Genomic DNA, 144,179 nt, shown 5'->3' with positions numbered 1-144,179 from the left:
TTCAACAGAATGGCCAAGCATCTGGTGTCACCTCTGTGATGTAGTTTCTCACTGTTTGTATGCAGTGACTTACGGGTGACTAAAATTATGTTATTTACTGAAGTGATACATTTAGACTTTTCACTACACTCAACCATACAGATGGATATATGCTAATAACCAGAGGTGTCATGCCCATTCAACAAATGCCCCCTCAAATATTTGAGTTGGCATGGTTTTAGAAATTGTTAAATTCTATCTTCACAATAATTGTTGTAATTAGCCTTAATATATAAACAAAAGTCGCTTTTTCTGTTTTTTTTTTTTTTTTTTAACTCTGCCTGCTACACACAGACCTCCCCTCTCTGTTTAGGAAACTTGGTTCCTTCCAGCTAGAAAGCACCATGTAGCTGTAGGAGCTAGTAGAGCTACAAGTTGTGTAGAATTGTTGCAAATTGTGGTTGGGTTAACTTCAGCAAGAGGTATGAATAACCAATCTCAGCTCACGCCACAAAACAGTATGACTTGAAGGAATTTTCAAATTACTCATAGCTTCAGAATTTCCCTATTTAAACTGACTTTATACTATAATGCACAAGTAATTAACACCAGTGTTAGCTTGTTGTCGTTTTCTATTATTAGTAGCTAAATTATTGTTTTTGTCAAAACAAATTTGCAGTACTGAAATGTGTCCAAAAAACAGGATGGACATAAGGGTATTTTTTTTTTTACAGCATCAAGTGCTAAATAATGTAAGTAAAAACAGCTACATGTTTATGAGCTTTCTTTACTTAACATTGTATAGTCAACACTTCTCTTACTAAACCAGCTAATGTTACCCCTGAGTTTAAAGCCCTTTCACTAACATTTTTGTTCAATATTGCTTTTAAAGGCATCAGTAAGTGTCATTCAATTATAGTTCTAGATAGTTACTGATGGGGGGGCAGTTTAAACATAAGAGCCAAAGCAGATGATTGCTGGTAACAACTTGGTTTGGTGTGAGCATTAACATATGCATTGTGAAACTGTGCCCTCAAAAAAATAAAAAAATAAAAAAATAAATGACTGCATGACCTCCTTGCTAATAACCATATACAACTGAAAGACTTCAGATTTTAGCTTTACCAATGAGATCAGAGCAAACCCATCAAAAACGGTTTAGACTTTAATTACTCTTAATTCACTGAATCCTCTCCAGATGTAGCGTCCTAGTTCAGGAGGGGTTTTAATTTCTGTGTTGCTGTGGTGAAAATCATTACCGATGCCATCCATCACACACATCCAGCACACACAAGGACAAGGTAACTTAGCATAGCCCCCCCCCAAAAATGAGAATATCTCATCATAGTCCTGGTTTGGTTCCTCTTAAGTAGAAGAGCAATAAAGCAAGTACAGGGCTTTCAAAAGCTATAGGTATATAGAGGGACCTTAGTCAAATATGATTTCTATGAAGAGACCATGGATGAAGAATGCATGGTGAATTATAAATATCTGGACTGTCTTGTAGGCAGTGGGTAGTTTGGAGATGAGAGTAAGATTTTCACTTTCAATCCTTCGCCATATCCTCCACCTATATATTTATTTTTGTATCTGCTCTGCTTGCATCCAACAGGTTCACCACTACCCTCTGTCTGCCTTTGTCTTTCCCTCTTTTCCAGTCTTCCATGCGTTTTTGTCATCTAGCAGATCGATCTGTTGGATTCCCCACATGCTGTCGAATGTTTACCCTCACACCTGCAGCTCCATGACTGATCACCTCTTGTGTTTTACTCTCTGGTCACATATACTCTCATTCCTTGACTGTTATATCCACCTGCCTGACATCATGCTTCTAATGATTGTGTGTTCTTCATGCATTTACTAGTCCTTTTTTTTTTGCCGCTATCAATTCCTGATCCTTTCCTGATCTCTGTACATCTGCTGATTTACTCTCATCCATCTGTTGGCTGCTATCTGCGCTTGGGTTCTTCTGAATCGTTACAAATCCATTTAAAGGTTGGCAGGTGTGTTTATAATTGCAATCATGGCTGTTTGTTTGCTGTTCACACATGTAGAAATCATCCAGATTGTTGTAAGTCCATGTGGCTTGCTGCTCTCATTTACAACTGCCCTGATCATTGATCAAATCAGAGGCATGTTTTCCACTTTAATCATCATCGCCTATGAGTTTCTGACTGACAGCTGAGTTGCATACTTCAAAAGATGAAGTAGCTAAGGATCAAAGGCTGTGCTCTTTGAAACAGCAGTGCAGCAATAGTAAATCTCTCTCTCTATGTGTAAGAGAGACAATGAGAGAGCAAGATGGGATAAAAAAATGTGCTGGATATGTGAACATGTGTTTGCTTTCAGGCAGGGTGTATGCATGTACGTGTGTGATTTCATGTGTGCGTCTGAGTAGGTGAGTGTATGTCCTATAGCTGCTCTGCCGTCACAGTTCTCTCCAGTGTATGTACCCTGTTTACTTTGTTCTTCCCTCCATCTTCCCCGTGCTGTGTTGGCTGCCTCTCGACTGGCTTCTTTCCAAAAAGAACAGCTTCCAGTATTAGTGTGCTCAAATGCACACACACGCACACACACACTCCCTCACGCACGCATACCATATATACACACATGCTTTGAAAATGATCCTTAGACAATATTACTAAGTCTGGTAAAAGTGAAATTGGCTTGGACACAGCCGTCTTGAAATTGTGGCTCTGCCAGTGAAAGTTTTGCCATTCCTTCCCAAACTTTTTTGACTAAAGTGAAATAAATACAGTGCTGTCCTGATTTTGTTAGTAATATCAAATTTACTGAAAGGTCTTTTAATGCAAGGAAAAACCTGCCACTGTTTGTATACAACATCTGCACACAGATGTGGTATGCCACTTCTGGTCAAAGTCCAGAGCGTTTTTTGAACCCAGTCCATCAATGTTCACAAGACCAGACTTACAGTGTGCAATCATAACTTTTGTCCTTGTAACTGTGCAGAAAATGTGTAAATTTGCACAAAAACTAATGTGTTGCCCCAATTAGTCCCAACTATTTGGATCTACATTATTACAGTTAATTCGGCTATTGCTTCAGGGTTTATCAATCAATCAATCAATCAATCAATTTTTATTTATATAGCGCCAAATCACAACAAAAAGTCACCTCAGGGCACTTTTCACCTAGAACAGGTCTAGACCGTACTCTTTAATTTACAGAGACCCAACAATTCCCCCATGAGCAAGCACTTGGCGACAGCGGTAAGGAAAAACTCCCCTTTAACAGGTAGAAATCTCAAGCAGAACCCGGCTCTTGGTGGGCGGCCATCTGCCTTGACCGGTTGGGTTGGTTTATGGTCATAAATACTATGAACATATGTCATGTAGTTGTATTTTTTGTGTAATGAAGTCAGTAGTAAATATAAGCCCTGGCATTTGGCCACTGGACTACTGGAGTCCTCTTTGCTGCAGAGGTTATTTCAGAGCAGGATTGAAGTTCTTGTGCTTGCTGCAGAGGTGTCATGGTTGTTGAGGCAGCCACACTTACTTCTGTTTTCTGGTCTCTCCCAATCCTTTCCCTGGTGTATTCCTCACATGCAATTCTACATTCACCTGTCAAAGCTGCATCTAATTAGTTACCATCCCTAGTGTATTTATGCCTTGTTTATGGCTAGACATAGAAAGTTGGAAGTGAGAGTCAATACCAAACGAGGTGCATTCAAGCCGCTAGGGTAGGAAAAACATGGATGGGTAGTTTTTATTTGGCTTCTTCTGAACACCAGACGCTTAAGCAGAGATACAATTTGACCCACTTAAAAGAAGACTCTGAAAATTAAACCAAACACAGAAGTTTTGTCTCTGATGTCTTGCCATGTTGATTAATCAGAGACTTGCTTCTCCCACACATTAACAGAAACCTGTCTTTAAACTGCAACTTTGGGTGGCTGACTGGACATTTTTCCTCAGCTAGCTTGCTGTAGAGAAGCCATTTTCAGAGGCATATGTTGCTCATGTGGTGTATGTGTCCAGCTGATCTGACCTGTGACTTCTTGAGTGTATGGATACACAACATATGAGCATGGGTGGGACATCAGTATCAGGAATCTCATCTTGCCATTTGATAGTCTAGTGCTTGCAGAAAGAGGTTGGTGGGTTAATGTAAAATCTAAGCAGGGTAATACCATTCATTTATACATATAACATTTACATATAGGCCTATTTTGCATGTTTAAAAATAATTAAACATGTACTACTGCTGTGCTCAAAGCACTTTGTCTTACTGAAACAATAAGGAAAGCTGCAATCACAATGTTAGACAAACCAATGTCCATTCCATTAATGCGGACCATCTTTTCCTCATGCACAATCCATGCCAAAACATCCCTCAGTCCCTGTGCAATAGCCTCTCCAGTGTGCTCTTGGGGGAAAAAATGCAGTTTGCAGACTTCTCATTGTTAAGTCACCACTGATATAATGAACTGTAAGGCTCACGTAAGGCTCTGTGGCTCCGTTTGACTATGTGTTGTCGCAAAATATCCAGCTTCGCTCAGATCCTTTGGAATTTTTCCTCCAGATTTGGTATACAGAACACGCAGCACAGCTTTTGAGAAACAATTGCAAGAGGGGATTATATAACATTTGTTAAGGGTATTAATCATTTTCTTTAAACCCCTGTTGTGCGTAGCATTGATGGGAACCCTGTCTTTTGCTAAGTAATAAGTGATGGCCTCTGTACTCTCTTTGTGCCTCTGGGAGTTTCACAGGCACAGGGATACATTAAACAGTGTCTGCTCTGCTGGTTTGTCAAGTAATGAAAGGATGGTCTGTAAAGAAATGAGACAATAGTTTTTTTTATCACTTATACATTAAATGTTTAATGATTGTGTGTGTGAATAATTTGTCGTATGGGATTGTAAATGCTGCCAATACCATTTTGGTCATATGTCTTTGTTCCAGAAACTGTAACATGTTCTTTTTCCTCACTGTAATGTTAACCTTTTTATTGTTTAGTGCATTGCATGTGGTCACCGCCTGCTGCATGTTTGTACAGCGGTCATGTAGTTTAGTATTAGATAATTTTTTATCATAGCAAATTAGGGTAAAAAATAGCAGTTCTTGTTTTTTTATATGGGGTGACTATTATGCAGAAAGAGAGAATGAAGGTTATACACTGTAACCCTAGTTTTATTGAGAACGTGGCATACCCCTATCAGCAGCTCTGTTGGTGCTCCAAAATTTGCATCTTCTTTACAAATCACAATGAACCCACCCAGTACTACCTATATTAAGGTCTGTCATACATCACCCATGATCCTCAACGTATGCAACTCCAAGAGATTTGAGGTTAGGTTTGGCTGTTCTCATAAGAAAAGGGTTTCAATGTATAACCATCAATCAGTCTCCCTCTAATGGGTCTTGTTTTGATCCCCTGTTGTGACATCAGCATGGAAAGAAGTGGCAATGGTGATGCAAGAGCTGGCCAGCCTTTAAAGACCCCTCCATACCAGGGATGAAAAGGCCAATGGGGTACACTCAACACAACCTGACAGGGCACACAACAGTCATCCATACTCAATTGCCTTTATGGCTGGAAAAGAGGGAGGGTCCCACCAAACATATATATTAGACATGCACGGGATAAATGTGCCAACTAGGCCCTGCTTTCAATGCTGGTCTGGGGAACTGCAGACCAGCTGCCATCCAGGAGAGTCACTATCAAAGAAAGGCCACTGATCTATCACTACCATTCACACCGAAAGGACGTGGAGGTGAGCTACTTCTTTCATACTGGAACACTCAGATTTGGCTCTTCTTTCAACCAAGGTCTAGTGTCTCACACTATATACCCAATGTAATCTAATCCTATAGACATGTGGCCTGAAGAATGTGAGCCTTTGAGTGAACTTAAAAAAATCATTTCATGTTCTTAGGTATAAATCAGGGGTTCAGTCAAATTGTAGTCCCCTTATATGACCAAACACCATGTGTGGACTGGCAGGGCACAGATCACTCACTTGCTTCATCAAAGTCAGAGCCAGCAATAAGGCTGCCTTCAAAAGCCGTTTTCTCATATGAACTCCGGAGTGTCCATAGATGTCCATGTCCATAGAATCAGGTCTAGACATTATCCGGAGTTGCCCTTGTGTCCCTTGCATGTAACACACAACAGGTGATTGTCTGTGTCACCTACTCGAAATACTCCGTTTGGTTTAGGTGAGCTTGGCACCTGGGTATAGTGTACAGGAGGCAGGACATGACACAAAAATACGCGCAGTCATGTAGCCGGTTTGTAATTTGGTCATAAGCAACTGAGTCTCTTGCCATTCCTTGAATTTGTGATGATTTTGGCGTCAGCCCTTACCGACAGAAGTTCCTGAATCTCGTCGTCTTTCTAGTTAGACATCTTCATTGTTTTCATGTAAATCACTCTTCCTCTTCACCCTTGGATGTTTGTATTCTTCCAGTTTCATGCCAGCTGCATGATAGAAAGTCATCAACACGCTCACTAGCTCACTGTGAATTTTCCAGGAAATTACTTGCTGTAGGGAGCTGGCATGGTAAAGTCTGTTTAATGTCCAGTCCAACTGATTTGGACATTTGTGTTCTCACATACAGCTCCTCATGGTAATGTCTGGCTAACTTCAGCGTTGCATGTGTGAAAGGGCCTTAAGAGAACAACTTAATGGGAAATCTTTTCAATGTGATCATACAGTTCGTGAGTGAGAGGCCTGAGCACCACAGGACGCTTCTACTGCAGGCCAGATGGGTGAACAGTCACCTCACTCAAGGCAAAAACCATTTTAGGAGAGGGTGACTGAACAAGGGACTCTCACCAAAACCAAGATGACAGAAAAAAAATCACTGTTGTTTATGCTGTAAAGATGTAATGTGACAGACCTCTATCAACAGGCACTGGATGAAAGACAACACTGGACAGTGGGCAGAGCCCCTTTTCCCCAGAATGTCTGAGTCCACCCATCACCTTACAATTTATACTGTAACACTGGAGCTTATTGCCATACAGTTCTCAAAATGATCTCAAGCTTACATTTCTTTAAGTTTATTATTTAATTTCAAAATTCTGCTTTACTGCAAGTGATGCTAACAGCTCAGCTTTTGACTAAACTGGCTCATTTCTGATTCTAAAGGCAATCCCTAATAGACAGACAGATAGATAGATAGATATCTTTTAATCCATGCATTCAACATAAGGATGTGCAATAAACCATCTAGCTGCAATTATATTGGGGATGAAACATTGATAACCTAAGATATAGGTGGTATACTGCAACTTTATCATCACTGCACCTTAAGCTGAAATGAATGAAATACCTCAGTTGTTGCCTAAGGGCCTGAAAAACAATCTGGACCTCAGAGGTGACAGCCCATGGATAAATAATGTAAATACTAGAAGACAACCTTTTATTGAAGTTTTTTGTGAGGGGACTATGGATTACTGCGCCATGGGATAAAATGCTGTCACTACACAGTGTGTGAAGGGCCTCGAGTGACATTTGTCAGTGAGACTGACTAGCATTCCAAATTAAGCATATAACCTTTATGAAATGATCATCAATCATGCATGATCAAGTCCGTCCAACAGAAAACCACCAAATTACAACACAATACTGTCTAATATGAATGTTTTATTTGTTAAAGTGTTGGCATAGTTGCATTTAAACCTTATAGTATTCATCATACTGTTAAAGCTGTTGTGCACAAGTCTAAAGTTGATAAGGACATATTTCACATCATACAGTAATTGTAGCTATCACCTGATGTCTGCACTCTTTGGACATAAATGCTGATGTAGTTCAGTGAGATAGATACTAAATATTTTAATTTGAACATTAATGTGAAGACCCATATTTCAAAAAACTTAATTTTCAGACATTCACAAATGTTGATGCAAAAGCAAAAGCTTCAGAGTGGTTACAAGACTTAAAACAATTGTGCTTGATAGATGCTTGATCTTACAATAAGTAACATCAGCTACAAAGCTCACTTTGTTTGAGGCCTGTGGGTGTCCATCGACTGCTTGCAGTTCACATTTTTAAGAGAGATTTAATAGCTACGCCCACAGCGCAAATAGCCACTATGGACACCAGCCTCCAAGTTGGATGTTATTTAAACTCTTTCTGCAGAAGAGTAACCTACTTTGGGAAGTGGAATACAGTTCATAATTTTTTTCCACAGCTATTTTAAGTAGAATGGAAGCAAACATGTGCCTATGTCAAAGTATCTGCACAAATACATCTCTATCAATAAGTCATTTCATGTGTGGTTTGATTATAGATTGTGTTTTGCCTTTGGAAGGAGCCTTTGAAGGTAGAAACCCAAAGCTGTATATAATATAAAGGAATAAAGGAAAACATGATGCAAACTTATGCCAACAAAGCTAATAACTTAAACCTAACATAAGTGTCCAGGCTGTGTAAGAATATGAATTAGAATTAAAATGCCTCTCTGGTCTACAAATTGACATCAGTTTCGTCTTTGCCACTATCGAATAGAAGTTTAGGACATTAGAGGGCTAAATTGTCATTGGGAGTAAAGCTGTTGCCCTCAATCAAGATAAAAATAGACAAATCCATTCCAAATACATGGTTACAGTGATCAACTGCTTATATGGATCAAAAAGCTCGGGACAGAATCATTCCTATACAAATGCTGTTGAAATAATTCGCTTATGGTGATCAAGTAGTTTGGTTACAGTGCTTATTTTGGGTCTTTTCATACATGAAAACATATGGAAAAAATGTTTAAAACTACGATAATTCTATTTTTTTTTTTTTACAGTATTTATTTTATTTTTTTCTTACTTCACTCCCATGATACATATTATTATTATTCTGGCTAGCTACCTGAGGCTGTGCTGCATGTACACTGAAATCATGACTGGAAAAAGAAATGCTTTCGCTCTCAGTGAAAAACGTAGTCTCATTGAAGCTTACGACAAACTGCAAACAAGCCAACGAGATGCAGCAGCGAAACTTGGTGTTCCTCAGGGTACCTTGTCTGGTCTACTCAAACAATGAGAAACTGTCATGGCTGCTAGTGATGATGGAGACAGAAAACGACAGCGCACGGAAAAAGCACCCATGGTCACGTAATGCTCCCATGAGTGGGCCATTGGTGAGGGAAAAGGCAGAAGAATTGGCAGTGAGCCTGGGAGAGGACAATTTCAAAGGTTCCATAGGCTGGTTTGAGTGATTTAAAAAGAGAGAGAACATTGTTTTTAAGAAACTGCACTGGGAGGCTGCTGAAGCTGACACAGTGTCACGCGAAGAATGGCTTGAAGACAGGTGGGGACAGATGAGAGAAGAATACACAGAGGAAAACATCTGGAATGGGGATGAGAGCGGAATTTATTTTCAAGCACTACCTGATGGCCCCCTGACCTTTAAATCTGACAATAAAAAGCGAGGGGGGGGGATCTAAGGAAAGGATCACTGCTCTCTCCACCTGTTCTGCCACCAGGGAAAAGAAGGAACTTTATGTTAATGGCAAAAGTCAGAACCCCTGCTGCTTCAGAAATGTGTGCACACTGCCTGTCCGTTACACAGCCAATGCTTCTGCATCAATGACTGGGAATCTCTTTGTGGAGTGGTTGAAGGAGTGGGATTGAAAATTGGGCCAAGAGAGGAAGAATAGTCTTCTACTTGTGGACAACTGTACAGCCCATGATGTGAAAAACACAACACTGAGAAACATCCAAGTTGAGTTCCTGCTCAAGAACACAACCTCCATTCTCCAGCCCTGTGACCAAGGGATCATCAGAACAGCTAAAGCCTAGTTTCGCAAGGAAATGGCCCGCACTGTATTGCATAAGGGGAGCAGAGCTACTGCTATAGACCTCGCCAAAAAAATCAGCCTCCTGGATGTTCTCATGCTACAGGATAACTGGACTGATGTGGGGGACTCTACAATAAGAAACTGCTGGAGGAAAGGAGGTCTGGTCATGTCACCAGAGGAGGAACCAAAAACTGTTGATCCACCTGCCAAGATGAGCACCCAGGAGTTTGAGCAGTGGATTGCAATTGATGGCAGCACCCCTGTATCGGAACCTGTTACTGACGCGGCCGTCATCATGGAGGTCAGAGAGTGTTTTGGTGTGCCACTGCTGCAGCTGTGAGGGGGAGAAGGAGAGGAAAGAAGAGGAGACTGCTGTGCCTGGGCTGAGATGACGAATGCAATCTGCATTTTAAAGACTGATCTGCTGCATGTGGGTTTCACCAACTCTGACCTTTTACAACACTTTGCAAAAGAAGTGAACTTGGTTTTGGACAAAACCAGGATCCAGGCATCAATGGACAAGTTTGTGAAATGACTCTTCCAGGCAGCACAGAGCCAACGCACAAAACAGAGGTGGCCTCATTTTTCTGTTGTTGTTGTTGCAGTTTTTATTTTTTGACTAAGATCAGAATAATATTTCAACAACATTCAAGACATAAATGAGTCACAGGTTAGCCGTTCTGTGCTTTCCTCATTTTTCTGGCCATGTTGCTGCTGATGCTGGCGGCTACACAGTGCTGTAATTTAATTTGTACTGTAATTTGAAAAGTGTTTGAAACAGCTGTACTGTACAGGTTTTGAGACGTCAATAAAATTCATTATAGCGAAGCTGTCTGTTTCATTACTTTACAGTGTACTGTATTCATGTAATAAATATACAAATGTCAATAAGTTGGTAATCTGCATGAGAAATAAAGAAAAAGAAACAAAATTTGGTTATAATAATCATCCGCTTATAGTGATCAATTTGACTCAGACAAATGTGATCACTATAAGCGGTTTCCACTCTATTCCAATCACATATTTCAAACACAATTTTTAAATTTCAAATTCAATGCCCTACATGTAAGAGCCTCTTCTCTGGACCATTGGTATTCTGCATTACCACTTACCATGAATTCTTGATATTTTGCCATCGGGCCACAGAATGCGCTAAACATTAACTATTGCTTTATTAGAATAAATTCTGCAAGCTGATTATGTTAATGAATGGTTTTGAAAATGAGCTTACACAGATTGGAGATTTATCTGCACGCACCTGACACGCGTTTCCCCTTCTGTACACAGGGCTGATAAATACAGCATTTACATATAATAATTTTAGATATGATGCATTTACAGACATATAATATCAAAACACAAGCACTTTGATAAATGAGTTCTGCTGAGCTTATGAGTCATCTCTGTGATTAACTTTAATTATAAGAGAAACTAAATGTCCTGACCTAATTCATAATGAGCATTCAAAAGTGGTTACAACACTAATAAGAAACCTGCTGTACTAGTTGTATCAAGTCCCTTCATATTTAGTCTTATCATTAGCAGATAGCTGAACAATATCATTCACTATGCTGAGTCTAATCGACATCTCTTCTCTCTCCTTTTCCCTAGATGTTCCTCAGCAAAAGCTTCAGAAGATATGTTCAAACAAGAAGGATATACCACTCTACAGCAGTTTATTACCGCCAAAGATCCCATTCACACATCAATTCTGGGAGTCACCTTCAATACTTCAAAAAACTCTAGTGAAAATGATTCTGTGCACAATTGAAAAAAATATCTCAAAGAACACTAAAGAACAACAATTGAAGCATCCATCATGATAAATTGACTCTCTAGTGAATTCCTCACCAAGTAATTATACTGGAACACAATTGTTATGCCGACATGTTAAATAGGGATCCAGCTTAGTTGGGGAGATACTGATTCAAATGAATCCTGCTGAATGGTTGTCTTTCATTTTTTTGCCTTAGGCTGTTCAGATGCCAGGTCACATGTGGCTATTTTGTTTTTTTTTTGTAATGAAACACAAGGTGAAGCGATGACTATTCAAGTTTACTCAGGAGTACATTGAGCGTCAGACTGATTTTACAGCTCAAGCATGCAGGATAAACAATTCCTAGACTTCATTTGCAGGCTACAAAGGCTTGCATAAACTAATAACATCAGCCTTGTTTAATGAAATGAGCCACCCACCCTCACAAGAAAAATGACAAATGGCAAAAACAACCTATAGTTATGTTTACACCATCTACTTGCTGTAGTAATTATGACCAGGAGAAGTGATGCAGTTCAGATGACGTGAATATAAGGTGACAAATTTTCATATTAGGAGGAGGTGGGTTGGGTGGATGGCTAGATAGATAGATGGCAAAAGTGGACTTAGCGGTAGCAGACCACTGTTCACTGCTGTTTCTGTGAGAGTCTTTAAAAAATCGTAACTTCGATTGACGGCGTTTACTGTTGTCATGACGACGAAGGTCGCGTAACTTTAAAGAAGTAACTTTAACCCACACCACAAGACCATTTTAACCCAAACCATGATCTGTCCCTAACCCTAACCAAGTAGTTTTGTGCCTAAACCTAACCAGACTGTTGTTTCATTATGAGGATGTGTTGTAATGAGACAGGATGCTTTTTTGAATGCATTAAGTATTCTTTGCATGCCAATGTCATTCTCTCTAGACCAAGAAAACACCTTAAAGAACAAGTACTGCAATATGAAAAGAAGTCAAAAGATACATGATCTTATATCCAAATTTGCTATTTTGTACTTCACAGAGTGGCTCCTTGTATTACATATTTATATCTATAAATACCAGGAACATGAGTGGGAAGGATTTAGTTTAAGAGCATCAGTGTCTATAGGACTCAAACTGCAAGGACAGAGATAAAACTAGCTATGATTGGACAGGAGTACAAAACTTGATGCAAATGTCTGATGAATGAATTAATTTTAACCACCTTTGACTAATAGGTAAAATAGCTAGTAGCAAATGATGCTAGCAGTAGGCCACTGTATATCTAATCTTTATCTTAAAATGCAACATAATGCTTCATCTAAAATGTTGCATTAGTTCTGTAATTCACTCTCTTTTATTCTTTTTACAATAATGACTGCTGCAAAAAGTGGAAGTGTCTCCAGGACATATTGTATCAAGGAGGAGGAAAGAAAACAATTGAAAGTCATTCATGTGCCAGAATAGGGAGAATGATTAAAGGTTGTGACCATAGCTTTCTGGAGCCCCAAGTAAAAGACAGAAACTTCTCAGACAGTCTCTGACAGTGGGGTAATTTAGCTTTGAGTAGGTTAGTAGTTAACCTGTATTGCTTTGAAATAAACTGCCTATACCTGGAAAAATGTACAGTTGACAAAGTGCTGTAAGCCAAGGTACCAAGTTCAGCCTGTACATCCAAGAGTTTTATTAAAGAAAGACTTTAACCCTTCCTTTTAAGACATTAATAAGCCAATACATGCTGTGATAGATGCCACCCCCTCCCCTATGATCCTGAGCAAGAATATGTGGATATAAGAAAAGGATAAATGGAAATGATTAAAGCAGGCTCACATATGATACCCCAAGCTCCATTCTTTCTTTATTGTCTGTTTAAGTTTGGTAAGTTTTCCTCCTACATCTGTACTAGCCACACTATCAAATTAGGTTGTCAAACATTGTGTTGCCTTGTAATGTGAACCATGTAACACTTGTTGCACTCTTGTTCTCTCTGTGCCATTATGACACTCACAGCCGCACTTAGTATTTGCTTATGAAAAAGAAACGTCATGTCTGATCCCTGCACTTACTTGCTTGTAAAAGTGGAAAATTATAGGACTAAGATTCTATTTTTAACTGTCCAACTAAGGACCTCTAACATAACAGTGATTATTTAGAACTGGATACTTATACTATATAGCCTACACAAGAGTGTGTTATAGAGTGTGACAGTACAGCACAACATTGTGGGTGTCATTGCTCTTTTCCAGAAGTCTCATTAGAGAAATTTATAATTAGTTGTTGAAACAACTTTAGTACAAAAACCTTAGTGATAAACTTTCTATAGAATATGCACAGGGAATACAGTAGTTTCATAATATAGATATATTCCCTAAGCAATGAAGAAAATATTGCCATCCCTTCCTTGCCAGTGACCCTCAAGAGAGGTTTTGTTTTATGTTCACTTAAGCCATGATCTCTCATCCCCCCAGTGCAGCACCAGAGGTGATGAAGAAGATATGAACTTGGTTGTAGTCCTGTTGCTCATGTGTGACTCGATGAGATAGGGGGTGATCAAGAAGTTTGTCTGTGCATACCCACTGTCACTAAGTAGGATTCCACTGTGTTGTCTCACTTCAAACTGAGTGTACAAAGAGGAGTTTTGGAAAATCCTTGAGTCATGAGTTGAACCTTTCCAATGTGCAACAATGTTGACGAACTGCATAGTGGGAGTGCACACACCTTGTACATTTATTGAATACCAGTTTTTACAATTCCTGAACTCCTCAGCATCTGTTGTAGAGGGACACTTAATGGGAATATGACATCCATCAATACAGCCAGTTACTCCAGGGAAGTTCCCATATTCATAGAACTCTACCTTGTAGGTTGCCTGGTCAGCAGTATGGGGGGACTTGATGTAATCCTTTTTCAGTTCATATATAGCACTGCAGACTTTGTTTACTATTTTGCACACAGTTGATTGACTTACACCACACAAATCTCCTGTTTCACAATGGAAAGGTTCCACAAGCCAAAAACATCAGGTGATTACTTATAAATACTTGTAAGGAAGGAGTGAAAGGGGTTCCCCTTACTGAATTTCTTTGTACATACAGCAACAGTCACAAAAATGTATGTCATCAAATCATTCAGTGGGTTGCTCCTGTCTATAAGCACCCTTCCTTCTTGGTCTTGGTGGTGGTCTTTGATCATCATTGAAATAGTCAAGGTAATCAATTTTCCTCTATTGTCAAGGTGAACCTTGAGGCAAACAGCCTTTAATCTGAAGTTAAACCTGCCTCTGGCCAGGTTTAATTTAAGCCTTCATTTAGATCTGGATTAGTTCTAACCATCCTTCTGAAAATCAGATTGTTTAAATCAAGACTAGGGCAAGTCTGAGACTATTTCAATCCATGTCTGAGAAAGCCATTTCAATAAGTACATGTGATTTAGTCCATGACTAGGCTTAATCCCTGTACAGGAAACTGGCCCGTAATGTCTAATTATAACTCTGCGTCAAAACAAGCAAGAAAAAGAAAAACATATTTTTCTAATATTATTGCTGAAAGCCACCATAATCCCAGAATATAGTTCAGAACTATCGAACATGGTGTCAATGGTTCTAAAAACAATTCATTCCCTGATCATTCATCAGAAGCATATGAGAACACTTCAACATTCTTTAGAGCAATCAGATTATATCACAGATTTGTAACTTTACTATTATCCACCCACCTACAGCCTCATTTCCCCCTTTTGAACTGATCTCTCCCCAGACTGCTGGAGACTGCCTGTCAGTTTAACTGCTTTCATGTAATCTAGATTCAATCCCATCCAGACTCTTCAAAAATGTCCTACCACATATTTTTCCAATTGTTCTTTCAATTATCAGCAGCTCACTAGCCACTGGCTATGTTCCATCCTTTTTCAAGCATGCCCATGTGGAACCTCTTCTCAAAAAAGGAATTTGGACCCTTATGTACTCAACAACTATAGACCAGTCTCCAAACTCACACATGTGTCAAAGATCTTACAGAAGATTGTATGCAAAACAATTAACTGACCACATGAGTCAACGTGATATTTTTGAAAAGTTCCAATCTGATTTTCGAAAAGAACACAGCATTGAGACTGCTCTACTTAGGGTGATGAGTGATCTCTTCCTTGCTGCTGATGCTGGTGAAGGGTCTGCCCTGATCTTATTTGACTTAAGTTCTGCTTTTGACACAGTAGATCATAGTACCCTAATTTGCCATCTAAAAGACATTGTAGGAGTTGCAGACACAGCTCTTGAGTGGTTCATCTCTTATCTCTCAAACAGACAGTTTACAGTCACTCTTAATAACTTCACATCATCTACTGCCACTATGAACTACAGAGTACCTCAAAGCTCTGTCCTAGGCCCTCTGTGTTTACATGCTTCCACTTGGAAGATAAATACACAATCATAAGATCTCTTTTCATTGCTATCACTGTTGCCAAGTCTGCTAATTATAAGCGACAATATTTGTAAGCGATTACATTGCTTATAAATATTGTCTAATATTGTTGAATGCGGAGCTTAAGTCCACAAACAACATCCTAACGTATGTCCCCAGGTGTTACAGATGAGTCAGTACAGTATGGAGAGCTGTGTTGATGGCATCCTCTGTTGACCTATTGGCTCTGTAGGCAAATTGGTGTTGGTCCAGGGTGGGTTGAAGTGAAGATTTAATGTGTTTTAGGAACAGCCTCTCAAAGCAATTCATTACAGTGGGGGTGAGAGCAACAGGTCTGAAATCATTAAGGCTGCTGTTTTCTTTGGGACAGGCACAATGGTGGCAGACTTGGTGGCATTTGGGGACAGTGCATTTTGACAGTGAGAGGCTAAAGATGTTGCTGAACACCTCCGCCAGCTGATCCGCACAGTCTCTGCGTACCCTCCCTGGAATTCCCTGGCTTTCCTAGGGTTGACTCTGTGGAGCACTCTCATGACATCAGCTGTGCTAACATTAAGTGCCAGGCAGTTAGTGGTTGGTAGCAGTGCTGTCCAAGTCTCTGCTTCATTCACTTCATTCACCTCAAAGCAGGTGAGGAAGTGGTTGAGTTCCTCTGCTAGTGAGTCGCTGCTGCTTGTCATCGTGTCTTTGCTGCGTTTGTAGTTTATGAGATGCTGAATGCCTTGCCATGCATGCCGGGGATCCCCATCACTGAAATGACCTTCAATTTTCTGCCTGTAGGCTGCCTTTGCCTTTGGACCTGGCAACACTGTATAGTTCATCATTGCCATAGATAAAAGTTATCATTATTATTATTATTATTACATGGTGTCTACACATAATGTATTTCAACCACATGTTTTAGTTGTCCACCTCACGCATGTCTGATGGAATAGATGCATTTCTATTCTAATCAACACAGCTGTTTACACAGGCCATGTACAAGCTCGTGTTTCCCATGGGTAACCAAAAAATACTGTATAGTACACTGTTTGTGTCACTGTAAGTACAGCAGTATTACTGTGAAATACAAGTAATTACCAAAACACACATGTTGTAGAAGAGTAAAGAAGAATAGGTAAACTGTACATTGTGTAGATTACATCCTAAAAACTATAAGAAGGTATGCTCTATTGTGCAAGACTTCCAGACAAACATTAGGCAGCAAGCAAGTATGAAAACAGCAGGAGAGAATAGAATGATGGATAGCCAGCATAGATATTATTCCATAAGTTGGAAACAATATGCCTTCTTCGGAGCTTCTTCTTTAGTGCAATAAATGATTTGTATTATATCATAATAAATGAGCTTTGAAGCACCAGAAGACAAATTGTTTGGATTAACTATAATCTTAAACATGTTCCTTTGCCACCAAGGTCAGATTTAATCATTCATTCAACTCACCTTTTCATAAAATGGACCATAATGCAAACCATGAAAATCAATCTAATTTTACTGAGGCTGGTCAACCATTTACCTTTATCAATATCTTCTATCTAAGTTATACTGCATAGGCTTATTTGAATTTCATAACTAAACACTAATATTCTCCCTTATGAATTGTCAGAATATTATGTAAAAGGTTCCAGGGATCAAATTGCAGTGTGTGTTGCCTTCCCTGAAATGGCAGAATGGTTGCAAGGTGCTAATTTTCTTTTCCCAGAGGTGAAGAAGGCCAGCAATCCTTTACCTTCATTAGATGCAATGATGAACTCTTTGTCTTAGAGGCAAGTCATTTAACCTCCTCTTACCCCAGCCATGCAGTTTGTCACTGCGCAGTCATGCCATGGCGATGCCGGAGGAGAGCTAGAGGGATGAATGTCATATGAAAGTCAATGGACAGAAAAGGAATTAAGATGGCAGTTCAAGACGAATTTTCCACAATGGAGCTTGTGATTAGAAGGAATTACAAAGTGCATGACCACCGGGGACTTAATCACATGGAAGAAGATGATGAAGATAAAGCTGCATAGAACAGAAGAGAAAAGAACAAGAACAAGAGATTCACAGGCAAAGTTCCTTGCTATAATGACACAAAGTATATGGAAATTTGGTGAATACTGAATATTTAACACTAAAGGACAGTATTCTTGGCATTCCCTTATAGCACCTTTCCTTTACAACACTATCACTCTTTCTCACTCATAGGCATCAGTTTGATGGAGGGGGTGAGACCAGTAAACCTAGCCCTGATCTGGACCATATGATGCATGCATGAGATGGTTGTGTCTGAACAAGACTAAATGGATACAGAGAAAGCATGAAATCGTTTACATGATCTGAAATATCAACATGAATTTTCATTTGGAGGTTTATCTGTAACAATAACCTATTTGTTTTACTCGATACAGAAACACTGTTTCTGTGCTATAATTTTATGATTCCCCAGGGTTATGTTATGGTTATTGGTTATAAAGGTTCCAATTTTGATGGGAATTTCCATGAGAATGGAAATGTTCAATCAGTATGTTAGGTAATACACAGTTCCAATTATCCTCATCTTCTGTTTTTATGAGACAGACCGCAGCCAGTTGTAGCCTATTCAACACTTCACTGTTGCAATCAGGGGCAAAATGCTATGCCATAGTTGGTGAACTAATCCAGCAGAGATCCAAATCCAAATGTGAGTTGACTCAAATTGCTACATTTAATATTATGCATTATGGATGTGTCTGGGTGTTTAAAACTCTTTTTTCCCCTGTCACAGTGGGAGATGTATCTGTCTGGCTTTTTTGCCTAGAGTACATGGATGCATTTTAAAACCTGGTTTATATTTCACACATATTTTTAAGTCCAGAGGCTCCTTGGCTCTTTTTCATTTGGACTGTACGTCTAAACATTTTGAGATTTTGAGAAAGGCACTATCAGCAACATGGAATTATCAGTGCACTCAGTCAGTGAGAGTAGTTGTGAGAGAATGAACACATTAATCATTGTTATCATGACCGGTACTAGTATCAGTCCACTACAGTATGTGGGTTGCATTAATGTGAGTGGGACTGTGCATGCATGTGTAAAAAAGGCCTACACAATGTATTAAATAGCTAGAGAGAAGAGGTGCATCTTTGTAGGTGTGCATTAACAGGTTATTCTGTTATCACCAAGCTCTGTGTGAAAGAAGAAAGGAGTAAAAAGAGAGAAAGAGTGCAGGGAGGTCATATCATGAAACAAACTGTTGCATTATTTACTGTGATAATGATGATGCAAGAGGATGAGTTGGAAAACGCCTTGCCGAAGACCTCAGCCCACTCAATTCACATCCTGAAATATGAGACAACTGGAATGGGATCAGTACTTATCTGAAAGAGTTAAGCAGAAGCCTGAGCCTGTACTTTAAAGAGAAACCAAAGTATTGTCTGAAGTCATTCCAAACAGCCAGGATGCTTTAATATTTAATGTTTTGAGTTCCTATATTTTGTTGTCATCCATCTTTTCTCACCTTTTAAGCAGGGATTGTAGGAATAAGTGTGTCTGTTATGATTCACTTTGCACTGTCCTAGGTGCAAAGTGAATCATATATGCAGCATTTTTGAACAAGAAAGGAATAGTTTATTCCTTGTAAATCATCGTAAAAGTAAATTACAATAGACACAACCTGCCTGCTATTTTTGCTAATTCTGGTGCCCCTCAATTACCTACAACACAGCCATGATAACCTTTGTGAATCCTATTCTCAAGAGCATGCTAGAGCATTTCTGACAGACTATTGGGTGCTTACAGGTCATATTTGCATACACTTCAAAGTCGTTGAGTCTGTAGCATCTAAGTTTTAGTCTGCTTATTTTATAAATTCTATCAAAATAAAAATGTTGAAGGGGCAGTGACTCAATAAAAAAACTAATATAGCAACTGTGTAGTGCCTCCTAATTAACCTATTAATGAGAAACAGTTAATAATAAAACAGTCATCGAATAAAAGGTAATCTTAGTTTACCTAGTCACCTGCATAGTGATTAAGAACAGCTTATATTATGTTTATCTATGCACCAAGAAAAAAAGGCATAGAGGAAGATAGAAGTCCAAATTTCTTCATTCAATTGAAGAAATTAATGTTCACACTGAAGATGCTGCTGCTCATCAGGTCTTTATCTCTAATAAATAACATTAACAGCAGCTGCAATGGGAAAATTAAATCTATAAATAAAAATAAATAAATTTAAATTCTCATAGCATTAGATTTACATTGTGTAACCTCCGAAACACTGTCTTGGACCATTCTTGTTGATATCAATAAGCGCTACATAATGTGATTGTCAAATGTACTATGTGGTGCTGTGAATTTTTTTTTCACAAATTCATCTTTGAAAACATGAAACCTCCTGCACAAAACCAAATCACGTCTGCTGTTTTCATTGAGGTCAGTGTTTTAGTGTAAAATTGCTTTTTCAAGGCATTCTCACAAAATAGTGGTCATTTTCTAGGTTATACATTGATGCACTAAGAAAACAAACACCTGGGCCGACCAGGTTAATCATATGAGGAAGAGAAACTGGAAAAAACCATAGAGGATTGCAATGTAAAGCAGTACATCAAAATGCAAAAATATGTATATCCCACACATTCTCCAAAACAAGAAACATCAGAACAGTTTAATTATACAAATACATGTAGATAAAAATTATACATACCTTCAGGCTGTAACTGTCATGCCAAATCCATCCTCTGGTAGATGACACTAAGACAAACCAAATCTTGCAGCAACCCTATGAGGATAGGGGGAAAAAGTAAAAGAATTAAAGTGTTTCTATGTATGATGCAATGATGTTTCCCATTATGTATGGCTGAATATAAATCTGCCATTTGTATTTGGACTGTACTTGTACCACTGAAACAGATAAATATCAATTTTTGCATTCTCTGATATTGTGTTTGAGAAGTAACCACCACAGATGGAAGGGTAACCGAAATGACTTGTTACTGAAACGTGCAGGAGGGCCTTTTGAAGACAAAGGCCAAGAAGAGAAGAGGAATGGTTGAGCAATTTATAACAGTTGTGCACATTTTAAAATAAATTAGTGTTAATTAATTAATTAATGTAAGAAACAAAAGCTATTGTTTCTTACATCTGTTTTTTTCATCAAAAAAAACAGATGTGGAAATCTTTTAAAATATATTTCAAGCAGTGACATGTTTCTATATTATATTGTATATCCATCATAAATCACCCAACCTTAGCTCTAGCAGTCTTCATGGCAATGGCCTGGGATACTATTTCAACATTTATTGCGTCATTAAAATTTATTTGCTGGGGGGATGGTCATTCCTTTCTTAAAATTCTTCAGGAGGGGTCATTAAAACCTCTTACTTAAGGTAGGCTCTTTAAATTTAATCAGGTCTCAATTCCTACAGGCATTGCAAACATTTAATTAATAACTGCATAGTGTCAGATGTTTTATATATCACAAATAGTGACAAATAGCTTAAATATACGTGATGCTGTGATGTATATGATTTGAACCATATAGTATGTGTCTGTTCTGAAGGGAAACTCTTCATTACTGATTACTGTAAGACATGCATATACATGAGCCTGGTGCAGGGCTGTGCCTCTGTAATGAGCCTGTCCTCGCCAGAGAAATGACAACATTGGTCATTTGTCCAAATGCTTACAATGACAAGCAACCTCTTGCAGTCTTGTGAATAATGAATCTCATGTGCAAAGGCGGAAGTAGCTTGACATTGTTACACTGCTAAGGAGGATGATATGGGTGGATAGCTGAATGTACATTGTGTGTGACTTGGACACTTGTAACTTTGGCTCATGTTTTGTGTGCTTAAGTGCCCACAGTCAGTGTTGGTTTAAAATAATCATGACAGTGACTTTAACCTTAACCAAATAGTTTTAGTTGCCTAAACTTCAACATGCATTATTGCCTTATAAGGATCTTATGGCAAATGTGTTCATTCAGAATTGTATTTGTGTCAATCTGACAAGTGCAAGTACAATATTCACTCTCTTTTTAGCTCTGTTTTGGTTTCCACAAATTCCTGAGGGAAATATTTGACTCAAAAAATGCTCAACTATGTTCACCAGCTAGCTAACTGTGCCTGACATTTGACATTAGGTGCTGCATAGGTAGCAAACAGTGATCAGAGTTTTTTTTAGCTGAAAACAGCGGCTGGAATTAATGCTAATGAAAGCAGTGAAAAGGAACCAAAACAGTAAAGCTGCAGGCTAAACACCTCTGTAGGGCTGAGGGAAACTGCAGGTAGTAATTCTCTCTGGGTTCATCACTAAGAGTGACTCCTTTCATATTACATGTGTTTATATGATCAATTGTTATTATAAAGATATTGATTAAGCTGCTTTAATCAATCTATCCTTAATCAACCCTTAACCATAAGGTGGCAGGTCAGGAAGACAATGACATTGTTGCTATAGCCTAGGCAGTTATGTCTTTCATTTAATGAAGAATTTATATTCACTAATAATGATATTTAATTATTTTAATTTTTATGCATATGATTGCCTGTATGAGAAATTATGTTTGTCTGAATTTGTATATTGATATTATATTTAACTGTCTGTATGTATATTAACATGCACATTATTATATCATATGCAGTGCACAAGTATAGACTTGTATGTTTAAATGTGTGTACCGTTAACAAGCCTTGCAGTTAGTTAGAGGAAAATAGTATGTGTCACAATGACACATTGACTTTGAATGACAAAATAAAACAGCTCAAAGCAGAAGTGTTATGTTGATGATTAGTGTAAATAGTAGCTGTCTGCTTGACATTCTCAAGTGAGGTTTGGGCTCACTTTTGTATCTTTTTTGCTCAAGTCTAATTGGATTAATTAATTCATGAACACTGCAGATCCCGAGCATAATAAGATTAAACATTACCAATGGTAGTGGACTTTTCCAGCCCATGAGATTTACACTTCAGTCCCATGCGATCTGTTTATTTTAAATTAGGTTTGAAAATGAGGGATGTTCTGGCAGAGTGCAGGGGAGGAACCGCACCTCTCTGAAAGTCTTCCTAAGCCTCACTCCCAAACTCACACACACACACACACACACACACACACACACACACACACACACACACACAATGATCTTATCCATGTTGAAATAAAACTACCATATTAGCATTTTGTAAAACGTACTGACCGATTTTTGGCAGTTTAAGCTGTCTGGAAATTCTGTATTCACAGATAAACACCAACTACATACTGTTTTGTTTTTTTTTAATAAAGACAGCATTTAGATTTGTAAATATTGAGGAATACTCATTGATGAACTTTAACATGTCTGTATTTGTGGACTGACAAGTCTTCAAAGCAGATTGAAATAAGCAACATTCATTTCAGTTATGCTTCGTAAATTAGTTAAATATGCAGATTAGAAATGAAAGAAAAGTAATATGAAGACTTTCAAGATGAAGACGTAGGTGTCATACAGAATGTTGAACACTTTTGACTTCAGTGACCAAAAATGAAGATTAATCGGAAGCCACACTAGAAACTTTAGGGTATTATTGGTTTAACATTGCATTCCACAAGCCTACCTCCCACTCAATAATACGTGTCTAAAATGCTCTGAAATTTAGCAGTAAAAACCCACAGGATGAGTAATAAAGGTAATAATGCTAACAAAGTGATTCTCAGTGTCCTTACCCCCAGTTCCAAGAACAATTTTCAGGAAGACACACAGACATACAGCCAAATGAAGGAAAACAAAGCAAAGCAAAGCAGAGCAAAGATAAGCAAACATATAACTATTGTGTCAAGACTAAATGTAGTCCAAACATTTTCTGTATTTGTAAGCACATATACAAATAATACAAGGAGTACTGCAATATATACTGAATTGGTAATGTAGTGAATTATTTTATATAAATTGTAGGAATATATATAAAGTAAGGGCTATTTTAAGTATTTATCAGGAACATGCACACATTTTTCAGAAATACAATTTTAATCATTTAACCCTCATCCTACCAACATATTTGACATAAAAGGACCACCAACTGGGGTCCCAGGGGACCCCAAGAATAAACTATAAGAAACAACCATCATAGTAGAATGTTAACTTATTCCCTCTTAAAACATTATTAGTTATGTAAGTAATGTTATCTGAAAAAAAAAACAGATTATTATTATTTTAGGAAAGTTACAGTTAATTTGCATATTGTGTAAAATGAAAATATATACTTTTCTTTAATACAAATTGCAGCTTTTATCCCAAGTACAGTCTCTCCACAAAACCTTCAAAATGATTGACAGAGTGCCCCCCGATACTGTGTGATACTTTAAATTAGGACCCATGGCAAACATGAACTCAATAAATAGTTCCATCTATTAAAACTGCATAGGTGGAATTGAGTGCTTTTGTCTGGGGTCCCCCAGGACCCCAATACATTGGTATTTTTAAAAAGCACTAATTAAAACAGAAACATAAAAAATGATATGAAGTCATTAGGAAGAAATTGATTGACAAAGTCATGAAAAATCGGAATGATAGAATAAAGCACCTGTGAGATATGACAAAAAGTATACCTGTGGTGTCTGCGGATACCCCAGTTGGTAGGATTAAGGTTTAACTGACACAATTTGTTTCAGATACCCTTTGGTGGCAGAGCTATGTGGTAGTTTCAGTTCAGTTCAGTTTCAATTAAAAGTTTTTGCTAAAGCAAAAGATGAAAATAGTCCAAGGGTAGATAGAAAATATTGGAAAAATAAGTAAAGAAAAAAAATCTTGATTATGTCAGAGACATCATGAATGTCATTGCTATTGGATCATGGTGATATATTACTAAATTGATCTGGAATATTCCTTTATTCAGAAAAAATAAGTATTGTGTGCCTGAATTTGCTTGTGAACTCAGAACATTGCCAGACAAATGTCAATGTGAGTGAATCTGCACATGTAACTACTTTCAAGGCAAACAGGAAATCATTGAAAGCATGTTGCTTGGTCTCACTCAACCTCTATTGATCTGCACCCTAGTTGAGGGCAAGGTGAAGGACACAGCCATCAAATGGATAAGAGCAAGATGTAGAGTAGATGATGAGAGATGTGGTAGTAGAAGGTGCTTGACAGACAGAAGATTGACAAAAAAGAGTTAGAAAGAAAACTATTAAAAGAAGGAACATGTAGCAAGGCTTTAAGGTTGATGTCAGGCAGATAGCACACACTCAGTAGTGTAAATCACAGTTGTCTTGCCTACTGCATGTTAAAGGAAGGAATATTGAAACTGCCTTCTCTTTACTTCTCTCTCTTCTGGGCGTGGCAGTAGTTAGCACTGTTGCCTCACAGCAAGAAGGTCCAGAGTTTGAATCCCAGCAGTCCCAGGTTCTGCTCTGGTTTCCTCCCACCATCAAAGACATATACAGTATGTTAAGGTTAATACTCCTGTAGCTGATCCTGACCACTAGCACTGGCAAAAAGAAATGTAGTTGGTCCCCGGGTGTTGCACTGTGGCTACCCACTGCTCCATGTGTATAGGATCAGTCAAGTGCAGAGGATGAATTTCATTTCAATGTATGTGAGTGCTGAGAAATGACAATAAAGAAATCTTAGTATCTTCTAACTTTACCTCTTTACTCAAGTCTCAACACAACTTCTGCTTTCATCCACTCATCTACCTGTATGCCTGCGTCAACAAACCAGTGTTTTATTGATGGTAAAAGCTCATCTCTACACTCAGGAGTGTCAGGGCATCAATGAAAATACATCACAGAGAGGAAGCAGTCAACTTCAGCCTCCACACTGACAATAAATCTGAGGGTGAGAGGGCCTTGTAGGGTATGTGAAAAAACTCGTTGTCGCTGATGAGAAAGGTACGTGACGCAAAAGGACACTCCATCTAAAATGAGCTTCTGTCAACACATAAATGGAGGAGACGGAGCAGCAGAAGGGAGAGAGGAAGATGAGCCGTGGATATGAGAAGGACAGCAGATGAGCAGTTGTCTCCACAGTAGAATTATATTCTCTGAGCCTGTCAAGACAAGGCACTTTGAAAATACAGTTGATTCCAAAGAAGGGATTAAAACGGCAGGGAACTGGACAATTGAAAATAGACTAAGGAGTAAAAAGTAGAAAATTGGAAAGAAAAAAAGCTATTGGAAGAGAAATAACAGCTGCGAGTGCAAACTGAGAAAGAGTGAATGAGAGTACTGAAAATCAGCTGGAAGAAAAAATTCTGTTGGCCTTGAGTTCTGTAGGCAATCACGCACTCACCTGACCTTTGCATGTCTCACCATTTTGTTACCCGTTATGTTTGTTGAAACAATTTGAGCCTTTTCTATTGAGGCATATTTTGTTGCTCTTCATCTGAGCATCAGACAAAATGTCTTGAGTGTGAACTGAAAACTAAAAATTACTCATTTGCGCATTGTTTTTAATTCAAATCATGTGTTAATATATCTAACACAAATGTTTTTTATGGTCTGGTTGCCTTCTCTCTATCTATCTATCTATCTATCTATCTATCTATCTATCTATCTATCTATCTATCTATCTATCTATCTATCTATCTATCTATCCATCCATCCATCCATCCATCCATCTACAGTACTAGTGTGTACGTGTTAGTGTCTATAATACACAGTAACATGACAGTAGCCTGCAGTACACTTCCTGGCAACAAAACATGTTTTCACAAGTTTTTTGTCTAACGCAGTGACCCTCTGATCTGGGTCAGGCTGCAAATTGTAAGGGTCCAAGGTCATCTCTGCAAACCTCTCCAGCTTGTTTCCAAACATACTGTCTTTTCTATCGCACTGCCGACTGAAGAGAACATAACTACAAATGATCGACAGTGTGCAGAATTCCTTACTTCTTTTCAGAGTTTTGTCTCTATGAACCTGTCACCAAAACTTTTTGGTGTGCAAGAACTTCTTTATCTTTTTGACCTTTTAAAACAGGACTTTTAAGTGTTGTCTTTTTTTCTAACATTTTAATTTCCAGGTACATAATTTACTAATAAATTCCTGGAAAGGAGTTCTGTTTCATTCCTTCCTGACCACCAGTGACAGTAACCAAAATGGATATGTCTTGTTAATTAGCTGCTGATATATTGCTTGAGGTTCCAAACTCTTTCTGTGTCCAGTCGCAGTAGTTCTTGCTTGGATTATGTGGCTACACACACAATTCAGGTGAACAGGCTAACAGCAGGCTGGATTAGCCTGATTGGCTAGCCACTTGTTTGTCTGGTTGCAGGGAGATAGGTTTGCTAGAGGTTCTGATTCATGGCCTGTGGCCTAGTCACAGTTTTTGCTCTGATTTCCTAGCCTGACCCTCTAATTTTTGGATTATCGATGCTGGCGTGTGCCTCTTCTGGAGCTCAACATCAGGTTGAAGATGGCCATGAGTTGTGCCCCAAGTGTCTGGGTGTGGGTCACCTTAGGGAAGCCCTGTCTGAGTAATGCATTAACTGCAGTATTTTGCCAGTCTAAGTAAGAGAGGAAAGGTTGCGTCAGATGGAAAGCCTTCTATTTGGAGATGACCTTCCACCATCTGGGATCTCTCATAGAGGCTCTGGCTCCCACACCTTGAACAAAAAAAGGCTAAGGAGAAAGCTCCCTCTCACCAGGAGATGAAGCCTTTACAAGCTGAAATAGAGCAGCTTAAAGCCTTGGTGTGGGCTCCACTTTCCCCACCTCAGGCAGTTCCCTGGGATGAGGATGGGGACTATGTAGACAAGGGCTTCAAACTCTGATGTTTCAAACCCATAAAGGTGTGTTTAGCCCCAGGGAGGATCCTTCCCCTGAACTGTCATTTCAGGTGGCTGAACCTGCAAGTTCACAGGCTAAGGATGGCTCAGACACATCCCTCAGGAGCTCTAGAAGTACTGAGCTGGGGGAGGGACCTTCAAGCAACACTGCGGCAGCCCTGGCTAAGGTCGAGCTGGATGACACACTGGGTATTCACCTTGTGGGAAACCCATTCTTTCAACGGACTCATGAAGCTCCACCCTTTGATGTCCCATCCTCACCTGCCTTTTTGGAGGAGCTGAAGTACTGCTGGGTGGATCCAAGGGTATCTGCCCACCATGGCAGTGGTGCTAGGATCCTGGCCTCCATGCAAAATGCAGAGAAACATGGCCTGGTTCACATGCCTCCTGTGAACCAGTCTATTGCCTTGCTGACCCTCTCACTGGATGAAGCACTAAAAGACAAAGCCAGCTGTCTGGGTGCAGTGCCAGGTCATGGATAGCCTTGTCTCAAGGGTTTATGACACTGCTTCCCACATGGCTCGTATTGGGAACACCCTCTCTGTGCTCCTCGTTGCCCAGTCCCAAATGATACATGAGAGAAGAGAGTTAGGTGACACAAATGTTGCAGCACTAGCTGCTTCCTGTTGTGCCAGGCCAGCTGTTCAGGCCAGAGGCAGAACAGACCCAGGCCTGGGGTCACTGGGGTAGGACCATGGGTCCCCTGGCTCAGCACACTAGGAAACATGGTGCACAGAACCCGTGACACTCACATCACCTAAACCCACTGCCACAGCCCTGGCAACACTGCCAGGTTAGGTCTGTAGGTAGTTGGTGTCAGTCCAGAGGTGAGCGTCCTTTACCTCACCATATCCAGCAGGTACAGGGGGACCACCAAGGTGCACCCTGTGGGCCTCAGGTTGCAGGTGGGAAGATTTTCACAGCAACACCTGGAGAACTGGGCAACCCATTCCCAAAACGCATGGGTTTTGAGAACAATGTTCCAGAGTTATAGATTGGAGTTCCATCGCCGGCCCCCACCAACCTCAGGGGTCAAGGTGACCTCGGTCACAGACCCTTTGAAGGCCCAGTGTTTGTCACAGGAGATAGCCAAACTCTTGGACAAAAAGGCCATCACCCACATACACAGAGCAATGGATTTTCTCAACCTATTTTCTAATACCAAAGAAAGACAATTCTCTCTGGCCTATACTGGATCTAAGAAGGTTGAACATGCATCTAAAAGTCCTCTCATTTCAGATGCTTCGTGCAGTCAGTGTCCTTCAGACTATCACTCCAGGAGAGTGGTTCACCTCCATAGACCTCAAAGACGCCTACTTTCATGTTCCTATTCACCCAGAACACATAAAATGACTCTGCTTTGCCTTTCAAGGCGAAGCCTATCAGTTTGCCATCCTTCCATTCAGCCTATCCCTGGAGTAAAGATTCTTCCTTATCTCGATGACAGGCTTAATTGTGCCCCTTCGTTCCAGGGGGCAGAACAAACAACATCTGGGGTCCTTGCTCATATCGAGGCACTGGGTATGTCTGTTAATTGGGAGAAGAGTTTGTTTCATCCAATACAGCAGACCACCTTTATCAGCTTGTCTCTGGAATCGCTGTCAATGCAGGCACACCCAACTGTAGAGTGAGTGAAGTGTTCTGTTACAGATGTGCTCAGTTTTGTTGAATTGTTGGTTTTGGCACCATCTATTGGTTGATTGTGGTATTTTCCTTAGTTATTGCATCTTCCACGTCATATAATTAGACACAGGAAACAGGAAGTTAATGCTCAGCCTCATAGAGGACAGTATTGTAGACCTGCAGTTAGTTAATCCACATCCATCTGCACATATCTTATGTGTATGGCAGCATCGTCCGTATGCATCTTTGCTTTTTATGCACAGTGATAGCTACATGCTATGTTTTCTCTAGTTCGTAGATTTATGTACAGTGATCCGAAGATTTAATTGCCCACTGTTATTGTAATTCATGTTTATATACATTAAGTACTAAAAAGATAGTTTAGTTAAAAACATTACTTGATAAGCTAAGCACATAATAGCTGTAGCTGCAATTTAAGTGATCATAATTTCCATTTTACTATTTCAGTTTTACCTTTCCTTAGCCAATAAACCTATGGGCCAAATACAATCTTGTCTATGGAGTCTTGGTGAAAGTAAGTAGTTGATGGCTGTCAAAATACATCACTCACGTATAGAGGACAGCTGCAGTTGAAGTCAAAGCAGAGCCTCTCGAGGTGACAACCGATACTAACAGTCAATGTCATGATTCTAGATTTCAGCTTCATGCAACTCCTCTTGATGATGCACAGCACACTACAGAATATGTGGCTGAACAGGCTAAGGAGCTTGAAATCAGAGAGTCAATACCAGAGCTTGTTCCACTGTTTCAAGACAAGGTCAGACAGGTTTACATGGAGACACCAGAATTGCACTCCATTTAAACAATCTTCCCATAGCTGTCGTCAGCCATGGTATTGATGCTCACCCCTAAACATCAGACAGAATCACAACTCAACGGTCACTACTAGCCTCAGATGTGGCTCACCCTTGCAGAAACTAGGGATACAGCTACACAAAGCATGCAGCATCATTCAGTAAACGAGGAAAGAGGATTCAGGGCCTACATTGGTCTCTCCTCCTTGGGGCAAGTTTGACCATCCAGACATGGCTCAGGCTGCTGGGGATGCTAATAACAGCCTCAGCAAACACACCCCTGGGGCTGCTGCATCTATGCTCTCTGCTGAGGTGGTTCAACAGCCTCCATATGGATCCTCGTCTACATAGGTGGGTCAAGATCAGAGTCACTCATAAGTGCCTTGTTCATCTCCGTCGGTGGCGGGACAGCACATTTCTGCTGCATGGCATTCCTCTCGGCTTGGTTCCAGGGAGGCAAGGGAGTTTGGTGCGCTCAGTGGAGAGGGCAGCACATCCGTATCCTAGAACTCCAGACTATCTACTTGGTGATAATGCACTTCTTGACCTTTCTCAAGGCCAAGGATATGCCCATTCATACAGACAACGCCTGAGTGGTGTTTCATATCAACCATCAAGGGGGGACCAGGTCACTGGACTCCCTGAGAGAAGCCTAGAGACTGTGGACATGGACTTATCCTTGATTGGCCTCTTTCATGGCAATGCACCTCTCAGGCAAAGCGAACTCTGTGGCAGATTACCTCTGCCACAGGCGGCCCCCTTGGGAATGGAGGTTACATCCTCAGGTACTGCAGACAATTTGGGACTGGTATGGGGAGCCTGTGTTAACAACTCATCGTCCACCGTGGTTCTCCTCAGTGGAGACCAGTGCCCTGCTTGGGATAAAGACTCTCGACAAGACCTGGCTGAGGGGTCTCCTTTATGCATGATCCCCCTGATAATGCCCACACCACAGGGTGAGACTGTCAGATCACAAGGTCTTCCTACTGGCCCCAAATTGGCTACCTAGGGTTATGGCTCTCCACATTCCTCAGTTGGTTGGACGGAGATCCTTGGCAGCTCCCAGTAAGCATGGACCTCCTGTCCCAGCCGGATGGGAAGGTTTGGCATCCATTTCCGAGCCTCCTTCAACTCTGGGTATGGCCATTGAGAGGGATTAGTCACTCTTGACTGACCTTGAGCCCTAAATTTATCAGACCTTGCAGAGTGCAAAAGCTCCTTCCACAAGAATGGTGTATGGAAACTGTTGGGCTGTGTTTTCTACATGGTGCAGGGACAGGGGGTCAGACCAATTTTCCTGCCTTTTGCAGGATATACTGCAGTACTTGCAGTATCTTTTTGATGCCAGCCGGGCTGCCTCAACCTTGAAGGGGTACGTGACAGCTACGCCTCCCAGGGTGAACTGGCTGCAGCATGGGACCTGCCACTGGTCCTGCAGACCTTGAGCAAATCATTCTTTGAGCCTATGGCAGGGGTGTTCTTGAGAAATAAATAATTGAAAACTGCTTTTCTTTTGGCAGTTATGACAGCCAAGCATATGAGCGAAATCCACGCACTTTCTATCAGTCTTATGTTCCTTCAATGGAAGGCAGACGGCTCTAGTGTGACACTGTGGCCAAATATCTCTTTCCTAACAAAGGTTTTATCCCCCAGCCATATTAATCAGGCCATAGAACTGGAGGCGTACCATCCTCCCCCATTTGGATCCCAGCTGGAGGAGAGGACTAGTTTGCTGCGTCCAGTCCAGACATTGTGACTGTACATTGAGGCAACACAGAGTTTTAGGCGCTCAGAGCATATGTTTGTCTGCTACAGCAGAAGGAACAAGAGACATGCATTGTCTAAACAAAGGTTTTCCCACTGGATTATTAAGACAATCAAACAGGCTTTTGAAGTAGCAGGTAAACCTTCCCCCTTAGATTTTGTCTGTCATTCTACCAGGGATACTATCACTATCAGAGATCTGAATGGCGTTTTGCACATTCTAAAGGTTCTATTGTTTTAATGTGGCCTCTGGGTGCACGTTGGCATCAGTTATTCTGCCACTGGCTTCTACAGCTGACTAGTAGGTGGGTGTTGTTCCTCGTGACACTACTAATATGAGTCATCCACTTTGTTTACTGCCGCTGGCCGTCAGGAAGGAATGAAACAGAACAGAAGTTATGAAGGTAACTATGGTTCTGTGAATTCCTGGATCACTGCCAGTCACACCAGTGACTCAGAATCTTTCGGGGTGAGAAGATTCTTGAGGCCGGATGTAGGCTACCACGTCATATTTATAGCTGGGACACACAGGTAGCTTACATGTCACACACGTGACTTCGTTTATATTAGGAGTGTGCCCAAATACAAATACATTATTCGGAAAAGCGCAAATAGTGTTTTTTTTTTTACAAAGATTTATTTCTTACAAATATTTTAATGTCAAATACCAGCGCACAGGTCAGTTACATCGCTATTTCAGTCTCCCTCCTGTACTCTGCTGTTACATCTATAGCAGGTCTCAATGAAGGCAGTGACATCCACCTGCTATATGACACACATTTCCTTATTTGGACATCACTCCCAGAGTTGGGGGTGTTCCCCAGAGATAAAGCTGAGCTGTTGACACAAGTGAAGTGCTCCCAAGGGACTCTCCATAACCTGTTGTTCCCTTTCTCCTTTCCACAAAGTTAGGTTGTAAAAAATAGGCAATAGATGAAAAGTGAAAAGCGAGAAATGTCTGTAGTTCTTCTCTATTCTTCTCTATCCTTTGTAAGACAGTTTATTCATAAACACTTATTTTAACACTTTAATATCCTAAAATTAAAAGCATAATAAAAAACCCTGGATTTTTATGCCTATTTCCACTTTTATTTGAATACAAATATAAATAATTTTGCTGCCTCAACAAATATAGATACAAATACAAATACTGGACTCTCTACATATCCCTAGTTTATATAAGATCTCGACCTGCGCAGAGCACAAGGACACATATCCACTTCCACTTTGTTTACTGCCACTGGCAGTCATCCAGGAATTCACAGAATCATAGTTACCTTTGTAACTTCCATTAATATGTAACTTTTAGGCCATGTCTAATTTAATTAATCACAGCAAAGGACCTGAGAAGTAAAGTCCATAAATTACAAGACTCAAAACTGTTCTAAAGCATCTCTTTTCCACCCCACTGAGAAAGAGTTGATCCAATGCCTTGGAACCATTTTGTTCCATGTCACAAAGCTCCCTTGGCACACAACGATTTGTAATTTGTAATTACAAGGATTGATTAAAATGACCTCACTGGGTTACAATTTATTTTAAAAAATCCAATTATTAGACCGTTGAGGCCTTCAGCTGACAGATTGCAATGCATAACTGGGAAAGAAGACATACAGCAATCTCTTTTCAGGGGTCAGATGTTATGAAAATACTGTCAGCTCTTGAACAAAACCATCATCATTTCTAAGCATCTCCAAAACCAGCACTGATTCGCTCATATGCACTCATGCTATTTGCCATACAAATAAGATTTTACTTCCATCTCCCTAATTCCTTGTGAAACCTCTCTCTAATGTTCCACGCTGTTTAAATAGAAAGAGCCTGGATAACAAATTAACTTAGGCCGAACACAAAAGCAGAGGTGGGGGAGTGGCATCCGTCACTGGCAGCCATCACATCTGTCACTGCTCATCAATAACTCTCAAAATGTTGCTCTCCTTTGCTTTTAATCAGATCCTGCGGTAACACTGCTCAATTTGTCTCTCAGTTTGTTTCGACAGACTCTCAGTTTGTCTCGACAAGCTGGCATGCTGTGAGTTATGTAACAGACCCCATTTGAGCTGCGATAACTAATATACATGCATCAAAATTCATATCTCTTGTAAGGCCCTAAATTATTTGTGTAGCTTTTACAGTTCAAATTAAATCTCACAAAGATGTGTGTTTTCCTACGCAGCTCCATCTATCTTGTCTGGAGCAGTAATTAGATTATCACTCAGTTGATGAGCTTCCATCACTCGGCCACCCATTCACTGCACTTTGTAGACAGACATGCATATACATATACAGTACTGTGCAAAAGTTTTAGGCACCCTAGATGTTTAGATTCTTATCCATTATGCAATACCATCAGGGAGGTGTCTGATCAGTTCCAAATTTATTCATGACATGACAATGACCCCAAGCATACAGCTAGAGTCATAAAGAACTATTTTCAGCAACAAGAGGAATGATGAGTCCTGCAACATGGTATGGTATGGCCCCACAGAGCCCTGATCTCAACATCATGGAGTCAATCTGGGATTACATGAAGAAGCACCTGAGATGGCCTAAATAATAAATCCACAGAAGAACATTCTTCCTCCAGGATGGTTACAACAACCTACCTGCAAGTTACCATGAAAAACTGTGTTAAAGTGTACCGAGGAGAACTGCTGCTGTTTTAAAGGCAAAGTTGCTCACAGCAAATATTGATGCTATTTAGGTTTCTGCTGTTTACTCAACTTTGTAAGAAGTTAATTGATAAATTAAAACAATTTATAGCAATGTTTTTGTAAGCATTCTCACTTTACTTTTAGTGCTTAAAACTTTTGCACAGTACTGTACATACACAGACAAAGATACATACATATACACACTCACTGCCTTTTCTTAAATTACCAACGATAAACACTACAAAAATGTACCTGTGACCAAATGACCACCACAGACAACCACATGCACCTGAAAAATCTGGGTTTTCACAATTTTACACAAAAAGAAATAAATGTGATGTTTATTATTAGCCATATACTGTAGTTCTATATTAATGTGATAATTACCCCATACTTAACTCAGGGGACCCTAAATTGTATATACTATAGAATAATATCTGCAGTGTGTACAGTATAATGTATGTGTACAGGAGTGTAGTGGGTGAGAGCATGTGAGAGAGAGCAGAGTGAATAACAGAAATGAATGGGATGAAGGACAAAAAGATCTCCATATGGCCTTTTAGACTTATTACTCTAAGTTCTTGATGGGCGTGACTAATGATGAGTCATTTTGATTACACCAGTTTGGCCACACTCCAGTTTGGGTTTAATCAAACTACACTTAATCAATAATCAAAACAGCAGCAAGAAATAAAAACACATTTTCACTCCTGGCTGTGTTTTTCAGGAAAGTAGAGCCTCACAATTGGACAGAATTGACATTTAAAGCAGACAACTGGAATCACAGTAATTCCTCAGCACTATGAAAAATTCTTACAAATTCTTCCATGTATTCAAAAGTGTGTTTGGAAAGAAAATAATGTTTTCTTCAAATGTCAGTTTCCTTTTTATTTGATTGTATCAAAGGATTACCCAAAGCTTGCGTAAGTAGAAGGAATATTCAACAAGGATTGCACATTTATGTCCCATTAATAACACTCTGAAGACACAGGCTATGTCAATGCAAGGGATAATGAATACAGAAATGTAAGAATAAAAAAAAATCTGGTTGAAAGGTCAATGCCTAGAGATAAAACTTTAAAGTAAGATTTTGTTGAAAGCAAAGAAAGGAAAGTACTCAATATCAAGAAGCCTTGATATAATCTTTGTAGAAGCGGGGGAAGAACAGGGATTCGACCACATCTTTTTGGCAAGCTTTGGGATCTGATCTTAGTATGTTACGCAGGACATCATCCCAGTTTCACAGCTGGCTGCCAAAACAGTCTATCTTCAAACATTGGACAATCCATCGTGTCTTTTCATGCTATTCTGTACACACAAGAGAAGAAAAAAGTGGGGGGAGTAACAAATCAGAAGAAGAGATTAGAAAGATGTTATCTACATCTGCGCATGGCCCTATCCAAACTATTAATCAAAGATTCATTTTCCCCTTCATCATGAGGACTGTTAATTCCTTTAGGAGATGAGAGCATTACTACATCCTTACCTCTGTAAGCTCTTCATTTCTGCAGATTTAAAACAGCATAGTGTCAAGGCTCACAACAGACCGGCAGCTCCACTTTGTTCTAAAAGCATTAGTCTCTTAATCTCTTCTTTTTTGTGTGGCTACAGGAGTGGTGCAACTAAGCCACAATCACTCGCAAAGTTAAGATGGTGAATAAATCAAATCCGCTCAAGCGGCTTATAGATGTGGCAAGATTGCAACGAATGCCATATCTGAAAGAGTCCACTTTTGCTTGTTTATCAAATGCTTGTCTCAATGAGGATCCGGTTTTATAGGTATTTTGCAAATTTCTTTTGAACAACCCAAACAACTGTCAGTACTTACTGATTGCGAGGTTGTTAGTGTAATGATAAACCGTCTTACACAGAAGGCAAACAACAGGTGCTACTCCTTTCCTTTTCCACAATTAAAAGACAATAAAAGAAAACAAATCCTGAGAGGCTGTTTGTATTTTAATTGTTAAACCTATCTTAGTTGGAGGAAATCTATAAACATAGCTGAGTTGTTTGTACCAATGCAGCAGCTTGTTAATATGTTTGCACCATTCTGTGTACTCAACCAATAATTGCCAATAGGAATATGTTGGTCACATGCACCTTGAAATTGATTTTTTTTTATTGTTTTAGTCACAAACTGTGGTATGACTCTGTTAACATGTCACTGGTATACACAAGGACAATTATTTCTATTGGCCATGCACATATGGGGTAGTTAGTCAGCCAATTACAAGCGGGTGCCTCTGTCCTAGATCTTGAAGGATAATAGAGGCAGTAATTATGATGTGTTCATTTTAATGGGGTTTTATTGACAAGCATCGTAGCGGCTCAGCCTTCGCCCCCAATTGTAACTGCTTGTGAAAACAGCTTTGCAACTCAATTAGATTTGACATTGTGTTTGACTCCATGACAACAGATACAGGTAAAAATGGGGCACAGAGTTATGCTGGAATGCTGCGCAATTCAGCTATTCAAAATTAATCATAATGGTGGTATACTTTAACTAATACAAAACAAATAAAATTTCACTGTGTGCGTGTATATTAAAAAATAATTGGTCTGACTTATAACCTTTCTCAAAAAGAGAGAAGTTTGATCAGAAGCGGTTCTTGAGGATCAAAGTTTTTCCAAGGAGAATTGTGAAAAACATACAAATGATATTTTATTTTATTGTGATTCATTAAATGATACAGGTTTTTGTTCATAACCAAACAGATGAGAAGTTCAGACATTTTCCCTGATATTAAAAATGTCAAAGGGTCACATTTTTTTCATAGTCATTAGAATGCTTAAAATAACACTAGAGGAATACAACGCAAATAAACCAACAACAAAGCAAAGATACACAGTCAATTGTCTTTTCATTTACCTTTTCCTATTCTTGCTCATGCTCTCTATTAACCTCTTTATGTGCTGTCATTGATTTGACACTCTTTATCACTGTGTCACACTCTGGACAGTGTGTCTTTAACATCCTTTATATCACCCGTTTACATTTTCCCATTTCTATCCTTTTCTTGTCCCTTTATATCATTTTATATTCATTACTCCAGCTTTCTGCTTCTCATTCCTTTCTCCCCATTTCCTTCTTTTTTTCCTCTTTTCCCTTGAGACTTTAAGGTCATGGTCAACCATTTATAACCATGTGCTTTAAATGCTTTTTAACCTTATCTCTGCATGCTTTATGGATGCTTCATGACTGATGGCATAAACCCTCAGTACTCTAGGTGCTGCAACCTGACAACAGTCATCTCTCTCTCTGTGTCTGCCTCTCTTTCTGACTGACTCTGTCTTTCATTCTCTCTCTGGCTGGTACTTGTCGTGCACAGCTCTCATGCATCAACCCCCCTTTTCAGTGTACAGGTAGGTGCACTACAGCAGAGACTCTGACAAATAGAGATAGGGATGGCTGATCACATGATTCAGCTAGCCCACATCCTGTGTGCTCCCTGTCGAAGGACACTGACGTCATGGGTAGAACCAGGGCTGGTGCAATGACTGTGTCAATGTCACCTCATGTTCTGCTTAGCTGTTAGCATAGTGTGCTGGGCGCCACTGCTCCTGTCGTTACTGGCCTGGCAGCCTTGAGTGTAGCAAGGTGGAGGCAGTAGAGTGAATGACAAGTCATCCTAAACTGCCACTTTAAAACCTGCTGTGGCTAATGATGTGTATCTAAAAGTGGCATGTGTGTGTGTGTGCAAGTGTGTGTGTGTGTGTGTGCGTGTGTGTGTGCATGCATGCACATGTTGAGTGCTTTTGCACCATTACATCTGTGGGTGTCGTTTTTAATGTGTTTTCATTTAGTTTAGCAATAAAGACATTGTCCATTAACCTCCTAATATAAATTTAATCTAGTTTAACCCTTTGGTAAAGGTCAGAACACAAGAATAATCAAAATAATGGCCAAATAATGTTGTTTAGCATGCATTTCTTCTCCCATTTCATAAGCATTCCATCCATTTATATATAATATTAGATTACATGTTCATGCTGAACAGCCTAAAGGAGTTAGAGTATTGTGTATGTTTAGAGATTGCCCTTGTCATGAGAACGATTTTTAAAACTCCTCTGATTGGTAAGTGAAACTATAACAAGTTAAAAGATATGTGTAGTAGCTCTCCATCCCATGTGTTTTATACTAGATGTAGTGTTTCTTCTTGTGACATACCAAATAATCTCCAAAAGAGATGAAAATGTAATTTATGAGTGTTTGCGCATGTGTCTGTGTTTGATTGTAATCTGCAAGCATGTGTGTTTTCTATACTTCTTGCTGCACACCAAAATGCAAATGATATTGTGAAGTGTTAGCCTAATTGCACTTCATTGTCAGGGGCACACCCCACATTAAAAAGAGACCAATGTCTCCGCCTGGAAAGCACAGAGACATGATAGATGGCGTGTCAGTGTGAATCTGTGTGTTTACGAGTATTTGTGTGTGCACGTGAGTGTGTGTGTGCATGTGTGTGTACATGAGTGTATGTGCATGTGTGAGAGAGAGATAGAAAGGAGTAGGAACTGCACATGGACCTACGCACGCACTTGTCTGTGTATGTGGTGGGAATACTAAATAACAGTAGCAAAAAGCCCTCCAGCCGCTGTCAAAATTATCTTCTGTAGCAAGTCCCTATAGCGCTACTTAGCTCTATCAAGACCCTGTGGGTTGGACTAACAGTTGTGGCTCTGCTTGCAACTTGGAAACCACCAGTCTCAGTCACACCACAAACTTACTACGTCCTTACCTCATTGCAGACAACATTGATACAAAATAAATAAGTAGATCGACACGTTACGGAGTCAAATTTAACAAATCAGTTATGGCAGTGTGTATGGGCCTCTCTCTCCCTGTCTCTTCCTATTTCTGCATTGCCATACCCAGTTGCCAGGATACCACTTCTGTAATGCACAGTCCTAATTGTTTTGACTGAGTAACAAGCTGTTTAATAAAGGCACCTTGTACAATGTTGTGATTCAAGTCATGCACAAGCGCAGTGGATTAATTTGAGTAGGGGGTGGTTAGTAGTGGAGAGGCTGGTAGTGATGTCTGTATATGTTCTTCTAAGTCAAAACAATGGCACATAAACAGGTATATCAATTATGTTAAATAGTCATCTCCAACCCACTAGATGTTAAAGAACACAGGTAACATACATACATGCTTTCTGCCTTTTTCTCTCTCATCTATTCCATTTCTAGACTTTATATCTTTAATTTTATTCCCACAGGGATACAAGACATATTTACGATTTATTGTCAACAGTAAATACAGTGTATGAAATATTATTTGCTTGTGTATGATACATTTACAATAGTCTACAATTGTGGTGCTGCCAATAATACCTATAAGAAGTATCTATTTCATTATAATAAAGGCAACAATTTGCCTTTTTTTCTGCAATGGATTATGCCTCATAAACAAGAACCATGTCTCAGCATGAGCAACCCATATACAGGAGGTGTAGAAAGTTAAGTGTGCATGCAAAAGTTTCCATTGCCTTTCAGCTGCTATGAGCCGACAATGGCATTGAGCCAAAGGTAAAATTATGCCAGTGTAAAGCTTTAATACCTTTATAGACCTTGGTGCTGCTGCTCTTTGTGGTATCTTCCACCTCAGCCTGCTTTCCATTTAACAACACCAACTCTTAAAAAACCTGCAAAAAAAGTCCACAAATATGGTGAACTCACAAAAAAGAGCAAAAGTCCATTCCACAATCTAGCATTTTGCATTGGTTTATAATGGATCAAATACCTGTAATACCTACAAAAATGTCAGTCTAGACAGGCATTAATTCTGACCAAACATTGAGAAATTATAACCTCCACTAAGCACAAACTTAAAAAAAAAACTTAAAGAAAAGATGTGGTGTTTGTAATTGTATAAAACATGCTTGTTTTTGAAGAAATAGGCAACAGTTTTAGCAGTAATTTCATAATTAACCCAATGACTAGCAATGATTACAATTTCTTGTTGGACTAATTTTATTTACATTTTCTGATATCTGACAATTTGATATTTCCATCTCAGGCACCCCCTACATTTCATTTGTTCATACTATGCATGGTTCTAAAATGAAACTCTGTAGTATTTTATTCTGATATATCTACCAGAAAGTTAGTAATTTGATCAATATGTATATCAATAAATTATCTTAAATGGACATAAGGTCTAGCTTTTTAGCCTGAACTGAAACAGATATTTTTCAATAACCGCATATTGCTTATAGTGATATTTTATACACCTATTAATCTGCTTATATTATGGCAAGCCTACAAAAGAAGGGAACAGAAGTGCTAAAAAGCCAAGCAAAAATATGTATATCAGACCAAAGGATGCAAAATATAGCATGTAATATTGATCTTAATGTAATAAATGGTCAACATCTTGGTATTATGTATGCCTTTTTGTGCAGAACATATTGCAGTCATAGTTCTTCATTTGTCCTATAACAAAAAAACCTTTGATTAATTTCAAGTGCCTTTGCATTGTGCTGAGTGGGTGCTTCAAATCTAAATAGCAAGTGAAAATGAAAATGTATGTACCATGTACTGTAAGTACAATAACATAATACACATAACACATAACTATCAGTAGTTTTTTTCATTCATGTGCCTTGCTGTCTGAGGAGCCAACTTCCAAGACATTTTATAAGACAATCTGTACATCATCCTGCATTAAACACATAAATATTTTAATCTAATATCATACATACAAATTTAGTCATTTCCCCAGTCTTCACAGATAAATTGTAACACCAGGAGTGCAACTTGTATAAAAATGTTAACATTCTGTATCTTGAGTTAAATAAATGAATAAACAGCAGACACAAAAACATTTTTGAGAAAATGCATGTCAAGTCTGATAAGAGATAATAGAACGGCAGAATTAAGTTTTTCTTTAAGTATCAAACACTTCTGTCCTCCTTTAGTGAATTACTGTTGTTTGTACTTTTCTATCTGATGGTGGTGTACATAATGATTTAAAAAAAATCTTTTCCTTTTACCTGTTAGTATGTCTTTGGAAACTCAGTAAGACTTGGTTGACATAGAAAGCAGATGAATCATAAAGATCACCATTATGCCCAACATATCTGGAAAAAAACTCCCAAAGAACTGAAGGTCTGCCATTAATGTAATAACTAACAGTAATGTAATAATATTTCCATTCGTACTGTAATAACTGTAGATAATGTAATAACTTACCCATCATGTAATAAAATTTCTAAACCAATCACATAATAACATTTTGCACATAATGTAATAAGTTATTACATTATTGGTTGGTTATTACTTTAGTAGCTGGGTTAAAAAAAAACATAAAAAATGTAATCATGGAGCCGATTATGTAATAATATATCTATGTATATTGGCTGTAAAGTGTCACACTTCCATGACACTTACCCTCACTGTTGCCTCTTTGAAATAGCTGCTCAAAAACCTGACCACACACACACACACACACACACACACACACACACGTACTCTCTCTCTAGGAATTATGACTATTTATTTGTTTGTGGTACTTGATGGTTAGACTCATCTCCAGCCCTGCCTTCTACTCTTTAACCATTTGAGTACCAAATGAAGTGCGAGCACACATGTTTGCAAACACAGACAATTACTCTTATGTTATATAATATGAAATCTATACCTCTTTGAAGATGCTTTGTCCTCGAATACAAAGACTGCCATTTCTTTTTATGAAAAATGTTTTCTTTAATTAAACATATTTAAATCACTTTTTTAAGCAAACTGTTTCAACCACACTATTATAGCTATTCAGCACTGTCTCTCTCTATGTATGTATATAACAAACCAGACTCCTGATAAGTTACATGAAAATGTATTACCAAATCAGAATCCTTGTCCTATTTACATCCCTCGCTATTGGAATACAGTCATAACAAGCTCGCCAAAGAGTTTAAAACTGAAACAAATGATATCTAGAGTTCATTCTTGAAGTGTATTTTTTTTTATTGGCAGTCCCCATAATTGAGGCAAAAATCAGAAAAAAGATCCACGCGCTGTACTAGTAGCCCCCAGCAATTTTAATTGAGCAACGTTTTGATCTACCAGAGATCTTCGTTGTCAAATCACCATCACAGAGCAAGACAAACAATATGTAGGCACAAACATATTCAGCACTCAGGTGATTGTGATCTGCATGATTGAGAATCAATCTGCTCCCAAGCTGAACCAGTCAGGGCAGAGTTGGACAACACTGTCTGGTACTCCCACATGTGAAATAGAACATGCCTCTATGAAAAGGGCAAAAACAACTTGAAACAACATCCATATTATACAGGCACATATAGAATAGAACACAATCAAAAGTTGAATCAAATATAGATCAGAAATCACGAGTCATCCAAAAAGTTACCATAAAAATTCTATATTATACATAGAAAAATAGAAAAACTACTATATAGAAAAATACCTAGAAAATTGAAAACAGTAATATATTACTTGCCCAAAAATTTTTGGGGGGAGAGCAGGCAAGTTCAATCTAATAATTGGCTAGAATTTGTGTTGATACCTACAGTCTCCATAACCACTAGATGGCTGTTGATTTACATTAGGCTTTTTTCCCTTGTCTGCAAACTTCTGTCTTCCTTATCATACATGTTGAAAGGTAATTAGTGATTTAATTTAATTTAGTAAATATAGTTTATTTAGGTGAGATTCCTGCACATTGATTAACATTTCTTATATATTTAGTGCAAGAGGATAAATACATTTGTTAGATCATTCTAATTAACTCTCAGAGACCCGCAGGTGTCTGCACCCTCGGCAGACATCTTTCAGAGGCTATAGTGGCTCAGTTTTAAAGCTGGTGAAGATACTGGTATCATATGAAACTGAGACCTAAGACATCCATTGGTACCATTTAATGGCAGTTATTACATTATTGGCTGCTACATCTACCGCAACCCTCAGTTCTTTTAAATCAAGGCTGAAGATATTTCTGTTTGCCGCTGCCTTTTTTTAAACCAAATTTTAGGCTTTTGATTGATATCTGTCACTGCGCTGTAACTTTTGATCTCCTGTTTCATCTGTCTTATTCTATTTTAGCTTATTTTTATTTCCAATTTAACACTTTTTAATTGTATTTAAATGTCTTTTTACATAGCCTTGTGTCGCTTTTACATTCCATTTTGAATACAATCAAATAAACTTGCGATGCATTGCCTTAAAGAATCAATCATATTTTTTTTAACCTTAGATCAACATTTCTTGACAACATTTCTCATGGTAAAGTATAATTTACATATAATGTACTTTCACATTCAATTTATTTAAGTTTGTTGCCATTTTAAATAACTTCTTTTTACTTTTTTGCTGCCAGAGATGTGCACAGACATTTGGTGAAGACATGTATTTGTCTCTTACAAGCATGTACATTCACCCAAAAATCCACAATTGATCATAATGCACAGTGTACTGTGTGTACTTACCGTAGAAAATAATATATTATAAATATGTATAATGTTGTATATTGAATTGAATATGAAAATGATGTAACCTAATAGTATGCGTATATCATTAATGATGACAACTCACCTGCCCTCAACCACAACAGAATGTGTTCACCAGTTAAATGACAAGAGCAGCAGCACTATCTATTGCCCTTGCCAAATCACCAGATGTCGTTTTATAATAAGGGAAAATTAATTTGTGTTAGTTAAAATTATACCAAGGGAGGCTTTAGAAATGCAACTGGTTTCTGTTGACAGACATGGGTGTGACTAGAGTCAAAGAATCAGGTCAGAGATAACACTCAGGTCAGTGAACTTTATTATAATGAGGTACAGTAGACACATAACATATGTGTGGTCTTCAGGTGAGAACAACATGAGCAACAAATGAATATTCAAAAAATCCCAACAGACAAAGTTTTGGAGCAATCAACCCTTTTACAGTTTAACCTACTTTTCATTACCAAGTACCTAGATTGTCCTGCTGCCTCTTTATCATAAAGCTACATTAACCTCAGCTAACCACAGTCAACAATCAGCCCATCAAAGTGCTAAATGAAGTACCACGGCAACGTGATTAAATCAGTAATAAACAGTTTCAACTGTATTGGTATAATTGCATCTAGAAATTAAACAAGGACTGATAATTTTCTACAAATCATAATATACATTAACAGTTCAAAGTCAATAGTTACAACGCACTGACCACAAAACCAAAAACACGTAAAGCCCCATGCAGTGTGCGCTAAGCTAATTAACTAATTAATAAAAACAAAACACTCATACAGCATAACCTTATTTTTAAGTAAACATGCAACCTCAGCTGCTGAGTAAAATAAATACATAGACGATAAATAACCACATCATGTTTATTCACACACAAAGACACAAATAAAGACAATAAAAGTTCTTCAGTTACTAAAAGAAATTAATGCCAACACCAAGGATGATGATGTCACCTCTCGTTAAGCAGAACCATGAACTGCAGTTTTGACCCAATAGCAATTGTAGAAATAACATCAGCAAGGACAGCAAAAAACATAACACACTTAATAGAATTTGTGTTTGGTGTTATACAATACCACATGTAGTTATGTTAATATCAGGGTAACACAACCAAACACTCCATTGCTATAATTAGTTTTGTATTGTAAAAAAAGGTCAGAAATAATTGAGTTACTCATGTCACGTACATCCTGCAGCTGGTGGAATAACCCAGCAAAAAACATTTAATTGCAACGTGCAATTATGTGTTTGACAGGGCTTGTCAAACAGGACATAAACCTGAAAAACCCACCCAGTCAAGTAGGTTGTGTTAGTAGTGGCTAATATAGCCTCAAGCCACTAGCCTCAGGCAGAGATGGGGAACAGGCCACAGAGGTCAGGTAACCTCACTTCTACTCCACATCCCCAGCTTTTTTTCATTTTTAAACCTGTATCTTCAGCCCAATTGAAGCTGCCTCAAATGACATTATTTATCAAACTTTGCACAGCTCCCAGCCACAAGAAGCTTTATACAACTATTTTCACATATACAGTGGCACTCCCTGAGACCTGTAAACAGACTTTTATGTGTAAAATCGCTGGAGTTTTGCTTTAAGGGTGCACCACTGTGAGTGCCATAGAGTCCTAGATTGGAAAAATACACTGGCGCTATTTCATCTGCTATCGAATTCATCATCTCTCCGCTCTCTTTCTTATTAGCAAAGAACAGTGTACAAAATATTCAGGGACCCAGCTTCTCATTTTTAGCAGACACTGACCGTCGATTTCACCAGCTAAATGGACGGACATCGCCAGCGGCAGGTCATATTAGCTGTTGCTAATTAACATTAATTCCGTGACCAAACTTGATGACAGGCCAAAATTACACTTGTGTGTTGTCTGATTAGAGTGCTCTCTGCAAGCCCGTGTCTGTACTCACCCAAAGATTGTTTGTGAGGGAAAAAACTTTTTGTCGTTCCCATAACTCCAACAGGATCTTATCTCTAGCTTATCACATCACATCACTTTTCAGGAGCTGCATTTTCCCAGTTAAACTTTCATTTAGATTATATCTATAATTTAATCTTATTAACTTAATAGTTTTGAACTTGGACTTTCAGTATTTGGATCAAGAAGCTTATGAAAAATAAGGTGTGGCACATCTAGTAGGCTCCATCTGTTATTTCCATGCGTAAGATACATATTTAATCAACATTTAGATAAATATAAGTAATGCATCAGACTCCGTATCAGCAGATACCTATTATTAAAGGACTCAGATGGGGGCTAGGGCCAAAAAGACTTGATTGGGACATTCCTAATTTATTTATTTGGTCTTGAAGAGCACTTCAGTTAAATAGGGTAAAGCAGCTACTACTTCAGCCACTGTGCATGTTCCTGTTTACTACTAATTCTAGACATCTATGCCACTTAATCATGAGAAGTACCAGTCTTTTACTTCATTATGCAAATTAAGAGATGTTAACACAGAAAGGGAAATAAATCCACCAAATCTTTTGATGTCCTTTTTATTCTATTAGTAGTTAGCCTTTCACGTTGATGTAGCAGTTACTTTAGAAAACATTCTTCAATATAATTGCGAGTATGACAGTGATTATGCTGTAAGAAGCACTGCCTTCCTGAGTAGTTTTACCAATATTAGTACACTGTGTGAAATGTTTACTTAAAAGCATACAAACTAGTCTGAAACTGCTCTAGCTAATGGCTCTGAGTGCCGTGGGCTACCTAAAGACAGAGTCACTGAAGAGATTTGAAGTAAATCTGTGTACAGTGTTGTGCCAATGGAAAATTACTCCCTATTCATATTTGTCAGTTGGTTTTAGCACAGGGAGGCAAGTGTGAGCGCTGCATGCAAATGACCATGATGCGTCTGCCTGGGCTCCACAGGGGATGCTAATGTGAGCATCAAGCTTTCTTTAGAATGCAACTCAGATTCGAGTGGTGTACACACAAACATGAACTTCTACCTGATCAGGTGAGCATTGTCATTCAGATGCATCTGAACCAATCAGCATGTGACAGGATTACCGACTTTGCCCTTGCAAAGTCAGGCCCTCTGTGTCTCTAAGGCAGATTTGGAAAATCTCACAATTTTTTTTCTCGTCATTGTACACTGAATGACAGCTCATATGCATTCATTATACATTTGCATAAAGGTATTTTTCTTTCATAGCAGCCATAAATTACACTGTCTTGAACTCTTTCACATTGCAGTTTTCATTAAAAGGTTGTTTTGATACTATTGTATTTTTAATTAATAGATTGTGTTAAAGTGTGAAAGCAAAAAGACTTGTGTGGGTATTTTTAGTTGAAACACATTACTTGTTTAATTAACCAAATCATAATTTTCATGTTATCCATTTCACATTTTACAAACCTCATTTAACATTAACCATTGCTGTAATTGTTGATGATGAACGAGAAGGACATTATCAAGATGACTTACATGTTACACAGACTTTAGATTCTTAAAATGCTTCTTGGTTATGGAAGTCCATGACAGACAGACACAACCTGGGTGTTATGACAGAAAGCTTTGCTATTAAAGAACACTCTCTGGATTCAGTTTATGTCACAACTTCTACCATGCTTTCTTTTTAACAAAATGTCTGATAAATGTTCACAAAGATCTCTCCAACCACAGCGAGTCACATTACATATAAAAATATATGGATTTGTGAATGTACTGCAAGTTGCTACTCAGATATTGTAGAATATCATCTTTCTCTATTTTTTTTTTCTTTTTTTATGGTGAGATGAAATGTTGGACAAAAACATTTTGTTTATTGATCATTAAAGATAATAATAACATCTGAGAATTAAGTTTTCTGCCACAGCTGGTATAAATCAGTGTTGGTAAATTTCCAAAAACCTTACTCTGCACATGCTGGTATGGGTATCATACAAAAGCAATAAAGACAAGGAGCAATGAGTTCTGCAATCTCTGAGTTTTGCCTGCCTTTACGTTCAGGTTTGATATGGGATTAGGGGCTTCAGACTGATTCGGACTATACAAATGGATGCTGTAACCTATCCTGACATCCACATTGTCAGCAACATTGAGAGGCAGGAGGACAAAATTGTAGAGCTCCACCTGTGCGCAAAAAACTATATTGTTGCAGTCTCGTCTTTTATTCTATTTTACACAGGCTTTGTCCTCTAACCGACTCAACAGGCTAGCTACACAGTGCAACAAACCTAAGCAGTATCCCTGCCTCTGACCATTTAGGAGGACGTGTGCCACCATGCATTCATGCTAGTCTCTAAGACACAAAAAAGGATGCTGGTGTGCACTGTAGGTCCTGCCATATAACACCCTGCTAAGAAGAACCTTGACTGTGTGTTCGAGCAAGTTGAAAATATACCTTATGAATGTGCTTTATAAAAATACAAAGAAGGGAAAGAAGCAGAGTCTGGTGAGTTCTGAGTTCAGTCAGAGATTGAACTCAACACAAACACAGAGATACTTAGAAGTGTCCCCCCCCAAACTCTACAAATATCACTACAACACTCCAGAACATGCCATTGTGGTTTGTTGTAACATAAATGTTTATAGCTCCGGATAAAAAAAAAACATATTGCAAAATTACATAGTGAAATAGTGAAAATCTATATTTTGATCTGTACTGTATTAATTACTTAATTATTACTGGAAGTGTGTTCTGATGTGGTCCAGCCACCAGAGGACCATATTTACTCTTAACTGCAGTCCTCTTGCACTGAGAAACACAGGAACAATGTGTGGAGATATAGCACTACGATGAAAATGAGCTTAAACCAAATTAGTCCTTTTAAAAATCTAGATATTTTGTGGTGAAACTCTATTAAAAAATAAAAATAATACTTCCTTTGAATTCCATTTCCAAGAACAATGTCCAGACAAGCTTGCACAACATGAGCACTGGCAATATTGTCACAACAAAGGATAACTTATATAGAAATCCTCAATAGGTCCTCTATTGACTTTATTCTAGTTTCTGAACGTCTCTGGGGAGTATTTTATGTGTAGACCTATACTTAGAAAACACTGGATTCCATGAGGTAAGTCCTTTTCAGTTCAGAATCTCTGATAAGACAATGGATAAAACTAAAGTTGTCACAGGTAAAATGAATCACTAACCAGAATGGGCAGAATAACACCAGGAATTGTTTTTAAAAGCAATGGTAATCCAATAGAGGCCTAGGTAGCCTGAGAGGCCACCTTTGCAGCGGAGTTTGTCTGCTTTTGGATGATAGAGACAGAGAGACCAGGATTACTGCCATCTAAACACCTTGCCTTTCATTGTAGAAAGAGAATCTATAAATCAGCTGAGGTCCCCATTTACCCTACTCTCTTGATTTCATCCCTGTCATATACACCCATTCAGTTTAGATTGGTGTATTGAGTTTGCACTTGTATTGAACCTGTTAAGTATGGACTGGAACTGAAGAGAGTGTGTTCCATTTTCTTCTGTTGTATACAAACTACATGCTCAGAAATTGTAGTAGATAATAAAGATTTACACACCATAAACATTAAACAACGAAAAGTGGTAGCAGGATTGAGATGGATAGTGTGGGGGTAAAACCTCTGCACAAAAGACCTAACGATTGGCAACTCATAGACTGGGGGTTTGAAAAAAGCTTTAGGTCTTTGGGTAGGATCAAACACTATAATTGCCTATGTTCAATATGAATACTGAGGCTGAATATGGAGTAGAAACATTTAAGATGGACTGTCTCACAAATGAGTTTTGTGCTAACCTAAAGTGTAAGTACCAATAGTTGTGCTAGTGTTATACTGTATTATCAGTTATTTGCACTTACGTTGGTAACTATAGAACAAAAAACACAATAATACTCATGAAATGCCTTTTTTTTTATGCCAATGTTTTATTACTTTTTAATTCTCTGCAATTTAATATTTGGACCTCACAGCAGTGGTTTTTGGCTTGCGATCCTGTCATCACAGGTTGCACATGGCGACCACTTCAATCAAGAGTGATGTTTCCCTCTCAGATAGTTTTTTAAAAAAATACTTTTTAAATACTTTTTTTTCTTTTCCAAAATCTCCCATAGGTGTTCAGTTGGGCTGGGGACTGCTAAGGCCATAACATATGATTCACATCATTTTCATACTCATCAAACCATTCAGTGACCCGTCGTGCCCTATGAATGGGGGCATTGTCATCCTGGAAGAGACCACTCCCATCAGCATAGAAATGTTTCATCATTAAGGTGATGACTCAGGACAACTTTGTATTGGTTTGCGGTGACCCTTCCCTCTAAGCGGACAAGTGGACCCAAACCATGCCAGCAAAATGCCCCCCACAGCTTACCAGAGCCACTGGATCCCCTCTCTGTAGGAGTCAAGCATTCAGACCTGTACTGGTTTTTCCTTATAATATATATATATATATATATATATATATATATATATATATATATATATATACATATACATATACATATATACATATACATATACATATATATGAGAGAGAGAGAGAGAGAGAGAGCAGACTGTGAATTATGAATTAGTTTTTTTTAGGTTAGTTTTAGTACATACTGTAGCTGAAATACTTTGGTTTGGCTCAGTGACTATTGGAACTTATGTGCATGCACGTTGCGCTATATGATCATTATGACCCAACTTCTTCTCCTAATGAACTGTACGTGCCATTTTTTAAAATGAAGCGTTTTGTTTCAAGCACGTATCTCAGAAATGTTAATCTCGATGAAAAAAAGGAAAAGAGAAGACATAATGAATAAAGCGTGGGACTGATGAGAAATAACCCAAGCCTTATAGCCAGAGACTCTAAAGGACTGACTCACTCTAATGGGAAGTGCCCTTTAATGAGAAGTGCTAGTGTTTGTAGGTGGTAGTATTAAGAAAGGCAAAGGAGGATTTAAAAGTCAAGGGTCACACACGCTCACCTCCGTGGGCTTTGTTCTCACAGTGGTATACAGTGTTTACAGCGCTGCTTGCATTACGCTCCCAACATCAAAGAGGAGACTCATTTTCTGCCTCTTTAGCTGAAGACCTGGGGAAACAAAGATGGTGAAGAGGTGCCTGTGCATGTTTGTGTGAGTACTGGGGTGGGAGTGTGAGGAGATGTTGCTATTGGGGGATAATGAGTGTTTTCGGTTGCCATGGAACTATCTGGCAGACCCTCAGAATAGACAGTGGCAGAGAGAAAGATCAACATTTTTGAAAAATACCAATTTTTTTCTTTTGCAAAGTCAAAGAGGATTCTTAAAACTCTTTACAAAAGAATCTGATTGAACATGAAAAAAGAGAGTGAGGATGTAGAATATCATTTTTTTAACTAAGTCTAATTTTTCCACTGTAAAATAGTCAACCTTAAAAAATTTACAAAACAATGACAATGTATTCAGTTTGAACAGACTACGAGAATTATAGATTATTAATTAGAGACTAATAACTCTCTTTATTTGCGTTTATAAGAATTTGCTATGTAATGTTCAGTGTAGTGTAAAGTAGTTGTTTTTATTAAATGCTTTGGCAAAATATTCTATATTCATGCCAATATAGCTAATTTAACTGTGAACAGCGAGGAAGAAAGAGAGCTGTGTGAGCAGTGATTTCTTTTTTCCTACTGTAATTTCATGCTCACCTCCTCTTCCAGTAGGATGGATGAAAGACTAAAAGTGCGAGCAGATTGTCCATAAATTACTATATTTACATCCCCGTTTTGTCAGTAGGACTGAGGCCAGCTCCAGAAACCATAAGGTGTTTCTAAAAAGACATGTAGACATTTTTATTTGCAAGTTTTATTAAAAGAAAATGTTGTATAATACTGTAATAAGCATGTGTGTCATGTGATCTGAAGCAATGATAATGACAAACAATTTTAACCAGTTTTTCTCTTATGAAAATTGTGCAAAGACACAGAACATAAAGATTTTACTAATATATATTCTGCTGTAATATCATTACAGCAGAAATGATGTTGATTGTTGAGTGCTAGGACTGCATTTCTCCTAAATATACCTTCTATTGTAAATTGGATGTCGCTGTTGCCTCCTTTTAATTCTGTCATCATATACACAATGTGTTTTTTATTTTGAAGTGCAAGCAATAAAAATGTCAATAACTTTAAAGTTGAAATGATTCTGTTAGAAAAGAGGATCTGGACTAAATTTGAATCTTATAGTACCAACAGTTAAAAGCTGAACAATTTCTGTTTTGTCCTCTAAAGCAATCTCGTTTTGTGCTGCGAAATTGCTACTCTGCTTCTATTGCTACTATTGCTATCCTGAACAGTGCTGTGTGTGTGATAACAGGTTGTAAGAATTCAAGGGGCTCACAGCTACAAAGGACCCACAAAAATCCCAGTAGGACAGTTTTAATAAGAAATGGCGACTCAGAATAGGGCTTATGCTTATGTAAGAGCCTTTATTGATGACAACAATGAGAGGTTACACTTCATTCTTAAATTCAGGTGTTATAGCATTGAGCCATTTCAGAAACTACCAATCCTTCCTGTCTCTCTCTTCCATCTCCAATTCTCATTCTTCCTCTGTATAGCCGGCACCATATCAATTAACAGCTCACCTTATTAATTTCATCCTATCAATATTCATCATTCATGACTCCAAGCTTTATTGAACAGCAGGGAAGATAAAATCAAATGAATGCATGAGTTTTTATGTTTTAATAGGGGCTTTCTGAAAATTAAATACAGGTCTATGAAAAAACATTCATTATATTTACAGCTGTGTGAACTAATGCTCCTTAATTTTCTGTAAAAACAGGTTAAAAACTGAAATTGATTAGTCTTCATCAATCTTTTGGCTTCAGCAATATGTTGTAATGGGGGTACTGTAATGCAATGTATGTTGATTTTAGGTGCTAACTTTGACATTAAGTGAAAGACAGGGAGTAAAGCATATTGAAAGAAAGATGCATATTGTTTTATAAGCATGTGTGAACTTGACAAATTATCATCAGTGGAACACATATTAAGGGACAACTTCACCGATTTTCAAATTGATTCCTATGGTTCTAATGTGGGAAGTACCTATATATGAATGAAATTAAACTTTTCTATGTCTTCCCTCTTCATCTGGTTACAAAAATCTCTGCAGATCTGCCTTGGGCTACAAACTAATTTTCCACATTTTTTGTAGTGGTGCCTTCAAGGACTGTCAGAGAGGGGTCATTGAACTCAGGGACAAAAACATTCTGTCCGCCACACTGTTTTCTTACTAGCAATAAGGAAAAGTAGACACTAAAATATCAGTATATTCAAAGGAAAAATGGTTTCATGATATGATATTGGAATCCGAGATATGGCACTACTGTTATGAGGCCAAATATGATGCTGTAGAATCAGACACAACATAGTGTGGAGGAGGAAGCGACCACCAGAGCTATGTTGAAGCGGCAGCCTGCCACACAAACTTCAAGGTGCTGAATTTATTTTGGATAAACTCTGTGATTCTACTAACAATGACCCAGAGAATTTTGTTCCTCAGGTGGACAGAAAAGCTTAATCTAAAATGTTTTTGAAAGAAAAAATAATGTTGGAGTCATACATAGGCTATGGCGTCACTGTCAAGATTGAATATCATGCTGTAGAATCAGACACAACATAGTGTGGAGGAGGAAGCAACCCCCACAACCTTGTAACAGCTGCAGCTGGAAGACAGGCACTGTGGTCAGAGTGGCTTTGCAGTATTGACCGGTGCCTTGTGATGGCTGGTGTGGTGTCTGTGGAAGATGCACCACGACAGAGGCAGAATTGAAAACTACAACAAACTTCATGGTGCTTAGTTTCTTTTGGATAAATATTATACAGAATATTATATATGACTTTGCCAACTCTAAATACTACAGCACAGCACAATGGCAAGTGTGCGTTACCTGGAACTTATGTGGCTGCAGGCAGCCAAACAGCGTTTGGTTGTAGTTTTCACCCCTTCATCCACAATTGTTTCCCAAACCAAGGTGAAATGGAGACTGCAGACTCTCAGGTTTTTTAACTTTCAATCGATGTGCTCTGGCAGCATTCTGGCTCGTGTTCTGTGCTGATCATTGTTAACTTTGTCTGCTAACCGTCCTCTTTGCTGGGAAACAAATTCACCACCTGCGTTCTGTAAACACACCATCAGTGGCCTTGGATGGGACCGTGCACAATGCACTCTGGTTGTAGTTGTAGGATTTTCCCCTTTAGAGTGGTAGGGGAATTCATAGCTTTTTTTCAGTTCTCTCTAGTCATAGGGCACCAATTTCGAAAGGGTTGCACATTTCTACGATATAGGTGATTTAGTTTTAAGAAATCATCATATTAAAAGCGGTGAAATTCTTCTTTAAAGAAGAAAAAAATAAAATAAAAAAGGACTTCCACAACCCATATGACCGTTTTCTAACCTGGTGTTCCTATCGGTAGGACAGCATGCCCAACATGTCCTCACTGAAATGACAAAATAGGTTGTTTGTCAGTGCCTTCCAAAGTTGCTCATATAAAAGACGTTCCATGTGAATGTGATCTGATCTGCCCTCTCTATGGTTAGGTTTTTGGTTTGGCTGGGAAGCTAAACCTACTTGGCTAAGATTAGGGGAAGAATGTGCAAATAAATTACAGCTGATTGTTGGTAGGATATGGGGAGCAAACTGGTGTCAAAGACATACAATTTATATACCCAATTATGTACTCTCTAATAGGTTTTGTGTGGTCATAACATCATGCCATTCCCTTTTCTTTTGAGCGAACAATCATTATTCGCACGAAAATGATGTTAATGATTAGACACGGTGAGTGATTAGGTGGAACTTCCCGCTGGGGGCAACTCACCCACTGGTGTGGGCAGGGGAGGAAGAAAGAAAGAGAGCACCCATAGCTCTTTAGATGGTCCCAGTTGCAGCATTATCACTCTGGAGAGAGCCTGACATGATGCCACTGTCATTCCAAGCTAGTCTCAGGTATGGACTCATCTATTTTCTTCAGTCAGGTGAATCCCCCTTATCCACCAAGTCTACCATGATTCATTGTATAAATATACAGACCATGAATGGGACTTACCTCAATGCATTCTGTGGGTGTAATGGCTAATACTGACTTTTTTGATGCACTTGGAGCTACTTCCAAGGTGGTGGTTCTCCCTTTTCTGTCAATTTTTTTGATGCAGTTGCAAAAATGGATTTGAAGGTTGTTTTTGTTTCCAATCAAGCAAAGCATGATTCATTCCCTCTGTGGCTGAATGGGAGGCTGAAGGTAAAAAATAAAGGCAGAAGATACATGCAGAATAATTGCATTTTTAGTTATTGCTATGACACCTGTCCAGAAAAAATAAACATCACTTGGATGATTTAAATGATTTATGAGGACCACAAATACAAAAACAAAATATAACAATATATTCATTTTAAGACTGAGAGATTCACTGTTTTTTTATGTTCTGTCTGTCTTTTTCTTTGTCCCCTACTGTCTCCACTAAGCCCCCAAAAATATCCTGCTATGATTTCATGCCTCCTTCTTCCTTGTGTCCTAGCAGAAGACTACAATTACATGTAGTGTCCATAAATTACTATGTTTACTCATGCTATTAGCATGGCCTTCGCCACAGGTCTTGAAGCACTGGGGATGGAAAAAGAGGTAGACTAAAAGAGACAGAAGAGAAAGAAGAAAAAAGACAAATTTATTTGTGATAATATTACAGTCAAATAATGTCAATTTATTAACATCAACTTCAACCGAATTTACTCAGTATTCCAAAATTGTAAATTGTATTTTTTTTACTTTAATTTCTTTAATTTTTTAAGATTATTTTTTGGCAATTTGCCTTTATTTGACAGCCAGTAGGAAGAGAGATCGGAAACATGGAAAATGACATGCAACAAAAAAAAAAAGTTATCTTATAGTTACAATCAGGTTTAGCTGCCTAATGTATCCATAGCTGTTGTTCATTTTTTGCTTTTGTAAGAAATAATATTGAAATTAGCAACAATTGTCGTCATATCTTGTTCCTGCAGCTTCATATGTCTTATACAGAAGTTGGATTTTGTAACTATTTTTGTAACCATTTTCTTTTCCACTTTTCATGACATCAGTGTTTCACTTTAATTTAATCTTTTTTTTCCTGGGTCAGAGACTGACTTTATACAATGTCTTTGCAACAGTTTCCTAACTAGCTTCTATAACTTTACAGTAATAGTTTGTCTACTCTCATTTCCTATGTCGGATTAAGGAGAATAGAAAATTGTAAGAGAGAAAAAACAACGGGAGACACTGCGTAGGAGTCCCAGTGAGACAAATGATGACAAGAAAAAACAGTTACTATTTCACAATGTGAAGGGAAATTGGCATTAAAGTAATGCAGACAGAAAAGATAAAAGATAATTCTGATGCAGACAGCAGGAGAGATTCATAGAATGGAATGATCAACAACTGGTTTCGTATGAACGGTCAGTCAACCCATTAGACCACTAAAGCAGTCTTCCACTTCTTCCTCATTTAAGGAAGACATGTCATGCTTTTGGGGATTTCTGTTATTTTTATACTGTTACGATGTTAGATGTTAGATGATGTTAAACATGGTCAAAGGTCCAAAACTTGAGGTGAACGTATGTAAAAATGCTCCCTGAAAGTCAAAAGCCCAGGCTTCAGCTTGGTCTGAACACTTAGTTTGCAAAATTACCTTACTACTCTTCCTCCTCCTTATGACATCAGATTGCATGCCCTCAAAAGGACATCCATTCCAAAGCCTTTGTTGCTAAAGTTGGTCCATGGGTTGTTCACAATGTCCACGCTCATACTTCGGTGTGGATTCTGGCTCGAATATGTATGGATGTTTTTGAGAGGTTTATATTTTCGAAGTGAAGAAGTGAAATCCTTCTGTTTACATAGCAGCTTACGGGAAGCTCACCAATGAGAACAGAGTGACTCATTGGGTTAAGGGCATTAAAGAGACAAGAACTAAAACAGCCTGTTCCAGGCAGGGGATGAACTGAGGGGCTGCATAAAGGACCAATATAAGATAAATTAAGAACTTTTGAACTGTAAGTCATGCAAAGATATTCCAGTAGAGCCCCAGAATATAAATGTAGACCTGGAACTGTACATGATACATACACCATCACCATAGGAGTCTCTCAAAAAGGAAAATCAGTGGAATGTATTATTTTACCTTGACAACAATTGTAACTGTTGGGAAATGAGGCTACAAGACGTGATCAGGACAAGAACCACAGCAGTTCTGAGGGTAATATCATAAGTTTTCCCAGTAACACATTAGTTTAACCATTACAATTTGGTTTGCAGAATTTACATTACGGATACTGGCCTAATTAAACCTTAGTTAGGGTATTACAAATAAACTCTGGACAAACATATACAAAGACTGTTTGAATTCAAACTTTTGGCAATATCTGTCCAAGAAAGTTTTTTCCTGTGGTTGATTGCTTGTCTGCTATCAGAACACATCTGTATGCAGGTGTGAAGAAGGTAAATAAAACATATACTTTGATAAGTGGAGATACTGTCGTAATTTTGAATGTCCTGTTTAGGTAAGAGTAATAACGCTTACCTATAACTGCAAACTTGACACAGGAATCTGTTGAAGCACTGGACGCTGATGTAAAAACTGGTGGCAGTTCTCAACCCAACCAGTCAAGGCAGATGGCCGCCCACCTAGAGTCCAGTTCTGCTTGAGGTTTCTTCCATTAAAAGGGAGTTTTTCCTTGCTGCTGTTGCCAAGTGTTTGCTCATGGGGGAATGTTGAGTCTCTGTAAATTAAAGAGCACAGTCTAGACTTGCTCTATGAGAAAAGTGCCCTGAGATAACTTTTGTTGTGATTTGGCGCATATAAATAAATTGAATTGAATTTAATAGAGGAACCCTGTAACTCCCCCATTTCTACATATTGTTGAATGAAAATCATGATTCTTCAAATACTGTGTGCGCATTTCAAATCTATAATTCCTTTTCTTACATCAGTTAATGTATATACTGTATTGTTGTTTTCATGCAGAAGTGAAATGTAAAGTACAAATATCCAATTATTCAGTGATGCAATGCATTGGCCTTTGTGATCATAATAGATTGCATTGCTTCTCTATTGACCTGTATTATCCTCTTACATGTTCATCAATGTGACTACTGTGTATATCCTCACATGCAAAATTAACACATTTGTAAGCACATTCACACCACAGGGGACAGAACAGAGTTTTACATATGGTACCACAGTTACTGGATGTTTTTACATATGGTACCATCACTGACGGAAGATGTAAAAATATACCCTCATATGTTTTGTCAGAGGAAGAGGTGGACACAGTCGAACCAACGAAGGAAAGAGACGACATGCTGCTGTGAGAACTTCATGGCATTGGGATTTTATTGGATGGGATTCTATTTATGAATTTTATTGTCCTCTGTCATCCTGATACAGAATCTTAGAGATTTGACTGTCTTGACCTAAGCAATGATAAAGGGTCATGTCATTTAGGTGGCACTAATGAACTCAGTCATGAAATTATTTACTTTTGACACAAGTTAAATGTTTTCAGTGAGTGACTGATTCATGAAGTGTTGCGCTGCTCAGTATAAAATGGTGTGGCTTAATATTTTGAGAACTGCAAAACTCTATCTGTACAGCATAATTTTGAATGACATCTTGAACAATTACTTTTTCTTGAGCATACAAGTGTGGATATGCTATAACAGGGATCCAGCAAAGCATTATACATTTAACAAAATGTAAATCTCTCATCAGATAATACTGAACTTAAGAACTAAAACTCTCCTCTCCAGATAAATAACAAATTATTCTTGCTTTGTGGACTTCTGAGCATTTAGATTTGACATGGAGTCTTCTGTGTTAATTGAGTTAATTCTTCAAACAATAAACACACAATTAAATATGGATACCACAAAACTAAATACATTCCAGAGGGAATGAGACAGCGGTTTAACATGAACCCAGACTGATTCTGTATTTACCTTGTTGAACTTCAGTGTAGTGCAACAGGTCCTGCCCTCACAGATACAAACCAAATTATAACTACACAAGTAGGCAACTTGACCTCTCAAATGAAATGAGACTCCCACTCTAGACATTGAAACAAACATCCACACCATTGTGAATGACGCAAATGTGAAAATCCCCACAAATCACAGGGTGAGAATACCATGGCATAAGTGCAGAGAGGCTGGTTATGAGCATTGACATCTTTGATTTAAATGGTTTGGAGAAGGGTTTGTGGTTTTCTTGAGCAAGACTTGTTAGTGGTCTAAATGCTCTGGCAAATGGGCTGATCTATTATATACACAACATGGAGAACTGGCACTTTCAAACAGGTAAAGAGGGATTTTAAAAAGGACACATTTGGAGATAATTACATGAACATGGTGGAAGCGAATTCATAATTTACTTGACATTCAGAATTCTTTATTATCTAGGTAATTGGCTCTCGTTTGAGATTTGTCTTAATCAGAGCACTTGATCTGCAAGTGTGATGACAGTGTGCCAGAATATACAATTTACTGCATTTTCCAGGAAAAAAACATAGATAGATAGAGAGATAGATGGATAGATAGACAGATAGATTTTGTTGATAAAAATTGGAGTGATTAGACAACACATGTAGAAAATACATGTGAGATCATGGATTTAAATAGAAAGGCTGTTGTAAAGTCACCACTAGATGGTGCTAATGTGTTTCCCACCCCATTCCTCCCAGCAGATGGATGTTCTTTTTAAGATGCATGAACCATTTAAGGTTAAAAACATAAATTAAACATATTCATCTAAGTTAGATGAATTTCCTACTGTAGTAAAAAAAAGAAAAAAGAAAAAAGAAAAGGCATTTCAAGGCTCAGTTTACTATGAGCTGTGTGCTTTCTTCCTAACCACAAAAAGGGGGAAAAGAGTGTGTGGTTGCCATGGACAACCAGACATTAAAGTATAGTGTAAAGTATAGAGAGGGTACTTTTTTAACAATTGATGAGGACTGTGGGGTGTAGAAAACACTGGGAATGGATAGTGGGAACAATGTAAATTGAATACAACATATCACTGTAAGTAAGCTATTACTTCTCAGTCCATTCGTCTCACATGAGCGCCAAACAGCTTTGGCTTAAACAAATAACACACCGTAAATAACTCTGATGCTTCTGGGAAATGTACTGAACGTAAGCACTGCATCCCTGTGTTATTTTGCATGTGAAACATCATTGCGAGTAACACCTGTAGGCACTTCATAGAGTCAGGAGGTTGTCTCCTGCTGTTGTGTACATCTACTGATGATGAACACAGCCCATATGCATACTTCAAGGCCTTGGGAGTCTACAAAGACTTGCAGCAGCTCTGAGGGAATCAGGTGCTGCACTCTCACTTCAGCATGATACACTTCTAAGCGCAGGCACTGCAACACATGGGGATGGGTTGGAGTCTTTGTTTTGCTTTCAACCCCTTTGATATCTCCTGGTGGGAAGGTGGGGGGCAGGAGTTTGCAAGTGGAAGACAGAGAGGGGAAAAAAACTGCACAAGTGAAAGAGAACGAGAGAGTGAAGGAGACGAGATGGGTGGAGGATGGGATCGTTTGTCGGTTGATGGGAAGCAAAAATTTCCTCCTGTTTCACCTCTGCTGCCCAGGATCAGAGAATGGAGCCACTATGGATTACTCAGTACATGTGTTAGCTAGCTGTTATTTATATACTGTACTGTGAATAAGAAACAGTGGAGGATGACATCATGAATCAAAAGAAGATACAGCCTCACATCTCCTAGTTACTGTAAACATAGTAAATATAATTTTGTCAGTGAAACCACATTATGAACCTAGAGACCTTGTAAAAGCATCTTGTGACATGTGATCCTGATCCCTGTGTCACAGTCCTGTGTATCTTTTTCTGTCTATCTTTTTTTTTCTTACTTCTATCTATAGTGCCAATACATGACTTATATTGATGTTGTGTATATTAAATGTCAAACCAGCATGGCTTTAAAGCCGCTATAATCTTGCAATAATGTGGGAAAAAATGAGAAAAGGATCATCCAACTCTTACTTTCTTAGAATGAATAGAGAATTCAAATGTTTAACTGCTGTACAGTTGACATAATGGACTTCTTTCTGATTCCTCTTGATAGCACAGCAGCTTGACATGTTGAAGGTACCAAGCTGAGTCATTCTGCATTAATCTCCATACCAGATCACAGAGAAAAAAGGAGATGTCTAGAAATGCTCCCCTGGTCTAGAAAGCTGGTCACCGTGGTACCACACTCCAATGTCACTCCCATCACTTTTAATGGGTGGGGGAAGGTCACTCTGCGTGGGTGTCTGTCTGTCTGTGCGTCTACTCCCTGACATACAAGTTGACCAAAGTGACTGCGGACCAGATGGACCCTGATGTGGATGGCTTGATCAAGTGGAGCGATATCAGACCACCTACTATGGCTGACATAAGCTGTGAGGGCTAAGCGTATTAGGAGGCAGGGGGTCCACAGGGACTATGGAGACACTTCAGAGTAATAAACTCATCAGGAAAGAGACAGATACACCTGTTCACTACAGGGTGACTGAGACAGAGGGCACAGAGGGGGAAGGAGACAAGAAATATAGAAGGAAGAGTGGTTGGTATAGTGCACAGGCACAGGGAGAAGAAGATAGCAGCTGAAGAAGGAGAGAGAGAGAAATAAAGAGGAAGAGACAGAGACGCTCAGCCACAGAGAACAAGATAGAGACCATCCCCAGAGTCAAAATCGCCTTAGACAAGACAAACTGTGCGCTGGCCTAGTTGAGCGCAAGTCAAGTCAAACACCAGAGGAAGAGGAAATATCAAATACTGTTTTCAAATCTCCAATCTCTTGAAATCAAAGTGACAATGCTACTCAGAAGTGTTGTTGAGTAAATTACTGTAAAACCATTAATAGGTCATTTTGTGATTAATTAAGACATCAGACTGAGAGTCATAATATGAAACACACCAAGATCTTGAAATATTGTGTCAAAACATGAGACAAGTGAAATGCTTTTAAAAAAAATGCAGTCACAATGGTTTTGTAGTACCCCATCTTTGACAGACAGCCATCTAGCGAGAGAGATTATAAAGTCCAGATAAAGTGAGATGAGATGTGAAAAAGAGGGAGAGAGAGACAAATCCACTCCCTCCACATACAGTAAGCCCAATGCAAGACAAATATAGATACTCTACTAGGTCACCTATATAAAATTGGTTGGTAATTTTCAACAATCCTACAACACTTGCTCTTTCTGAATTTCCAGAAATAATGCAGTGACCCATATGATTCTATCTCCTCTGTAGAAAATCACTTTGACCTATTTTGATGTAAAGTAGTCCATGTTCTTAGTGCTGTCTTTTATCATATAAACGAATGAATTAGATGAAACAGAGGAACAAGTTTGGATACGTGCCTGTGCAGTATAGGCATCATTCAGTGCTGTTATGCAAAATATTATATTGATCTCACTGCATGTAAGAGTCGGGTGGACTGACAGACATGCTATATTAAAGCATCACTATTCATGTCTTGTATTAGGTTAGATTTGTTTAGGCTTAGGTGGTACTTTAAAGTTAACAATTTGGTTATTATTTTATTTTTTATTATCAAGTTCCTGTTAGTGCGAAATCATATATTCAAATTCATTGTTTCAGTACAACTTATCATTTAATTGTAAAAGTAAGCGAATACAAGCTTGTGTCACTAGCTAGGTTTTCATCCAAAGGTAGCGCAAATTTTAACCAAGTTTTCAGAAAATCAGCAAAAGAAAATTTTATTATGTGTGTGCCCATCCACAGCCATTATGCAAATATTAGGAGTTGGGTCCTCAAGATAAATAACTAGCGGCGCTAACTCTGCAGTCTAGGCACATTGAACCATTGCAGAAGAGGAAGAGGCTTAACAAGATTACATAATTAAAAGAGCAACAACCAAACAGCTCAAACAGTGAAAAACAAAAACGTGATGGAAGTATGGCATTTATGTTTGTTTCATGTAATTTGAGGAACGTTACAGTGTCTGCATCTCTCCACAGAGAATTAATGTTTTCATCTGCCACTATTTTTCATCTCTTCAGTGAAGCAGAAGCTTCAGTCAGTGTTTCATGTACGCCATTTATCTGCTTAGTCTGTTGCCATTGCACTTTGTCACATTTCGCTTTTATCAATATGCCATCATTTCCACCTGAGCCAAGCATAAATACTTTTTTGCGATATTTCAGGATTTTTTAAAACTTTTCAGCATTTTCACCTGAGCAAAATTGAAAGTGCATATAGAAACAAGTGGATGGAAACGCACCTAGTGTTTGTGCCATTGTTGCAGACCGTCTGCTCATTTAATAATAACAGTTGTATTTTATTCTGTAAGCAGTGACAAAGAACTCTAAGTGGTTGAGGGAAGGGTAGATGATATTTGAGCTAATGTAGGCATGAGTGCAGGTGGACACACTGCTAAATTTAGATGTCAGCAATGGCTATTTTGAGTGTATCTCAAATTACTATTTTGTTCATTGCTGTGAATTCTTAGAAAACTAGTACCTGTTGAGCTCACCCCCATGTTTATCTGAGCACATAGTTCCAGATTGAGAAGATAAAATGCCGGTCACTTGTCTGCAGTGAGGGGTGGGGTGGTAGTTCACTGTGAGGTTGTGGGTTTCATTAGTAGCTTTAACTTCAGTTTTCAGTTGTTTTGTTGAACTGCTCATGGTTTGCTTTTAACCTCATGATGCTAATAAAACTTCAACTTTTGGTGTGGATTCCTGCCTACACATGTTGCATTGCTCATCATCCAATTCAAAGGTTTTCAGTGCATCTTTTGCCTCTTTATATAATCTGTCAGCACGACACAAAACCATAAAAAAACACATCTTTCATTTCAAGGAGAACTTAAAGAATATAATGTAAATGTGATCAGACAATTTTTGTTTTGTTTTGTTTTGTTTGATATTTACAGAAACAAAAGGGGAGTAAAGAAATTACAGCAAGAAGTCACATTTCAGATTTTTGTCAACAGCTTTAATTTTAGACTAGTTTAAGACAATTGACCATTTCATATATTACCATTTGTCAGGTGCTTTCACCCAATGGACCACAAGTGTAAACATTTCAATCAAGCATGTTAATATCACTATCACCATCTTTAGTGTCATGCTCATAAAATTATGCAAAGCAATATCTCGAATTGCATAAGGAACATGAAAAAATAAACCTTTTATTAGACCGACTTGTTTCACATTGTTAGGCTGGTTTAAAAAACAGACATAATAACCTGCTAATAGGCATTGATGAAAAGCCATTGTCTGTGTATTGTTTCTCAGGGGGGCTCCTCTGTCACTTTGGTAAGCCTTTTGTGCTGTCTAATAAACAACTCTGTTGTTTTAATTAATCTTGGTAATATTAATAAGCAAAACAAAAGCATTGCGGGGGAAGGTGTGAGTGGCTGTTGCCAATACTGATGATTTCTTCCACAGGTTTTGAATCTCTTGTATAAAAAAGAAAAAAAAAGTGTCTTGGAATGTTCTACATTAAAAATAAAAAATGATGTTGAAAACCCAGGAGATAAAGATGCTGCATTTTTAAAGTGTCTGAGTTGTCTGAATGAAGGGAGCGTGTGGAGGACAGATGGTTGATGGACATTTTTAATGCGGTTGATGGTAATCAGAAATGGTGCTATATGTGTTGGTGTATCATTTGATGTTAGGTTACCATTTAAAAGCCTACCAATGCAAGAGGGACTTGCTGGTCTAATCTCCTTGTCTCAGCATGATACCTGCCTCTGCAGGTGAGAGGACAGGTTATTGTTTGCACCTCAGGATGAATAAAACACATACTATAGGTATAACCATGATGCTGCCTCTCATTACCGCACCAATTTCATGTGTCCAGTCTCAGTTGACAGAATGTGATTTACCCCTTCATGAGCACTAGGTGATATAAGGAGCCATAGGAGACAATTGCAATTTATCCCTCACTTGTGTTCTTGCAGAGGAGATGATTAGGGGTCAGTTTATGCTTAATCAGAACTAGTTTGTATGACATTGTTCGACCATGTCAAACATCAAAAGTGTTTATAGTTGCAACAAACAGCCACACTGGCACAGAGAGGCTGCAGAGGTGAGATCATTTAAATATGGAGATAACACTGCATATTTTCAGACAGTCTGTCGAGAAAGATATTCATAGTGTTGCACTTGGTTGTTCAAATAAAAAGTGACATAAATAGTTATGTCAAGAATGTAAAAAGAGCTACGTGAGGTGAGAAAGGGGCCAACATTTGAAATTCTCTCTCTTTGCTCATTACACAACTATTTCACTTTTCATGTGTACAACCAAGTGCAACATTATGAATGCCTGCCAGGAGAGACAGTCTGAAAATGTATGCCTTTATCCCCATATTGAACAATTATCATGTTTAGCCTCTCTATGGTGGGTGGCTTTTCACTCTGCCTTCAGTGTGGGAATTTTGATTTCTGACGTGGTCAGACAACACGTTGTACAAACTAGTTCTTCTCTCTCTTCTGTACGAGCAGATTAACATACAGTATAAAATTCTCACTGAACATCTCACCAAAATAAACAAAAGCCTTTCATTGTGATATTCCAATATATTGCCCTCCACCTATCCTGTTGTGGCTAACAATCCAACAGTGTGGCTTGTTGATCAGGAAATAGTTCTTGGAAAGTGCAAGCAGTGAACATTTGGTTGACAGAAAGGGAAATTAACAGAAACAGGCACACAGACAGATGCAAGTTGTGCTTGACCATTAAACACATTCATCCTGTCCAATAAACCCTGTAAAAGAACCATTCATTACCTGCACCCTATGTAAAGACAGATTAGAAATCAACATATAGACCCACTGAAAAAGACACACACATAGGGTACAGACTATCAGCACAATGTACAGTGCATGTAGGATAGCGTTTTGTCTATTAACCTCTTTCAATAAACCATTGTTTTCTTGAGGCTGAATGACACTACTTAGCCGTGTCATCGATTTAAGATGCTCTGTTGCAACAAGAAGGAGAAGCTGCAGAGTGAACAGAAAGATTGAAAGATTTGTTTAATTTATTGAGGTTTAAATAACGTTCATGAACATTTAAGGCATTAGTATGCTTCAAACAAAATGCCTGTCTTCCAAGCTCTCCATTTTTATTCCACATACAACTACTTCTGTCCTTTTTCGTTTGCACAGTTCAACACCATGAAATGCCTTTGAGGAAAACTGTCCGAAAGAGAGCAGCGTTATCCACATTTCTAAGCTTCACAGCATTTTGCAGAAAGCGAGCAAGAGAAGAGATCTTCAATAGGCAAGCAACAGAGAGTGAGAGTAAAAGAGAGAAACTGAAACTTACCTTTATTTGGTACTTATTTGATTGTATAATGGAATTATGTGATTTAGCATTAATGTGTATGGAACTACAGCATCTATTTTTGATGCTCAGAGATCAACCTGTCAAAATATATAGAATACGCGGTCAAATGCAGGTTGAGTGTTTCGTAAAGCGTGTTATATTTTGGACATCTGCATGGTGATACAACTAAGTATGACAGGCTTTCGACTTTGAAGAATGAAGGAGAGACATCTCCTTAAAAATATCATCAGTGCTACTGCCTCAGTTTTTATATTATCATAGGTATAGAGAAAGAGTTACTCAAACTGTGTTGAAAATCAGCTTATCTCTACTGCTGAACCACAGCAAAGTGAAGTAAACAAAGAGGTGCCACACCCCCTTTCCCTCCAACATAACAGTGTAAGGAGGGGTGCAGATTCAGACGGCAACATGGAAAAAATCTATGTGAGAGACAAACAACAGGCAAGTAGAGACTAGTGGTGAAAGAGTTGACAATTTGCTGCCGAAATAACTCTCCATATGTAAAAGTCAGCTCAGATGTTGTTTTTTTTTTTTTTCTGACAGAGATACTAGAGAAATGCTCACACTCAGCACAGTCCATCTTCAAGGCTTAAATTTCTTCTTGGTGGAAGAGTGAACACATTTTTTCATTGCTCAAGGGAAGAAGAAGTGAAATCAGAGAGTGTAAGAAAGAGAGAGGAAAAGCAAATTCAAAAATGGGTTAAATAGTGTAGGCAGGAAGAAGCCTTCTCTCTCTTATTACCACCTGAAGAAAGGCCATTGCCATTAGATTGAAATTTAATTTACGAAATAGTGTTTTAATGCAGCTGTTCACCAGCAGCCCATTCCAAATACGCTTTCTGTCAGTGCATTTCCTGAGGGCCATTTAATTGGGCTAATGAAGAAAGCTGCTAATGGCTGGGTTTATCTCTGGCGGCACTGGTGACATTTCATCAAGGCAGGTGATTTTCCAGGCATTGTTTAAGCTCAGTGTGTAACATTTTGTGGTTGGAGAGGAGAGAAAGCAAATATGTTGTTTGGGCAAATTATAAAAACGTGTGGTTGGAACAATGTGGTCTTGAGCAAAATGGATAATTCAACTTCATTCAAGGGTTGATTGAATTATTTCCTAATTATTTTCCACACTAGTAGCTTATCATAGAAATCCTATTGCTACTCAGCATTTCATCTTGGATTCTATAATGCTGGAAACACCCACATGACCTGCAGAGGACTTCAGAAGAAAGTACACACATTGAACATAATACGCATTACATTTGAATAGACACACACGCAGGCAACAGACCACACACACAAACTATGCAGATAGAGACACTGATGTGACATTTACCTTCATCACTTATCAACATCTTGACATTAGTACATCAAACCTGCTGTTTAATAATGAGCTTCAGTCACCAATGATTCTGACACTCTTGTCATTCGCTCCTGTCAGTTAGAAAGGTCAGTGAGAAAGTCAAAGAGGTTGAGACCCATGTTTATACATGGCTGGACTACAAGATTAAACTGAACAAAGCTGATATGTTAAAATAGCAATATCAAATGAAGGGCATGGTTAAACTGCCATAACTGTGACTATATGACAAAGCAACAGTCAAGTTAAAAGATGAGTAAAAGGAGACCATTCTCCCAAGAAAAATGACAAAATCAGTTGTTTCAGCAAGTGCCAAAAAACAACCTGTGATTCACAACATTGATGGATTTGATTACTGTTTGCATGTTTTCTTTATTCTTCGTCTATGTGTTGACTCTCTGATGGACTGGCAACCTGTTCACAGTGTTTCCCTTCATTTTCAGTGCTGATCTTCTTAACAGATGGTTTCTGTTAGTTCTTTTTGTTAGGAAAGAAATTTATAACAGACACAGGTATGCCAGATGAAATTATGTTTTTTTAAACTATAACCGTTAAAGTGTAATACTGAAGGATATATCACTTCAAATAGCTGCTGCAATCATGAATTCCAATTCTCACATAATTTTCCATCATATAATTTCCCACGTATTTAACACTTTTAATTACATACAAAAAATGTTTAATGTTATTACTGCAGCCTCTCAGGTGGTATAACAGACCGGCATAATAATGCTGGATAGTTTCATAGATACTGTATGTACTGAATGTAAATTCAAAAAAATAAAGTCAAACATAAGTCTCTAACGTAGATTAAAAGGTCAAATAAATAAGGTCAAATTCGTAGTATAAAAGCGCTTTCAGTGGTCGGGAGACATATAAGTACAGTCCATTTACCATTCATTTACCATAAGCTAATAAGAATGAAACGGGGATATGAGTTTATTTGAATTTAAGGTGATGTGTGGTACAGTAAAAAACATACAGAATCCAATCGGTCACAATCCCAAGATAAACATTTTTAAGTAAATACAATTATATATTCAAGAAAACCATTTAATTTGTGCTTTTCTTCTACAGCAGACTCATTTGTCTCTGCTCAGAATACATTAAATGAATCTCAGAGTGAAAGGTGGAGAACCCACATCTTCAATGCGTTAAAATGAATCATTTGCACGGAATTCAGGGCTTTTTGCCTTATTTGACAAACGCCTTAACCGAAATTTCAAACCTCTTCAGACCGGCTCCTGCGTGTCTCATGGCAAGCGTTTCCTTTATTGTAAACAACAATGAAGTGTGATATTTGAAAGAAAACAGATGCGCCACCGGTGAAGTAAGAGCCACCAATCATTTGTAGTCTGTACCCAACGCGGCTTTTGAATCCCTCCTTCTCTTCCCACCTCTTCAAATTCATTGGCTGCCAGAGGAGTAGCGACAATGTTTAATGCACCATGCGGTGTCCGGAGTTCAGTCAGTGAGAGGAAGCACTCTATGCAGTCAGGGCAGTTTTACGTGCAGAAAATACTTAATAGAGGCTGTGCGTATATATTCAAGAATTCACCCGTTTCCTGACAGCCACAAAGAGACTTGTGCCTGAATGCGGCGTTGTTGCTGACCACCTCCTCAGCAGCTGTCTCCCTCTGTGGACTTTGACGGGGGACGGCGGGCAAGGACAAAATGCCAGTACGGGAATCAGTCACTCAGCTCTGTTTCGGACTTGGGGGAAAACAGTGATCGCCTTTTCAATATCCACTTTGGATCTACCTTGCTACACATCTGGATTTTTTTTTCTCTTCATAGAGTATTTTTTCGAACAGTTTTCCTTCCTGAAGAACGGTGACTCACTGCAGGCAGAAGGCGAGCCGCTGCATCCTAATCAGACAGCGGAGAGGACTTCAGCTCATTGACATTACAGTCATACTTTTCTGGAGCACTTTTTTTTTTTTTATTTCCACTGCGCTACACTGTAGCCTGCGTGTGCATCGGAGACTTGTGGCTTTTTTCCTTGCACAGAGATAGGAGAGAGGATACGGGTGGTACTGTAGTGGTTAGGGAATGAAACTCTCCCTGAACCTTGCTGGAACTGACTGTTTGGATTTTTACACTTATATACATTTTTGGACTATTACAGCAGTTTATTTAGGTAAGTTTACGCTTTGCCGTTTACGTTCTTTAGGTCTCTTCTATTTGTATAAATTCCCACTGGAAGCATGTCACCCATTTCCTAATGATTGTTATTTCAAAATCAACCCTATACATGCGGATGCAACAGCTTCTTCCAAGGACCGTTGAATCTCGCAGAGAGAGACAGAGAGAGAGAGAGAGAGAAATCAGTGGAGAGAATTACACGGCTGTGCTGAGATGTTGGCAGCTCATTTCTGAATTTTTATAAGGCTCATTTTAAATATCCGGATTATGCGGATTTGTTAATGCGTGTAAGAGGCTCATTTTATACACACTTATTCAAATAGCCGCCACAATAGGCCATCTTCAGTTGAACGCCTGCAGTGTTACCATATTATTAAAGTTGCCCTATTACAGTTTCAGTCAGCATTCTCATAATGTTTGAATGGGCCATTATCACACTCGGGTCAGGTCGGGCATCGCACATTAGAGACAGATTAAAAACTACATTCTGAATCTTGTGTTTATCATAATACACATAGTACATAGGCTACACGGGGAATCGTTATTTCCCCGTGTATCAGGGCTGCGCCGAGTGTCTTCCCAAGGTTAACTAATTGACAAGCTTCCCCCATAATTGTAGAGATGAATTACACATGAGCCCTGTTTCATTTTTGGCTCAGCGGTGGATCTGATTTCTTACTGGAAGAATGGCTAGTGTAGCTTAGTGTTTTTTTATTTGGGTGACTAATTGACATAAATACTTTATAACACCTATATATTTTTTCTGTTTTTCTTCTTAGGTGGAATGAGTGAACACTTACAATGACTATTCTGTTTGGAGAGAGGATCGCGATTATTGCTCAGATGAGTCTGGGCGCTCAGCTGAATATAAATTAGGTGTTCAGCACCAGAGATTGCTGGAAGAGGCAGAGGAAGAGAGAGACAGAGCAAAGACAATCCACAAAGACAAATGCCAAGGCCTCACATGATGAACAGAACTCTGTATTTGATCCCGAATAATAGAAATACCAAATTTGAACAAAATATCAACAGGTCAAAGGAAGTGTAAAAACACAACACACATTGTAGCAGCTTTTACAGAGTGGGGATGTATCTTTCTATTTTCTTTTTCCTCCTCTTATGGGCTCAAGCCCTGACACTGAAAAACTTGAATTACTCTGTCCCGGAGGAACAGGGTCCAGGGACAGTTATTGGGAACATTGCCAAAGATGCCAGACTCGGACTGGAACAGACTGGGCAGGGAGGACAGGGTAAGAAAGCCAACTTCAGGGTGCTGGAGAACTCAGCCCCGCATCTTATCGACGTGGACCCTCAGAGTGGACTGCTGTACACAAAGCAGCGCATTGACAGGGAAGCATTGTGTAAGAGAAACCCCAAGTGCCAGCTCTCCATGGAGGTGTTTGCCAATGACAAGGAGATCTGCATGATCAAAATAGATATTCAGGACATTAACGACAACTCACCCACCTTCCCATCGGGTCAGATTGATATTGACATTTCTGAAAATGCAGTGCCAGGGACACGCTTTCCCCTGACCAGCGCGCATGACCCAGATGCAGGGGAAAACGGCCTGAAAACCTATCAAATAACACGTGATGACTACAATCTCTTTTCCTTGGAGGTAAAATCCCGTGGGGACGGGACTAAATTCCCTGAATTAGTCATTCAACGACCATTGGACCGAGAAGAAAGAAGCCATCACACCCTTATTTTGTCAGCCACTGATGGTGGGGAATATCCTAAATCAGGTACCATGCAGATAAATGTTAAAGTTATTGATTCCAATGATAACAGCCCTGTGTTTGATCAGCCCTCATATGTTGTGGAAATTCCTGAAAATTCACCGCCCGGTAAAGTCCTGATCGATTTAAACGCCACTGATCCCGATGAGGGCAACAATGGACAAGTAGTCTATTCTTTTAGTGGTTATGCCCCAGAGAGAATCCGGGAGCTCTTCTCCATAGATTCCAGAACAGGAGTCATAAAGATTCAGGGCGAAATTGACTACGAAGAGAGCCCGGTTATTGAGATTGACATCCAGGCAAAGGATCTAGGTCCCAATCCAATCCCAGGCCATTGTAAAGTCACCGTTAAAGTGCTTGACAGGAATGATAACTGGCCATCTATAGGCTTTGTGTCTGTGAGACAGGGAGCCATCAGTGAGGCAGCACCTCCAGGCACTGTCATTGCTCTGGTTCGTGTCACGGACAAGGACTCAGGCAGGAATGGGCAGCTTCAGTGCAGAGTGCTGGGTAACGTCCCTTTTAAACTTGAGGAGAATTATGATAACTTCTACACTGTGGTGACAGACAGGCCATTGGACAGAGAGATGCAGGATGAGTATAATGTCACCATTGTGGCCAAAGACAATGGCATCCCCCCTCTAAACTCCACTAAATCCTTCACTGTAAAGATTCTGGATGAGAATGACAATGTTCCTCGCTTTACCAAGTCAGTTTACCTTCTTCAGATACATGAGAACAACATCCCAGGGGAGTACTTAGGTTCAGTTCTGGCCCATGACCCAGACCTCGGCCAGAATGGCACAGTGTACTACAGTATAATCAACTCCAATGTGAGTGGGGGCGATGTCAACACCTATGTTAATGTGAACGCTGCCAATGGAGCCATATATGCAGTGAGATCCTTCAACTATGAGCAAATAAAATATTTTGACTTCAAGGTTCTTGCTAAAGATGCTGGATCTCCACACCTGGAGAGCAACGCTACCGTGCGCATCAGTGTTCTGGATGTCAATGACAACATTCCTGTCATAGTGCTGCCCCTACTCCAAAATGACACGGCTGAAATCCATGTGCCGCGTAATGTTGGTGTTGGTTACATTGTCACCACAGTTAGGGCAGTGGATAATGATTATGGTGAGAGTGGGAGACTCACCTATGAGATCTCAGATGGCAATGAGGAGCACCTTTTTGAGATTGATCCGGTGACTGGGGAGGTGCGAACAGCCCACCCATTCTGGGACAATGTGAGCCCCATTGTGGAGCTGATCATCCGTGTATCGGACCACGGCAAGCCAACACTCACTGCTGCTGCCAGGCTCATCATCAAGGCCTCCAATGGACATCCTGTTGATGGACTGCTACATGTGGATGACAATCAGAACTGGGACATGTCCCTCCCTCTCATTGTAACTCTCAGCATCATATCTATTATGCTTCTAGCTGCCATGGTGACTATAGCGATCAAGTGCAAGCGGGAAAACAAGGAGATCCGTACTTATAATTGTCGCATTGCAGAATATTCGCACCCTCAGCTGGGGAAAGGCAAGAAGAAGAAGATTAACAAGAACGACATCATGCTGGTGCAGAGCGAGGTGGAGGAGCGGGATGCCATGAATGTGATGAATGTGGTAAGCAGCCCTTCCTTGGCCACCTCTCCCATGTACTTTGACTACCAGACACGCCTGCCACTCAGCTCACCAAGGTCAGAGGTCATGTACCTCAAGCCCACTGCCAATAACCTCAGCGTGCCCCAAGGCCACGTGGGATGCCACACCAGCTTCACAGGCCCAGTCACCAGCACTACAGACACCCCTACTAACCGCATGTCCATCATACAGGTAAGAGAAATTGCACTTTTCTCCTTCACTGTTGTGCCACCGTTTCCACGTCACAACCTTCAGAAAGCACCCATTTCCTATATCTATGTTTCTCCCTTGTTTTGTAAAATGAAAGAAGAAAAGACAAGGACAGGCAGAGGCAGAGAGGCCCAGGAGCACAGAGAGAAAAAGAAGGGAGGGAGGAGTGAGCATTAGAAGGATTAAACAGTCATTCTGGTTGCCTCTTAGAACAGACCCAGTGACATCAACACAAATCATTTGTGTTTGAAGTATGTCACGGCGGGCTTTTGAAATCAGTTTTGATTTTGATTTACTTTCATTAATCACTCAATCTGTGATGTTTCATTCCTGTGGAATAAATAGTTCAGTTTGTTGCTGAATTTTAAGCAGGTATGTATATTTTTCAATGTAAACTATTTAATTATCACACATTTACATAATCTAATAACTAGATTTTGTAGATGTAAAAAGACCCAAAAACATATATATATATTTACATGTATCTTTTTTGTCTATGTGTATATTTATATATACATAATCTCAGTATACCTGTACACAGTAATAATAAAGCCTATAATGTCATACCATAAAAGTAAAGTCACTCCAGACAATGACAGAAGCTTGTTTACTCTATTTATAAAGTGATATCATTCATCACATTCTACACCTGTAATGATTTTTGCGGTTAATTCTAGTGATTTTAATTCCTAGAGATTAGCAGATTGTACTTATTTTCACGGCTACTTTATACGTCTTTGTGTGGAGTACTTGGGTGTATAAGCCTCTAACGTGATATCTTCTCTGTGTCTTTGGCCTTAAGCCCATTAAAAGTCTGTCGTGTCAGACGAGGATTAAGGCCTGCTTAAGACAGTGGTATGTAATGCTGGGGATAATGGGCAGCCCTCTTTCTGATGTTTACCTATTGTTAACAAATAAAAATGTTATGTTCCTTCAGTAATATAATTTGATAGAAATAATAAAGGGTACACAGTGCGTTTTATTATTATTCAGTTCTGCCATATGGCCTTATACTACGTGGCACAGTTAGGGAATGCCATTCTTTCCGGTTACATCCTGATGGACTATAACTATTAGTCTCTTGATTAGGCTCTCTGCTGTCTTTCCTATCCCCACTATTTGAGCTGGACGTGGATGCGACGATGATTGTGATCACATGTGACGTGTTCCCACCAGGGAGGAAGGCCACTGTCTGTTGTTCCCACTCTCAGTCTCAGCCTTGCTTCTATTATGAGCCAGCTGCATAGGGCAAGGGTCAGAACAAAGACCGTTAAGGCTTCCTAATCAGAGGGACAGAATAATTGCTGGTCCATTCTGCAGGCTGTTTCTCTGCTAATGTAGTGATGATGAATTAGACTGTGCAAGGCTGTTGCACACCCATTTTATGCACTTTCTTTTCTCTCCCCCTTCAGACTGTCAATGGAAAAACAAGCAGGAGCAGCAACAACACATTCCTTAGTGTCTTGTTTACAGAGGGTCCCCTAGAAGCATCAGGCGTGCAGGGTGCTCTATTGTATTATTCAACAGAAACCTGTGTAGAGGGAGATGGCCTGAGGCATTAAGTTTCTTCAGAAGCTGTACAGAAGCGTATCACTTTCCTCCCTCCTCCCTGCTTTCTGCGTCCTCTCTCCCTTCGTGTGGACAGTAAGTAACCTGAGTCAGAGGAGACTGGCTATGGGAAAAATGTCAGGAAACAAAGACAGAATTCCCCTTCCATCGATCCCAAGGCCTCTCAGCCCATCTGTCACTACAGTTGCCTGGGTAGGAGAGTCTAAATAGGAAAAATAAATAAAGAGATGGATAAAGCGGGAGAGCATATCCCCTGCTTAGTCAGTTTCGCAAGGGCACCTTAGTGCTGCTGTCTTCATCTGTACCTAGTAGGGCTACTGTAGCAGCCTGCAACTCCCAGTCTCTCTCACACTGCTGCCGGCCTCTAATGATGTTTTATAGTGGTGCACTGGCAGACAGGCTGGGCTTGGTCTCTAGCTGGGAGAGAGGAATAATATGAACATATCAGCGGAGCTCTGCTGGCCTTATCATTGTCACCACCGTGCCAACACCCGGCCCAGTGGAGAGCTTCATTTCATTTGTAAAGAGAATTCCTGGGATAAGGAGATGGAGGATACGTAATGATGCCTAATTCTGCTTAAGGCGTTGAAGGGAATTACTTAGTGTGGAATCAAGGTTAAAACCAATCTGCCGCAAAATTCCTCAATGCTCAGGAAGAAGGGATTTCAGTGACTCGCTCCAAAGAGTGAGCCTTCACCCACTCCGTCTTGAAAATACGTTTTCGGATTTTGTCCCACATTATGTTTAGCTTCAGCAGTTGTGCCAGGCTGTGGCCCACTGACTGGTTCATATGTTTCTCTTAACTACTTTTTTGAGAAGCTGCCTGCCTTGTTACCAAACATTTAAAGACTCCTGTGTCATTACTTACCCATAATTTATCTTATTGATTTGTTTTGATAAGTTTTGAGTGTTGTTATTTAATTCACCATGAAACTCTAATTAAACAGAATCCTGTCTCAGTGGGAGACCATCCATGTTGATAAGGTGCAGGTGGTACAGAGGCAAAGGGGGAGACTTTGACTGCTGCCACCTAATCTGACTCATCAGATGTAGACTGTGGGTATAAATCTGCTATTGGCTATTTCAGTCGGAATTCTCCTTTCCTTCCGCTATCTGCATGTTACCATTTTCAAAATCCCCGTCGCTATGGGAAACAACAGCATCAACCTCAGAGCTAGCAACCTACATGCTGAAAATGACAAGTTTTGACAGAGGGATTGGGATTCTGCAATAAGGCAGGCCTGCTTGGTTCTTTGGGTGAATGGATTTAAAGTTGTAAAATGGTTGTAATGTTGATCTGTTTTCTGACATGGCCGTTGTCAGTTGGAGTTGATTTGGCACATCTTTTAACTCTGGCAGTGGCATGCGCCAGTGACATTGACTGGACCAATGTACCGATTCGTTTCACTTCACACCAGCTTCTGTGATACCGGTTTAATAACCTTCTGCAAGAGCTACATCCGGCTATTAAATCGTCTGTGCCTTTAATGAGTCTAGTGAGCTCCTCCAGAGCTTAAGTATAGACAGGCTTCACCTCTAGGGCACCGATGATCAGGTTATGTTTGTCTTTTTCATCAGTCAATCGTATCACATAGTCGACATAGGTCTTTTACCGTTTTATGTGCTTTTGCTTTTGTGGGGGTTTAGCCATTTTAATACCAGGGCTCACCTCCGCACGTGCAAATTTTCCACCAAAACAAGTTCCCCCTCCGACACTATTTTGCAAGGACACTGTCGCTGCGTCCTGGGCATAGTGCTGCCCAAGGTGATTGTGATTGGTTTAAAGAAATACAAACAAGCCACAGTCTTTTTTTCCCCTCAAATGATAATGGGTGCAGCCAGACAATTCTCCAGCACTGGAACAGCGACCTATCTCCACCAAGAGTGGAGATAGGTCGTGAGACCAGCCGCCACCTAAAGGCAATAAAAGCTGCCTTTAGGTGGCGGCAGTCTGCCTTGAGTATGGTGGCACTGAAATGAGGGTGTAAAGGAGAAAAGGGGCTCTAGTCTGCTGCCTTGACATTGTCACTCGTCACTTGGTAAGGAGGCTTCTACTGCTCTAATGAAAATGTCAGACATGAAAATGTAACATAAACACATGGAGCATAGAATATTTTTCTGGAATTGCCTGCCTGAGTATTTTCTCATAACCGGTTTGAATGACAATCACTGAATTTACTAAGCAGACATTTGAATGCATGATATTTTAAAATAGTCTAGTTTTAGTGCATATACTGTAAATGAGAAAAGGCAGGCAGAAATCTCTTTAAACATTTTATAATAAACCAATCCCTTCTGAAAATGACAAATTTAAAGAAAGCTGAAAAAAACAGTTAAGAGGTGTGACTGTGATCATTTAAGCAGTGTGTATACAATATAGTAGATAAAATTTTCACTCCTTTGATCTGGCTTGAGCATATGCATGCCAACAATGTAGCTGGAGCAGATGTTGAAAATGGATGCTTCCAGGAATGGTCTTACTCTGCATAATTTAGGGAGATTGTGTGTGTGTGTGTGTGTATGTGTGTGTGTGTGTGAGCACGTGTGTGTGTGTGGGTGTAAAGTCATTGTGTATTCCAGGCATGTGATTTAAGCCTTTAGCTGACAGGCTCCGTGACAGAGTCCCTCTCTTTTATGAGCGTGACAATCTTGCATTTGTCCGAACCCGAACCCCCTTCCTCCAAGAAACACAAACACACACTCGTACACACAAACACACAGATGCACATGTAACTGGGCTTTGGCTGTTTTTAAGAATTCTCCTGAAATGTCTTATCAAAGCCTTTGCTGTATATTGTATTGAAATTGCTCCCACACTTCAGTGGCCACTGAGGCAATGAATAGAAAAGCGCTCTTTATTTCATTTCTCTCCCTTTCACTTTATCTTTAGATAACTGCTTTCCTCTGGAGCTTTCTATGGAGTGAGTTTGGTAAACCTGTATGTAGTGAAGCCCGCTTGCAGACAGGATTGAGCGGTTCAGCAACTAGATGCACAAACAGTCATTTACAGGAATGAGGGACAGTTCAAGAAGCCATTTGTAATTTCTGTACTCTTGTCCCCCAGTTGAGCTCTTAAGGGCCACAAGGCCAGATATGTTTTATTTGAGCTTGCCAGTACATGAAAAAAAAAAATCAGCTAGCCTTAGGGTGTATCTTCATATTTCCGCAAATAAACCTGCTGCTACTGTACATAACACTATACACGCTGAAATTCTGAATTATTAATAGACATTCTTATTTTTCTTCATCTTCCCCAAGCTCATATGATAGATACATCTGAAAGGAAGTGCCGTCAGACCACTGAATTTTGCTCTGGGGGAACAGTAGTGAATTACGTTATCTCTATATGACCAAAACATTGAAATTATTTCAATGCATGTTTTTTCTTTATTAGGTGCCTTTACTGGTATTTTAGCTGTGGGGTTTCCAGATGTGCTTGTTTCAGTACAGATGTATCAGTGCGGATCCTGATGCTGCAGCAGCAGTGTAATGCACAGCACAAAACAGCAGCTATATTTGCATCCTCCCTCATTAATAAATCATAACGTTTAACAAATCAGAGGAAAGCGGAAGATGTCACGATAAACATCTTAGGTCTCTGGCTAAATATTTGTGAACAAGCAGGGAAGAGGAGGGCAACAGACAGAGTGAGGTGGAAACAGAAGTTACTTATAAGCAGACTGATAGAAGCAGAATTAGAGCATTTATATACTTTTTCCTGGGACTTAAGCTGAATGATTTTGAAAAAAAAAATTGCGATTATTTTGACTGATATTGCAATTGCAATATGATTGGTGATATTAGAGGGAACGACAATTTTTACATCATTATTCTCATTTTAATTGGAAAACATTACACTGATTATGATGTGATTTTTGTGGGGATCTGTACCAAACAAAGATGTTTTCTTAAGTCTGTAGAATATGATGTGTAGGCCAGTACATCTCTGCAGCATTACAGTATTTAATTTAAAATGGTATTTTGACACACATTTCGTCTTGAACAAATATCGCACCTCCTGCGATTTGAATTGCAGTAGCTGATATTGCGATTTCAATAAAATTTTGATCAGCCCTACTGGGAGTCTTTGCAATGTGTTTTGTGATGCTGCATGAAAGAAAGTAGAGATGACTGTAATCTCACAAATAACCTGTTCTTCTCCTCTCTCAACACATGTGAAAATTATTTTTTTTTTTGCATTTTAGAAAGAAAAGAGCTCTGGTAGTTATAAACACCATCAATGTATTTATCTTCTCCCCTCACTTGTAATGTTTTCTTTGGCCACTACTTCCAGAAGAAAAAAAAAAAAAAAAAACATTAAACAGACTCTGAAAACTCAAAGATTTACACAATTAATAGTTCATTTGCAGATACATATTAAGAGTACACAGAAAATGTGTTTGAGTTTGGAGGCAGCTGTGGAAGTGAATGTTTTATTTATTGCAAATTCTCAAAAATCCAAGTAACCCTGCTGAATAATTGAAGATAAATGTAAGCCCTTGACTATGCCCAACACCAGACTGTAACTTATAAGAAACACCTGTAGAGTCCTGTAGAGAGGAAAAAAATAGATAGGTAGATATACGGGTGAATCGACTGAAGATTATAAAAAATGAAATGTAAAAAGGACATTTTATACATGGATATTTCTCATATATATTGGTCTTGTAATTCTTTCAGCCAGCTGTTGTGCATTCATGTGGAGACAGAGTCTTATCTGTGCTGTGTAATTTCATTATTTTAACAGACCTTCTGACCTGGCAGTGCAAGGGAACAAAGAAATTTTGTGTTTTGCAAGTCCAGAGAAAGAGACAGGATATGAGAACACAAGTTGACCACTGTGATACCCAGATTGGCCGGACACATTAAACCAATTAGCGTGGTTCAATAGGAAGCAGACTATTGGAGATGACATGGGCACGATAATAAGACTCTGGATTGTCAGTGAGCATTCACTCTTGAATTATTGTGTGTTATATGTGCGTGCGTGCGCATCTGTGTGTGTGGTAGAAGGGAATTGGATTGTCAGGACTCCTCTGTCTAATTCCCTGACACCAGACCTTCAAAATATCATGTCATTTTGTCATGTCATTTTGTTGAGTAGCAAGTGCCATTGTTTAGCTTGGTTTACCTTCCATAGACAGATTGTCATTTTAAGTGGTTTTCAGATCAAGTCCGATCAGACTCAGTAATTACTTTTCTATTCTGTTATTACAAGTCTACTGAGAGCATGGCCGCTGTTGATTGTGTTGCCAGTTATTTCTGTCTGTTGTGGCTGTTTTCTTGTGTGACAGTGTGTCTTGTTTTCCCGACCCTGCTGATACTGTGAGTTGCAATATTTCTATTGCATTGCAAGCACACGCCTACACCAGATGTATCCGCTTGTTTTGCACTCAACAATCCTTTTACTGTGTTTTCTTTTTAATAAAAGCTCCCTCAATACATGCTATTTCATAGAGGGAAAAGAAGATGGTGACGAAAAATAAATTCATATGTGCATGCCCCCAGTAGAAGCATTTACCTTGGTGCCGGTGACATTGTGCTCAAACAACTCAGGCACAAGGAACCAACGTAGCATCAACAGAGGCCAAAAAATAAGAGAACAAAACATAACCTTCACAGTGGAGGAATGTAAGATTCAGCTGCCATGTGTCTATATGTGTGTGTGTGTGTGTGTGTGTGTGTACGTGCACACTCACCCATGCACCTGCGCTACCACCAGCTGTGCTCTGAAGCACCATTCTCGCTGGTTCCCTTAGATTGGAATGGGCTTCCCTGTAGGGGCCGGCTGCCCCCTGAGGGCTCTTAGATCCCTCTTGGGGTCTTTAGACTTTAACGTTTTCAGCAGCAGGGTGCTGTAGATGCAGCAATAGATGGGTATAGCTAGGACTGACCTCACAGTAATGTGCACTGACATGCACAGCACACAGAAGGCTACATAGGCATACATGGCATGGCGATGTAGTCTTTGAACTGCCAGCAGCTAGGTCTCCTTGCTGTAAATCAAACACTTTCAAAGTCAAACAAAGTGGAACTCGCACTGCTGTGTCTTGGCACCGGTCCAGCCCGAGAGAGCTTTTATTCCTGCCACATCTTCCTTCACTGTGCCCCCAAGGCACGTGCTGTAGAAACAACACACAGCTCAAAGAATGAGTTATGTGAATCTGTTCTCACCTTCTATCTCATTAGTATAAGAGAAATGATTTATCCCTCTCCTTGTCCTTGCCTTCCACAGTTCAGCACTTCTTCAGCTTCATCAGTAATGTGATTAATTCATCGAAGGGATATACCGTGAATACCATCTCATTTGCTCAAATTTCACCTAACTACATGTCAAAACAAATGGCTGTAAAACAAGCGTCTTCTCCCTCATACAACCACCAGAGTCAATTACAGCCCAGTACGGAAACTACCATTTGCTTTGCTATTTGAAGAGTGTTTGTGTAATCCTGCCAGTGTTTGTTTGTGTGTGTGGTACGCGTGTGTCTGAGGAGGTCCGACAGTCTAATAGGAAAGATCCCACTGTCTCTTCTGTTCCCGCTTATATCTGCAGCACAGTTTGAAATCTGACTCCCATGTCTAAAGCCCTGTGTGTGTCTGAAGAGAATTGACAGCCACTGTGTTTTGCAGTGGCTGTTATGTGTTAGTGGCAACAGAGGCGAATGAGTCGGCGCTCTCAGATGTTATTGCCTAAACAAAAGGCCCACTAAGTGGTGGGCACATAAGATTTGTTGTCAAACGTTTGACTGTGTCTGCTCTTCAGGGCAGCAGTGGCCATGGCAAGTGCTAATGGCGTATTGAAAATGGTATATTTGGCCAGTCTCATCGTTTTCCATTGTACTACACAGATGTACTCAATTGGCCCCTCACTGGGTTTATGTCTTAGAGAGAAATCTTTTCAGGGCCTTTAACATTCAGATCAATTGCTGGTTTGCTCAGTTTCTTATTGATTTTTGTTGTGTTTGGTACTGAAATACTGTATTTCATTATCTATCACTCTGAGCATTGTTTGGTAAAAAAAAAAAAAAAAAAAGAAAAAAAAAAGGAACTAGTGCCTGCTCTCTCTTTCACACTTCTCCCCGCGCTTGCTCTGACTCCCTTCCTTTTCTGGCTCCCTTTCTTTCTCTATGCTCTTGTCATCTCAGATAAGCGTTGCAATTGCTCATGTTACTGACGACCCAAGCCAAATTCATAATGATGAGATTATCTTGTCAACAGTACAGAGTGTATATGTCTGCTGTATTGATCTGCACACAGTCTTAATAAATGAAGTACCACGATGGAACCATTGGCTCAATGATAACTCTGAGCAAATCTTGCTATTTATACACTCTCAACACTACAGAGATGATGAATGGAACTTGTGTATTCTGCCCTTCTCCTCTCTCTTCACTTTTTTTCCTCATCTCCTAATCTCTGTCCACTCATCTTTTCCCTCTCCTCTCCTCTCCTCTCCTCTCCTGTGCCCTCCCCAGATTGATGGGGCAAAACAGCCCCCCACACACATTGCCTGAAATGTGTCCTCTTTGAGGTCACGTTGACATGCTGAGTCGATGTACTCCCAGGTGGAGAGACATGGGTGCTGCTGTGGGAGGAACCAATCAGATAGACAACAGGGGAGGGAGAGCGGGGAGGGAAGAAATTACCAGAGACGGAGCCCGGGCCTGTGTGTGTCTTTAAATGACTGAGGTTTGAAGGGGAGTTTATCTGTGCATTTCAAGAGAAGGTCAGCAGGGTTTAGAGCTCGAGATTATGTGTGATTGTTTCTTCTGTGGGCTAGCTGATTAATGCTAAAGCTGGTCTGACAGATTCTTAATGCACCATAGACACACTTAAAAGAGACTGAGAGGAACTGCCCTCCAACACTTTGACAACGGAGTATTATGCTAAAGCCCTTTCTGTCAGTTTTTACCCAGGTGAACAGTATCCCCCCTGTCAGACACATATACAGTAGATAGGTCACCTTGAAGTGAAACAAGATAGTCCATCTGCTGTTCTAGTGTGTGTGTGTGCGTGTGTGTGTGTGTGTGTGTACGTGTATATATATATACATACACACAAAGAGAGAGAGAGAGAGAGGAAGAACCCAGGTGTATGAAAATACATGCGTGTATGAGCACTTGTGCATTAGACATATGCGTGCTTGCTTTCTGTGTGTCTGTGTGTTTATATCTGCGCCTGGCCTTGGTTCTGGGCTTTGGGGAAATATCTAAAATCCTTTCATCCCGGAACGGCTCTTCCGCCATCAATTCAAACGGAATAATTTTGTTCTTTAATGTTTTTGTTCATGAGCTCTTAGCTTCTGTCTTGTTAACCTGCAAACTGGAACACATTTTGTGGATGGTTTGTTTCAACACTAAATCATAAAATGCTTCTTTGTTCAGTCAAATTTGATCCAAATACCGGATAAGAGGGCTTAATGATATCAGTTTGAAAGTATTGTAAACATGTGCTTTTAGCATCCTGAAAGCAGGTTGACAATGTTTCAATTTGAGATTGCAAGGCTGCAAACACTCACTCTCTGAAGGACTTAAAGTTGAATGCTGACTTGCCGCTGATCATGCTCAATTTCATTTTACGCCAAACACTGAATGTTCACTATTCTTGTCGTATGAATTCATTTTTGTATTGCAGTTTTATCAGATTGCTCCATTCTGTGGTATTTTTTTAATTATTCGTATTTCCTCAGATGTGGAAAAACATTAAATCTAACAGAAGAATATAGTTTCTTTTTTAAACTTAACAATGCATAATGAACGCAGATTTTACTGAAATGAAATTACTAAATTATTAAGTTAAGAAGTAATTAATCATTTTGACTGTGTGCGTAGTACAGCAAACTTAAACAAAAATATAAGTTGTTTGTCAGTGCATTTTTGATTAAACCATGAGCATTTTTCCGATCTGATGCTGCCATCAGTTGGACAAAGATACACCAGCAGGTCACTTTTTTGATAAAAAAGTACCACGGTAAAATTAGTATGTTTAAAATATAAGACCAGGTTACTTTGGCTTACTGTGTATCAACTGTAAAAATCTATTTATAGGCTTCTTGCTCAGTAGGTATGCACCTGTGCCCATTTGTTCTTATGTATGGTTGCATTCATTCATGCATGTAGAATCTGATAGGTCTGTGGCTTCTGTAACAGCTTTGGATTTTTGGGCTGAGTTGGCTTTGGATTAATGAGGGTGAAGCAAGGTCAGTGCTGACTCAAGACTTCAGTTAACGGCAAAGCTGTTGTAACTATTGATGAGCAAGTACTGAATGATTAGTAGCTTTCACACCAAGATCATACACTGCACCCCTCCCTTCCCCCTTTTTTTTTTTTTTTTTTTTTACGACTCACATTTTCAAAGGCATATAAATAATTGAACATCAAGTCTCTCACTCTACTTTCACTTTTTCCAAAGTTTACATATTTTCCTTTATCAATAATCATAAGACCGGTCCCTGTTATTCAGACCAGCTGGTTAAATGTGTCTACACAAAACGTCTGAAGTAGTGAGGGAAAACAACACTGCTATTTTAGGAGAGCTGGCAAACTGCTGCGTTAGGGATTTTTGTGTGTTGGAATAAATATCTATGCCAAAAGCTACATTTATCATTTACTCCTGGGGCTAAACTGCCACAGATGTGTTGATAGGAGTACAAACACAATGTCTTGTGTTGCCCCTCCTCTTCAGAGCAGAAAGGTTTCCTGTGAGCTGGCTTCCGAGATGGCAGCAGAGACTGGATTTTCTGCGTGTCAGTGTTTTTGCATTTCTGAACGATAATTCTGGTAGGAACTTCAGATATAAATACAGTAATATTGCAGAATATAATAGCAACAAAGCATGTTATTCTTTATGAGTAAAATTAGAATGAGGAGTACTTTTTTCCTTTTTTGGAAAAATAGAGATGGGGTCACAACCTGTTCCAGTCAGACTCTTTTTGTCTAGTGGACTTTTTTATTGCATGTCCAGGTCCCATTTAATGATTTTTCGGTCTGGTGTTGACTGCCTGAACAGCTGCACGGACTGACTCATTATATTGCACTGCACACAGGTGCAACTACACCTCATACTAATGGCTCAGGAATAACACATATACACACACAATCAGTTCATTCATGTATGTTTATGTCATTAAATATGCATGTACGCTGTGTTCCACCTTAGAGCTGGTGAAAATGAATGGGGCGCCAGGTTGTTGTAAAATGGCTTTTTCAGAGTGTCATCATGAAATTGATTTGCTTCACTAACTGACTAGTGTATTCCTTCACTGGGACCCCACCCAAACACACACACACACACACACACACACATACCCTCACATATGCACACACCAATTCCCCTGTCTGGTAGTGGAGGATTATGGTAGACTTCTCTCTCAGTTTCAAAACCCCAGGGTCAGTCATATGAATTCACTCAATTTGAATTTAGTTTGCAGCTCGTTATAGGAATTTTGCCAATGCCACCCCTTATGAAATAAGAATTAATTTTGCTGGTTAAAAATCCCCCTCACATGGTATTTTACTGATCCTCACATTCAGCTTGCCTAAAGACAAATGGAACAGCAGCTGATGAGCAGACATACAATAATGTTTTCTTAGCGCTTTTTTTTTCATAAAAAAACACGTTAAGATACAAAATCATCAGTGATATGAAAATCAAGGTGTAAATCAGATTAAAGACATGTTACTTGTGGCAGAAAAATGTTCAATATGCATCCAGCAGTGGCAGGGGTAGGCAGGGTGGAGCTTATGAGGTCACCAGCGATCACATCCCCATCGCTTATATAACCACTGGGTGTCAACACTATATTATTTATTTATTGTGATGTATTATCAGTAGATAATTTGCTATGTTCTCTCCATCTGGGTGAGATTTTTGACAAAAATATAATTAAAAAAAAAAAGAAAAAAAAATCCTTTTACAAAGGTGTCGGGTTTTTTGACTGAAACACTCAACTTGTATTCAATTTAATTTGATTTCAAACTACGGGTCCATACTAAAATAGGTCACAGTCAAATTGATTTCATTTATTTTCTTTGGAAGAAAAAAAAATGTTGACAGATCGCCATTGTATGGAGCCTCACTTGTGTGTTTCCAATGTGGCAGCTTATTGTAATCCTTACCCGAGGGGATGTTGGTCAACATCACAGCGATTTATGGGTAATGTTGTCCTCTTAGTTAGATAAGGATGATTCATTCAATAATAGATTCATCAGCCCATTAATAAATCAATTACATGCATAGGAGTTAAAAAAAACTGATTATTATATATTTTTTTTGTAATTCATGGTAAACAGATTATTCTGTATTACTATATGCTTATTAAGACAATCCGTCTGAGCCATTTTGTTTATGCAGGATTTAGTTTAGCCCCTCATTTGATTTTCCATGCATCATAAAATAGGCTACCTGTAATGTTACGTGTGTGTGTATGTGTGTAAGTGAGAGAGAGCGGGCGAGAGACAGAAAGAGAAAGACCAAGTTCAAGGATATGCACTCTCTCAGGAGGTTTGCATTTTATTATTTTCTACGTGAGTTGATTCTCAAGATGATAATGACAGGCTTAAGAATAGAGTTTAACAACGCTTTTTTGACCATCTCTCAGACTTAGGGGTCTGTTTATCCCCCAGAGTTTTCATGTCATGTTCTTTTAAAAGTAATTTAGTCTCCAAAATTAAATGACAGACATTATTACAAACGATGAATGTGCTCCACAAAAGCACCTCTAAGAAAGCAAAAAAAAAAAAAAAAGCACAATGATGGACTCTTTCATAGACATTACTCTTAAAGGCAAACACTGCTATACCACTTGTACACAGGGAAGCTACATCAAAAATGTGTCCAAAGTAGTCATTTGTAGACAGAAAAGAAAATTACATCTATGCTTGCTATGGCTCTTCCTCAAAAGGAATAATAAAACAGCAGTAACCGTGCAGGTTGAAGGTAATCAGCTTTGAAGCAGCGTTTTTGTCTCGTCTTTCTTGATGAAGAAAGGCAAGCACGACCACCTCAGCCCTCCCTCTGCCCCCTGCTTTTCTGTCTTCCCTCTTTTCTTTTCACCTATGGATGATTTCAGCCCCTTACTCAGTGTGTGGCTAGAATAACAAGTCAGCTCTTTCATTTGCATGCAGTTTTCTCACCATATGAAGTGGTTTGGTTGAGATTGAGGATGATAAAACGGGAGTCATGCCACTAAGACAACTTGCATGCATTTCCACTGGGCTCCTAATAGACATCTCTAATGACACTTTATGGTCAACCAAAATAATAGGCAATCAATACGAGTGGCTTCATATTAATTATGAATATTGCGTCTTTGCTGGTGAGCAGTGAATATACAAGGGAAAAGGTCATGCTGTTTATACAACTTTACTGTATATAGAAGCCACCAAATTACTACTTAGCCCTTTTTAATGAATGAAGAAAAGCCCTATTCCCACCAAATGAACATGAACACAAAAAAAATAAATAAAAAGGAATGCAGTTATATCATGAATTATGGCAAACCATGATTAACAAGATGAGACTATTGAGTTGGATTAGAGCTGCCTGAGTCACCAGCTTCATAATAAGCCAGCAACTTTATGAAACAGTTACCCAACAGTAGTTCTATAAAAAAAAAACCACTGTCATAATATTTCATTGTAGTGGCAACTCGAACACATGCAGATGTGGGCGACTTTATTCAGCTTGAGTCATGTCAGATTTGTGGGACTGAAGTTGAGTTCAGGACAATTAAAGACAGGGAAGAGAGGAGAGACTGTCAGTAGAGGGATACTTTAAATGATTGATCACTAGGGCTGGGACAGATGATCGATATATTCTGATACAGTCTCCAGTGATATGTTATCGTTACACTAGCACTAATTTCACAGTATTTTCTCGTGCTTTACTGAGGCTAAGGTATTTCCTTGCTGTTGCAGACATTTCTGTAATATTCCTCGGTGCACGGTGTTCATTGTCACCTAACGAAACATTAAACTGAAGGCTTTTCACAATGCAGTGAATAAATAAAGGCTTTGTTTGATTCCTGGTTTGTTTTTGTGGTATGTTAATAGAGATAAAAGACTGTTTTGTACTAGTTTTTTTTAATGTTTCACAGCATATCATGATAGTATTACATCATGAGTTATCCTGTGATTTCCAGCACCATTGATGGCACATACCGTATAGTCTTTAGGTTTCTCTATTTTGAACCATGCCGGAAAAAGATGCATTATTGCCTATTTAGGGTTTACACCGCCTTATTTCAAACAACACAGAGTTTTTAACAAGTTGCAAGGAGTGTCAGCTTACTCATTAGCGTGACACTTAACCTGCCATGCCTTGTGACAAGCTTTGTGGTATAGAGGAGAAATCAACACATACAGTAGTTACTGCTGGTGACTCACAGTAGCAGATCATTCTGCACAAAACCCTGCCGCAAGGGATTTTTTATCTCCTGTTGTCGTCTTAAAAGCAAAGAGCATATGAAGTCAGTCAGGCAGCTGCACTTTATACCATATACATACCAAGCAAGAAGAGATGATACATCCCACATCTTAACATTTTCTGGTAATGAGTGCTGTAACTTGATACAAAATTCACAGTTGAATACACACCATGGTTTGGGGTCAGGGACCAGTGTGTTTTCAGTACAGCTGGGAAAACAAAACATATATTTCTTTTAATTTATCTTGAAAAACAGTAACACTAAACATTGGCTCATGGACCACAAGTCAAAATGTAAAAAAAAAAAAAAAAAGACTTCCAGCCCAAACTAACAGAACTGAGGGGACTATAAGCTGTGTGATTCAGATGAATAACCCAACAGGCTAGTTGTGAATTCTCCCTTAGTGGTGATTCTCTGTAATGAAAAAGAAACCTTCAGCTTTTTTATTTATAAGTTGAAGTTATAAGTTTATCTTGAGGTTTGCTGAGCATACATGCTTGATTTCAGCCATGCCTTGTGTCATACTGTATATACAGTTGCATTTGTTCACACCTGGGAGGTGCAAGTTTAACTTCTATTTTGTACCTTTTTCCACAGCACAGCTCACCAGGGCACCTTAAAATTCTACAAGAACACACACAATCATGTTTGAGTGTTTCACTCAACCCTTTTTTCTTTTACAGAGCACATTTTTCATATGAATTTATTATACTTTGGTTAACATACATCAAGAGTAATTTAATTAAGTACTGTCCAGAATAATTATCAGTGTCCATCTGTATTGATAAACACTCAATGTGGTTGAAATCTTTCTGCTCTCCATTTACCGGCATCAGTGGCACTTCCTTACTCGTCTGAAATTCATCTGGACTGGGCCTCTTCTAGGTTATTTGGAAAAAAGTGGGAGATATTTAGCAGGCAGTAGACTGTGATGGCTTTAAGTTCACTTAAGCCCATTGATTGATTGGTCTGTTATCTCCAGGTAGATGTATAGGACCAGCTAATTAGATTTGATCACTTACAATTGCTCCTCAGCCACTAGGTAATCAATGCAGTCTAATTATTGTCTGGTGTCTCCGCCCCTTTTGTTCTTACTTCCTTTATCATCCTCTCACGTTGCCATTTTACTCTCCTTTTCCTCTTTTGTTTCTCACGTTTCCTGCATCTCCTTTACCAGTATGTTTTCTTTCCTCTAACCTTTATTTCTTAGTGTTTTATCCTTTACCCACTCTTCCCATTTGGCTGTTGCTGAGCTACTTTGACAGTTTTCCAAGAGGAATAAACTAGAGTTCCCTTGGTGGTAATACACTCACACACACACACACACACATAGTTTATCAAATTAAAAACTGCAGTCCTGGGGCCTCATTTATAAAACTCTGCAGAGGATTCACGTCAAAAGGTTGCATATGGACAATACGCAGTGCTTATACAAAGTGCTTGTGCACAAAATATTCTTATATATAACACAGTGTGCACACTATGCCGATTTTTCTTTATATATCAAATTCAACTTGAAATGTGGCGCACCTGTACAAGCTTCATGTCCCCCCCTTGTAATGCCCATAGTTGCCTATAAATAGTGAAACGCCCCTAATTAATTTATTCATACTGACTGCATGAAGACAACCATGGCAAATGCCGACAGGAAAGCTTAAAAAAAAAGAAATTTCACACAGTGTGAAATTGAAGTTCTTGTTGAGGAGGTTGAGGCAAAAAAAGAAGATGTTGTTTGGTGGACACAGTGTGGGCATTACAAATGCCAAAAAGACATTAGAGTGGCAGCATGTGGCAGACGCTGTGAATGCTGCTGGCTCAGAAGGTCGGACCCTCTCTGAAATAAAAAGATGGAGTGGTCCGACATAAAAGTGGAAGCCAAAAAGTGCATAATCTTACACAGGCAGAGTGTTTGTGGCATGGGCACAAAAAGGGGACACCAGAGCTCACCCCCTTGATTAGAAACTGGCAGGAATTATCGGGGGATCCCTCCTGAGTGGAGTTGTGATGGAAGCGGAGGTGTACACAGATATACAAGACGCAATGGATGACCCAGGTACGTTATTTGTATTCCCTGATCGAAAAAGAGAGTAAACCAAATGCATTGAAGTTGTGTTTACATATTTATGTACAAAAACAATTTAGATTTTATTCACAAAAACAACTGAGACTTTATTCACAAAAACAAATTGAGACATTTTCTATTTCGCTTAGGCGCTGCTTGTTCCAGCGGAGTCGTGCTGCTGCAACTGAGCAGTTGTGTGCACCCAGTGTCTCTACTGCACCTCGTGCGTCTCACCCCTCTAGCAGCAGCCGTGTCCTCATAGATGCAGTCCTACAGATGCAAAGGGACACAATCAACTCCATCAGCGAGGTTGCTAAGGAGTTAAAGAAAATAAAAAAATGTGTTATGTGACATGCACTGTACAATGAAACAATTACTTAATAAATAGTGTTATATGTTTCCATACCTCTTGTGTTTTTATAAGCGACACATCATATCCACATGCTGGCACACAGCAGCAGCGTTTGCCTTGAATGCTTGGGGATAGGGGTCGGGGCCAACATGATCATCAGTGTCAGGAGGTAAAGCCACATTCCTTGCCGTGCCACATTATGTAGCACAGCACACACCCTCACAGTTTGGCACACCTTTTCAGGCTCGTATGAAAGTTTTCCGCCTGTGGCACTGAGGCAATGCCATCTGCCCTTCAGAAGCCCGATGGTGCTCTCTACAACAGAGAATTTCTGGCTGTGGCACACATTGTAGTTCCTCTCCTCTGCGCTTTGTGGGTTGGGGAAAGGGGTGAGCAGCCACCGCTTGAGGGGATATTCATTGTCCCCTGCAAGGTTAGTGAATGAGTTAGGCACTGCAGTAGAGAAAAATTGCAATTTATTTAGGATTTTTATACATTAATCATTTGTACCTAGAAGCCAGCCATCACGCACAGCTCTGGCCTCAAGTCTGCACACAACACTGCTGTTTCTCAATATGAATGAGTCATGGGTTGACCCAGGCCACTGATTACATTTGGGAAACCAGACATTACTGCAAATTGCCCTTTTTATTTGCCTGTTCACCCACCATGTAAGGAAACTTTATGTCCAGATGCAACAAACCAATTATACCATCTAACACGTCTGGCATAACACAGCTAAAGGTTGGCTGAGATATCCCTGACCTGTAAGCCAATTCCCTCTGAAAAGTGCTGGTTGCCAGAAATCCTAGTGTTGTCAGGATTTGAAGTGGGACTGGCATGGCTTTGTTTCTGCAGGTGCTTCACTGTAAAGCTGGGCCCAATGCAACACAGAGATCCAAGAGAACAGCTCATGGAAATAGGAACCGACTCATAAGCTCACTCATCATCATTGGCCAGTAAATCTTGCTGGTATCTGAAAACTCGCTCTCCCCAAAGTCTTCCATTCGCCACATTTTCCAACAGTGCCAATCAGCCATTGTTTGTCATTAGGCATTTTGATTGCATGCCTTTTTATACCCAGTCATTTCATTGTTTCTGAAAAGTTACTCAATTGCATAGCACCTTCAGATGTGGGAATTACCCTGCTTGTAAATGATAACGAAAGGGCCAATATCTCATCAACATCTCGTTCTGCACAACGAACATGTGATAATAATAATACACTTTATTTGTATAGCACCTTTCAAAACACAGTTACAAAGTGCTTTACAATAAAAACAAAACAGAATTAAAACACAGAGATAAAGTGAACTGAAAGCCATAAAAATAAACACATAATAAAAAACAATATATGATATACAGTAACAATATATGAAACTATGCACTTGTATCTACCTGACTGAGGCACTGAAAATAGCATCAGTGTAAACATAATTTGTCCTTCTATTCACCTTATTATTTATGAGAATAAATTTCATAACATGCAAGTATTGTTTACTAATTACAGAACATATTTGTGGGGATTTCAATAAAAGATATCTCCATTTATCCATCTTTGCAAATGAACTCTTCATATATGATATATGAGAGGTAATATTTAGATTATTTTACACACTGGTATCAATTTCACGCCAATTCTCGTGTTTCTTCCTTCCACCATCAGAGTCACAGTTTCTCATTATTCCAGTTTATGTGCACATTCTCAAGTTTGTTGTTTAGAAATCCCAAAGTTTGCTTAGAAAGTGGCGTACGTCTTCTTTTGTGCCTGTGTAACATTTATAAATGAGGCCCCAGAACTTTTTGACTTACTGACAAGGTTATGGTAGATTCAATCTGGGAACCCATCGGCTATCGCTCTGAACAAGATTTAGCCTCTGGGGGCAACGGCCAATATTTCGGGAGTTCTGGTGTAGCCAGCAGATTTTCTGCATTCATATGCAGATATGTTTATAGAGATTATGGTAAATTTGGAATGGCTCACCCCTTCTGACACAAAGAAACACATGCACTCAATCTTTTTCACACACACACACACAGAGTTAGCACTATGTGTGTTTTTGGAAGACAGTAAAGGACAAACGCATGTATCATACCTTGTGTGGTAGATAGAGGGAGGGGGTGTACTCTTGTTCCTGTGAATAAAAGAGAGCTGTCCAATGATGTGTGAAAGAGAAGCTGCAATTTGTCCTCGTTCACCACCCGTACCTAAGATATCAAACACACATAGACACACACTCATACAGATAAACATAGGCCCTGCAGAAATGAACATTGCCCCAAAATGCACCAACAAGGCCTGAGAGTAGAATAGCACTCCAATATGCTCGTCCCATTTGTCTCAATCGGCCTGCTGTCTGCTCGGTCAGTCTTAGGGCCTCAATGGGAATACAGAATAGAGTGCAGCTTTTTACACTTACTCAGCCTCACTGTACTCAGTATCGCTCTGACCTTTGTGGCCTTGCTGCATAGACTAGATACAACACGTCATTCAGTACAATTCAACAACACGCCAAAACCAAACTGACCTCTGCTAATATCCACACAAAGTACACTGACCCAGAACTGCTGGATTTATCTTGTATTCAATAGGTTCAGTGCTTCTCTGAACTTTTAAGTTCAAAGAATCAACTAAGGTCAGTTCAGTGTAGCTCAATTCAGTTCAGTTCAGTTCAATTCCAGAAATCTCACAAGGAGAAATTAAAAGGCAAGAAGTGTAAGCATGCAACATGAAATACTCAACGATACTTTACTAAAGCTTAATGAATTTATGAACTCTATAATACAGTGTCTAATAATAATGAAACTACTGGACATCTAGATAGTATTTATCATTCCCCCTCAAATTATCCTGTATTCATTGTCGGCTTGGACTGGCTAAGTACAAAGCAGCCCATACCGGCCGTTATCGATCCATTAATTGGAAAGTGGCCCATTGTAGTGAAAGGGCTGGGCAGTATAGACAGGCAGGAAGAGATGGAGGCTTAAGATCAGCCTGGCCTCTAATTGGCAGGAAAGAGGTTTCTATGAAGTGGTGTAATGTGCTTTTTATTGGCTTATAGAGGGAGTAGGTTGTGGAGGGATGGAGAGCATGTGCTAGTTTAAAAGTGACATGCATTTATTTTCTTTTTGGTTAAAAAAGTGGTGATTAATGTATGTTCATTTAACACACTAACAAAACAGTTTTACACTAACGTACAGTAACCGATTGCCATTTCAAGTTTATTTCACCAGTGGGAAACTGTACAGTGGGTGACAAAAGATAAACATTTCTAGTCTATTTTAACAAAGGAAACATGCTCTGCGTGCAAGGATAAAATTTAGATATTTATTCTACATGCACAGGTGTGGAAAGTTAATTAAAATTTATAACAATCAAAGCAAACCATTTTCTGTTAATGTCCTTTCATACTGATCAGACTCAGTGCCAACAATGCTGAGTTGATTGAAAAGTATGTCCAAGGATGAGTCTCTGGTCATAGAAGTACAGAAGGGGCACATCAATATAAAGACTTCCATCTCCCCCTTTTTTTTTGGAAAAACTCAGGCTGTTATCGTTTCAATGCTAAATGATTTCAAACATTCATTTTCCTCTTATTCCTTGGTCAGATTCTAGCCTTTGATATATTCTATGGGTGTTTTCTTTTAATCTTGGTGAAGGCTGAAGTGAAATAGAGTGTTTAGGTAGAGATAAAGGTGCTGGCAAAAGCATGGAAGGTCAAAATACTGAGGTGGCCTGTCTGACCTTCATGCACCCTTTTCATACTGAGCCACCACAGAGCACGGATGACATTGAAATACTCTATTGACTGTGAGTCAAGCTGTGTATGTGAAAAACCCTGGCACATGGAGACATTACTCACTAAACAGGACATTTTACTGCTATCAATTCAAGACAGAGAATTGTACACTACATAGGGTAATTATTTGTGTTACTGTGATGAATACCACTACAACAGTATGAAAGCTTTTTCTCTTGCAGGCATTTGTTTCCACACTTCTTACCGTTTGAGATATTCCTGTAAGAATTTTAACAAAATGTAAACACATTCATTTCTTCATTCCTTTATTCTTATTGGCTTACAGTAAAGTCTATATATTTGATTGCCTTTAGATATTTATTTTCATTATTAGTAAGGGTTACAGGTATTTCTGTAAATGCCAGGATGCGCTCTGCGATCCCAGTGACCTTTTATCTTAATTGACATGATTAAAAACCCTCATATACCGCTCTTTGATGTAATTAACGACAGAGAGAGACAGATAGAGTCAGAGAGAAAGTACTTCCCAGTGCCAATGTGATTGATCCAGTCTGTAATGCACTACTGCATACAATACTGAGGATTGAGAGATGTTTTTGCAGTTTATGCAGGATATGGTTTGTATGACTATTCCGTTGTACTGTATGTGGTCACTCCATCCCATTCTAGTTCTTTGTGTGACTATGTATGTAAGAGTTTACTTTGAGTGTGTGCGTGTGCATGTTTGGATGAGTGTGTACAAGCATGCATTTTGTGGTTATTCTATTGATCCACAACGCATGAAGCCCCCTGTGTATGATCAGGTTGCCCCATATCAAATAAACGCCGAATGGTTCAACACATACACCCCGGTTCTTCACAAACAATGTTTTTTTTCTCTGTGTGAAAATGTGGAAACAACTGTGTTCAGACTCAGAGTATAAACAGTTTCTCACAGAGACGTTGTTACAGGAACTAGCAAATTGTATTTTAATTTCTGCACAAATGGTGTTGTAATTTGGATAGTAGATGTTTAGCTGACATAGTTACTACAAAGTTTTCTGTGCTCATCAAGCACTATTGTCATAGCAGTTATTGATTATATGAGGTCTGCCAGATTTGATGTTCAGCTCTGTTGTTTACTCGTGAATGGCTAATTAGCCTGCTTTATGTGGTTAATGAAATGCTCAAACCTGTACAATACAGAGCTCACATCACAATTATTTTGTTTGCCCCCACTCTGTTTTTCTACCTCATTTTTTTTCTGCATAATTAATCATATGTCACCAGGAGATCTTGTTTCACAGCAGGACTCGTTTCTGCAAAGCACAGTACATACCTTTTTTTTCTCTCTCTCCTCCACAGACGGACAATTTCCCCACTGAGCCTAATTATATGGGTAGCAGACAACAGTTTGTTCAAAGGTAAGAGCTGGGATCTATAACCATCACTACATCTCAGACCTTTGTTTTATTTTCTCCAATAGTCCCAACACAGTACTATATGTAACAACGGGAGCTATACTGACAATTAATTGTACTGAGTCACAGAAGCGAGAGGACGGTCATGTACATTTAATTAGGTTTAAAAATGGTCACAAACAGCATATTACATAAAATACAATCACATACAAGATGCACACTTTTTTGCCTCATCTTTAATCTCCTTTAACAAACTGTAGCTGCTAGTGCAGGGTTTTTAGAGGCATTTTATTACATCCATTAAATGCTATTATTATAATTTTTCTTGTTTTATTTAAGCATTCAGGGGTGCTCATCAATGTTTCATTCTGTCTTTAAACTTCCACTCAGGCTAAAAACATAAAAACAAAGCTTTGACAAATGCCTAGTCAGCCAGACTGTGCTAATGCTCTTTTTTTTTTGTTTGTTTATTTGTCTAGTAGTTCGACATTCAAAGACCCAGAGCGAGCAAGCCTCAGAGACAGTGGTCACGGTGACAGCGACCAGGCTGACAGTGACCAGGACACCAACAAAGGTTCCTGCTGCGATATGTCCGCAAAGGAAGCCCTCAAGTTGAAGGCTACAGGCGTTAAACCACCACCTTTGGAGCAAGGTAAGCCTTCATTGGCTAATTTGACTGCATGAGCCAAACACACTTGATCCGAGTGACTATCCGTTCTCTGTGCTGCAGTTATTTGTATTAACAATCAAGCTCCTGACTTGCCTGAACGCTCACAATCTGAACTTATACTTGGCTACTTTACTCTCTCCTACTTTGTTCTCTGCACTTTTCTCATTTAATGTTTGTGTGGTGTGTGTACGTCTATGTGTGTGTTTGAGGGTGTGAGTGAGTGTGCATCCTATACACGTCCTCAGTTTATCAAAGCAGACAAGCCCATTATGTTTTTATAAGCCCAACTACTTCAGCCTCTCCATTTAGTCCCCCTTCCCTGAGCACCCGTCTCTGAAACTTTGATAATGGAACATGGAAAATGACTTAGTGAGCGGCAGGCGATGTAGCCTCGTAGTGTGGTGATTAAATATGAATAATTATTCCAAGCACTGTGGGTCGGGCAGATTACACATGACATGTGTAGAACAATAACTCCCCAGATATGAGTTGTTTCAGTCCTCCTTACCCCAGCCACCTCGCATGATTAGTGCAAGGTCAGGGGAGGCAAGAAAGCCAAGATTATACGTAGGTATAGAGAGAATTAATGGCATAGGAGGTATGGTAAATGCTCACTGTAGCTTCAACTAGTCATGTACCTCAGTGTAGGCCATTACCTGCTTGGCAATACAGATATTCCCACAGAAATTCACTAAAGTCTCTACACCATAAAGTATGTATCTTACTGACTGGATCCAGAAGTACAGTGGTGTATACTGAACATGGATTCTCTGTAATGGTGCTATCAATCCAGGGAACAGAAGGGCTGTTTTACTCCTTGTGGAAGGACAATGACAATTTGTGCAACACTCTGTTCTGCAATATGCATGTCTGACTAGATAGCATTTTTTTCCTTTTCATTGGTTTTTAGAATGAAAAAAGCCACACACGTAGGCAAGAGAAATTGGCCAATTAAAAAGCTCCATATGTTTCTCATTTTGAAAATGTTCCCATTTAATTGTCCATGAGGGAACTGAAAGAATCACATTTATACAGAAAACACACATGATAAAGGAGGCTTAGTGTGTTGGACAGTGCTAGTGTAGTCAGTTAGTAAAACTTGTCCCAGTGCAATACTGTTAGTGGATGTGTGCGGCTACTGCATGCTAGCGCCAACCACAGCCTGTCTGTCCAACTGTCTGTGTGTCTTCAATTAGTATCCTTTTGATGGTCTTGAACAAGAGATTGTCACACCCATACACCAACAGACACACTCATTCACCGGCCCTTTGGCACTGAAAACTCAGTGAGAGGCTGTAACCTGCCTTCGCCTGCTTCATACTCATAGCTGCCCTCCCATTTATTCTCACCCTCTACTGTGTTTTCACCCCCGCTCCGCGACTTTCGTTCCACTTCTCCACTTCTCCTTGTTTGGGGAAATCGATTGATGTGAGATTAGACAGTTAACTGGCTGCAACTGGCTGTGTTTAGCCAATAACATGAGGGCTTAGATTATCTGTGGGGGAGGGTAGGGGCAGGAGGCCAAGGCATGGTGGAAGAGCAGTGATGAGGAGAGAGGGGTGGTAAACATCACTCTGGCAGTGTTTATGTTTTTATTAAGATACAAGTTGAATGTTGAGGAATTATGCTTCACTTTGAGTTAATATTTACAAGAGAAAACAATTTAATGGTGTGATATTCTGCCTTTACGACAACTACAACGTTCCAAAAGGTCTGCCTTTATGTTTTATGTCCTCCTGCTGTTTAAGATGAATCACAAGATGGTCACCTTGCGCCTGTTAAGCTCCAGAGTAGTCCCATCTGCTATTTTTTCAAGCAGACCCGCTCATGTATAGGTAATATATTATAGTAATATATAATATAATATAACATGATATAATTATATAATAATATAATACATGATTTATGGCTAATTAATGAGACATAGTAAAAAATATAGTGAATAGAGGAAACTGAAACATGAACTATCAAAGGGAATATGATGTAATGTGCTGCTCTGTATTCAGATATCACTATCACTGTGGTTTAAATTAAGCTCCCTGTGCACACACAAACATGTACACAAGCACACAGGTATGTCTATTATCGGATGAGGGAAAAAAAAGGAAAAGAAAGCTTTTCATTGGTCACTGTCCCTAGGGTCATTTTCCTGCATGCTTATTTTCTTCACATCTCAGCACTTAACATCTACTTCATAGGTCTCTCTCTACCCCCCCTCCGCCCCCCCCTCCCCCTTTCCCTCTCTCATCCCATCTTAAGTCCTCTGTTCCTCTCCAAGCATAACCCTCCCAATTACTCTTGTGTAGCTCTCTCTGCTTGCCTGCCAGGACACTGCGGCCTCATTCACTGGCTCAGTATAAACAGAACTACAAGTGCGCAAAGCATGTAGTTCAAGTCCCAATCAATCCCCAACCCCGTTTCAGTTCTTAGCCTTTATAGTCAGGTTGTGGCCTTGAGTGAGTCTCTTTTTTGTTTCCAATTTCTCCATCATCTTTGGGCTTTTCTCTTTCCTATTATTCTTTTTCCCCTCAATTTCACCAGTTATGCTCACCTCCGGTGATAGGCACTGGTTGAACAAACATACAACTTCTTATTTCCACGCTTCTAATTCATCTTCTTTTGTGATGTTCAGTACAGTTTCCTTCAAGACATCATAATCTGGACATCTCCACACCAGGGACCAGTCTCAAATTGATTAATTAGCCTTGCAAAATTAGTAGCAATGTATTAATTAAGCTTAAGTATATCAAATGCATTTTTTGCCAGTTTTAATCGGCGATTAATTGATGCTCCAACGCGCCTGCAGCAGACGTTGATATGGGCTTGTCTGGCTCCGGCGGAGTGGCTGGCAGCGCATCGCTCGCCTCTGTGGAGATGACTGCCATAGTCGCTATCACGAACAGACAGGCAGCAGTAGTGTAGGAAGATGTTACCCACTGATAGGGCTGTTCGAGGAAATGGAGAGAGAGGCATGATGGAAGAGGAGGATGAGGAGCGTTGACGGACGGATACTGTTTGACTGTACCAGCTGACCTATCCTAATTAGCTGCGATAGGAGTTTGATAATCAAACCGCCTCCTGCCCTGTTTTAAAGGGAGGCATGAGTGGGACAGAGGAGGGGGGTGGTGGGAGGAGGATGTAATACTACAAGGACAGCGTGGATACAGTGAGGAGAGACAGCATGAGATGTGTTCCTATGACAGCGCAGTAGAAGGCGATGAAATTGACTTTTCCCTGTTATTTGTGGCAGAGTGATATAAATCCCTACCCCCACATCATCCCTCAGCTTGTGAATAGCTTAAATAAGGGAAATGTCATGCTTTGTCAATTGCTTTCACACACGCAAACTCTTGGCACATACACACCCATTGATGTGAAGGCACACACAGACATACTGTATGTACTGTAAACAAATAAATGATGATGTTGGCACTATATGTACTTCTTAGTCACCAAACCCTATATTTATATGACGCTAGCTTTCTCTGTAGGTGTTTGTAATTTATGGTGCTAAGGATGCCAGTGAGTTCTTTGAACTTGCATGCATGTGTAGTTTATTCATATCAAATGTGTGATTTTAAAGAGATGTTCTTTAAGCACATTATCTGTTTATATCTCTTTTAGGGTTAGGAGAATGTCTTAAAAAGATTAAGAGCCTACAGCCATGCTCTGTGAGGCTGTACCTGGGCACTGTGATGCTTTGAGTTATGCTAACGTCATCATGCAAACATGCTCACAGTGACGATGGTAGCATGTTGATGTTTACAGGATAATAATGTTTACCATGCTCACCATCTTAGCTTAACGTGTTACCATGCTAACATTTGCTCATTAGTATTAAACATGAAGTACAGTTAAGGCTGATGGAAGTGTCATTAGTTTTGAAGAATTTAATCAAGAATTCAATCATAGACCAAATGATTGGTCAAACTGAAATTTTGACCTGATTATGGCGCCAGATGACATTCAGGGGATCAAAGTTATTACAAGTCATCTTCAGAGGACCGTGACTGTCTGTACCAAATGCCACAGCAATCCATCAATTAGTTGTTGAGATATTTCAGTAAAACCCAAAAATGTGAACCTCATGGTGGCACCAGCGGAAAAATTAGGGGACAACCAAAGTCTATAGAATACCCCATCCGGGAATCATGGGATGTCTGTCGAAACGTTTGTGCCAATCCATGGAGTAGAATTTGAGATATTTCACTGTGTGTGAAAACTTTGACCCACTGGTGGTGCAAGAGGAAAAGTCAGGATCAGTAAATTCATGAATGAATAATCATTGACCATGAATATGCAGTAAATGTCATGGCAATCCATCCAGTAGTTGTCAAGATATTTAATTCTGAACCACAGATGTCAACCCCATTGTGGCACTAGTGGTAAAGTCAAGAGATCATCAAAGTCAGTAGGATTAATCTTCTGGGGACCATGAAAGTTTGTGTCCTGGTAATCCATCCAGTAGTTGTTGACATTTCAGTCTAGGTAGAAATGGTGGACTGACATTGCCATAGAGCCAAGCCACTGGCATGGCTAACAGCTACCCAACAGATTTGAGTGACACTGGTAAGTTTAGCCATTGGTCACCATGAGGTCACCATGAGGTCCTCACTGCTCTCTTTGGAGGACTTATTCAGCTCTTGCTGCCTCTGTCGAGCAGCCAACATACTGAAAGACCCATCCCACCCTGGACATCATCTGTTTGACCCGCTGCCCTCTGGTAGACGCTCCAGGTCCATCAAATCACAGACACACAGACTTATGAGCAGCTTGTACCCCAGAGGCATATGAGAATTGAACACTGCCAAACACTGACACTGACTGTCTGGGACCTGTGTGACTATCAGCACTACAGTATTTACAGTCACATTTAGAGAACACTGCACAGATGTCTACATTACAACTGCACTTTTTGTGTGTATATATTCCTAACTGCACTACTTGTATACAGGGCAACTTCAAGAAATGTGCAATATCCTGAAGTGCAATATCTCAGCTGCTTATAATTTTTCTTTTTTTATCGTATTGTTTTATAGATTACAGCAACATACTCTGTGTACATACATATGTTTGTGTGTATGTGTGTGTGTGTGTTTGTGAATGCACCGTCAGGATTGCCACTCAGTTTCGTTGTACTGCAATGACAAACAGTAAATCTATTCTATTCTAAAACAATGACCACAATATAGATTTTAAAACAATTTTATGTAATGGGTTTTTGATTCTTAATTATGTCTCAGAAAAGAGAGAAGAGGTTATGACTTTAAATTTAATAATCTCTTAAATCCTGGGAAAATTAAGTCTCTGTGTGTTTTTTTGTTGAATAATAGGTCTTCTCTACCAATCCACACAGAGACCAAACAAACTAAATATTCAGACTTTAATCCATTTTAAATATTCACCCATCTTCCCTTGTGGCAGTCTTAATCTTAAGACTCTATCATTACTGTACTTTTCCAAAGTGTCTTAAGCCCCCACAGTCAGTCTTTCCTTTTTCCTTTTATTTGCAGCAATTAATTTTGAATAATGAGTGAACCTTTGATAAAAAATGCAATGCAATTCCAAGATTAATTGACTAGTCAGATCAGATGCCCTTTTTACACTTGTAGCCATAGCAACCTCTATCCTGCTCACTCTGGCCTTCAATAAACCTTTATCTGACTGATGGAAAAGGGCATTCCATTCAACATCATTCATATTTCATGGACAGATAAATGCAGACAGGTTTTTCATGGGGTTGGTAAATGCGCATTACATCTCTAATTTGAATGCTTCTTAATTTGTATTCAAAATGTGGCACACTTGGTCTGTTAGGAGTTAAATATTGACATGTTTTCATTTTGTTACAAATAGTGCACTCATGTACAATTAAAATTCATTACAGTTATGGTTGCAATTTATAATGCATGCGTATGTAAATTGGGAATATTTATATTTTCCCTTCCCCTAAAAGTTTTCAGTATGAAATATCAAGTGCTTTTATTATGGAAGACCAATCATAGCTTTAAATAAAAAAATATGCACCCACCTCTCAATAAATTAATTTTGGTGCATGAAAGATTCTGTAATATTTTTGTCATTTGTCTCTTTAAATTATAAATTAATTTATATCTTTCTTTGTTTTAAAACTGTCATTCAGCCATGGTATGGGGGTTCCCTTTTAGAGGTAAACCAATATCTATGATGTGAAGTTTCTAGTTGAAGCAAGAGAGAGAGAGCAAGAGAGGGAGAGAGAAACACGCAAGTTAGACAGAGCAGGACTGAAGGCCAAAAACAAATGAACAAAGCAACCCAAAATCTGGCTGGTGAAAGACAGGCTGCTTGAAGATGCACTTCTTCTGAAACACTTCCAGTGGGCATTGGATCCAAAGTGGAAATGTGATGGAGCCACGGCATAGCCACAATGTGATTCAACAATGTCCTGTGTACAACTGACATTTAGACATTTATTCTTCAGATGAAAACAAAAAACAGAAAAAAAACATCAGTTATTGCAGCTTTGAGGGTCTTAAAAGTGCCAGATCATTGATACTAGAAAACAAAAATGTCATTGCTCATTACCATTAATAGCCCCCTCTTACTTGTAATATTCATATACAACATATTTGATTTTTATAATATATGGCATTCACACCTTTCCCTCCCTTTGGCCATGTGATCAAGAGGCTTTATTGCAGTATTGTGTAAATAACCCCTAGTCCTTAGTAAATGTATATATCATCGGTGACAACAACAAATACAGAACAATCATTTCTCATTGATTTACACTTATGAATGAAAAATGAATAGAAAATGTAATCTTTTATTCCATTAATCAGCACAGCAAGACATTTTTCAAAGCTAAAATTACAACTGCCATTTTTCCTCTTACACCTCCTATTAGCAAGTTGGTACAATAAAGTTTCTGTGAAGCTTCCAATAGGGTGTAGAGAGGGCATTGTTAATGTGCGATTCTTCACACAATGTTAAAGTAATTGTTCTGCAGGTTAATGGACAAACATCTGCTGAGAGTGAAGCTTCATTTGAGAGCATTGTAATTAGTCAGTTTGCAAACATTACTCTAAACAGGTAGCATATGGGGGAGTCATGGTTTCATGTGATACTATCACATCTGTCTGTTTAAACATGATTAATTGAGGCCATCAGAGTGTGTTTACACCCATTGTTCCAGTGCAGACATGTACGTGCGTCATTCCAGTCAACTCTTTCAAAGCAGCATGAGCAGGAATTGATGTGTTACAGAGCCCCCTCTTACTTACCTTACCATTTCACTGGCTGCTTGTTAGCTCTTTTCATCAGCAATCATGTATTTGAAAATAAAGATAAATTTTAGTTTCCCTTTATGAAGTATCTGTCATGTTTTAATCTCAGAATACCTTGAGGAATCTCTCTAAAAGTCTGTAGCATGGCCTCAGGCAGTAGATTAGAAAAACAAGCAACATCTGAAAACAGCAGCCAGATGCTCATGTTTCTTCTCACTGTTTGTGCGAGCCATCGGACAGAGAGGATTTGTCTCTGAGCCTTTCATCTTTTGCTGCTCCTCATCTTCTCAGCTCTCCATGGCCTGTCCCTGGCTGGGCTGATAGCCTGATTCATGGCAACATCACCAGCTACTTTCCTGGTGGGGAAAATGAGAACCATCAGCAATCTGGACTTCTCCAGGATGCATCACTCAAAGTCAAATAAGATTTGTGTGTGTGTGTGTATGTGTGTGTGTGTATTTGTGTGCATACACATGTGCCATCGTGTGTTCACCCCATTCTTAGAGGAAAGGGCGGTATCGCACAGCAGTGAGGCGATTTGCGGCTAAGCTCGTGGAATCCTGTGGAAAGCCTAAAATCTTGTGGGGTGAAGGGAGGGGAAATATCACAGTCTTAGGATTTCTTCTCTCTCATTATGGAAGATTTAAAGGGATTAGTCTATTTTCTTTAATACACGAAGTTTTATTAAATTCCATTGTTATGATTGTGGTTCATGAAGGGTAATGTCCATTCTTGTGTCCTTCCTCTTGTGCTGAGTGTGTGTGATATTGGGCTGGACTGGCTGTGGGGTGTGATTTCCACCTCTAAACCTCAGCCCGCCTGCATGGCGGCTCACCCCCTGATCCGCATTCAGCCAGTGAAGCCTATCTCAAGCACTGTGGCACCACAGTGTTGGAGAGGATTGATGAATATCTCAGAGTCTTACCACTTGGGCTATAAATCTCTGACATTATCCTTTCACCCTGGTAGCCGCAGTGAATAATTATGGCATGTTTATGGAAGCAATGAGTAAAAATATGTCTTATTTCACTCTAAGCACCATTACAACCTCTCATCATAGCATGATTGGACTTCTCATCTAAAAAAATGGTGTTAAATCCCATTGAGAGTGCTTTCCTCTGCACCTTCCAGTAAAGGCTGCTGCCCCTAAATGCTCACAGCTGCCCAACCCTGTCTCCTCACACCGCTCTGTAATGAGAACATTACAGGGTATTAATCCAAGTGTGTGCTCACTCATATTAGACATTGAAAAAACACACAAAGCCATTAAATGCTGTGGAAATGTTATTCAAGGCCCATTAAAAACGTAGGACTGAGTATGAGGATTAGTTCAGTGTCATGGCGATTTAAAGTTAATCACTCTTCAACCATATTGTTAAAGTTTCATCCACTGTCAAGTCCTCTGTGATATCTTTATTATTTTCTTTAGTATAGGTATTTTTCAACTTCCTTCAATGCCCTCTGTCACAGTTTTTGTCATAAACCTCACCTGCAGATGAATTTGAATCTGTTTGTTTTAATGCATCATTTGTGTGTTATAGAGCTCAGAAAGTGAGGCTAGGCGGTTTGATTAGTTTGCATATTTCATGTTTACAGTTGATACATGCACACAGACTTGCTTGCTGTAAACACACTAGTAGCCTACATTGTCATCCAGAGTGTATGTTTTCACACTGGTGTGAGTTAACTGCAAAAAAACAAAAGAAAAAAAAAAAAAACCTGCCAAACTTGTTCTACCGAATAGACATTAGACATATTCCCTCAAAGCAGCAACACAAAAGAAAATCCAATGCATTTATCAGCACCATCATCACGACAGACATGTTTCTGCTCCCAGTTGTTCCCTTTGTAATCACATGAACAACAACCTTGTAGATGCTATAAATGAAATTAATTAACATTGTGTGGCTGGGGCCCATGGCAATGCAGCGTGGATTTTTTTTTTCAGGCTTTAACCTCTCACTGAATAGCTTAGTTCAATTTGTGATTACAGCACACACAATTAGGATGTTATCACGACTATTGATGCTGCGATACTTAAATATAGAAGCTCTAGTGCAGAGAGTGAAGATGTTGTTTTACAGGTTTCAGCTTATGGGTGAGCTTTTGCTGAAAATAATAAACAGGCTGAACAGTGAATCAAAATCAGTGCTTTGCACCCTCGTGCTTGTGTCTGTGTCAGTTAGTTACACAGACTGACAGAAATAACTCCTGTGAGCAATCCAAGACTGATTTGTAAAGGGCTGAGTGGATGTGTTTCAGAGCATACTGCTGCTGTGAATTTACATTGCCCTTGTGTATGTTTCTTTGCTACATTAAGGAAATGATTGTGAAATATCCTTGGTGTTGGCTGCCAAATGACCTTTTACTTCCAGCTTTCTAAGGAGCACTAACAATACGAGTTAGTTTGTTGTCACAGCACCTCTCTAAGAGTATTTGTGACAGAGCAGCAGAAGAGCTGTTCCAGTATCTGCTCTCAGTGGGTGAAACATGTTGTCCAGCACAGCAGTAGGGAGGATACTACGGAGCAGATTATAATGATACAGAACATCGTCACTTCCTGGACCAGAGCCACTCCACGGCCATCTGTCCTCTGTCCACGGACAGCCGGGCATTTGTGTGTGTGCGTGCATGTGTGTGAGTTTCGAGTGTAATTCGAGACATTAACCACACTCTTTTACATATGCTTTGATAGCCTTGTTTACTTCCTCCCTATCATTTTTCAATCATATACCGTACATTGTCATTCTCATTCCTTTCAGCTCTCACTGATTTATACCTGAAAGTGTTATTAGTTTAAATTTTAATGATAGTTAAAGCAGCATATCAAGTAAAATATGACACATTCACTGCTTGTAGGATGCAAAAATGGCAAAGATTACACAGATACATAAATCTACTTGATTTACTCCACTTCAAGTAATTATACAGTCAAATGAATAGAGAGTAAGTCAGCATGTGTAAAACATCACTGGGTTGCACGATTCTCCATTTACTCAGAATTGACTCATTTGTCTTTATTTGTGCTAAAAGATGAGTTGATTAATCGTAACAAAAAAAAGTAGGTAGTTGCACAACAAACTAGTCTTTCGAATCAAAGACAGTAATAAGCAAAATGTTCATGTTATAACTGCACATAACCACATGTTACAATTAAGTGTTTAGTTTTAAAGTTCAGGAGCTGAAATTAAGATTAAGTCTATGTGAAATGTACTTATTTATATAGCTTATTGTACATTTCTACTATTTTTTTAAATTTTCTTGTTTACAGTCAAATGTTCTTCATGGAGCACCACAACTAGAATTCACCATCCCTTTACACGCTGGGTGCATTGTATTCTTAATGGGATGAGGGTTAACCTAAGCTATATATCTAAAAATCAGATCATGCACCTACAACATTATACTTCATAATAAAAAGACAAATGGAGAGAGAAGACTTGCACTTTTCCACAGTGATGTATTAGATGTGACAAATTCACACATGTAGTATGCAGCACACAATTAGAGGAGTTGATTCTCTCATCAGCTGGTAACAATATTGTAGGAGTTGAAATCATGGGGTGGCATGGATCATTTTTACACGACTTTGTCTCTGATCTCACCATGCACATTTCATTTAATGAATCCCTGGTTGGCATAATGTACTTCTCATATGTTGTATAACTCAGTAGCTGTATACCATTATAGTATCTGCAAACACTAGGTACAAATTATATCTTTGCTCCCCATGTACAACATAAAAACCAAGGCTGAAAAGTGACACCTGTAAGTGAACTGTTAGTATTGTGATTATTATTATTATGAGATTTGAGTTGAAGTATGTCATGGTTTGACTTATATTGTGCTCAGTTATGCCATATTGAATGCAGTAATGTTATTAATTACTAAGACAGATCGTTTGATCAATTCTGTGCTGGCAGTTGCAAGCTAGGGAAATTGTTCAACTTTGCTTATATGGAAACGATATGCCTGGTGAAATTTCTCTTGACAGTGAATTCAGCACAGCTTCCACTGAATCAGTAAGATACAAGTGAAGGGCCTTTTGTCCAGGCTGTTTCCTTAGCTGATGTGAATGAATATTTGTGGTGCCCTGGGGCATTGTTTCCCCATGTTACACTGCATCAGGAACCAGAGAGATAAATGGGCCTGGCCTATCCAAGGCATCAGGACTTCTTCTCTGTTCAACCATAACTAGTAATGTCCTTTCATCCACAGCCTGCAGTGCTATAGATAATGGAGTATTTGAAGAATAGGAAATACTAAAACAAAGAGAGGGTATTTGGTTTATGCAGTGACAGTGGATGTGATGATCAGGGATGTCAGAAAAGAAGAAAAACATAAAATATGAAAGAGAATGTACAGAAATGGGGCTAATGTGTTTGAAAACACAAATAGATGGATTGTAAGAATGAAAAATTGAAAAGAGCTACAATGAAGGAAGGAAGAAATATGGCAACAAGGTGATAAATGATCAAATGATGAGATGGAAGAGCTCATGGGTGGATGGATGGATGAAGAGGGGTGGGACAGCAGGCAAGCTCCATGGGAGATGACTTAAGTAGCATGGTGCCCGGCTCCCTGCTGCCACTGAGACACCAGTTTAAATTCAAAAACGAAACCTGTCAACATAAACACACACCCTGCTACGACACGCCTGCACCCAGTCACATGTACACAAACTCATGGACATACTTGCACACACTGTGGCAGCATAAAAAGATTGTCATTAGGCTGACCCCTACAGCTGTATTAAAGATGCGCTTAAGCATTTGCACTATAAATAGTGTTTTGTGGTACAGTATCTGCATTGATGTCTCCACATTCCAGCCACAGTGAGCTAGCTGTATGAATTTCATTAAACATCTCTTTTACATGTGTGGCACTGTACCATAGCTTTCTCATGCTGACAGAGATTGAGAGAGAGAGAATGCGTGTATATGTGTGTGTCTTGGGGAGTATGTGAGGATGGCGAATGGGAGTGTTTTTCTCCGATAACCTCAGTTTGTTACTTTTTGATCCTGCTAAATTAAGATAAGGGGCTTGGTTAATTAAACTGTCACATGGCAATACCTTGAGGAATTGCGAGGCCAACACAGCTTTAATTGGGTGGCTGCTATTGTCCCTGTGCTGCCTCTCCTCTCTGGGTAGCAGCCCCACAGAGGGGAAAAAAACACCCTCATGGCTACTGGCAAAGGATGGAAGAGTTGAAGGGATTCTGAGCTTAAACCTTTGAATGAAGAGAGGTAGGATAACGATGGAGTGATTGGATCTTAAATTTGTAAAAAAAAAAACAAAAAAAAAAAAACTAAATAAATTACATACCTAACATGTGATGCCCAAAATGGCTGAATGACAAGGTGTGAGACAGGTTAGACTTACAATCAGGAGTTAATTGCTGCTTCAGTATGTATGAACGAAAGTTGCGTAAAGCTCTGTATATTGCAGTAATCTCTGTGGTGCATTAGTTACAAGGCAGGTCTCCAAAGCCCCATGGACAATGTCAGCAAGCTTAAGATGCATCTGTAATTACCAGCAGCCAATTAACAGCTGACCTCACCATCCAAACTCAAACCACAACAAAGATCTATTATGGAGATTTAGATTTAGAAGGCTTGCAGTGTAAACAACTAAGTATGATTGATCTTCATACAGTGCTCATGGGTCTTTGCACCTCCTCTTTTGGTTTACACACGCACACACGTACTTCATTGAAATTCAGACCACAATGAGGTAGGGAGTGAGATGTATTGAGGATGTGTAAGGCTTATCTATAACAGGTTTTGAAAGAAAACCCCACTCAGTTCATCAACAGATGTGACTTTCCAATTAGTTAGCACTAGATTCACTGAAGTTTTAAAGGGTAAGGATGGCAATTTTCTATATTTTCCTTTATTGTCAACAAATCTAATCAAACCAACAATGAATTAATCTACTTAAGATCTACTCAAGAATTGATCACACTAAGTATTGTGTGTATATCCAAAGCCTGATTCCTCTTTGTCATAGACCTCCATTGTTGTCCAAATACTATTAAAAACTCATGACACGAGATACATTGTTGCATTGAGTGACATGCTTCTTCACAACAAAGAGTATGGGCATGTAAGTTTGTCTAGAAATGGCTCAAAAGATTAATAACAGGGATCACATTTTCAGTCTCCAGAGAGTCGTTCCGTGTAATGCAGACGCCACTGTGCATACACAGGAACGCAGTTCCGTTTAAAGTGCTTGGTTAGGTTGTTGTGCTACATATCACAACCTTATGACTATGTACTACATTGTACATTGTAAATAACTTTAGTATAAAGTAAGATGTTGTGACTATACAACTATAAGCTAGAGAAACAATGTAAACAGAGCCGCACTCCCTCGCATGTGCAGTGGCGTCTGCCTTACACAGAGCTACTCTCTGGAAACTGAAAACGTGGTCGCTGTTATTAGTCTTTGGATCCAAACAAACTAACGTGCCCATACTTTTTGGGGTGAAGGAACATGTCACTCAGTGCAGTGGTGTGACTCACTGACGTGTTTCTACAACAACAGAGATAAGATTTATTAAATAAATCAGGCTTCGGATACACACACAATACTTGAAAGCAGGATGAGGTCATTGTTGGTTTGGCTCTGCACATGAAATTTGTTGACAATAAGAAAAATATAGAAAATCACCACCCTTATCCTTTAAGTGTGTTTTGTTAGAATTAGTTGTAGTAAGTTATAAGTATTTATATTTTTTAAACAGTCCTAGAGTGTATAGCAATACATTATTTTACCTGAATTTTTATTACATTTTAGGTGAAATACAGCATACGTTTTTATGAGGCACCATGCAATTCATCATATCTGATATAGTTTCAGAAAGTAAGCATTATTATATTATTATTATAGGGTTTTAAAGACATTTTTGGATTGTTTTGGTGAAGAGAGTACCCTAGATAGCATATAATGCTCATTCTGTGGTGATGTTTTGAAAACAGTGGTCCATCTGTCCCTGAAGGTGATCAAAATCTGCCTTGATTAACAAGTGGGAAATCTGGGTGATGGTCTCCTGCGCTGCCTCTCATCCCCTCCCAAGTGGGGATCAAAGAGGATGCAGTTTTGAGCCTAAGGATAATCTCGTTCCCTAGATTGTGATAATGCTGCTCAGGATGATCATGTGGATGAGACCGGGTTTGGGTGTGCTACTGGATGTGGGTTCGAACTTGTGTGTGCATGCATGTGCTTGTGTGCCTGCGTGTTGGTGCTCAAAAGAGAAGAGGCAGACAATAGCAGAGTGAGCCAGTGAATTAGAGCACATAGACTGATGGAAAATACACACTCTTGCTGTTGCTGTATCCAGGCAACCACATCAGAATTCAAGACATATCGAACAACAGGTGATTGCCAGCATCTTCCTACTAGCTTTGAGCTGCTAAATTATGACCACTTCTACTCAAATATGAATTAATATACATATATGTATATTTTTAAGTGTAATCAGCTCATTCCTACTGTACACACACAGAAGCTTATTTCATAACGCCTTTACACCCAGTAACTGTGTTTGTTTTCTTTGTGAATTTTTGTTTTATTTGCGAGTCACAGTTTGTGAAATGACAGTGAGCTTAAGCTCTGCTGAATCTCATTTTAGTTTTAAGTTCCCTGTTGTTCCGCATGGTCTCTTCCCACCCTGATCCGTGTCTGGTGTTGGTGTCCAGCTGTTCCATCAGCACGACAAGTGGTTCAGGAAACTCCCTCATTGTTCACTGACCAATCACAAGCACACCAGAATGCTGTCAACGAGCATTTTCCACCCAGTGGTTTGCATTTGCCTACACCTGTGGTTTTTAGCCCAGGGGGCAGGGGATGCAGAAAGGGGAGAGGCTGGGTATTGGGGTGGAAAGGCAGTCAGGGTTGGGATTAGGCTGTCTTTCTGTCTGTCGAGATTAAACGAAATAGATTTATTGTGAGTTTCCCCCCATTTTGTCGTGTTTTTCCTCAAAATGCATCAGAGGACAGCTGAGTCTTACCAGCAGAATTTGCATTTTTGTAATTTGCATGAACTCATCGGAGCTTGGAGGCAACTTACGGTCGTGTGTGCATGTATGCATGCATGGGTGTGTTTGTGTGTCTGTGCATGTGCCTTGTAATTTGACAAGCAAAATAAAGAACTTGTCCAAACAATCAAATAGACATGACTGGAAAGAGCCTGTGCTGCATTCATGGAAATCTTGCACTCAAACTACCTGTGCAAGCATTTATTACTCAAAATTTACTGGAATGTTAAGAAATTACACTAACTGCTGTCACTGACTTACGACATGTTGTAACAGAGTATCATGCTGCAGTAGAGAGTCTACTGTGGAGAGTTACTAGAACAGATATACTCTGCACTGCAGTGCTTTGCTAGCCTAGGTTGTGAATCTTATCAGGCAGAGTTGTGGTAGTGGATTTTGTGTGTGTGTGTGTGTGTACATGTTTGTTAGTATGTGTGTGTGTGTGTGTGTGTGTGTGTGTGTGTGTGTGTGTGTGTGTGTGTGTGTGTGTGTGCGTGTGTGTGTGTGTGTCCAGGCCCCTCTGGAGTCCATTAATCCCAAATCTAACAGACTTACTGCAGAGGCAGCCTTTGATGTGTGCTGAATCCCTCTCTGGAATATTGGACGCTGCTTCCATAATATTCACTTCCCTTTCTCTCGTCAGGAATACATTGTTTTGTGTTTTTTTCCCCCATGATGCTGGGATCATCCAGCAGGACAGGTGGCTGCCATGTTATGAGTTTGTTTACAATTCAGGTGTGTTTTTACCAGTTCTCTGATCTGTAATTTTACATCTCTGAGCTCTTTTAATCCCATTCTTATCTTGTGTAAGCCTTCTAATCTTTGACCCTAATCTTAAACCACCACATAGAATCGGGCAGCGTGGATTGAGGAGAGTTGTTTTTTTCACCTTCAAATTCAATGCATACATTTGTGAGAGAGCTAGGGTCCTCTAGCCTTTGGGTTTTCTTTCTCATGAGCCGAGTCTGAGTGGTATTTATTGCTATATATTTCTATTTATTTGTATTTTATTGCAGTGGCCTGGAATTGAACCCGGCCTATTTTAAAGCCTTGTGCTCATAACCCACCAGTCCCAGGAGTGAAACAGATGGAGAGGCAAAGAAAGTATAAATTAGATAGTGAGATGGAAAACACATTTCTATTTGAAATGATTATCCCCCCTGATGGGTAGACTAATAGACCGTTATTGCATTTCCGTCAGTTTCTTTTAATCTAATCATACTTATAAACAGACGAGTGAGAGTGTTAGTGTGTGAGCATGTTTATCCACACAGAGACACAAGCAACCAGTGTCTAGACAGCAAACACCAATTTGGCTGGGGCACTGAGGAACATCAATGCTAAAGCAATGTTGCTGAAACACTAGGTATGTTCTTCAGCCCTGCATAGAGAGGAGATTGTAGTGACAGACAGACGGCAATAGTAGAAGGAGGTAAAGCAGAAAGAGAAGAGAGGTTGGCAGAGCTCACTGTGGCTAATACATCCAAAGTGTGTCAGTTAGCTTTCTAAATGTGTTAGGCCCTAGGGCTGAGAAAGCCAACACCATCGACTCAACCTACCTCTCTCCACCTTTCCACTTAGCCTCTGTTCAACACCCGCCAATATCCTTAGGGGAGCTACACTGCTGTTCATTGGCACAATTGATCAAATGCCTACATGCTAAAGTGTACAGTTTTCTTATTGCACGTATCAGTCTCATGAGGGCATGTGCCGGAGAATGAATTCAGAGTGGTACGCGGCATGGCAGGTAGCTTTACAGGTGGTGTGTCTTCACACTTCTTACCCTCTTTTGCCAGATCTATCACACTGTTTAACAAGAGGCCAGGCTCAGGGCAATCCCTTTTTTAATACAGTATGTCATAATACTACTTTATTTGATAATTTGATATTTCACACAGTATCAGTGCCATTTATAGTGTAAAGAAAGGAAAAGTGCAATTTGAACTTTATCATATACATTTTCAGTATTGATGATGGTTGTTTTGACATTGAGATAACTGTGTAATTGCTGATTTTGATAAGTGCCATATAAATAATTGTTTATTTGTTATTATTTGCCAAATCCCATGTAAACAGTGCAAACTTCTATGTACTTTAGTGCACTGAGAGGATTTGTAATACATGAATAACATACACAGTGAAAATGCATGATTTTTTATGCTCCAGTAAGTCAAAGTGGAAGAAAATGAAAATATTTGCACACACTAGTAAGCAGGCTCAGTCTGTCATATTAGGCTGTTTGAAAACATCTGACATAGGAGGTATGTGCTTAAACTCACAGTTATGTCAGCATTTTTACACAAATATAGATGCTGTTAGTTTAGCTGAATTAATGTAAGACAGGTACATGGCACACAGAGATGGGTATCGTTAGGATTTTATCCATACTACTACTCTTATCAATAATCCTTATCGGTCAAAAAATATTTTGATTTAAAAAATAATAAATTCAGAACAGGATTAGAATTGATTGATATTTTAAACATAAGTGAATATTGTTTCTAGAGCAGCAACAATAATGTTTACCTCAGAAATCCTATATCAACTTAGTAATATCTCCATGGAAACTAATCTGAAATGTCAATAAAACAACTAATATCCCTGACATCAAATACTGAGTGGAGTTTAGAAAGAAGAGCTGCCTGCAGGTACTGCTGGTAGAGAGGAGAAGCTGGGATGGAAGGGGGGCTGCCGTCTCAGCCAGTAGCTGAGAATTTGCTTTGATATATGTGGCAAACTAAGCTAAACAGTTTTGCTATATATAGACAGCTCTGGTTTTAGCTTGTTTTATAACAATTTTCTGTTAGCCTAACCAGCGTGTTATGGTTGTGTAAAAAAAAAAGCCAGCAGTGGATTGTGGGCAAAGCAAGTAAACATATTTGTTTTCCACATGTTTATGCTCATTGGTGTGTTGATAAATTACTTTTATTGGCTTTTTACCCATGGAGGTTTTATTGCAGTTACAGTAACAAGCATAGTCTTTGTTTACTCAAGTATAATGTTATCTTCACTTCACCTGGTTCGCTGTCTCCACCAGGGCTTCCCTGGTCTGCTAGAGAGAAGAAGCTGCCCTCATCGCAACAATGAGTTACACCAAAACATATAAAAGTATCGATAAAAACTGATCTTAAAAAAATCTTAACATAATAGAACCAGTTCCTATTCAGGACCAGGTTTCGGGGGGCATACTTAAAGTTGTCACAGTAGTTCTCTTGAGAAATAACTTGAGGTTCTTGTCACGATCTGCAAATCAAATCTGAATAAGTAACACATATCATCGCAGTTCATTGGTGTTTCTAGCTTTTCATCCAGTCAGACTTGCTCATAAGTCCCAAACTGGTTTAGGATTTTTTTTTATATTTGCTGTATTATGCCTAGATTTCCAAAGCATTTCAAATGTGTATTTGTGATATGAAAACTTGCATTTCTAATATTTTCTGTTACTTTTTTGATGTCTGAAACATTTATCATAATCTCAAGTCAGCAACAGCCATGACCAACTGGGTTTTGGCCCCGTCTTAGCTTGCTTAAGTGTCAAGCCTCTTGACATCTTTCACCAACAATACATATCCTGTCTTCATTGAGTTTGATCTTCAGCCACTAAGAAGAAGGTATTGCCAGTGGCAGCAAGCTGTCAAATAAGCATAAGGCTGACAGAATTTTTCTGTTTCTCTTGATGAATTTATAAATATTGCTGTTGCAACTTCATGTTGCAGCTTCATTCTACATACGGCTCAAAGCTGAAAATACTCAAGGTCATTTAATATTACAGAACCTCAGTGTAATAATAAAGACAATATTATAATACTATATACTCTAAATCTGTATTGTATTGTAGTGGTGGTTCTGTTGAGACAGAGAATCAGAAGCACTCTCCCTAATCCTGCTAAAGAAGTACACATGGGAATGATTACTTGCACAAAGCCATGACACCCTGAGTTGTTCAAATCCCTTTGTTCAAAAGAGAACGACGGAGAGACAGACAGAGAGAGAGAATAAAAGAAAATGATTTAATTCAGCAAATGTGACAGGATTGTATGATGTCTGGTGGATCTTGTTATTATATGGATTGTCTGAATGAAGCCTCAACAGTTGCAATTGTGTTTATCCTTGTTGTTTTGGGCCAGATATCAGGACAGGGCCACGACGCCTCGTTTTAGGCACTAAATCCAATCTATTTAAGAGATCCCTCAAATCTAGAGTGTTGGAAATAACATCATAAAATAGTATGGTTAAAATGTAAAAATTTGTCAGAGCGAGGCACTTCAAAAGACTACCCTCTGTGAATTAGCAACAAAAGGTTTCCCTTCATTCTTTCGTTAATAGGGTGTTTTAAACCTGTTTTCTCCTTGGATAGAAACAGGATTTCTGTAATGAGCTAGTGAGTCATAGATTCTCGTGGCTTAATTTTTTTTTATTCCTTGCTCTCCCTTTTCTCTCTCTCTCTCTCTCTCTCTCTCTCTCTGATTCTCACTTTATTCTTGCGCTCACTATCTCTCTAAATGGGCCAAGGCAACTTTCCCTTTCCATCTACTGGGGGAAGGAAGTAGATTAAGGCTATTAACAGGCAGAAGGATGCTGATCAGCCTCTCTGGTCTCTGGTCTTGTGCCTGGGCCATACTGCGCTCTCTCTCCTAAGGCTCTCTGGTTATAAACACCCTTCGATCACGGCGTGTTTGTTTGTTTGGTTGGTGATTTTGGTATGTGTGTGTGTGTGGCAAAGGGAGTTTTGTTTGGCTGAAACAGTCCACTTGATTCCCACAAATATGCCCAAATACATTCTAAGGGTGTCATGCAGTGACCAAAGCAGCAAAAAAAAGTGCACTCCCCGTCACGTCTGCAAACAGTAAGTACAGTAGTAGTGAGTCGAAATAAAACATGGTGAAGGCATGCTGTGTCTGTTTATGTTACTTATGAGTGAGCATGCTGAGATGCACACAAAATAAAAACAAGACACACACAAGCTTGCTATATTTAGATGACAAACTGCTGTAAACCCAGGCTAAAGAGGGAAGAAATAAACAAAAGAGAGGAAAAAAGAGCGAGGCGGTCCAGAAGCATCCCCTGTCACGGTGCAATCCCCCATGTCCTAATTACACAGGCTTAGAGGAAACGGAGGATTAGCCACTGATTCACCACGCTTCTCGCCTCATCTTCTAATAAGTCCCCTTCTTGTCTCCTTGCCACCCTTTGTGCCACCCTCCATGTCTCTCTCCAGGTAAAGGTAGCAAGATACTATTGACCTGTGGCTTTCTAGCTGTCTTTGTTCCTTCTTGCTAACATGTCAGTCTCATACAACAACTCCACTACCATTTTATGTGCGGTATTTAGACATAGGACACTGTTCATATCACCAGTACATAGAAAACACAGTCTCATAAGTATATCATGTCTTATTTTATATAAAGAGTTTTTATGTGAGTGCATGTGTTTACGTCGGTGTGTTCACTTGCTGCACCTGCTGGGTAAATGCATGATATTCTCATTTTTTAGTGTGGAATCTAAATGTTATTTATTAAACATGCAGGTTTAGTTCTCATGCTTACAACAAAATACATGGTATGAGTGTATTGTTGTAGCTGATTGGTGTACATACCTTCAGACAATTGTCCAAATGTGCATTGATTATTTCAATGTATTGTAAAACTATTGATATTTTTTCAGGCTAGGTTATAGCTTTTTCATATTAATGTTTGATATAAATAGCTTGATGACAGCAGGAATGACATCTATATCTAATAGCCTGCCTGTGGCTGTTCTGCTGCAATTGCTCCACCATTAGAACACTTAAGGAGTGAGAGAAAGAGGAGTTGAAGAGTGAGCTATAGCCAGAGGAAATGTGAATTTTACAAGGTCTTAAGTCACAAGCTGGAAAAAAGCCTCAGATTTTTTGATTGGCTAAAGCAAAGATCATTCTTGACTGACCTTGCAATATTTATTGAGTGCCTCTGACTACTGTGAACAGTGAATGCTCTGAGCTGCTGTATGTGCAACAGGGGGAAAAAATACACAAAAATAGTTTATTCATTGTCTTAGTTTTCTTCCTCTCTGCTGGTCTGTCTCTGGCAAGAAAAGCACCTGAATGAAGAACACATTCCTCAATAGGTTACTCAATAGGTTGGGAATTTTCTGAGCAGAGTTGTCACACGTCACAGATAAAGTTTGCCTGTACTCAGCGCCTTTTAGCCTTGGATGGTTTCCCATGGCCGTTCATTACTGTTGAACCTGTTTGTTGTTTTTTTTTTCTGAGGTCTGATTGTCGACAGATAACAGAGAAATGCTGAGATCTTTCCACTTCCCAACACCCCCACCCCCTTTTTCACACAGTTGTCTCAAGGCCAACCTTCATGAACAATTAAAGCTGGCTGAAACCTTTGATAATTGAGATTATAGCAGGCAGCACATGGCTCAGCTATGAATAACATGTCAAAAGCATGCAGTGAAAACATACAAAATGCAAGGAAATCCGATTCATATTTTAATGGAGTATCTTTAAATGAGGTTCATTAAAAAACAATCAATATACCCTCAAGTTGCAGACACACTGACACTGGCAGAGCTAAGCGCACATTCCATTCTGCTCTACTCAGATACAAAAGGGCAAACACAAATGCCTACACTCACACACACACACACGGGTACACACATGCAGCAGCCTTTATATAACCAGGTAGGTCACCTGCAAACAAATTTTTATTTACAAGGACCACATTGTGCATTTCAGGGCCCTCATTGCTGGTTTGTGTTAAAGGGAAAGTGCTGTTTGAGAACATCAACCTGCCTGTCTAGATGCCCCTCATCTCTACAACCCACAGACCTTTATCACCACCCACAGCACACAGCCCTGCTTGCTCATCATTGATTAGGCTTTGTGTGTTTGTTTTTGTTTGAATATGAGCTTATGCTCCTCTTCCTCCTCCTCTTGGGTTTTTATCCCTCTTTCTCCCATGCATAAATACTCTCTCCTCAGGGTGTTCTTTGAACAACTTAGCCAGGCATTAGCTGACGGAGGGGCCTGCAGTTTGTGAGGGAACGCCTGAAGAGAGGACGTGTTTGATCCTGAGATATATGTCCTTCATTCGGTCTCGGCAACGCCAGCCACTGGGCACCCCCACCGTTGCTGCCAAGCATTTCCTGCTATGCATCGGTATTCTCTTGCCTCCCACTGTGATAAAAGCTATTACACTGGAGAGAAGTATCCTTCACTATGTGCTAAGCCACCCACAGCACAAAACAATCCAGATCTAGCCTATTCCCTCAACACACGGCCACACTCAGTAGAACTTTGAAATAGTAATTGTATGCTGTTAACCAACAATTTATCATATTATATCATAAAATTCTTTTGATTTGGATACAGCTACATTATTTAGATACATTAAATTGATTGTGGGTTCTGGTGCCTGGGATGTCATATATTCTTTAAATAATGAGAGCCTCACTAGAAAAAAAAATATGGACTGTATTTAAAACTGCAATTTACACCACATTTACATATTAATTCAAATCATGGGCACCATTTACTTTTGTTAATAGGTTTCAAGCAGAGAAGCAAGCTACTATGAAATGCTGGTCCCTAAGCAAACTGTGATGGATGCACTAAAACAGCAGTTCCATGGAAATACCACTGTATTGAAACCTCAAAATGTTGACAAAACAGACCTAACTATAAATAAAAAACTGCTTTCCCCGCACCGCTCTGTTTTAGAATCATAACAGTATCAGATGCAGTAATACACTCGATTAATGTTCTCATTTTCATCACAATAATGATGACAGTGACAATAATGATGATAAATATTGTGATTTCTTTAGGTCTGTGTCATGATAAAACTAAAGTCACAGCATAATATTCATAATACTACAGTAGTTATTTTATAAAACTGGGAGTAGATGTTCAAAAATTCTAGTGAATACAATATTCAATGACTGTTTTAAAGCCCCAGGACTAATTGGCCCTGTAGTCTACCTTGTAAACTGATTTATTAGGGAACAAAAACTGAAAATTTCGAAGCAACCTGTGCACTGAGACCCAAATTTTTAAATTCTCTTTGACTGCTGCTATTTGGTAGACTGGCGACCTGAGACGTCATAACATATTTACTGAACATTAGGCTCAGTCAGAGTTGAGACTCTGTCATCTGTGCAGTTCAAATATTTAGTCACCCTGATTGGCTGAGAACACGACGAGGGGGCTGCATGAATCAGCTGGGCTAGGTAGCAGTAGGCGAGGAGATTAAAAACACAATAACACACATGCACACACACACACACACACACACACACACACATAAACACATACTGTGAGCTCCCTCAGGTGAACAGGTGCAGTCGTGGTCTGTCACAGATGCTCTGCGCAATTCGTCAGCTGCCAGTCCTCCTGTCCACCTCGGGTGGGTTGGGGGATTTTCACCACAACACAACTCAACACACACATTATCTCGGATCATTCTCCATTCTCATTGGCTACTTTAGTCTAATGACCACCCAGGTGTGCATGATGGTAAAATAATTCACCATCACAGTGTTGGATGCTAAATTGTTATTTGATCTTTGCTTTTTAATTTCCGGCACATTATTTTTTAACTTAGTGCATGTTTAAGTTTCCTATCTGTTTGTCCTGTTTTCTCTTTGCTGCTGCTGCTTTGCTAGCAATAGCCTGTGTGTACAGCTCCCTCTAGTTTCCCCCCCTCTGTCCACAGGAACCACAGTGTGTGACAGAGGGACATTAATCACAGGGCTGGGTAATAAAGCGAGGAGGGATGGGCATGTAGGGCCAGGGGGGCAGGCGTCTGGAGGGAGAAAAGGGTGTTTAGGGAAATCACACCATGCTTTATGACACACACTGATACACAGACACACTTTTACACTCACAGGTTTAGGTGCACATCCTTCACGCACTGTACCGAGAGAGCTTCCACTCTGAAAGTTTGAAAAATTAAATCGAGGAGAGGACAAAAAACATCTCTGGATTCTAGGGATGGTGACTGGTTATTTTCTGTTAGTGTGAGTTGAGGGAGAGCCCTGTGCCTTCTTGCCCACTAATTTGTGTTTTGCATGGCCTGTGGCCCTTGTTAATTAAGTGTTAATTTCATAAAAGACTTTTTTAAGAGAGGGGCATTTTTTATAATTGAAGAGAGATGCGAGATGTTTTAATGCTGAGTAGAAGAAGTACCTTCACTGTTGCTGCAACACTGAGGTTTTTTTGACACTGATACACTCATTATGGTTATAAAATGTGGCTGTTTATATATGATTACATTACTACTACACTACTAAATAGCAGCAGAACACACAATTTAGTAGTCCACTGGGTTTTTGGGGTTTTTCTTTCCTCCAACATATAGCTCTGACCCCTTTAGGTTATTGAAATTATTTAATATCAACCTCATTCCATTTTGACATTTAACAGTGGACACTGGGTTGTGAATCATATCAAGTGGACCTTTGATAGTAGATATTGTGTGGTATAGGTATAAATCAACTCATACACGCACATGTATGCAATTTCTAGGCACAGTAGATGTAGGCCTCTGTTTTGTTGTCCATTGTTGTTTTTTAAATACATTGGTAAGTCATTACACTGTATGTTTTAGGTGATTTATTCACTTTTTAATTTAATTCTTCACTCAAATTCTTCATTCAAATTCTTCTTAATTTACAATGCAAAAACTTGAACTGATTTTTACTTTTTAGATAAGGCACCTCATTTATTCAGAAAGTAATTAACAAATCCTTCTTTCCTCTATCTATTCGCTTTCACTAGCCTATCTCATCCCAGGTGCTGTTACGAGGCTTGGCAATATCTGATGCTGACAAACAACTCAATGAACCAGGATCATTTACCTTCCCCCTGTATGCAATGTTGCTGAGTTAACGGTCTTTCTGAATTGGTAAAGGTTTCTTTGACACTGTGTGTCCTTTTGCTATTGCTCAAAGATTTCTTAGAGCAGCTTTGCTACTTTTATAACTGTTTCATGTGCTTTTAGCAGTAAAGATAACTGGCACCCACATAGCTATCCTATCTAACTCATTGTTACCCAGTCTTACTATTCTGCCCTAAAGCAAGGCAATTAACCCTGCCAGAAGTAGTAAGATAGCACTGGCTTGCCGTTAAAAAAAACATCCACAAGTACAATAGAGTGTGCGGAGTTAATTAAACTTTTTTGTTAGCAATAGAGGTGTAATAAATAACTGATTTCAATCAGGGATTCAGGTCAAGTGTCTACAATAGGGCTGCAAAGATACAAATATCAACTGCGCCAGCCTCTGACCAGGCCATTTGATCAGTGTCTCAGTGACTCTTTCTTTGTAAATGAAGCTGAATCTTGCCTCTCCTCTCCTCTTCTGATGTCTAAGAAGTTTTGGACACGTTTGATACAGAGCAATCAAAAATCCTTGCTGCATATCAGTGGATTGTCCCCTCCCTTTCTCGTCGTTCCTATTTGGTTCAGGGCCTATGTGGTTATAAGATGTACTGTTCCTTTAAAAGCTTTTATGTAAGATGAGATTTACGGACAAAAGTATCTTAAGCTATAGAATGTCAGTGCCCAGGATTAGAAACTTGATAAAAGAGCGAACACTGAAAGATAAAAAATGCTGTCTGCCTGTTGTAAACATAGATTGATATCTTGAGGTTTTGACTTTTAGAACAGATACTTTGAATTTCATCTGAAAAAAGGAAAGCAGTCATGTTGCAAATAGGAAAAAAAAATAGTCCCATGATAGATTAAGGACAAGGGAGTGGACAGCATAATCAGGTCAAAAGTGATGGAGATATATTAAAGGTAGTAACCCACCACCCCCCTATTATGGCAGTTTTTCTTAGTGATTTACTGTATATTCAAAAACATTTGCAAGTTATTAGTGCATTTAATCATTGTACCATACCAAATCATTGACTGATTGATTGAATTGTGACAACATATTGCATGAATCAGTGTATCTATCAGCGTAATTTATCTTGGAACATAGACAGTGCAAAGAGAGAAACTGGAGAGTGGGAGTGACAGAGCGAGCCCCTGGTAGCCAAATCATCACAGGCAAATGTGTCCTTGGTGAAGGCTTCTATTGCCCATTCCAGAGAGTTGTTGGAGCCATGGTGGAGAGAGAGAGAGAGAGAGAGAGAGAGAGAGAGAGAGAGAGAGAGAGAGAGAGAGAGAGAGTGGGGGGGATGAATGTCACCCCTGCTCTCATATGTCATATTGTTAGCCATAGATATGAGGAGAACGCCTCAAGGTTGAACGTGCAGCTGAGACATGAATAATCTATCAGAGGTTTCCTCCAACTAAATAGAGGGAAATATGTCTGCATGGATTATTTATGCTTTAATATGCACACAGTGAATGGACAATCACCTCTGAGAGCATGAAGACATTGTAGGGGCTAAGTTAATTGTGTGTGTCTTGAATGCATGTGAGCTGGGTGTGTGAAAGTCAGTGGTTGTCTTGCTGTTAAGCTTGGATACATGTAGGGTATTTTGTGGCTTGGTGATGGATTATAGGGTGTTCTGGTTGGACCAAATCATCGATCTTTGTGCTTTGACATGTTGTTTATATCCTCTTACTCAAATCATTCTCGCACAAACACACACAAATGCTCCTCAGCATGTGCAGATGCATTCGCTCACCCCCACACCATTTAAATGTAGTCCATCTGAAACTGGTCAGGCCTCCACTTTCCAGCTCACCTTATTTCCTCTTCAGATGACTGCCGCAACATGGGAAATGTCAGGCTCTCTTTGCCAGCGCTGTTTGGCCTCTTCAAACATTTGTGAAGTGTTAAGCTCATCTCTACAGCTTAGGAGGGCAGTCTCTCAGGAATCTAGGCTGCTGACCTGCAGCACGGCAAAGACAGCCTAGCCAAGTGCACTCAAGCATATCCACTCTGCCTGCTCATTCGCATCAACAAAAGATTGTATTAGTCCCAAGTTTGTGGTCTTTAAAGCAGCACTCTCGACATGCTGTAAAGGTCCATGCGTTGCATTATGGAATTGATGGGGTGGCTTTACAGCCCCTAACGGTAATGTTGTTGTCTTCTCACGTTCGGTGGAGAATAATAGTGGAAATGATGTAAAGTTCTGAGTAGCCTCAATCTATATCCTTTAAATGTTGTCTTTAAAATAACCTCTTTGAGAGCATCCCGTATTCACTTCCTGTGTGATGTCACCTACTGACTTTAATTTTTTTGAACCACACTTGTTGCAGGAAGATAAATTAATCTGATTTAAAATGTGGTTTTGACCATTTACATTCAAGAGAGGGGGGGGGGGTGACAACAAGCTGTTAACTGTTAATTATAAAAATGTGACATTGCTAACTCTATGACTAACTTTTAGTTCATGTATTGCTGTCTGCCACTTGTGCCATTAACAATAAAAACACCAATAATGCAGAAATGAAGCTCCTATGAAAACTTGCCTAATTCCTCTCAACAAATAAGGCTGCCTCAGTTCTGTTTCTGTGAGTGCTGTGTCGCTTTAAGAAATTAGAAATGTGGTGCTTGTCTTGAGCGTTTGGCTCCACAAACAGGCAGAGACGCATCACATATCTCAAAACCAACATGCAAATTTGATTTGCCTGAGCTGCCGCATTTGTTTAGGAGCCTGTGCAAGCAACCTTTGGATTTTTACTGGAGAGCACTATTAAATGCTGGTGTGTTGTTGCGTTCATCAATTTGTCTAACCTGTGCCTTGTAGCCTTTTAAAGACAGCACACTGAGATGTGTTGAGTAGTGTATGCAACTAATCTATTTTAGTCCATCTAAATAACAGATACAACAAATGTCCCCCAAAAAGTGCCAGAAATAACAGTCACTGCTTTTTAAAGTCAGTTTATCACAGTTTGTTGTAAATGACCACTTATAGTATATTACAGTCTGGTATGGGTGGGAGGATGAGAAACAAGCAACTCCCAGTACCAATTTCATTCATATAGTCTCAACTGTTAGGATCCTGTCTTTTTGTGTGTCTTCTCTTGTTTTCATCCCACCCGGCCAATGGAAAAATTCCATTTGTGGGACAACAGATGCTCCGTTTTCTCCTCTATTTTTCACTTCACGCCCAAGAGGAGAAAAAATGTGCTCCTCTTTTTACTTATTTATTTATTTTTTTAACCAAGTTCTGGATTCGTTTGACACAGGCATGAACACTCCCATAATCAGCCAGAGTGCGCATCCTTCTGAATAGAGATGAAAGAGGGGAATACACACTCACACTCACAAATACACACATACACATAATACAACAAGCACACAAATAGACAGGCACAAACACACAGGGAAGAAGCACAAGCCATTTGGCACAGCCTCTCTGTCTAGGGAGGGCTTCAAAGCCCACTGACATGAATTTATGATAACGGCACTATGCCTTTGCCAAACCTCAACTGTTGTTGTTTTTCTCTTGCTCCCTCCCCATCTCCTCTGTATGCTCTGCCATCCCCTTGATCAGAGCTTTGGAAATGCTAGCAGGTGTCCCCCAGTCCCTTGGAAAGGTGTGTGTATGTATGTGTGTGTGCGTGCACATGTGCATGCATTTATATGTGTCTTTGGGATGGGACATCCTTAGCTGGCTCTTCCTTTTTTTTTTACATAATTCAATTAGGCTTGGCTTTACTTCCCTAACACTGGGCTCCAACTCTGTGTACTTTTAACTTCAGTTTCATAATAACACTGTGATTATATTACCGTCTTACGATGTGGTTTTACTCTATTCTATGCGCACTACTCATATAAATATCCCTTTCTTCTCCATCCATCCCCTCCTTTTCTTTCTATCCGCAGATGAGGATTGTGTGAATTGTACAGAGGAGTGCCGAGTACTGGGTCACTCTGACCGCTGCTGGATGCCTCAGTTCCCAGCTGGGGGAAACCAGGCAGAGGGTGTCGACTACCGCAACAATATGTTCGTGCCAGCAGGAATGGAAACCGTGCCTGAGACAGAGACCTACGAGACTGTCAACCCCAATGGCAAGAAGACGTTCTGTACATTTGGCAAAGAGCGGCGTGACCACACCATCCTGGTTGCCAACGTCAAGCCCTACTTGAAGGCGAAACGTGCCCTCAGCCCACTGCTCCAAGAGGTACCCTCAGCATCTAGCAGTCCAACCAAGGGCTGCTCCACCATGTCTCCTTGCTCCTCAGTCAAAAGCCCAGCTGACGGGGCTGAAGGCAAGCCTCCTCCTGCCACCTGCTCTGGCCACTACGGGCCTCCTGATGGTCAGTACCTGTCACCAACCAAACAAACCAGGGACCAGGGGGTCTACCCACCCTTGCCTCCCTCAGACCCAGTGGCCAAGGTGCTCGCTGAGGCCCGCTCCAGGATCAGCCAAGAGACAACAGGTGAAATGGAGTGTGTCCTGGAGCAGGTGGAGCCCGACGCGAACCGTGACGGAATGGACGCTGACCAGGTGGTGAGAGACATCGACAAACTGTTGCAGGACTGCAGAGGAAGTGAGGCCACTGGCACACTCAGGAAGTGACATGAAGGACTTCAACAAAAAGATGTAGGGAGGTAGAGAGAGGAATAGGATGCTATTCCAAAAACTCTCATGCCAAAACTGTCACCAAAACAAATCAAAAGGTTAAATGGCTCTTATAATAGGAGCTCTTTTCACTGTATTTGTTGTTGAAAAGTACTGACACTGGACGGACAATGGGAACATTTATTATGTCAGTCATTTGGCACCAGTTATGATGCTAAGATCCCTACAAAGAAAAAAGGAACTGTGCAACAAACATCTGAATTCTGCTGAATTTCTAAACTCTTTTGTTTTGGATTCTTAAGCAAATTGCAGAGGCTTATGCCTCTGGCACCTCGCAAGCTTTTATCTAAGTGCCCACCAGCTCATAAGTGTGTTGTTCATGGTCTCTCGTGAAATCCTACATATCTAAGTGTGTGTAGGTGGATTTCTGTTATGTGTGATGGCCATAGACACTGAAGGAGAAAGGACTATTTATGGTCAGACATGACAATCGATGCGAAAACAGAGAAACAAATTCTAATCTATTTGGGACAGTGAAAGACCGAAATACACAAAACAACCTTATCTTTTCTGACTTTAATATAGGTGTTTAACGTGTGATGGATCCTGTATCTGAACATGAAGAGATTGATTGTTAATCAGGGGTGTGTTTGCAGGGGTTGGTTATGGACTTCGGGTTAGAGGGGCCTAAAAGCTCCACTGAAGGAGAATTATTAACAGTGTAACCATGTTTCACCTGTCATTTGTAGCCACATGTGTAAGCTGTGTCTGTCTCACGCCTCTATTTAAACATTCATGTTGCTGACTGGTGTAGTCGCACGCACCAATTTTACACATGTGTGCTGCACTTTGCGCATACACACGCTGATACACTCAAATGCACTGATGCCCCCACACACACGCAAACACACACACACACACACACACACACTGATGCATATACACAACTGGCCATCTGTGTAATTGTCTTATACATGTACATCATCAGCTTTCAGTCCCTTGTGTAGAGTGAATTACCATGTGTGTGACTAAGCCTTAAGGCAATCACAAGTTGTATAAAAAGGGACATTTTTCCTCAACTGTGAAAAGATGATATCTATATGATTATATAGATGACTATATGTATGAATCCATGTATAGTGTCCAAATATTAACAAAATATTTATACATTTTATCAGAAAAAAAAAGAAATGAGGAATCTCAGCAAAACGTGTCCTCGAGTTAAGGTCAGGAGTGTGGTATTAACTCAAAGAACTGCAAAGGACACTGCCATTGTTTCGAAGACAAATATCCAAAAATATGAATAAACAAGAAAATGTCCCTTCACATTATCACTATACATAATATCATTATATGTGTAAATGTATTCAATTTAGATGTGTTTACATCAAAAAATTGACATATTTTTATTGATTTTACTGCAATTTCTGTGCATTTGAGCCAAATTGTTATGTGTACAAAAGCTATATTGTGTATTTTATTAAATTAATATATAGTTGTGTTGCAATATACATGGGCTTATATTGTATTTGGCAAAAGTTGCCTTAGTAGCTGTCGAACTCTGTGAGTTTGCTTTAGTTTGGGTTTTTGTTGGTGTTTTTGTTTTTCCTCTCTATTCTGCATCTTTGCAGGCTGGCTTCATGCTTTTGAGATGTCGCCTCTTTTTACCCTGAGATCCAGCTGGATCAAATACAATAACTGTTGAAAGCTTAATGAGCCAGCTGATCTAGAATACAATTCAAACCAACAACAAAAAGCAACAACCACAAGATAACAGTTTGAATATTTTTACTGAGCAGATTTTTACAGGGCAGCTATTTTCTTTAACAATAACTAGTATGCGTATTTTGTGTTCATTATGTTTTTACTTTCTTTCCAAAAAAGAAACCTGCCATATGGAAAGTGGAGTGGTTTCCTTGGTGATCATAAAACTGCCTTACTGTCTCTGCGGAGAGCTTGTTGTATCTGTGGAGCTTGTGACTGCTTATGAAGCCCTGGTCCACCAGAATGTGCATTTTCTATAAAGGACCAAAAGAGGTTCTTTTTCAGCAGTCTGTGTTGTTTATGTATGTACTCCTTCTCAATACATGTTAGAATTCTCATACTTTGCAGAGAAACTTGACATCTGAAATTCTATCTGAAGTTACTTTGGATTTGATGTCTTAGCTGTTTAGGTACACGGTTTATATAACCAAGTGTCTTCACATTCAGGCTTTCTTAAAAAAAAAAAATATACAGACATTTATTTTTGAAAATCTTGGCACATTTCGGCCACTCTCTGAAATAATAATGGGAGGTGCTTTTTCTAATATTGTCTGACAGTAAAATAAGCAGAACAGTAGGCTATTAGACTAGATGTGTTTTGGAAGATGTGACCACAATCACCAAATCTATGTAAGATGCATCCATGAGAGGGAACAGTGACTTACATTCATATGGCTCCTGGTGTGTTTACTGTGTAAAGTGTATCCAAGCTGAGTTGGAATCTTGACAACAGATATAACACATTCTATCCCGCAGGCATGTCACGTCTGAGTATTTTTGCTATTTCTGTTCTTGCCTATTTTTCTTAATCGAGGTACATGTCTGGACATTTTCCTGTCATCCTGCTGTTCTGCTGCATCTTTTGCCTATTTCCCATCCTCCTTTCTTTTTATTTCACTCTTCATTTGCTTACTTTTCTCCTCTTCAGCTGTTTGCTTTCTCACCTCTGAGGAGCAAAGTAACTGTTGCCTTTCCTCCTCTCTTTCGTCTGTTAAGTGTTTGGTTTCGGTTTGCCCTTGCTCTTTTCCTGGGAGATGGCAGAGACTGTTTTTAGAGAGGGAAAATATTTATGGTTATTTTTAAATGAGATTTTTTTGTTATCTCACTCAAGTATCTGGATAAATCAAGCGAGCCTGACGTTCACATCATACGAACAGTTAAAATGTGATGTTCAAACTGCGCACTGCAACTGTGATCCTGCGAAAAATACTGTTACACGTGTGTGCGTGTGCGCACATAGGCACGCACACAAACACCTGGGCACTTCAGCAACACACTGCCTTTCATTTAAATGCATAGCACCTTAAAGGTAAAATAAAGGCTGAGAGAGAGGGCAAAACACTACCCAGACAAATGTGACGCTTCCACACTTGTCTTCATGGTTTATTTTCTTTTCATCTCATTGTGCTCAGTCGTCATGCTAGATCAAGCATTCTCTAAACAGTGTGTGTGTGTGTGTGTGTGTGTGTGTGCGTGCGCGCATGTGCTTTATTCGCTTTCATGCTCCTCTTGTTTGACAAAACAATTCCTTTCTTGCTGTTTAATTTCTTTTACCTGTGTACTATAGAATTAATTCCAACTCACATTAAACCTCTTTTCCTGTGCTCCCTGTTTTATTTGGGCACTAATTAAAAACTAGCGCAGAGTTCACTCCAGGATTCCGTCTTTTACTCAGAGTCTGGCTGCCACTAACAGTCACTGTCACAGTTCAGGCACATTTAAAGTGCTGTCCCCTCTAATGGTGTTCCCCTGGCCTGGCCATTGTCTGTACACTTACAAACCGTGGGCAGGAAATGAGCTGGGTCCAGTGGATGGAAGGTATTCTTTAAAGCCATGGCCCCTCTCTCAGGCTATTTGCTGTCTATTAGAGCAGAGCCTGCTGCTGAGGTCAACACATAGTTGGATATTGAGCATAATGTAAGGCCTCTCATTATTGTCTAATTACACACTGTTGGCATCATACGCAGTCGGCAGTGCATTACTCAAATTTAGAGTGGGTTATTTTTGCCCACTTGAGACTGTTGGTTTTACCAAGTGATTAGGATAGGGCCTTGTTGAATGTGGCTAACCACCTCTGGTCTCCGACTCACACTGATGCAGGTGCACACAGACTCAGACAGCCACTGCTTCACACACACACACACATAGAGACAACATGCCATTTTGGTTGGTTAAAATAAGCACCCAATGTTTGTCGTCCCCTCACCCCCAAGCCCACACTGATAGCATAGGGCTCCACGCTACAACGGGCAACTGGTGAAAAGACCAGAGACATTCATTTGTATGGATTATTTCAACTGCTATTGTCTAAAGGCTGTGTTCATTGTGATCTATCTGAAAAAAAAAGATGAAAAGGTCAAATAAAAAAGCAATTACTAATAATGTTTACTCTTGTTCTTGTATGAGATGGTTAAGCAATGGCTAGTCATGGATTTGATTTAATTTCTCTCCTGCCAGGAGATAACCTCGCACACCCGCTATTTTTGTTCTCTCAAGCATCTTTGCGGCCAGTTTTGCCTTGTCAAATAGGATTGTATTGTTTACGTTCACAGTGCCAGCTTTCTTTGGAAAAGATAAAAATTGGCTTTTTCAATTGCGTTCTTTGGTGTTAAATGCACGTATGCTGGCACCTCATGCCCCTACACACACACACACACACACACACACACACACACACAGACTTAAATTTTTTGCTTTGGGCTAATGATTCTTCATTCATCACATTAGATCACATTTTCGCCACACAAAAGATTACTGCTCTCGCTGTGTTGTTTTTTTTTTTTTTCGTTTTTTTTTTCTAATTGCTTGAAGGCAAATAAATTGGCGCTTGAAATTATGTGTACTAATGCTTCTCAGATAAGATGCTGCACTCCACCCTTCAGCTAGATTTGAATTCAGAGGCCAATTTGAAGTCTCTTCAACACTGGCCTGTGGTTAGAGAGATATACTGTATGCTTCTCATTTGCTTAGTCAAATCGAGTTTGCTTAATTTGTAATTTATGGCTATTAGGTGGTAGATGCTCAGAGTGGAACATACGATGGCAGCAGCAGATGTGACCTCCCTTGTGGTGCTTAGTTCCCCAAGAAGAATAGTAAACAAACTTTTTAGAGCTGACTGGTGCTTCGGAATGGGTTTTTAATGTCCTTTTTCAGTGTTTAACAATACAAAATGACAGATCAGGGAAGCTAATGACACACTATTACATTTATCTCAGGAAACTTTTCCATCATCACTGTTTAATTGCAGGAGTACATATGGTTGAATGATTTTTGTGATTCATGCATCAATCAGCATACTGCTGTCTAAGGATTAAAGTTAGTAATTTCCCAGACTGCAGTCCTTCTAGATACTCATTCAGGAATATCAGTCTAATTGCACAAAAACTTCCCTTAACCTGCCAGTGGATATTTTTTCGGTGCTAAAGAAATTAAATATTAGGAAAAAATCAAATATAAAACTAAAATATAAAAAATAACTAATGTCTGGAGTATCTGTAGTTGTCTCAAGATCCATCTTAATACACTTGGATTTTTTTTAATTATCTGGGATGGTATTATTACTGCTTTATGTGTACAAAAATGTGTCAAAAAGAACTCATTCAAATGCATCAAGATAAATTATTTGTGAAATTATTTATTATTTGAAGAGGACTCGATTAAATTAATTTTCATTTCGACCACAGACAGAATGTTTTACCCCATACTGGATTTGCAGACCATTGGTATGCAGGTATGCGCCAATGCTTTTTTTCTGTTTGTATCTAAAAAGTCGCCTCAAGGCAGATCTTAATTAAAAAGATAGCAGAGGTACTCTTAAAAACACCATTTCTAGCACTGCAGCATGCAGCGCCGTCTCATTTGCCCCAGTGGATCTCTTTAAAACTACAGTATACCTTCAAGCAAATAACAGCTTGTCCCTTTGTACATGTCAATCACCTTCAGTCATAGTTTCTCAGAACTTTACAGATCACAAAACTTGTTACAGAAACTGTGACTAAGTGTGAAATATTTATAGTACGGTAGACTGTTGTAGAGATGCAACAAGTACATAACGTTACTAAACATAAGCTAAGACACAACCTGGACATAATAAAGAATTTTATATGTCTGACAACAAATTACATTTTTAGCAACATGCATCAATCATTATTATCATGACAACATCATATATATTAGTTTAATACATAGAGAATTTAAAAAATGCATACAGTTTTGATGGAGGCTTTAGTCTATTTATTTAGTTGTTTAGTCTCTGGGTAATTGAGTTGGAGATTTTAGAGTTCCAGTAGATAGCAAAATCATATTTCTGAATTTGAATCAAGGTCCTTGATCCAAATAACTGTGCAAATGGGATTTAATCAAGTACTGTTCTGTATTAAGCTGGCTAAAAGGGCAAATGGAGAGGAGATCTTTTCAACATAGAAGAGAAGGTATTCATCATATTCCATTGTTAAAGGATAAGGGTCCTCCTTTCATTTGTAGTAATGTTGGAGAAGGTACAGCAAATTGAAATATATGTGTATGTATGTGTGTAAGGTTGCATAAAAGAGACAAGAGAGACACTGAGGTCGGAAAAGTGAATGTACATTTTACAAAAGGAAGAGTCAGGCGTGGCAACTTTGATTTGATACCACTGACAAAAACAGAAACACAGTAGGTATCTATGGTCACGGTGCCTGAGTGGGTGTTTAAGAGGATCACTTTTCATCAAGTGGAAGAAATGATGGCGCACACAATCATGGCAAACAACGTCACATGCCTAAATAACAATGCATGGCGCTACTCTACGAAAGTGCCATGGTGATAAGAGTTTTTGTGATGCTATATGTAAATGTGACTTCAGACTATTAAAAACACTTCCTTGTCTAAAAGAAAGCCATGCTTTAGCCTGCAGGAAACTCTTAGATATGTTTTTGAGGACAAATGTCACACAATATCAGCTGTTGGTGCTATACATACAGTATGTGAAATCTTGTGATACTTACTTGCTATATAGCGACTGCCAAGCTGAGAATGTCACCCCTGCCGGGCATCTCCTCCCATCATCTGAGATACTGTCTAATTGAAAATTTGTGAATATTATTCTGGCACCTAGGTTATTATTGTAAGAGAAACACATAGAAAAGGACAACTTTTACTTTACAAAAATATATCAAGCATGGATACTGAATGAAGAGACAAAAATAGCGATTAACATATGTGTATTACATTCAGCCGTTTGTGGAACTTGTGACTGCACAATGAAGCCCTCCTTCTCAGTCACCTCAAAGAGAAGGAGTGTGTTAAGTGTTCGAGTGTTTCTCACCCGAAGCAGAATAGTAAGCAGCAAAGTAATGGCTCCAGACAGCTTCTGTGAAGGGGCCAGCTCACATCAGTGAGGGAAAATGCTAGATGAAAAGGTCAATAAGCAACACGGGAAACTTAATATGAAGTAGACATATGAATTCCATCACATGGATTAGTGCCCCTGGCAAAGTGCAGGACTAACTGACACTACTGAATCAATTCATAAATATCCAATATCTGGTGTGTAAGACACCTGAGAGCTAAGAGGACCTTTCACTAAATGCCACCTGGATTTTTAAGCCAATTATATGCGCCTATTTTGTTTCCTGTTACTAGTGAATTTTGGAATCACTTCGGGTGTTTCCAGTCAGAGCAGATGCTGTATAGTCTGATTTCTCTTGAGTCTGTGTGCACCTGCATTCCTAGTCTCTGGCCATGCTTCTTTGAGGTTTCTTCCCAAGATGTTCCAGGTTATTAGTCATATATCTTTGATTGTATTTAGACGAGCTTTATCTGGTTCATTACCAAATGCAATCATAAATGCTTGAATATTTGATTTTCTCGATATTTGTTCACATAAAAAGACAAACACATGTTGATTGAATATAAAGGCAAGACAGTAAGGATGTTAAGAGTTTGGAATATTGTGGAAATAATGAGACTTTTCATTTGTTGCTTAGGTATAATATGCTTGGATCAGTTATTTTAAAAGTCAGTACTTATTGTTAGACTTTGATAACTTGCCACAGAGGCCATCACAGAGAAGATGTATTGGATGAAAGAGAAGACAGACACCTAAATGGCTGTATGATAACAACAGGATGTGATTTGGACAGAATGTCAGAAGGGAACAGGAAGGTCAATATTATGGTAACAGAATATGACCTTGGGGACAAACTCCTTACTATTGAAGCTGTTCTCCTTTGGCGAAGCTGCCACATTGATCCTTGCTCTAATATTAATTAGTTGCCATTAGCTTTACCACAATGTCATTCTGACAATGTTCTTTGGGATACATCCTGAGTTACCTGTTTTGTCTACTCTATATTTAAGCATTGTATGAAAAGGGAAGCTTGTGTAAGAGAGACTCTTGAAAAATCAGGCTAAACGCAAGGGTTGAGAATTAGAGAGAGATTTTCATGACATTACCTCATATTAAAAAGTTCCTCCAGGAGAACAGTCAATATCCCACCTGAGGTCAATGAAACCCAATAAACAGAATATGTTCATTGTTGAGTAAAAACTTTTCAGAATAAGTATGCATGCAGAAATGTGAACACACACGCACATGCACACTCACCAATTACTTTTGCTACATGATAAATCTCATGATAGGAAAAATAAATTAGTGGGGCAGATAATTAAATTTACCTTAATAGCTTGTGCTCTTTATCTGCCATATTGACTCTCTTTGTTAAAATAAGAACATAAATGACATTTCCAAACAATTATGGGATTTAATGCCAGGAGTTCTGTCTGTTCAGCATTTCTCATCATCAGCGCTGCTGTCCTCAGACAGGTTGTGTCCACTGTGGTGTAGAAATATACATCACTAACATTATCAAGCGATCTATAGATTCTGTCTATACAGGATAGTGGTTGCATTATACTGCCAGGAATGCATAGACTTTCACTTATTATTCAGTTATTATTTGATTACTTTATTTTTATTATGCCACAATAAAGGTATATATAACAAACCTGGTGTTTGCTCCTTTGAGTAAAAAACTGCAAGAATTATGTATATGCTGTATAATATAAGTAAACTACAATTGTGTTCAAAGGATGAGGCTGGTGATTTTCTATATTTTTCTTATTGTTAACAAATCTCATGTGAAGAGCCAAACCAACAATGAACTCATCCTTTGCCATCTTGACTTTGTACTGGAGTTCTTTGAGAAATGCATAATGTAGCACAAAGTCAAGAGGTTGTGATATGTACCACAACAAGTTAGTGAAGCTCTGTAAACAAACCACGTTCCCGAGCATGTGCAGTGGCGTCTGCCATACATGGAACCTCTCTCCTGAGATTTACAATCTTATCGCTGTTATTTATTCTTTGGATCCGTTTCTAAACAAGCTACGGTAATCACACTCTTCAAGGACGAAGGAACATGTCACCCAGTGCAACGGTGTGACTCATTGATATGTTTTTAATAGTTTTTGAACAACAATGGAGGTCTATGGTACAGAGGAATAATACAATATATCAGACATTGGATAAACGCACAGTACTTGTAAGTACTATAGGATGAGTGGATTGTTGGTTTGGGTCTGCACATGAGATTTGTTGACAATAAGAAAAATATAGAAAATTGTCATCCGTATCCATCAAGGTGAAAGTTGAGACATTTTTTTGTCAGTCAACTGTAGCAACCTTATGGCAACTCACTGAGAGTCAACTTGCATGGAGAATGCTTCCACAATGATAATACTTCACTTTGATGGCTAATGACTATGGCCTCGGGAGTCAATTGACCACAATGAAAATCTGTGAGACATTTGTCTGTTGGCACCTGTTCAAAGACTCAGTCTTGGTTAAACTGCAGGCTTTTGTATGGTATAGTATGAACAACAACGGCAACTGGCAACTTTTAGTGGGATCAAAGCCTCGCGTCTCTGCCTTCCTCCCTTTGTTTTGAAAGTTTATGTATCTCCAGTATGAACACAGCAGTGGGTATCATGCAGCGACGTCGGCCCCTCTCTGAACTCAGACACGGCTGACAAAGGCGATTAAAGCCTCTGACGGCGTGCCTGCATATGATTAGACCATCCTTTAGAGCTTTGAACCCCCACCACTACCCCCAACTATCCCCCAAACTTATACACTGAAACACTAACAAAAAATGAATACGCAGTCCACATCAATGAGGAGTTAGGAATGGAACAATCAAATAGGAATCAGCAAGGGAAAAACAAACAAAGAGCTGCTAAATAAGCCAGGCGACAGACGAGGCCTTTTCCTCAGCTAATGGCTAGTGCAAATAGAATGGGCCTTGAGGGATTTAAAGGGCTGCGGCTGACAGTTAAAGCAGTCTAAAGCTGATCTACAACAAAGTGAGAATGTGATGCATCTGCACAGCACCAACCTAGACAGGATGAGAGGGTGTAAATAACAGGCACTCCCCAGAGATGTGTGCCACATAACACAAAGACTCCCTGGTTTGGGTGTTTGATTTGTTTGAATGCTATCTGGCATTTACTTAACCAGCTGCAGGGAAATTATCTTTAAGGATTCTCAATTTGGCTCAACAATGATAGTAGCTTCTGTCTGTCTTTCTCCATTTGATGTGGCACTCCACAAATCAGTATACTGCATACATTAAACTAGAATGCCCAGTATCTGCTACTTACCTTGCTCTTTGTATGAAGCAAGAATGTAACTTTATATTGAAGATAATAACTTTGACACTGTGGATGAGTTTTTTGAGTCACAATGAAATCATGTTAACCTCAGGTTATCCAGGAAAAAACTGTGTTCCATTTCCATTTATGTCTCTTTCTGTTCTTATCTGCTCCAACATCCTTGCCATCACATCTCTGTTACCTTAATGGAAAACAAAAGAGATGCCCTTCTAATGTGTCTCTCCTTCAGATATACTGCTCTTTTTCTGCCTCTCTCTTTTCTCCCCTCCTCCCGACCACCCAGACTATCATTGCAAGTGACGTGTGTGTGTGTGTGTGTGTGTGTTTGTGTAACAGTGCATGTGTTGTGCATCCGGGCTAGTGTTACAACTCAGATCACAGCCCAGTGCACATCTGAACACCCTGTTTTCAGGTGTCAGTTGGGTGGCAGAAGGACAGTGACAGTGCTGTCTCAGATCCTCTGTCCATGTGACACAATGTGCTTGACACCAGTTTACAATAAGGTGTCACACTGTACATCTAAAGGATATGAACTCGGGCAAATTAGTCGGGTCGAATCACTTTTTTTTGTCAGGAAATCATGTGTAGATCCTGACTGATTTATTTATAAATCAATTTATTGATCACTTTACTGCTCAACAGATTAAGCAATTAATTAAATAATTGATTCCAGCTCTGTGCACTCAAGGTACCCCGCTTTACATGACGTGCATATGAGACACATCCATATTTAATGTTAACATATTCTAAAATAATTGGAATGTGCAGTCATCCCAAAGGAGAGTCTATCCTCACCAAAACAGCAGCATTGGTCATTTGATTAAATGTAAAAAAGTTTTTTGCTTTGTTGGCAAGCAACCTCTTCCGGTTTTGTGCTCCTGTCCTCTCTCTGTGGCAAAGGTGGAAGAGGTGGAAGGAAGAAGAATGAGATTGGTATTCTACTGCAAACTTCTAAAGGTGGATTCACATTACTACAGAAAAACAAGGGTCTTGCCTTGCTAGTATTCTCTTCTGATTACCTGGTGGATTGACTTTTGAACAAACCAAGCGGCAACCTTCAGGACTGAAAAATGAAGCCAACACAGAAGTGCCAAAAACTGCAGTTCCTCAAATGGCCACTTGAGGCTGGCTCCAAAGGCAAGTCAATCCCCATAGACCCCCATATTAAAATGCCCATACAGCCTGGTACAAAAAAAAAAAGTTTTGGTCTCTATAACTAATTTCCCCATTCATGACAACTGTACAGGGGTGAATCTTTATATAACTCAGCCATTTTTTTTAAGGCTTAAAGTTATGCATAATTAAGGGCATGGCTGCTTCGAGTGACACGTAGGTGCTGTCACAGGCAACGTTGGTTAGGTAACGTAACCATGGCATAATCCCAGATTCACAAAGTATAGGCGAAGGCGTAGCCATAGCCGTAGCCATTGCTATTTCATTGTGTTTTAAGTTTATCAAAGTTAATTGTAACACTTTGGTCGCCTAAAGAAGTCTTGTTCAGCATTTGGTTGTACTAAAAGACCCTCTAAGGATTCGGATGTTCAGTTTTTTCTGGTAAGTACATTTTGTTTTAATGGTTTTAAGCCTGTTTTTCGCTAGTGAAAATTAGTGTTAGCATTAGCTTTATCACAGTTAACCATAGACTGTAAATGCACCATGCTAACCAAGCTATCAGCTAGTGTTAGGGTCAGCTCCACCCTCTCGTCTAAATATGGTCACTTCTGGCGCCAAAGATCCAAGATGGCAATGCTCAAAATGCAAACTCGAGGCTTAAAAAACATGGATGTATTATAAGAGCTGGATAGGGCTCTGTTGTTCAGCTTTGCAGCCAATTTTTCCCAGTGGCCACTTGCTGTATTGCAGCGAAAAATCCCCCTGTGGCCCAAAAAGCATTTCCCCATAGGCCACCACTGTAAAAGAGACGTAAGAGAAGTAAAACTGTTGACAGGACACCTCGAATCGCAAACAAAGTCAATTATGACTCTTTCTATTATGAGTTTTTGATCCATGGAGGTTTTATATTTGAAAAACTTTCCTCGAGCTGAGAAAAGCGATTTAAAAATCTGTGACATCATCACGATGTAAAGTCTAAGGGCTGAGCGGGAAATCGCGGGCGGGACTAGCGGGGGAAACACTACTGCGCATATTCAGTGGACCGCACAATGTGGAAGCAAACCTGGAAGCTAGAAACTTTTTTTTGGCATATGTGCCAGCCGAGCAATTCTTATTAGACTGAATGGGCGCCATTTTTAGTCCGGTATCCAGCTCTTATAATATATCCATACTTTAAAGCTGGAGTCCACAAACCAGTGGGTGACATCACGGTGGCTATGTCCATTATTTTTTACAGTCTCTGGTACAAACCTACAAGCTACAATGCTAATGTTGCTAGCAGTCGATCGTTTTCAGACACTCAAACAGTGTTTTTGTCACAAACCTGGTACTGGAACTACATCTGCATGCTGATATTTTGCAAAGCAAGCATCTTTTTTGTCTGGTCTCCATATGAGGCCAATATGTTATTGTACAGTTAAGGTAATTGAGAAACAGAAAAAGTCATTTGTTTTTCATCCATCCTTCAGTTCAAGCAGTGGTCAACAGCGATTGGCTGCACTCACAAAGGTTCAACAAATTTGAACTTTTAGCACATCCCCCACTCTGCTCAGTGCACCACGGACATCCACACAGAGCAATTGCAACACACGACAGATACAAGACTGGAGGAGATGCATGTGAATACACCACAACGGAGAAGATTTGGGTGGACAGTTGATCACACTAAATGTTGCGCCTTTGACACCGGAATCTGTCTTTGTTTCCTGCCAGCAGGCAAAGTTGCTTCCTTTAACCATGAAAACAATCTTTTTCTAACCTTACCATCACCATGATCTTTTTCTAACCTTAATTCTGTTGTACTGAATTGTTTTATCTTGATTTTACCATGTGCAGCACTTTGTAAATCTATTTTGTAAAGTGCTGTATAAATAAAGTTTATCATTATTATTATTAATACCATAGTTTAAGTTGCCTCATTAACTTAACCAGACATCAACCAAATAGATAGCAGATCAGAATATTTATATAAATAGTCTTTGTGTGGTTTTATGGGTTGTTGTGGAAGTCCTTGAAAAATAATCTATTTTGTTTTTTGGAGTATGAGGACTTTTTGAAGCCCCAGTGTCATGTTTCAGCTTTTTAGAAAACCAGATGAAATAAACATTATGCAATCATACATTTCAGGCAGAGGCTAGTGAAACAGAGACTAGCTTTAAAAGGGGGCAGGATGGCTCTCTATAACAGAATAACTCTTTTATATTCCATTTACAATAGAGGTAACCTAAGATCTTTACTCTGTCTTAGCCTAAAAAGAAAAAAAAGAAAAATGGACAGATATATAGATATTGACAATGTGTGTACTGCTAAATGCATGGAAAAATACATTTTCATAGTGTAACAAACCACCAGTTCAATTAAAGTGTAAAATGCATAATGCACTTATCAAGCTGACCATTTCAACACCTTCCAAAGTCATTTTCACATGCAAAAAGTCTTTGAAGGGCCAGATGGTTCAGCCCTGTCGTACATGAACCGTTAAATTTTAAAAGGTTGAGATGGTGCCATGGGTGGCAAAGCTGCATCTGGCATGGTATTGAGAGGCCTGTGTGATATCTAGACCACGTCCATTCCTGATGGCACCGTCCAGGACCATTGGGGCACAGACTGATGCCAATGATGACTTGCAGGGTCATATGAGGAACCGCCCAATGCCTACAAAATGTCAAATAGAGGAGATAGAGTAGATTATTTATTCATAAATGCAAAATATTCCAAGAAATTTAATATACCTAATTTTAATTTTATGTTAAAATATTCCATTTCAGGAAGATTATTTGGATGAAGAAAAGCTTCTGTATTTATGTTGTATTTGTACAGCTCTTTAAATTGACTTTCACTGTGATGAAAGCCTGTTATTCATTATTCTAACAGTGTTTACAGGACACCATATCACAATTATTGATTTCTATGAGCCCTAGTTTTTTTTTTTCTCACAAGGAGCGAGTACTGTTCATCATGATTTTTTTTCTCTCATTGCTGAAATATTTTAACTGATTACTGCTATAAGCTCCTATGCATGTCAAACACATATAATACCAGATATATACTTGATAACTCAGTAACAACTAATGTTATCAAAATAACCATGATATTATTTTAAAAAGGGGGTAATTTATATAGAAGAAATGGTAAAACAACATGACATATTTGGTCCTTTCAGTAGTCAGCTTGTCCAAATGTGTTGACCTAAATTTAACGTGAAGTGTGTGTTGGATCAAGAGACCTGTTCTGATGTCATTACTCCTGCTGACATCGTGGATTCAGTTGCATCATTGAAATCATGGGTCGCACTTGTTGGGTATTATCCCTCATGTGGCTCACAATCACAGGTTCCACATAACAGTTGGTCATACGGTAAGAGAACAGTTGTTTTTTTTTAATTATTATTATTTAGGCTAAATACAAATCTCATTATGATTATCAAATGAATGTGAAAATGATATTATTGGCAGCAAAAACGTGTCTTGTATAAGTATGATTTATGAAAATATGTAAAGGCCTTGACTTTATTACATTTTCAATACAAAAACTGAATAGAAATATTAGAACAACTCCTGCTACTTAGAAAAATGTACACACCTCACTGTGAATAGTTTTTACCGTATGTTAGCCTTGGTAGAAAATTGTTCTTGATGAAATCTGTTGACAGCAAGGTCTGTGGATTAGTAGCCATGACTTTTCTAGAAATGAAGGTTGTTTAATTTTTGAAATACAATGTTTCAGTGCACCAAAAAACAAAGTTTCTTCCACCTCCACTAAATTGGGGTGGCAGCAGTTTCAAATCTCAGTGGCAGAGATCTCAAAACCTTGGCAAACACAACCAAACTATCTGCATGGCTACGTGGCACTTGGACAAGGTGGAAATTATGTTTATTTGTGATTCAGGTGAACTGACATGAGTTGTGCACCTGTATTCCAATGAATCAGTTGTTTGGCACATTTAACCAAGTACAAGGTACTGCCAATGTGAGAGGAAAACAGGACTTCCCCTTGGAGAGCAGACAGCACTCAACAGACGACTGCTTGTTGTCACACATAGGTTATGTAGGCCAGGATATGTAGACTGGCGAGTACAAAGGAGAGCACTCAGCACCACCCCTTTAAAAATTGTTCATAAATACTGCAGAATGACGCTTTGTCTTTCTGCTGCACTGAACCTACCCTCGCTTACAAGACAGCTGTGCTTTGGCAATGTGCTTCCCAGCTGTACACAGCATACACCCTGACAGGCCCCATATATTCTGATGTATTGTTGTTAATGTTTAAATGCTTTTACTGCCATGCCAATAAAAAAAACAAGGTAATGTACTTTCCCACTAGCAAGAGATGGAGAAATGGAAAAAAATAGGGTGTATGAAGCTTATTTGGAGATATAAGTTGGAATATGATTGACCAGACTGCACAGACCAACAAATCTGACGTCTTTACTTGTGGAATTTCAGCATTTACAGACGTTATTTATCTAGTTTGCACAGCTGACAGTGTAAAGCTTTGCATATACAGTAAGACTCTACGGTGGAAGTGATGATGTTGTGCTAAGCTCTTTAAGGTCACAGCAGTTTTCAAACAGCAGAGCAGGTGAATCACTCACTAGACACACCTGATTAAAAACTTAAACCTCTTTGCAGGAGATGCTGCTTCGTTAGAAAAGGTGTAATTTAGAAAAAAAAGGTCTACTTTTGACAGGTGAATGCTGGAGAGGTTTGCATTTCAGCACGAAGCCTGACATTTGTTTACATAGTAAGTTCAAAGCTGTCCAGCTTACAACCTGATATAGCTGCTTATTTGGATGAAAAGTAAGACCCTGTAAAAACCTTTATTTGCATAAAACCTTTGATTTAACACAGATGAATGCACAGGAGAAAGCAACAGCCGCTTTGTTGAGATTAGAAGAGTTTATTTGTCACATTAGTCAGAATTACCTGTGTTGGTGTCAGCTGTGTGGAATAGTGTGCAGAGGAGGCATAGGGAGTGGAAAGGTGAAAGAGAGGCACAGCAAGGAAGAAACACTGTCGGGTAGGTACATGGAAAAACAAGAAAGGAAGAAAGAGATACATTCATACGGCACCTTGTTGCCTCATAAGATGCTCCCTCACCTCCTCCTACCGATAATAACTAGCTTGGCACACTGTGAGCCACAGGAGAGAGGAAAATCTCCCTTTGCTTCTGCTTCATGCTTCGTAGGAGGGCTTGATGTGTCGGGGAGGAACCCGAGCAGCTCTGTTGGACTGAACCTCTTCTCCCCTCAGTGTGGTGGCTGGAAGGATGTCTACTGACAGCTGGAGGTCTGTTGTGATGAAGGAGGGCTGTGGAGTTAGATAAACTGCCAACTGATGTCTGCTTTAGAGGGGACTGGGATCTGTGATACAGGCACTCATGCAAAAAGACTGAACTAGACCGAGTGAGAGGCGAAGACAGAGATGAAAGGGGAGAAATTTATGGCAGGATCATGTTGACCATATGTTTTCTTGCCTTCTGGTGTAACCTCTGCCTCTCCCTCTTGATTAGCTGGCTTATCCCTCACTGTAGGAAAATCATAGAGGTCATGCCATCATAAATCCTCCATGTAAACAAAATAGAGGTGGGGGAAGGGGCAGATAATAAACAGTCTTTTTCACAAGTCCTAATGCTTGTTTCTCTCTTTGGCATGTTGTTCATGAACAGATGCTGGAACAGATGAACATGACATTGAAGAGGTCAAACTATGTTGGCCTCTTTTGACCAACATGACTAACTACCAATGTAGAAAATTATGTTTTTGTTGCCTGAATGTTTTTTCTCATTTGTAGGAAGCAGAAAAAAATATCCTGGATTTGTACCGGGACCAAATCAAGCTCCCCTTTGTGGCATTAAAGTCCAATTTTCCCTACCTGGCACTCACTGCTGTGCCAGTCATCACTTCCCAGTTCTAACAGACAAAACCTTTTCCAGCAACTCGTTTTGTTTACCCTTTCTTTTCATCAGGGTCAGTTGGTTAGCCAAGCTCTGCTGGGATAGTATGAGAGTTTCATGAAAGTTCTTTGCTCCTGCTTTTGCCAGACATGTTTTCTGTTTGCCTCCGTCTAGACCTCTACCTGCTGTTGTGTAAAATGAGGCTGGTCCTACACTAGTAAGCTAATGAAGTTATGCACCACACTGCTGATGCTACAAGCTCACGCATCTTTCCTTCCTCCTTACCTTTACTCCCTCTTTTTATTATTTTTGTCTCTGCTCCTCTTGACTTCA

The 144,179-nt window shown here is 39.3% G+C and overlaps 1 protein-coding gene across 4 annotated transcripts; it reads left to right on the top strand.

The window, feature by feature from the left end:
• The first annotated feature begins 69,088 nt into the window (after positions 1–69,088).
• On the top strand, positions 69,089–129,790 carry pcdh17 (protocadherin 17). Of its 4 annotated transcripts, none has more exons than XM_067586099.1 (5): positions 69,089–69,792; positions 70,577–73,170; positions 95,913–95,971; positions 96,451–96,620; positions 125,722–129,790. In XM_067586099.1, the coding sequence occupies exons 2-5, from the start codon at positions 70,885–70,887 to the stop codon at positions 126,417–126,419; spliced, it is 3,213 nt and encodes a 1,070-aa protein (XP_067442200.1). In that variant the 5' UTR covers positions 69,089–69,792; positions 70,577–70,884; the 3' UTR covers positions 126,420–129,790. The 4 variants fall into 4 exon arrangements, with proteins under 4 accessions (XP_067442200.1, XP_067442192.1, XP_067442184.1 ...); XM_067586091.1 differs by having other exon boundaries at positions 69,090–69,792; positions 96,448–96,620; XM_067586083.1 differs by having other exon boundaries at positions 69,090–69,792; positions 70,577–73,380.
• Positions 129,791–144,179: the final 14,389 nt, after the last annotated feature.

Source organism: Thunnus thynnus, chromosome 1 (genome assembly GCF_963924715.1).
Source record: "Thunnus thynnus chromosome 1, fThuThy2.1, whole genome shotgun sequence".
Classification (NCBI taxonomy): Eukaryota; Metazoa; Chordata; class Actinopteri; order Scombriformes; family Scombridae; genus Thunnus; species Thunnus thynnus.
The sequence above is the reverse complement of the archived record's forward strand: the minus strand, read 5'-3'. Positions and strand labels throughout refer to the sequence as shown.

Bases quoted from the DNA above. Each gene is read 5' to 3' on its own strand.
- pcdh17 (XM_067586074.1), top strand. From the start codon at position 70,885: ATGTATCTTTCTATTTTCTTTTTCCTCCTCTTATGGGCTCAAGCCCTG. The intron at 73,381-95,912 runs GTAAGAGAAATT...TCTCCTCCACAG, and splicing joins ACCGCATGTCCATCATACAG to ACGGACAATTTCCCCACTGA. The intron at 95,972-96,447 runs GTAAGAGCTGGG...TTATTTGTCTAG, and splicing joins AGACAACAGTTTGTTCAAAG to TAGTTCGACATTCAAAGACC.